The sequence below is a fragment of the Betta splendens genome, chromosome 1 (assembly GCF_900634795.4).
Source record: "Betta splendens chromosome 1, fBetSpl5.4, whole genome shotgun sequence".
NCBI lineage: Eukaryota > Metazoa > Chordata > Actinopteri > Anabantiformes > Osphronemidae > Betta > Betta splendens.
In genome coordinates, this window is record NC_040881.3 from 12,676,368 (window position 1) to 12,817,295 (window position 140,928).

General features: G+C 43.5%; 8 protein-coding genes and 3 long non-coding RNA genes across 27 annotated transcripts in view; 4 read left to right on the forward strand and 7 right to left on the reverse strand.

Moving 5' to 3' along the window:
* Nucleotides 1-4,961, reverse strand: part of clta (clathrin, light chain A) — a 7,346-nt gene extending 2,385 nt beyond the window's left edge. Inside the window, exons 1-6 of one of the 3 annotated variants that reach the window (XM_029145611.3) lie at nt 4,678-4,960; nt 3,979-4,007; nt 3,238-3,355; nt 2,885-2,996; nt 1,640-1,693; nt 141-176 (exon numbers count right to left, since the gene is read on the reverse strand). In XM_029145611.3, the coding sequence (XP_029001444.1) occupies nt 141-176; nt 1,640-1,693; nt 2,885-2,996; nt 3,238-3,355; nt 3,979-4,007; nt 4,678-4,855 (527 nt within the window). In that variant the 5' untranslated portion in view covers nt 4,856-4,960. Of the gene's footprint in view, nt 1-140; nt 177-1,639; nt 1,694-2,884; nt 2,997-3,237; nt 3,356-3,978; nt 4,008-4,677 lie in introns of all 3 variants that reach the window. The other 2 variants (XM_029145621.3, XM_029145630.3) reach the window with 2 other exon arrangements.
* Nucleotides 4,962-5,510: 549 nt separating this feature from the next.
* Nucleotides 5,511-17,469, reverse strand: gne (glucosamine (UDP-N-acetyl)-2-epimerase/N-acetylmannosamine kinase). 8 transcript variants are annotated; one of them, XM_029145589.3, is made up of 15 exons: nt 17,321-17,435; nt 10,900-10,923; nt 10,746-10,802; nt 10,475-10,623; nt 9,817-10,063; nt 9,454-9,661; nt 9,202-9,351; nt 8,848-9,060; nt 8,603-8,690; nt 8,206-8,416; nt 7,970-8,099; nt 7,654-7,875; nt 7,008-7,190; nt 6,699-6,815; nt 5,511-6,501 (listed from the first exon to the last, which is right to left on the reverse strand). In XM_029145589.3, exons 3-15 carry the CDS (start codon nt 10,782-10,784, stop codon nt 6,266-6,268), a joined length of 2,193 nt encoding a protein of 730 aa, XP_029001422.1. In that variant the 5' UTR covers nt 10,785-10,802; nt 10,900-10,923; nt 17,321-17,435; the 3' UTR covers nt 5,511-6,265. The 8 variants fall into 8 exon arrangements, with proteins under 8 accessions (XP_029001422.1, XP_029001389.1, XP_029001416.1 ...); XM_029145556.3 differs by lacking the exon at nt 17,321-17,435 and adding an exon at nt 12,237-13,052; XM_029145583.3 differs by lacking the exon at nt 10,900-10,923 and having other exon boundaries at nt 17,321-17,469.
* Nucleotides 17,470-27,894: 10,425 nt separating this feature from the next.
* cplx2a (complexin 2a) lies at nt 27,895-41,092 on the forward strand. Of its 2 annotated transcripts, none has more exons than XM_029152695.3 (4): nt 27,895-28,077; nt 29,243-29,327; nt 38,527-38,705; nt 39,528-41,092. In XM_029152695.3, exons 2-4 carry the CDS (start codon nt 29,297-29,299, stop codon nt 39,717-39,719), a joined length of 402 nt encoding a protein of 133 aa, XP_029008528.1. In that variant the 5' UTR covers nt 27,895-28,077; nt 29,243-29,296; the 3' UTR covers nt 39,720-41,092. The 2 variants fall into 2 exon arrangements, with proteins under 2 accessions (XP_029008528.1, XP_055366327.1); XM_055510352.1 differs by lacking the exon at nt 27,895-28,077 and adding an exon at nt 28,452-28,471.
* Nucleotides 41,093-41,755: 663 nt separating this feature from the next.
* Nucleotides 41,756-52,725, reverse strand: tmod1 (tropomodulin 1). 2 transcript variants are annotated; one of them, XM_029164309.3, is made up of 13 exons: nt 52,394-52,725; nt 50,255-50,316; nt 50,126-50,177; nt 49,836-49,972; nt 48,376-48,532; nt 47,643-47,759; nt 46,918-47,007; nt 45,871-46,001; nt 45,668-45,775; nt 45,428-45,571; nt 45,012-45,156; nt 44,462-44,561; nt 41,756-43,612 (listed from the first exon to the last, which is right to left on the reverse strand). In XM_029164309.3, the coding sequence occupies exons 4-13, from the start codon at nt 49,956-49,958 to the stop codon at nt 43,594-43,596; spliced, it is 1,134 nt and encodes a 377-aa protein (XP_029020142.1). In that variant the 5' UTR covers nt 49,959-49,972; nt 50,126-50,177; nt 50,255-50,316; nt 52,394-52,725; the 3' UTR covers nt 41,756-43,593. The 2 variants fall into 2 exon arrangements, with proteins under 2 accessions (XP_029020142.1, XP_029020143.1); XM_029164310.3 differs by lacking the exon at nt 44,462-44,561 and having other exon boundaries at nt 52,394-52,724.
* A 105-nt stretch (nt 52,726-52,830) lies between these two features.
* Nucleotides 52,831-65,814, reverse strand: tdrd7a (tudor domain containing 7 a). 3 transcript variants are annotated; one of them, XM_029164305.3, is made up of 22 exons: nt 65,698-65,814; nt 64,713-64,917; nt 64,407-64,551; nt 64,131-64,242; nt 63,918-64,010; nt 63,752-63,789; nt 63,548-63,588; nt 59,614-59,784; nt 58,749-59,426; nt 58,385-58,581; nt 57,999-58,191; nt 57,636-57,747; nt 57,026-57,237; nt 56,513-56,644; nt 55,726-55,809; nt 55,471-55,605; nt 55,196-55,306; nt 54,882-55,056; nt 54,608-54,777; nt 54,071-54,264; nt 53,767-53,927; nt 52,831-53,597 (listed from the first exon to the last, which is right to left on the reverse strand). In XM_029164305.3, exons 2-22 carry the CDS (start codon nt 64,914-64,916, stop codon nt 53,365-53,367), a joined length of 3,591 nt encoding a protein of 1,196 aa, XP_029020138.1. In that variant the 5' UTR covers nt 64,917; nt 65,698-65,814; the 3' UTR covers nt 52,831-53,364. The 3 variants fall into 3 exon arrangements, with proteins under 3 accessions (XP_029020138.1, XP_029020139.1, XP_029020137.1); XM_029164306.2 differs by lacking the exon at nt 65,698-65,814 and adding an exon at nt 65,434-65,691 and having other exon boundaries at nt 54,608-54,762; XM_029164304.2 differs by lacking the exon at nt 65,698-65,814 and adding an exon at nt 65,434-65,691.
* LOC129604163 (uncharacterized) lies at nt 53,467-55,174 on the forward strand. The gene is made up of 3 exons (XR_008694829.1): nt 53,467-53,607; nt 53,739-53,948; nt 54,181-55,174. It is a non-coding gene; the product is annotated as an uncharacterized LOC129604163 (long non-coding RNA).
* On the forward strand, nt 65,049-71,606 carry LOC114863662 (uncharacterized). 2 transcript variants are annotated; one of them, XR_003787156.3, is made up of 7 exons: nt 65,049-65,371; nt 66,852-66,941; nt 67,579-68,994; nt 69,394-69,492; nt 69,840-69,960; nt 71,125-71,249; nt 71,479-71,606. It is a non-coding gene; the product is annotated as an uncharacterized LOC114863662 (long non-coding RNA). The 2 variants fall into 2 exon arrangements; XR_008694830.1 differs by lacking the exon at nt 66,852-66,941.
* Nucleotides 65,925-71,539, reverse strand: stra6l (STRA6-like). Of its 3 annotated transcripts, none has more exons than XM_029164307.3 (18): nt 71,407-71,539; nt 71,141-71,216; nt 70,803-70,903; nt 70,052-70,182; nt 69,837-69,957; nt 69,626-69,671; nt 69,382-69,507; nt 69,218-69,291; nt 68,871-68,979; nt 68,637-68,790; nt 68,472-68,547; nt 68,254-68,335; nt 68,006-68,054; nt 67,726-67,843; nt 67,523-67,642; nt 67,090-67,253; nt 66,626-66,766; nt 65,925-66,527 (listed from the first exon to the last, which is right to left on the reverse strand). In XM_029164307.3, exons 1-18 carry the CDS (start codon nt 71,430-71,432, stop codon nt 66,286-66,288), a joined length of 1,956 nt encoding a protein of 651 aa, XP_029020140.1. In that variant the 5' UTR covers nt 71,433-71,539; the 3' UTR covers nt 65,925-66,285. The 3 variants fall into 3 exon arrangements, with proteins under 3 accessions (XP_029020140.1, XP_029020141.1, XP_055365178.1); XM_029164308.3 differs by having other exon boundaries at nt 71,141-71,213; nt 71,407-71,537; XM_055509203.1 differs by lacking the exon at nt 71,407-71,539 and having other exon boundaries at nt 71,141-71,287.
* Nucleotides 71,607-71,912: 306 nt separating the features above from the next.
* Nucleotides 71,913-73,207, reverse strand: spink4 (serine peptidase inhibitor, Kazal type 4). Its single transcript, XM_029164312.3, has 4 exons — nt 72,994-73,207; nt 72,591-72,622; nt 72,364-72,470; nt 71,913-72,083 (listed from the first exon to the last, which is right to left on the reverse strand). Exons 1-4 carry the CDS (start codon nt 73,205-73,207, stop codon nt 72,038-72,040), a joined length of 399 nt encoding a protein of 132 aa, XP_029020145.2. The 3' UTR covers nt 71,913-72,037.
* A 32-nt stretch (nt 73,208-73,239) lies between these two features.
* Nucleotides 73,240-102,119, reverse strand: LOC114863520 (phospholipid-transporting ATPase ABCA1-like). The gene is made up of 49 exons (XM_029164302.3): nt 101,923-102,119; nt 98,779-98,887; nt 97,786-97,879; nt 97,015-97,156; nt 96,730-96,848; nt 93,836-93,957; nt 92,179-92,370; nt 91,002-91,091; nt 87,449-87,692; nt 87,212-87,351; nt 87,011-87,127; nt 86,194-86,379; nt 84,656-84,864; nt 84,385-84,561; nt 84,074-84,296; nt 83,643-83,864; nt 83,337-83,541; nt 83,134-83,247; nt 82,871-83,045; nt 82,644-82,775; nt 82,419-82,558; nt 82,179-82,316; nt 81,861-82,090; nt 81,666-81,738; nt 81,373-81,575; nt 81,198-81,249; nt 80,966-81,076; nt 80,722-80,870; nt 80,505-80,629; nt 80,313-80,411; nt 80,029-80,218; nt 79,791-79,885; nt 79,653-79,685; nt 79,433-79,538; nt 79,212-79,286; nt 78,878-79,047; nt 78,600-78,777; nt 78,396-78,511; nt 78,157-78,301; nt 77,903-78,026; nt 77,672-77,801; nt 77,358-77,541; nt 77,118-77,224; nt 76,841-76,982; nt 76,555-76,689; nt 76,340-76,443; nt 76,149-76,241; nt 75,794-76,037; nt 73,240-75,704 (listed from the first exon to the last, which is right to left on the reverse strand). The coding sequence occupies exons 2-49, from the start codon at nt 98,842-98,844 to the stop codon at nt 75,561-75,563; spliced, it is 6,804 nt and encodes a 2,267-aa protein (XP_029020135.1). The 5' UTR covers nt 98,845-98,887; nt 101,923-102,119; the 3' UTR covers nt 73,240-75,560.
* LOC121202383 (uncharacterized) lies at nt 98,796-101,220 on the forward strand. Its single transcript, XR_005897963.1, has 2 exons — nt 98,796-98,929; nt 99,597-101,220. It is a non-coding gene; the product is annotated as an uncharacterized LOC121202383 (long non-coding RNA).
* Nucleotides 102,120-140,928: the final 38,809 nt, after the last annotated feature.

The following is a 140,928-nucleotide window of genomic DNA, read 5'->3' on the forward strand; positions in this document are numbered from 1 at the left end:
TACCTAGGCAGTGGAGACAACTGGGCTAAGAAACTGACATCTGTGACACGCACGCACGCACGCACACACATACACAGCATCTGGGCCCCAGTCAAAAAATAAGTATTTGGAGGATCTGGGGTTTTATATTTTTACTTAACTGGTCTAGACGGTAGCAAGGATGGTTAATGTGTGTGCTTTAAAAGGTGCATAGGAAAAGAAAACAAGGAGAAACAGTTTCACAAGTCAGAATTTAGAAGAGAGAGGGGGAGGGGGCAAAATCAAAGACAACAAAAATGAGCCAAACGCAGATGTTGAAAGCCAGCATGCAAAAAAACAATCATTTTCAGATTTCTGTATTTGTTTTAAAAACATGTTCTACAAACAAGTAAGTGTGCAGCCTTTGGTTGAGTTAGTGTTGCTACGTTTACCTCAACTTCAAACTCAAACTCTGTTTCATTCTGGTAAACACAACAGTCTTGGGATCATCCAAGTCTACAACTTATAAAAAGGTGTTTCCACATGAATCATAATCATACCTAAATAAGCATGATGCAATGAGAGAGATCAAAAATCAAAACATTAACACCAATTATTTCAAGGCATTTGCATTTTCAACTGCTGTGTGGGAAGTGACACATCTCTGAAATGTGTTCTTATTGCAAGTTTTAAGGCCTTAAACGGCAAAGCTAGTGAGCAAGGTGTGTGGCTTAAAACAGGGTATCATACTTCCCCAAAGTTATTTGAAAGCCAACACAAAGGCTGCACAGATAAGAATATTGAATAGCTAGCTAGGCATTTAGCACGTCATCCTAAAGGAGAGCAGTAGCTTCAGTACATAGCAACTAACACTAAAAGGGAAAAGCATGAACACAGTTTAGTTTGAAGCAGCTGTGTATCAAAGTCAAGAAAGGTGGTGCCAAGAAAAAAAATCCAATTTCTTTAGTGTCAATGAAAAAAAAATCTATACGTTCTTCAAACTTAAACAGAATGTTAAAGATTTCTGAGCATGTTGTGTGTCCTATTGTGCCCATGACCCTTAGGTTTATGAGTTTGTGTTATTAGAAAACTTCTAGATTCAAAAAAGTGGATACTTAAACACCACATTTGCTGAGCTGAAGTGCTTCAAACATAACTTAAAGCTCATACTCCTACAAAATAATTCTATTTGGATAAAATCACAAATATAAAAAGTATACCATGAAACTCTTTGGGTAAATTTGAGCAACTGTAAAGTGTTAGAAATTAATGAAATGTATCTGCAACATATTTTGCTGAATTGAGTTGAAGGGCAATAGTGTAAAAGTATTGATGACAGATGAATAATCAAAAACAGGCACAGTTATGACTCAAACTTATTAATTTAACTCATGTGCGTGTTTAGGGAGTTTGCAGTCATGTCATGCGGTCGTTCACTACTGAAATACACAGGCATCCACCCACAGTTGACATGCAGACACATGGATGACAGTGTTTACTCCAAAGATTTCTTCAAAATATAATTATAAAATAAATAAAAATACCACACGTTCAACTACAAGGTGGTGACTAATGCAAGAACAGGTAAGATGAATATGATATCAAAGGGTTGGATTTGGTGAAAATGGGGACAACATGAGCAAATAAAAAGAAAGGGAGGATGTTAGTTGGAGCAACATACACATAACCAATGAGCTCAGAGAAGGGCTGTTTGTAGAAGTCTTCGTCCAGCACCCTGGACAAACATCCGCCGCAACAACAGAGCAGCAAGAAGGCAGAAAAGAAGAGAGACAGCAGTAAAAGGGAGAGGTAGATGAACACAAGCATTACAGGTTACCACACACACAGACATAGTATATAGTATAGTAGCAGTGTAGTACCAAGTATATAATCAGAGGCCCAGGTTCCTAGAAAGGAATACTTAATGGCAAAACAACAGATCTTTTTTTTTTTAAAGCAAGAACTAAGTAGGTTTTCTTTGACTGGTGGTCATGAAAACATAGCTTTTTAATGTAACTTTCCTCTCTGGAAACTGGGAGGACTTAGTTTTGTGATTCCATGTGATTAATTGACATTAGAAATAATTGTTTACATGAAAGAAATGAGAGTATAGTGCAGGGGTGGCCAACCCTGGTCCTCAGGAGCCACAGACCCGCTGTTTTTCTAACTCTCCTGTTCCAGCTAATACTGATCACCTTGACCAGGTGTGTTCAGTCAATCGTTCAGTCAATCGGCAGCTAACTGACACACCTGATCAGAGTGATCAGCAGGGGGAGTGGGAAACCATTGTAGCTCTGGAGGACCAGGGTTTGCCACCAACAAACACAGAGGAGCCGGATTAACACTGAGTAGAGGCTGCTGCTACTCTATAATTAATAGAGAAACAGGGATGTGTTACAGAGAAGAGCTGAGAAAATATCTGCCTACCACTGCCACAAAATGATGACATAGTGGCTGGGCAAAGACATAAACATGTCCACCATGTAAGGCCATGAGTTATTATACATCCGTTGAAAAGTGCTTATTCTCACTTAGTCAAAAGTAACTGACTAATTTAATACTTGAAAATTAAAGAAACACATTCAACATAATTTACAACATGGGATTCTGAATTTGTAAGAAAGTTTAAATTACAATGGCCTTGTTAGAAAAACTGAAATTTGTTTCTCTGATTATTTTCTTTTGGACAAAGTTGTTAGTCATTGTTCTGAGTTCACCTGCACACTTAGAAAAGCTTAAGTGAGCCATTATAGTCTTAAGGCCAGATCTGTTGCATAAATATTAAATGTATCATATTGCAGTGTTTTGTACATAGACTTTAAGTTAACTTTCATTAATGTTTTTCAAGTAAAAACCATCAGATGCTCTTGCATCAGTTTTGGGACCCCATCAAGTCGGCACACACTTCCCTCCACGAAGCCAGTACCTGTTATTAGTTTTGGTTTTTTCCAGCTGCTCATTCTGTCTGGTGTGCCACTCCTCCAGCTCCACCTTTGCCTTCTCCTTCCACTCAGTCTCCTGCTTGCGAGAGTTGGCATCTATGGACGTTGTCAGGTGAAGCAAAGTTAGCAGCAATAAAATGTCAAACATTCAATAAAAAGCACAAATTACAGAAGTACTGATTGTAGTTTAGTTTGGGAGAGAACCTTAACATGAGGGTGCTTAAATGATATTCACATAGAGGCTTAACATTACATTTGAAACTCGAGAACTCATCATAGATCTCCTAGAACAATGGGTTCTTTCCTGTTTTAGTAAACAAGCATCTACTCAGCTTACCTAGAACCTCCAGTCTCTCTCTTTGCTCTTCTCTCCACTTGCGTAGACTTTCTGGTTCAGCCTGCAGTCGGTCTGCATTGGAAATTGCTGCATAAGCATCTGATGGACCATTGCTTTCCTGGGAAACAAAAGAAAAAAAATGATGAAACACTGGTTTAATTATAAAATCAATAAATAATCAATAAAGAAATTATAATTATTTAATTGTAAATAAAATACAGCCAGTGGCTGGCTGTAATAAAACCAAATCGGACCCCCATTTGGCTTTTATCGCCTCAGCTTCTCTACTATCAAAAAGGAATCCTGACTGTGCAAAAGGCAGCAATACTGCAATGACAGCATAGGAAGAGGAAGCTGGACAGAAACAGTCAGACATTCCAAACTCTTCATGCAGTTATGCAAGAACACCTTTTCAATGCTCAATCTAAGTTCAATATGAGCACTTTCAATCTATTAAAGGTTGGCACGTTTCACCTGGCACATATTTGTTGTCTAATGTTGCAGCATTTAAAAAATTATAACAGTTTAGTGACGTTTGGCCCATTACCATCATCACCAGGGACTTGAGTCTCCTGCCAAAAATCCTCTGCAGAGTCAGCAGAGCCAAACACACAACACTCAAGAGACATTGAGCTAATGCTCTACACTTACTGATCAGAGGTTTGAGTAGGGCGTTGTTAAAGTACTCATAGTCATTTATTATCACTCCAAAAGTGCAAAATTCTTAAAAGAAAATGTTACCCCGTGAAGGTCTCCGTTGACAGTGCCATCTAAAAGAGACACAAGTTCGACAGTTAGAAATTAGACGACAATTAAAAAACAAAAGCAGGATCCACACTCATGTTCATATTCTATACGATCCATACAAACATATTTCATAATATGCCATGTCAGCATTTCTGACCAACTACAATTGCTAAATCACTATGCAGCTGCAGCTTCACGGAAATGAGACAGTCTTGGCCAAAGGTCATTATGTTTCAGCATTTTATGTAGTGGCTATGCATTATGGTAGCGAGCACTACAGCCAGAAACATGCTAATGCTGGGAAGAACTGACGTTAAGTAGCGTTAACGAATGAATGACACGGCTAACAGCTAGCGCAGAGCAGTGACATTCATTAGATAAAAAGCTGACCTGAGACGGTGTCGCTTCACACAACAAACTTTAAAAGCTTATTCTCAGGGTTCATGTTACGCGTTCGCCTTTTTTTGTCTTTGCACAACGTAAATAGTGGTTATTATTAACGCTAGCTCATCATACTTGGCTTACATGCTAGCTAAGATAACGTTAGCAAGCTGGCATTGGGACATTTAACGGAAATCTTTTTTCAATTCAAACATATAACCACACGATAACAGCAAAAATCAATTACGGCGGACACCGTTTAAACGCTAAAGGGGGACAGACTGTGCCCGTGTGACTGCAGCGGTCACCCACCGTTGGAGTCCACCAGCGAAGAGGGGACCTCTCCACTGTCCAGAATGCTGAAGCCTTCGTCGTTTTCAATGCCAGCGATTTCGCTCTCCTGCTGGGCCAAGAAGGCAGCAGCTGGGTCCTCATCTGAGCCGACACCGTTTCCAGCGACCGGTGCGTTCAGCATGTCAAAGTCTTCCATGTTTTGTTAACTTGTGAGACGATAAATGTTAAAAATTGTGAGCAGGTGTAGCCGTTGACCGAAGCCGATTAGCTCAACGGGAAGAAGGACGTTAGAAAAAACGGTGAGCACTGGAGAGGCGGAAGCGGATCTACAGCCAATCACAAATCAGCATTGGTTGACTGACAGTACCAAGAACCAATGTCTCAACACTTGCTTCAAAATCGCTCCAATCAAATAGCCGAACATTATTGCAACAAATTCTCGTGATCTGCTACGTGCCCAGAGAGAAGACGTTAGAAAAACCGCAGTCCGCTATTAGAACACAATTCTTAATGTGATATAATATTCAGTTTAATGTCTCATTTAGGACACTCTGTCCACCATCTCCACTTTCAACACACCTTTTGACAAAATCTAGTCCCGTTTTGGTTTCCTCTCTGCCACCCCGGGAAGAGTTGCTGTGTCCACCCCAGGAACAAGTCATCATGGTTAATTATTAACAGACAACACAATCACAAAGGGATAGAGTGACAAGTTACACTTACTCAGCTTAAATTACTGTAAGATGCTGCTTTGAAATTGCATCCGAATAGGTGAATTTATTTTAACAAGCCTGTAATTCTGGACTGAAAATCTGGTCATAAACTGCATAACTGCTCTGTTGAAGCTTCAGTAATTCTTATGACACATGCATTTAGTTTATTTGGACCAACATGAACCAATAATGTCAACATTGCATGTAATAAACAATACAATATGTAACAGAACATACAAACCATGTAGATAGCTTAGAAACAAAATACATGTTCAGAAGGCATGAAGAAAAATTACTTTAAAGTCAATGTACATCTCTAAGGTCTGTAAGAAAGGCAAAACCTTCATATTGCAGCAGCAATTAAAGTAAAAAGTTACCTCATTATTATTGTTTCAAAACATAAAACCCAATATAATTTTCCTTGGATATTATAATAACCAATGCATAAAATAAACATTTTCAGGATCATTAAGTTTACCAAGACAGTTGTTACCTTAAATAATTAAATAATAGCCCGGAAATGTAGAAACTTGACAGTATGTCTTGTATCCAGATTACAAATAAAACACATTACAAGATTTACAGAAAAGAGAAAAAGCAAGTGTTTAGGAAAGACTAGAAAAGTAGCTACAAGAACGAGTTTCAGTAATACTTTGGTCACATCTGAAACAAGTCCTGTTTTTGCATTAATATCATACTACCAATCAGAGACAGAAATCCCAGTAGAGGTCGTTTTTGTCTCAAGGATGTCTTTGCAGTTTACTCAAATTTTCTGGGCTTCATCAAACTTCATCAAACTGTAGTGTTTTAATAAAAAGTGGGAGGTTCTTCATTTTCCCAGCTGTAGTAGCTAAAATATGATAATTTATTGAAGATCTTCAGTAAATCAGGACTCAGTATATCCTTCTGGTTTCATAGTCTAACACCATGCTAGCAGCTCCAAGTAATGCTGGTTCTTCCAAATCGGATGTCACCACTTTGATGCTCTGAACAGAGAAGAGGGCTCTTTCTGAGATGGTGTGCTGCACTGGGGCCTGGTAGTAAGATGCCAAAACGCCGGACAGAATCACCAGTGAAGGGTTCACTATGTGGAGGATGTTGATGATGCCCACACCAAGCGCTGTTGCAGCTGGACAGGAAGCAAAAAAGAGATAGAAATAAATTTTGATAATGAAACTATATGACCAGAGATGTATGAACTATGAAGGACAGAAAAGGGTTTCTTTAAGTAACAGGTTTCCATACTTTTGGTTTATATGCAGTTTTGATTTTGGTGCAGCCTGCAGATATTCAAATTGCATCGCTATGTGTCATGCTGAGACTGACCTTTGTTTAGAACAGCATTAGCTTTGGGATTCCCTAGTTTGGCTGCATTGATGAGATGGGCAGCAGTGATTGGCTCTGAAAGCTTCATGTCCATTCCCTCCACCTTCAGCAGGTCCTCTAAAAAGCACAGTCAAATGTTATAAAAAAGTATATAAATGGAAGGCTACTGTCAGAATATATAATGACAATAAAGACAACAGGAATTAAAGCTTTATTAACATAAGTTCGTAATAACGTAAGTTCTACCAAAGTCAGTAAGTATATGTACCCAGTACCCAGCACATGATTTGAAATTATGCAAACACACACCGTCGTGCAGCCTTTTGGCCTCTTTCTGTAGGGCCATGCCAGATGCATAGGCCTCTATGCATCCACGACTGCCACACGAGCACTCAGGGCCTTCTAAAGAAACCATGATGTGACCCAGCTCTGCAGCACAGAAAGTACTGCCATGGACCAGCTCATTATGATGGATAATGCCACCTCCAATACCTGCACACATAGACCAGATATTTACTTGTAGTCATGTCTGTGTAATTCAACGTCATTAAATACACTTATTTTCATGAACAGTTCATAGATTACTTTCAAATAACACTGCACAATTGAGGCTGGTTTGTTTCAACTTGGGTGTATTACAATCAGCACATTTAAATTATTATGATCCTATTTATTCTTCCTAAAATATAAAAAAAACTGAATGGAGGAATTAGAAAAATGTCTTGTTATTATTGCCTAAATATGTTTCAGGAAAAACCTTCCTGTATAGCTTATAGGAATATTTATCGGCTGTATTTATGTATTGATAAATATAGACAATGGTTCTACTGCAGGTAGATAAATCATGTTGCCAAGGTTTGATCAATCTGCCCTCCACACGTTTGTTTAACATACATGATATTGGACATATTATTATTATTATTATAATTATTATTGGATTGGACTGACTCCTTACCTGTGCCTGTGATGACAGTGACAAAGTTCTCAACTCCCTTGCCGTGACCAAATTTCTTCTCAGCCAACGCCGCACAGTTTCCATCGTTGTCCACCCAGACCGGTAAGTGCAGGGCATCAGAGATGGGCGTCCTCAGGTCCACCGAAGACCATTCTTGGATCAGCTTTGTTGAGTGCAGGACTATACCTTCTTGTGGGTTGACACGTCCCCCCGTGGACACACCTGACAGGATGAGGACACATTTTAGCAGAGCTATTAGAGAAGAAGAGAATTATAACCATCACTGTTTTAATTAGTATTTTTAGTGTCTGCTTACCAACACCAAGTATCCTACAGTTGTTGTGAACAGCGTATTGCATTGCCTCGCGACACATCTCCAATATAAGTTCCATCCTTGCCTCAAAAGTCTTTGGATTAGGTTTAGTGTATTTATTAACTATTTTACCCTTCAAAGAGAAAATAATAAAAGCAAGAGATTGGTCGAGGACAAAAGGCACACAGGGTTTGGTTATGTACAGATTACATTGATGTAAAAGAAATATTAATGCTTACCCTCATGCAAACAATGGCAACTCTGAGGTTGGTCCCTCCCAGGTCAACAGACAGAGCACTCTGAGTCTCCAGGATATGATCGATGTCCTGGGAAATGCATTCTTTCACTGGTGGGAAACAGAAGGTCTTCTGGAGAGGCTCGTCAAGGTCAATGGTGCGCAGGAATTTGAGAATACGGGGCACTGCACTGCCATCACCATATATTTTAGAGCTGAATGAAAACAGAAACACATCAAAGGCAAAATAATTTACCTGCTTTTAATAAATAATAAGATAACTAAGTCACACAGGTGGTATGGGTGGTGGAGGTGCTACAGTGATCCAGTCCAGACGAAAGTGATAATAAGTGTTTGATCAATAAGGAAAAGCATGACCACAGGCAGTACGCTAGTCATACCAGGGGTATCTCTTTCCAAACTGCAGCTCCAGAGCATGGTAGATCTTGTTATGTGTGTCTGCATCTCTCACATGGAGAACGTTTTCACCTAGCAGAGACAAACATGCCATAAGTATATATGTTAATGATAGATTGAATCGTAATATGACAACACTAATCTTGTCAATTTTGCATTTTTTTTCTTGCTAACATAATTATTTATAACTTTCAGTTTTTCTTTGTGTGTGTGTTTTGGTCCACTCCACCTGTCTCTCTCCCAGTTTGTCTTGTTCCCAAGTTAATGACAGGCGTGCCGAAGGCTCCAGCTTCTCGCACTCCACAACTGCTGTTTCCGATCATACAACCAGCGTGGCAGACTAGCTGAATGAATTGTTCAAAGGGAATGTGCTTCACTGCTCGAAAGTTGGGATTCTGCTCGATGCCCTTTTTCCGCATCACCCGCACCATCTCTTTACTTCCTGTTTACAACAGAAGATGCAGGTCAAATGATGCAAGTGCTAAATTATTCCTGCAACTAATTTAAAGTAGATAACTTCAGTAAACAAGGGTCTACTTGGACAAGACAATTACAAGTCAAGGCATCAGTAGATGAAACTAACCAGCATCGATGTTAGGAAAGAGGATGAGGGTTCTCTTCTTGAAGGAGAGCAGGGCATCCAGCATCAGTCCATAGATCTTAATTGAGTGCTGGATGTCTGTAGTGACAGGATGCTGCAAAGCCACAATATAATCATGCTCCTTCACGTCACCTGCAAAATGAATACCAAGTCGCTCACATCACCTATGGTACAAACATACCAATATCTCTCAATATATATCATTGCACCATTTTCGCATCCACCCCTGCATACCTAGCCAGCTCTTAATAATATCCATGTGGTCGTCTCTGTGATGAGTCGACAGCAGCTTATCATATGAAGGGCATCCCGCCAACAAGATGCGAGAGTGGTCCTCACACATGGCAATGAGATGCTGCTCTGCCCTGCGAGTGCAGCAGGCGTGGTAATGAGCCAGTTTGCTAATGGCGTGGCGGATTGAGTCATCAATCGTACCACTCACCTGGGAAAAGGCATAAGGGAGAATGTTGGTTACTGTCATCTTGTAACAGGTCTCTCAGAGAAATTAATATGACCTATCTTTTTGATGGGTCTGTTTTTATAGAAACAGTTTTCTGTTTCTGAAGCAGACATAACTTAACAAATGTGCCTTCTCACCTCTCCTCCCTCCAAATGTAATATTCTAATGTTCATCAGCGCTGCAGCAGTGGCCAGCGCTAATGCATCAAACCGGTCACCATGGACCACCAAGATGTCAGGACGTAGCCTCTGTAGAACATCAGGGAGTTTCACCAGTGCCAGCCCAACACTCTCCACCATAGCTGCCTCATCTTCACCTCTCACAATGGTGTGAAGCTTGGAACCAATGTCAAAGTCATCCTGCTCGATCATACGAAATGTGTTCCTATTGAACGGGACACACACAAAAGAAATTAAACGTAAGACTTGATGATTTTTTTTGTTTCAGTTTAGTGTTTAAGTATTGCCTCCATCCCGCCATCCGCTCGTTTCTGTTAGGGAAACGTTAAATAGGAAAGCATCTAATTCTACCAATAGGGATAAGATCTGAAAGCGTAATCATTTGCTGAACCTAAACTCTATAATGATGAGATGGTGTATAAAAATACTGGGAACCCCAGAGAAGACAGAGGTGGTTGTATCCAGATCATTTGCAAGTCCTAGCACAATTAGTGCTAAAGGTATGTAATGTAATGCATTTTGATGTCACTCCAACAACTTCTGAGAAATAAATTTGTGTACTGTTGTGAAACTGTTCATTAGCATTTTCAAGAAGCAAGTTGTGAAATAGTCTTACCCATAATCATCAATAAGATGTGAGCCCAGCACCACAACTTCCAGTTCAAACTCATCAGGGTGAGATTTGATCCCAAACATGATGGGGGCCAGCTTGGAGTAGTCTGCTCTGTTGCATGTTGCAACACACACTCTCAGTTTCTTCTTACACTAAATCAAAAGTAGGCATACCCAACACACAGGTAAACCATTAGAATCTAATGTTCAAATCACACAAACATGCTAAAGTCATTTTTTGTAAAGCTTCTGTAGAAGGTCCCATGTTACTGTACCTGATTCTGTCCTTCCATCTTTTCTCTGTTCCCCTGCATTCTCAGATAGTAAAGCTTCTGAAAAACATAACAACACAGAGTCAGAGCTGGAAAAAAGTAGTCAAGAAACACTATCTATAATGTCAACACAAACGCGCCCAAAGGTGATACTCACTTTGGCCTTCCAAATACTCAGACTCTGAAGCATGAAAACACAACAAAACTCTACTAAAAATGTTTTGTATTTTACACAAAGAACACACATCAGACAGGGTTTTCGATAATGCTGTAAGGCAGTGCTATTAACGGCAACGCAAATGACACACATGATAGGAGAATACTGATCTTTTTCACTCCAGTGAGTGTAACTTGCCTGATTGTTCTCCTTCAGGCAATGAAATTAGGATTCATGTACAGTATTCTCAGTATGAGATAGTTGTGTAAATCTGGTTCTACCATATTTCGTTTTACTTTGTCTGTAACACTGACTGTGTGGTTGGTGTATTTAAAATATGTACTAAATCATCAGGTGACATTCCAAGAACCATTTAAACTAAAGTGGTTTAAATCACAGGGACCTAAAATTCCGGAGCAGATTGAGTGTTTGGAATTTAACAAATTCCAAGGTTAAGTTTAGTCACTGACTGAGTTAGAGTTCACTTGTTTAGGCTCGTTGCAATAGTAAGAAGAGGTCATTGACATCAGAATGAACAAACAATGATTAAAAAAAACATGGTTCCCAGTGTGGCTGTTAAATTCCACCATGATTTCCACAGTTGGATCCACCACTTAACACAATCCACCCTTCTAAACACATTGTAAAAAAGCTGTCATTACAGTCTTGGACAATATATTGTTGTTTCCAGAGTCTATTGTGCATCATAATGATTTATCTTATTTTGTGCATCCAGCTGACTCCCCCCACAAAAAGAAACAAAATCTAAATTTAAGGGGACGTGTCTTTTAAAAAAGAAAGAAAGCATGCATAAGGTAGAGGGTTATCAACGTTTTGGGTAACGCCTCAAACACAGTAACACAGTGTTGCATAAGTACAACACAGTAAATCTATAAAGATAATGTAGAATGTGAGAATGCTGTTTTTTAAATGGTTGTACCAGGTCCACGTGATGCCAGCGTACAGAACTAGCAACAGCTGAACATGCTGCAGCAGCAGAGGCAGCGTTCACTTCATCGTTTGTCTGGTTTGGCTAATGACAGCACTTGTGCCAGGTCACACACACAGACAGGATTCGGAGAACTCCTGTCATTTAGCCCGAGTCTCATTCATTACACTGTGGTGTCTACTGAAGCATCACAAGACAGCATCAGCAGTCAGCATCATGGAAGGGGAGGGAGGGAGGTGGGGAGGGACACATGCGAAAAGCAAAGGCAGAGATGACGGCGCAGTAACGCCAGACACTGCTCACGCATAACAAAAAAGGTGGCAGAGAGAAAGAAAGGAGTCATGACACAAAGAATTGATGGTGGAAAGAGGAAACGGCTGTCACTCACATGAGGGTTTACGCATAAAGACCACGGATGCTTTTCCATTCCAAACCTTGTGCCTCTTGACTAAAGAAGAGAATCACGCACTGCTTATTTTCCAGTCCTCTGTTTTTCTTTTTTTATTATTCTCTCCTCAGTGTAGCTGCATTTAGCAGCAGGGGGCTAGCATGCACAAGCCATCAGGCAGCAGTAGAAGAGAGAAAAGACGAGCTAGAGCGTCACAGACATGGGAACGGGGAAGGGGCTGCCCACATTAGGGCTGGGCTGATTCAGCCTGAAGCTCATGATTGGCTGTGGAGGCTAATAGAAAAAAGGGGACGTCCTGCTACGCTGGCTTCAGCTGGCACTGTAAATGTTTTATATTTTTCTGCTTCTACATGTAAAAGGACAAAAAATCCTTGGTCCAATCTTCTTGTTTCACCATCACTAGAGCTCTCTGTTTATCAGGAACCTACACACTGTTATTTTAATAAGATACACAAGACACTGCACACTAATATTTGCTAACATTTATAATGTTTTTTCCAATTAATTACAGAAACAACTGAGTTTGTTTAATTTCCAGGTAGTGATGAGCACATAATTAACCACATTAGCACTTGTTCTGAAGGCAAGTGTTTGACATGAGGGAATGGCACCCTTATATCAACCTGGCTGTAAAAATGATGAGGCGTGTGTAAACACTGTTGACGTAGTTGAGAGATCCTGCTTCACAAGGGACACAGACACACACAGGCCAACGCAATAAACTAAATACTACATAAAAAGAGAGCACACAAATGCAATGAGCCATGAAGAGTATGTTCATCCTGACTACAGCACATGGTGCGGCTTCAGGAAGTGGATCTCAGCTCTCTCTTTCACGCATATGAAACTGATATACAGTAACACCATTTGTTGATCAGTCTAATCTCAATAACTCTTTATGACAACCAAAAAACAGAATAGAAAATATCCAAACTAAAATCTTTAGTCAGTCAACTGATGTGTTAAACCTGTTCTCATTGGATTGCCACATTTTCTCCTCCCTTTCGCAAAACTAACACTGACGTCATTTAAACAGTCCAAACTACATTGTTTTAGCTTTGGAAACATCTGTTCCGATCTATTAGAAACCAGTAAGACCAGTATGAACTCACCATAGCACCTGGTTGATAGTCCTCCACACAAATCTTCAATTTGCTATCAGTCTTTATGCCTTAAAATGGTGCCAGGTCTGTGTTGGTATTTACAGCTTGGATGGAGGAGGTTTAAAGGAGAGACTGAATATCATCAGTGGCTGTGTCTCATCCTCCAATAGATTTCACTGTATTTTGGTTTACATGTATACATAACTGTGTTATGGCTGATTGGGCGTGCTCATGTACATGGTTGCAAGATGTGTTGTTTGAAGGCAAAATGAGCCTTTGCTGCATATTTCAAGTGTGTTGACACAGTTAGAGCCTTATGCAAACAAAAAGTGTCATTATGACATTGGAGCTGTTGTTTAGACCTGTGTGTGAACTGTTAAGAGAATGTGTTGTTTTATTGGACGGCTGCATCAAAGCGACCAATAAAAACTGTAATGATTGTCTATAATCCTTCCAGTCTCAACTAGAGGTCAAGCAATAGATCGTACTGAACACGGTGTATTTAGTGTAAGCACAATAGCCCATCCCCCTAACTGGTTTCACATGTAACAACAACCAGAATTTATCATCTCCATAATGGAAGTGATCTGTTTACTCTTCACTGTGATGTTTGTGCAGTTGTGTAGTCTCCTGACTTAGCAGGGTGTACAGCCTGAGGAGCCAGCATGGTTATGGAGTCGCTGGGGGGGTTATGAGGGTTTACGCATAAAGACCTCAGATGCTTTTCCATTCCAAGCCTCGTGCCTCTTGACTAAAGAAGAGAATCACGCACTGCTTATTTTCCAGTCCTCTGTTTTTCTTTTTTTACTATTCTCTCCTCAGTGTAGCTGCATTTAGCAGCAGGGGGCTAGCATGCACAAGCCATGAGGCAGCAGTAGAGGAGAGAAAAGACGAGCTAGGACGACACAGACATGGGAACGGGGAAGGGGCTGCCCACATTAGGGCTGGGCTGATTCAGCCTGAAGCTCATGATTGGCTGTGGAGGCTAATAGAAAAAATGGGACGTCCTGCTACGCTGGCTTCAGCTGGCACTGTAAACGTTTTATATTTTTCTGCTTCTACATGTGAAAGGACAAATATTGCAAACTAATGACACTGGTTCATTTTCACTTATTCATAAATGATTTGGAAAAATCCTTGGTCCAATCCAGATTGTGACATAGGTTCTGCATCTATCAAATGCAAAGTCGAGGTAAAAATGAGTGAGAGATTTAAACATTCAGTAACTGTCCATAAAGAGAAAAAACTTGCCACACTTGACAAAAATCTAATAATCCTGATCTATGTGCTTATGGTCAGATCTGTTAAAGTTTATTTGGCAAACACAAATGTGCACCCTTTAAAGAGTTGCATTCTACTCATTATACTAGAAGATTCAAAATAGTTCATTTGTTGCACAGCAACAATAAGTGGAGGCAGTTCATTAAAGCATGAAGTGCTATGCTTTTTACGACCTTCATAAAGAGTGAATCATGTGGCTCATGCCAGTCTCAATAATGAGTCTGTATACGTGTCTGCACTGAGTTTTGGTTTAGGTTAATCATTCCGTGAAAAATCAGCAGTTGTCCAGACCTGTGCGCATCCACCAACCAAAACAGATAAGCCCACAAAAATGAACTCTGGCTTCTTGTTTTACCATCACTAGAGCTCTCTGTTTATCAGGAACCTACACACTGTTACTTTAATAAGATACACAACATACTGCACACTAATATTTGCTAATATTTATAATGTTTTTTCCAATTAATTACAGAAACAACTGAGTTTGTTTAATTTCCAGGTAGTGATGAGCACATAATTAACCACATTAGCACTTGTTCTGAAGGCCAGTGTTTGACATGAGGGAATGGCACCCTTATATCAACCTGGCTGTAAAAATGATGAGGCGTGTGTAAACACTGTTGACGTAGTTGAGAGATCCTGCTTCACAAGGGACACAGACACACACAGGCCAACGCAATAAACTAAATACTACATAAAAAGAAAGCACACAAATGCAATGAGCCATGAAGAGTATGTTCATCTTGACTACAGCACATGGCGCGGCTTCAGGAAGTAGACCTCAGCTCTCGATCACACCACATTACTGTAGTTTTCACGCATATGAAACTGATATACAGTAGCACCATTTGTTGATCAGTCTAATCTCAATAACTCTTTATGACAACCAAAAAACAGAATAGAAAATATCCAAACTAAAATCTTTAGTCAGTCAACTGATGTGTTAAACCTGTTCTCATTGGATTGCCACATTTTCTCCTCCCTTTTGCAAAACTAACACTGACGTCATTCAAACAGTCCAAACTACATTGTCTAAAACAATTGAAACCATCTGTTCCGATCTATTAGAAACCAGTAAAACCAGTATGAACTCACCATAGCACCTGTTTGATACTCCTCCACACAAATCTTCAATTTGCAATCAGTCTTTATGCCTTAAAATGGTGCCAGGTCTGTGTTGGTCTTTACAGCATGGATGGAGGAGGTTTAAAGGAGAGACTGAGTATCAACAGTGGCTGTGTCTCATCCTCCAATAGATTTCACTGTATTTTGGTTTACACTATTTACAATATTTCAGTTTTCAGCCACAGTTTGGAAAATAAATGTCATGGATTCAATAAATCAAAGCATTTGTTCATCTGGATTCAATTCTTTGCAAGGTAAATTTGACATAAACTACAAAGACAACCAAGAGCAACAGGCTCCAATGACGATCAATAATCAGTGGTTTGTATTTTGCTGTCCACTGTGTTATGACTGATTGGACGTGTTGTTTGAAGGCAAAATTAGCTTTTGCTGAGTATTTTAAGTGTTTTGACACAGAGCCTTTTGCAAACAAAACATGTCATTATGACGACTAGATGTCAAGCATTAGATCGCACTGAACACGGTGTATTTAGTGTAAGCACAATAGCCCACCCCCCTAACTGGTTTTACATGTAACAACAACCAGAATTTATATCATCTCCATTATGGAGGTGATTTGTTTACTCTTCACTGTGATAATGTTTGTGCAGTTGTGTAGTCTCGTGACTTAGCAGGGTGTACAGCCTGAGGAGCCAGCATGGTTATGGAGTCGTGGGGGGGTCAGGGACAAATGCGAAAAGCAAAGGCAGAGATGACGGCGCAGTAACAGCAAATACTGCTCACGCATAACAAAACAGGTGGCAGTCATTCTCAGAGCGGCATCACGCGCTCCAGCTATTATAATGGTTTAAGCATCCATCCATCCATCCGTCCACCCATCCATCCATAGTGAACCCGACTGTAAACGAGAAGCAGGATGCACCCTTGACAGAGCTAAACAGACCGAGACACCTGGCTCCACTGGCTGCTCTTCTGTGGCTCAGTGGAATCACGAACAGTTCTGACGCTAACAAATTACTATAAAAAACAACTTTTTAGTAGTTTTGTAGAAATGACTTTTAAATTACTATTACTTACACTGTAGATGAGCTACAAAACGAATCCGTTATATTTAATAACAGCTGGGGCGCTAACTAGCTGCTCCTCACATACCCTCCTCCTTCAGTGGCTACAACACAAAGGCATCTTCCTTAATCCGGATGTTTCTTAACGGATGCTCAACTTTCTACCTGTTTCTTCTTTCTCAACTTTCCACCTTCCTGATTTCTTAGTTCACCCCCGTTACCCGAAGGCAGCATCAGGCCCGTCTTGTCGTTATTACATCGTCGCGACCAAACCAACGTCCTGTTAACGTTAGCGAACGTTAGTAACATCAGAACCTCGGCGTCGTTGGTCCACTGTGTAACTTTATCTACTAGTAAACGAACCCACGGCAGCGCCGCAATCCTCGCATGAACCGCGTTTGGGACACGTTGCTCATTCTCAAGCACTGACTACACGAGCTAACGCTAGCTAGCACTTAGCTTAAGTTACCAAACCTTCCGTAATTACCATTTTATTACGCAGCCGGGGTTACTACGTAGTGGCAGTTACCTTCAGTTTTTCAGACACATCGTTGGGTACATTTACTTCTTTCCTGCTCTCAGAGATTAACGGCCACCGATACAATAGGACGGGGCTCCGAGGATGTTCACGGCATCACACCGGATGTGGGTCTTTCGACCTTCACAATAAGTGTGAGTCGCGAAGCACAAAGCTGCTACAGACAGGCCCAGTAGATGATCGTACAGATAACATTTGAACTTCCAGACATGCACTCACAATTGAGTATTTCTGCTGCAGCACCACCACTGTTCATTACTAAGTATAATATGATAATATACTTTGTCTGTTATTGTCAATTACTATAAACATTAGGACAAATTAAAACGAGCAATCACAGGAATCAGTTTGTTGCATCAGAAATATGCATCAATTAAAAATAATCTTTTAGAAACGAATTTAATTTAACAACACTAACTCACTCACACTTCAATTGCCTTATCCTCATAAGGGCCACAGGCGGTAAAAGATCCTATCATAGCCGTCATTTGATGTGGATTTACCTTAGACAGGCCTGCAGTCCAACACAGTTCCACACATACAGACAATCAATCCATCACTCTCACGCACACCTACTGTACTTAGAACCTCCAATCTACCCCACAGTGTCTTTGGAGTCTACCTAAAAAAAGCTCAACAGGTCTTCCTTGCACCAAGCTACACGTCTTTACGAAAACATGTAAAGTTTTCTCTGCTTTTATTTTCCTCGCCCTGAAAGGAAGCCTTATTTTGTTGTGTTGGTAAATGTCCCATCTACGGCTGGTGGGCAGAATTCTCAGTAGCATCTCAAAGCACCTAGAGCTGAATGAAGGTGCAACATGAGGCGTAGCCAAACGCTAAATTCAAGAAATGAAAAAGAAACCAAGCTAACAAACAAATTATTAGACCTAAATGAATCCTATATGACTACAATTGTTTAGTACAGATTTATAGACTATATATAGCAATCATTTTACAATGGGCTTTTAATTTTTGGATTATATTTATAAAACAACAACAGGATGATGTACACTGATTTGACCTCTTTTTTTATATAGACCACAGATACAGGACTCGAGTACCAGTAACAACACTGTAAAAATCCCTCTGCAGCCCTCGTAATGCGTGCTGCAATTTTATATCTGTGCTGCATTGCAGGGCTACATTCCCAACAACCAGGGCTGGGGTTGCATAAGAACTGACAGCATCAGAGTGTGGTGATGAGTCCTGAGAGGGCGTTTAGTGGAGTTACTGGAAGGAAGGAAGGGCAAGGAATTCTAGAACGGTTCCCCGTTGACCTCATCAGGCGTCAGGCTGACTGTCAGGCATGCGTGGAGACCGGGCGGAGATGGTGGCTGAGGGTGAGGTAACCTGATGGATGGGTCACATGTGTGCAAAGGAGCATACAAGCGTGACTCCATAGCACAGAGGCCGCCCTATACAGTACGTTCCACTCAATTCTGTCCTCCTTATTTTCTGACATGCATTGTTTGTACTGGTCTCTGTAGCTCGTTCTTGCTGTTGAGGTGCTCTCTAACATCCATGTTATCAGTTTCACAGCAGCTGCTAAGGGACACATAAGAAACTGAGCTAATTAGATGCACGCGGACTGAAAATAGGTCCAGAAGGCGCGTTTTAATGTCGTTATGACTTCCAATTTACTGCTGCTGCTATTGCAGTTGAGTCCAGCCAGAATATGTGGCACAGTTACCCGACAAATGTGAATAATCCTGTAATGGCTGTGAGGATTATTATACAACATGGCGCTTCCTTTTAACAACTACCAGTTTCCTGTTCATGTGTTGCACTTTACCCACGCGGCGTCTTTCTCGCTTTCTCACTCTCACGCCCTCTCGTCCTAATCCACTCATTCATATACGCAGAGAAATGCTGCAGTCTCCCATTTGTCGTTTTTTTTATCAGCAGAGCCAGTCTCACTCCTGCAGCTGTCGGACGTAACTGTCGAGACAAAGCGCAGGACGTCCCCAGATGATTGCTGAACATCTACACAACCACATCAACAAACACGGCAGACAGACAAAATCCCAAAAAGTAAAAACAGATGCTGACCTTCTACTACAACTACATTGGCCTCAGTTTACTCTGCCATAACAACTCCACCCGACAGAGCGGGTCTGCCATGGTTCCCCTTATCAGTCTGGAGTTTGGAGAAGAAACCTTAACCATAGCTCAAGGGGAACTTGCTTAAGTTGCACATCACTAATGAAAGCAGGACCGACTGTGCACAAGAGCAGGTGTCCTCACACTGTAACCTGTTTATAGAGCAGGTCGGCGTCTGGGTGGGAGCAGCAGGCCCTTATCTAGTGTGCAGGAATGATGCACAGGGAGACGCCTCTCCCTCTGCTTTTCATTGTGGCGCTTCACATGCATATGCAAGAATATGATTTAGTAAAGCCGTGTCACACACAAATGAGGAGTGGAAATGTCATGATATATGGGAGGCTGTGGAAACTATTTTAATGAGTAGCTCCACCACAGCTGCCACCAGGCATCCAATATATGAATGCACATCCTCCCAGATGCTGCTTGAGTGTGAGAACACCGCACAGAATGAGAACCGCACCTAGTTATAAACAAATGACACTACTATCCATATTTATTCTGAGTGTTTCCTCCACCCATGTTGACCTCAAGTCACTCCATCCTATCGTCGCAATGCCTTGTGCGCTCAGATGTGCTTCCCGGAGTTGTCCACCAGGGGGCAGCAGCGTTGTCAGGGTGGCTGCCTCGCTGCCATCGCAGGGACTGCAATGCAAAGCGAAGGTCTTGTTCAAGGGCATGCATCTGCAAAGTCACATGTAAAGCAGGGAGAGGCTGCGTGGGCGTTTTCAGCCGGAGCGACGAAAGGTCGCTCCGAGGCAGGAGGGAGAAAACATGATTTTGAACCCTTCACATACGGTAGTAGTTGACACAGCGAGCGTGGTTGCAAATATCACAGTGTGGAACTTGAAATGGAGGCAGAATGATGCGTTCAGGGTGACGCGGACAACCTTAGAAAGCCCACCGTGCACTTGAAGGGTGTTTTTCCAAAGGTAAAACGTGTGCGCTGCAGCGTGAGCAGGACGCCCGTCAAACCGCTCCCCAGCCTTTATACAGCCATTAATTATGCATGGGCCCTGCGAGTGTGCATACAGGTCATATACTGTAGATAATGTATTCACAGGGCTGTGCTGCTTGGAAATGTCTTCCATCAGCATGTGTGCGCGCGTGTGTGTGTGTGTGTCCTCGGGGCAGGATAGAAAACATAATCAATAAACATGATCTTCTGGAAGAAGGGAGTTGTTTTACAGCGTTCAAAGGCGGAGGCAGAGAGAGGCAGTGGGTGGTGAGCTTCCACCTAAACCCTCCACAATGGATGAATGAGGCTCTTTAATCAGTAATTGTGCTTTTATGCATCTGCGGAATATGAAATTGACAAAAAGCATGTGATTATTATTGCAACATACAGTAAGATTTTAAGCCTGAATATCTGCTCCTGGCTGACAACGTGAGCAGCAGCTCGGCACCGGCGAGGGCGTTGTCCTCAGCAGGAAGCAAACCTGTGTCTAAAAGTCAAAGAGGCCTCACAGGCGCATGGACAGACTGGGGAGATGAACTCACTCACACACGCACGCACGCACGCACACACACACACACACACACACACGAGCGCTGGACACACCCTTTCTCATCGGAGCTGATCCATGGGTGGTTACTGTGGGAGAAGTGCTCCATCAGCGCAATCGTTCTCATCGTTCTGATCGGACGGATGGACAGTGTGTGTGTGTGTGTGTGTGTGTGTGTGTGTGTGTGTGTGTGTGTGTGTGTGTGTGTGTGTGTGTGTGTGTGTGTGTGTGTGTCTGTGTGTGTGTCTGGAGATCATAAACCTACTAACTATGACCTATGGGGTATTGATCGCTGCACTACGTCATCTATTCCAATCCATAGCTCTGCCTGCTTCTCTCCCCTGACTTGCTGATGCAGCTCTGTCAGTGTGTTGAGGTTAATGTTCTAATGTTCTAAAGGATAAGAGCAGCACTCAGTAGCAGTTTGTTTAGGAAAGGCCTCCACTGAAATATTTAACATATCGTTATCGTGACTCTTCGAAACGTGGGTCCTATTGTGACTAGTTTATCCTGCCAAGTTGGACAACACAGGCCGTTCTAATTTGGGGAACACTGCTCGCAGCCAAACACTCTTGGCTATTAATTAGGATGATTTCACAGAGCACACACACACACACACACACACACACACACACACACACACACACACACACACACACACACACACACACACACACACACACACACACACAGTCCTCTGTCTGTTCTCTGGGCTCTTTCTCACTTGTTGACGTTCTCTTCGATGCCCCCGACGCTCACACAAGTAAAACGCCGTAAGAGGTGGGGGCGGCCGTTCTCATTTCTCATGCATCACGCGCTCTCTCTGCCGTCTTGTCTCCTTTTCTCACCTGGTTCTGAAGTCTGCCGGCTTCTGCGGTCGGTCCAGGTTTCCTGCTCTGCGCTGGCTTCAAACACCGTCAGGTTGGACCACTTTAGGCACAGGTGCGAAAGAGTTGTGTTTTAAAGTAGTGTCTGATGCTGTTTCCACTAAACTGTCATGAAACGACTCGACTTGGCTTGAACAGGTAATAGCTTGTGTTTCTTCTTGCTGTGAGACGCTCCCTTGAATTCCCATTTGCACATATTTGACTCAGTATTGCCACAGAACTCAGGCGCTGTTTGGGCTGGTGTGCTTGTCTCCACAAGTGTCTAATGGCCACAATTCATCATCTAAACAATACCCAGAGAATTAAGTCATCCCAGGGGCTATGATCCCATTTTAAAACATGATCTTGAAGACAGGTCGAATTTGTTTTGATCTCACCAGGGATGAAATCTCTGCGCTTGCCGTCCAGCGCTCTGCCTGTTCACACACAGACTTGCTTGTGCGGTGGGTGTGAAGCCAGCTCCCGTCGTCCTATCACGTTCCTCCTCTCCCTGCATTGCTCCGTGACAGTTGTACTGCAATAGCTTTCTAGGGCACGATGCACTTCACTCTGGATGCTTTCCAAGTGTTTTTGTGGGGGGGGGGGGGGGGGCAGCCTCATGCGGTGGTACGTTATCCCTGCTTCAGACAGGTACAGGAGGAGGTTGGGTGGCGGTGTACTGGCTGTAGATGGAGGATGGGAGGCAGACAGCTCACCACCGGGGCAACACACGCTTGTGTCATGTTCCTCCATGGTTACCGTCCTCACACACCTGCTGCACAAAACCCGTGCAGTGACCCAACCAGCCCCAAAGCTGCTCTTCTCCTTTTGCAGCACTTATTAAGGGCAAGCACAGAGTCCCACCGACCACCTCTTCTGCAGCCACTTCCCAGTTCTCCTTTGTTCATGCCGACATTTGTCTTTTGCACACATTGTGTCCTGGCACTGGGTTGTGCCCCGTTGTCACACCGGGCTGCTTCCTTCATCGCTCCTTTGCCCCGCTGTTGGACCTCAGGGAGCGAGTGATCTCTTGACACCACAATATGTCAGCCGCTGATGATGTCACACATGAGAGTTGAAGTCAAAAGATGGAAAATCTGGAGCCCTTACGATTACAGCCTGCAACTCAAAAAGGACATTATAAAACAAATAGATATGAATACACAAGCAATGCTTTACTGAAAGTATAAAATCAAAGAATCGCCCTTCATCAGGCTGGTAAAGCAAACAGCTGAGACCTGATCACATGCAAAAGCATCAATATAAACTATCCTAGCATTTATTAGTTTACACCCAACTGGAGCTAAAAAAGGTCAGAGAGATTAGTGGAAGGTCTTTTAAATGACAATGCAAACAAATAAGAATAAATGACTGAACAGAAAGAATTTAAGTTTTTGTGAAAGAATATTTATTGGTCAGTTCTTTTAATGAAAATGTAAAATACAGTTTGATGTGCAAACACACCAGACATGTTTGTAAAATGCTGCGTATGAGCAACAAAAGGTGTTATTTTGTTTTTGAAGAACAGTTTCTGGAGGTTTTCAATTCTGGGATTTCACAGATTTTGACAGCTGAAAGCAAATATTTTAAGTTATGTTATTGAATTAAGTCTCACTTTTAACACAATAACATAAAAGAGAGTGAAGAAATATAGAGAAGTCACAGTTTCATGTCCAGGATACCAGCTTTCCCATTAGGATCTAAGAGCTAATGCATCTCCTCATACAAATCGTCCACAACATCAACATCATCTCTCTCAAAAACAGCTGAATTATATAATTCTTCAGTTTCCATCTGTTAAGGTTGTGAGACTGCATACCAGCACCAGGTGTTGTGCAGATACGTAGTCTCTTGTTTCTCCTCCCACTCAGATGCTATTAGATACTATGAGGGTATATTTAGCATCATTCTCTCCAGTATATTCACAGTAGATGAATTAATCATTTTCAGCTATTGTTAGTTGTTAAGAAATTTTTTGGAGGTCAGGAGTGGTTTTTATTGTCTGGAAAGCATTAAATGGCAGGACAAAAAGTCTGGCACCAGCCTCTCAGACCATTGATGTTATTTTTATCTTGTCATTTTGTTCTAGAAGAATATAAAGAGGGCAACATTTTCACATGATTCAAGTTTCATGAGCATTCTTAATATGTATAAAGAGCAAAGACTTATCAAAAAGACCCTTCCCTCAATTACACTAAAGGTAGGGATTTAAGTGCATATTGAGCTATGAGATCATTATTTATTTATTTTATAACTTATTAATCCACTTACGTTAAGCTTTGATTCACATTTAAAGCTACAACTAATTAAATTACCACCCTTGTTTACAGCTTCCTTTTATTACCCTGGTTGTTTTATTTTGTAAAACTGCAAGTCTCCAGTGGTGGAGATGATGCATTTGAGAAGCCTATAAAGGAAGGTGGGTAATCTCTTAACCATCGTGTTTATAATGACGGTGGAAAACCCCATGGCCCTCAGTCCCACAGTCATCCAGCCTCTCAGTCACTCTGCTGGCTGCTTAAAGCTGTGATGCCTTTACGCATTGCAGCAGTACACACCTCCCTCTGTCTGGGACTTCAGAGGTCCTCTACGGGTTGATGGACACACACACACACACACACACACACACACACACACACACACACACACACACACACACACACACACACACACACACACACACACACACACACTATTATTATAACATGCATTGCCCCTGCCTCATTCTTTCCCTCCCTTCACCTCCTTTCCTTCTTTCAGCATCTCTCGGGACGTCAGAGTGCAGCAGGAATGAAGGACAGCCCACTAATTTCCAAGGCTTACGACCTCTTCCATCTGACTTTACAGAATAACCTGCCAGAGGCCATTGTGTCCTTCACGTAGAGGAATTATGACCCACTATAATATGAAGGGGACGCATGCGGAAAAGCACGAGAAGGAAGAGATGGAAGGCTGCACCATGAAATTATTTATGTACTAACCTGTACCTCTGTTTCTGGTTACACATATACTGTAGGTGCTTTTGAAATATGTATAAAAATACACAAGCAATATTCATACAGCTGATTAGAATTGAATGATACTCTCTACAGTCATGCAGATCCACACAGACACCAATATAACCATTTGCCTGATGCTGCATGTACCATTTGTTACACTTTGGCAAACAAGTGGGTTTAGGTCCATACAGGATCATTTGTGTGAAGGTAATGAAAGATGTGGGGAGACGTTATGGAGTATCCTGGTCTCTACCAAATCAAATATCTACACACCCCACTGTCTGCTCTTGGCAGATTCATGGTCTCCATTCCTTCTCTTTGCTAATGACAGATTTATGGCGTTAGAACATACTGATACTGATTTAACAGTAACTGAACCTTACAGATAGAAGTGTCATCATACTATAACCCTTCAAACACATTCGTCGCTTGGTCCTCAGGGTGAACTCCATTTAACAAACTGTTAAATGTAGTTTAAGCCAAATTAAATTAAAATGAATACAGGCAAATTGTAAATGATGAGTAAATAGAAAGAACACATAGAAACATATAAAAGGCAGTTGAACTGACATCAGATTGGCTATGAAAGTTTACAGTCAGTATCGTCATGTGTGCCGGCCACATTCTCAAATATTTAGTGAAGTTTAGGTCTGAGTCCCAAGTGTGTGTTCGTCAGCGTTTTTTGTTGACGATTATATGACTCAAGCCTTTCCACATCCACGTCTGACCTCAAAGGATGGTTTTGGCTGCCTCTGCGAATGCGGTTCATCCTCTCAAGAATCTTTCAGTGTATTTCACAGGGCTTAGAGCTTCAAAGTGCTTCTCCCTGTGGCAGCGAGGAGAGTCCTCCGGTTGCCACGTCTGCTTGTATGTTATATCACAGTGAATGACCTTATTAGGTTTGTGCCACTGCATACCTGCTACTACAGGGGTCATGGAGGACCTGTCAGGTGTGATCCAACAATATTAAGGTAATAATAGTAATAATAAAACCCATGCTTGAACCTCTTTCTAGCTTATTAAGCCTGTTTTATCTTCTATTTATGGGAAAAGAAGATTTACAGTGTTAATATTAGCTGAAATATCGCTGACACTCTAAGCACACAGCAAACAGTGCTATTAAGCGTAGGCAGCTATCGGTGAATACACTCAAAAGGATGCTGAAAGGGTTTCAAAAGGGCCTTTCATCGAGGATCTAGTGATGCAGACCCAAAAAACGCTGCCTTTTTGCCACATGCTGCCTGAAGACATGGCACAGCAGCGCTAAGTCGTTGTCCTCTGAAATAATCCACCTTTTATTTGACTGCAGCTGTGCCAGAAGGATGGCGCATCAGCACCCAGTACTGTGCTTTACTTCCATGTGAGCTCTGATTATTATTTTTTTCACTTGCAAATCAGGTGCAGATAGGTTTTTTAATATTAACACTAAAAACTACAGTTAGACTGAAGGTAGAGGATGTCAGAGTGTATCACCCCCTGGGATGTAATATTACACTATTGCAGATAGATAAAACAACTACACTCAGGAAATTAAATAGTTTTCTACTCTACAATACAGTATGTGTCATAGGTTGTCATACTGTGGTTAGTCCAATGCCTCCATTAAGTCATTTCATCTTATCTTATCATATCATCTATTATGAGACTAAACTAAATTCGACAAACACAAATCAAATTACACCACCTGCTTCCACAAGGTCCACACAGTCCTCAAGTAATGGGGACGTTAAATGAATGTTTACAGTAAGTAACGTAATCAGATAGTCACAGAGAAGCACATTAAGATACACTGCTGTTGCTCTCAGCCCCACTATGAGACTAAGCCACTATTCATCATGGGCACCTTTAAAACCAAATTTACGGTACCATCGTGCTGGTGGACAGTCAGAGGACAACAGGGTGTGTGTGCTAGCATGTGCACTGCCGTTGTGTTTCTAGGTTACAAACAAGGTGATGGATGCTTGTGTTGACTGGACGAAGCCTCCTGGGTCTTGATTAATTGATAGGAGACACAGCGGTTGAGGCTGCGCGGTGTCCTCTGTGTTTCCTCCCTTCTCCCACCTGCCTCACCGTGCAACGATAATGGGAAAAAAGCGAGGAGCAAGGGCATCACCAACGCTCGCAGGTGCAGGGCTGTGGGTTCAGGCTAACCTCGGAAAGCAGGTTAAAAAAAGAAAAGAACAAGGTTAGGCTGACGTGATGAATATCTTACAGTATAAATCTTCTATAAGGTTGTGATTCAGTTTTTTTTTGTGCACATACGCCATCATCTTACTTCTCATGTTCCGATTTATAAAAAAACCAAAAAGAAATGGTCAAGACGATGTTAGGAGAACTTACAGTACACTACATATGGCTCCCTGGTCTGCAGCCAACTGTTTTATTGCCTTGTCACTTTCAATTTTGATTTTTGGCGTCTCGCCTGAACCAGAACCAGAACCAGGCCCCAGCCTCACATTCCCCGGCTAAAATGATGATCTGTCTATTGTTGTTTTGTGCTTCTGTACAAACGGAACAGGCAGAAATACACGTGGAAACAAAAGTATAAACAATGAAAACAGTAGATGTCAGTAGAAATAAAAGAGAATTATTACTTTATCTGTGCAGATGTCCTGACCTTTCTAGAACATCTCCGGAAACATTTTTCATCTTATTGCTGCATAAAACCACAGACTGATCTTTACTGAATGTGGCCTCTGCTCTGTGTTGCATTTATTTGGATTAATTGTGTGTTTGCTAACACAGGCTACGTCGTTGTGTTGCGTTAACAATTTGCTCTACTGCCCCCAAGTGGACAAAAGATCCTGCATCGCTGCTGCTTTAAAAACGTGGACGGACGCATGGTTATCATGATCCCATCGCTCCAAATGCGTCAACTATTTCTATTCAAAAGGATCAGATGTTTTTTTGGTGCGTCAATTATTATATTAAGATTTAACACATTTTCAGGACACAATAAAAGTCATCCTGCAGGCTCTGAATGGCGGTTAATGGCAGAAATCTCTAAATGTGTCTAACAATGTGCGTTTAGAATTTTGAGAGGAAATAAAGGCTTGACTTCGATCCGCGGCCGCAGCCGCGCACCCACCCCCTCCCTCGCGCTCCCTGCGCACGCTCTCATCTCCTCCAGCAGGAATAGATCGTCCTGCTCCGCCGCTGCAGCCGGACTCTGTCAGGAGCGGCATGTGTGCGAACTGAGAGCCGGAGAGGAACGCAACTTGCGCTGGCGGAAGGGAGAGGACGGCAGAAATAAGCACTTGAAGGCAGCTCTCTACAAGGTAAAACGCCGTCCGAGCAGCAGACGGAGACGGGGGGTGCGCGAGCGAGCGATCGAGCGAGAGAGCGCGCGCGAGCGAGCGCGTGTGCGTCTTTACCGTACGGGACAGGAAGGATGCTGAAGAGGCTGTGGAAGATGCGGATGCGGATGCAGTGCATTGTGCGTAGCCGCTGTCACAGTGAGCGCGCGGGCACAAACACAGTAACGGAGAACACGTTGTACCGCTGTTGTGTCGAAATGCTGCAGCGCACCGGCGGCCGCGGCTTCGCACGGAGGCTGCAGGCGAGGAGAAAGTGATGCTGCCGCAGACGGCGAGCGGAGCGGACGGAGGGGAACCAGGAAACGGCTTAGAGACGCGCAGCTCGCGCGAATAGAAAGGATCCGCGGACGAAACGGCAAGTTTCGGGCGGTGCAGCAAGTTTTCCGGAGGATTCCGCTCCCGCGTGACCGAGAACGCAAACAATCCGAAAGTGTCCTCACCTGATTTCAAACCGGATTTATATGAAAGTCGTGTAAAAACCTTTCATTAAACATACAGTATATCTAGCACAAAACAGGTCTGTAAAGATACAGCACTACAGACTAAAGAGCCGAATTACAACTAACCCAGGTTTTATAAACCCAGTAACCTGAGTGATATAATGATGCCAGATTTAATGCAAACATCAGAATGAGAGCTATAGCTGCAGTTTAAGGTCTCAAAGGAAAGCGTAGCATCCCATTTGTCTTGTCATGTGATGCTTGCAGAGAGTGTGAGGTAATGCTGTCTGTGGCTGACACACAGTCAACTACGCTCCCCTTGGGTCATCTTTGACCCTGTCTTTGTTCCACCTGGGTTTAGCAGCTCAAGACTGCACAAGCTGCCGTGTGGTTGTAAATCAAGGGCGCAGGTGCCTTGACCAGCGGAAGCCACACTAACCCAGTTTAACCATTGGATTTGCTCCTTGGAAAAGATTTGATCGCAGGGAGGGGCCGTTGAAGAGGTGGAAAGACTCCTGTCGTAGCCGGGTGTTTTTTTTCCCGCTAGCCGCAAGAAGCTTCATCCTCCTCCTCCTCCTCATCCTCCTCCCCCATCCCGTCAAACTCCTGTATATGAAGTGAAACTGCATGTCCGACCGGCGCTATTCGTGCACTCACGGCTTGTGCGTTGTGTCCCCCGGCTGCAGGTCTGTCCCTGATAACGTGACCAGTGAGGAAAGAAAACACAGAACTGCTTCATCATGAATTTTGTAATGAAAGCTGCGCTGGGAGGTGAGTAGTCCGCCGGGCTGGACGTTGATTTAACAGCACTGCAGTGTGAAGCCGTTAGCGGGGCGTGCAGCAGCACAGTGCTAGTACAGGCTGCTTACAGAACGGGTGCGAAGGTCTGTCCTGCACCAAACTACTGACTGGTAAATGTCCTGTGATGCTATGTTTGAAAAAAAAAACCTTCCTAATGCCACAAGCAAGATTATAGAAACTGCTTCAACAATTTCTGTTGTGAAAATGTTCTCATTTTATGTAATGTCATTTGTAAGTGCAGACAAGGTTAAGTGTGTCCTTCTCAGGACAACAGCAGCAGACGAAGCATGAGTCCCCGCTTTTAAATCATCGGGTTAAGAATACACTACTGTGCCCTTTGAAGCCAACTGTTGGCACTTTTAACGCAGACTAACATTTTTTTCCACAAGCCTTTTGTGCTTTGAAGTCATCAGGTATTATCCTTTAGAATGTGATCTGAGCTATCATTTGGCCCCTAATTAGTCTTCATTTAAGCCCTGTAATTCATCCTCGTCAGCCGTAGTGTCACGGGGAAATGCAGGAGAGAGGGCTAATAGTTATATTGCAGCCGCCGTGCACAGACACACGCAGACACACGCAGACACACGCAGACACACACAGACACACGCAGACACACGCAGACACACACAGACACACACAGACACACACAGACACACAGACACACACAGACACACAGACACACACACACACGCAGACACACGCAGACACACGCAGACACACACAGACACACACACACACACAGACACACAGACACACACACACACACACACACACACACACACACACACACACGGTGGTCAGCTGTGACTGATGCTGAGCCGTCCAGGTTACAGAGGAGTTAGGTGGTTACAGTTGGGTGTGGAGTTGTAGCAGAGCCCTGACTCCTCATTGGGATGCAGTGGATGAAAGCGCTGCCTCGTTCTCCACAGCTGCTGTGACTTGCTCTGCGCTATGAATTCTTAAATCAGCTGCACTGCACTGGATGCTGACTTTACTCCACATAAGTTGCCTGCAGACTGTGGGAATAGATTTCCCAGTGTGGGTGTTTGTCTTTGTGCGTACGTGTCTGTACCTTGGCTGTGCTGGAGAGTACAGAACAGTGTGTGTGTGTGTGTGTGTGTGTGTGTGTGTGTGCGCGTGTGTGTGCGTGTGTGTGTGTGTGTGTGTGTGTGTGTGTGTGTGTACTGCATCTTCAGGCCGGATAAATTATGGAGGCTACACAGGATTTCTTCAGGGTATAGATGTGCATAATTGATAAAGGTGCAGATTGAAAGTAGATTAAAGAAAGAGAAAGTATATTATTAAAGTAGAAGTATTTGTTTAAACCCATTGATACCGATGCCTTTCAGGGTGAACATATTGCCATCCACTTTTTTACAGACTGGGACACAGTGACCTCTTTCTACAAAAAACGTGTCTGCAAATATGCTGATAGTGCGCTGGTTCACTGAAGCTTCACCATTAGGGGGAAGAAATCAGATAATGAACAAACCACTTAGTCAGCTGAGCCATCAATCCGACAGATGGAGCCTGTCAATAAATCAATACGAAAATAATTAATCAATTAGGCTGCATGTCGGTCCTGTGTCACCATCCTCTGCCTCTTGTGTTGTGACAGTAGTATTAAATAAAAACAGCCAGTCCTGCTCTAATGAGCTCACAGACTTCCAACGCTCTAGCAGCATATTGATGGCAGCGGTTGAGCCATTCATCACTTTGGTTCAGACAACTGATCAAATTAACTAGGGAGATTCTACAAAGGCATTTTACTCTAGTGCCACCATGAGGATGACATTTGTGGACGACGTCACCCGCTAGGGTCATGTCATGTCAGCCACATGTATTTCTAAAAAAGTCTACAAAAGTAACCTAGATAAGAAGCTAATAATATAGTCTTTTATAAATAAAGATAATTTATTAATCATATGACACTTGTTTTTAATTCATAAGAACCTGGACTTATCTGTACTTTTTAAGAAAAAATATGTTCATTTATTAATATTTATTAATTTATACTTTATTCTAAATCTTAGAAAACTACACAGGACATTTGCATACCATTATACAACACGTGTCAAGATGGCCGACTGTGCTCCTAAGAGTGTTTATGGCCCAAGGAGAACCACAAAGTTAGGGCAAATAAATAACTTTTAATAAGCTCCTAAAACAATATAAAGCAGAAAAACAAAAAAACAACAACTCCCAAACAAAAACAAGAACCAAACCTACAACTCCAAAGGAAACCCTGAACATGGAGGGGCAGGGCTTAAACATGGCACTATAGCAAGCACAGCTATAAAGCAGAGTATGGCAAACAGCAGGGGACAGGAGTCCATAGAACAGGGTTTACGAGGCTTGAATAGCAGCCAAGGGGAGGAACAGTGAAGATGTGCAGCATTGGTTTAATTTGGTTTGGTGCATGAAATGGTGAGCAGACAAACTGGCCTAAATCATAAGTGAGAGATGTCAATTATGACAGGAGAGAGACTGGACCCTGATCCTGACAACAAACTCTTCCTTTAAAAGGTAAATTATGACATGATTGAATAGATGGACATTTGTAAATCTCATAAACACAACATAACATGTACCCAACTACAGGATAAGTCTATAAGAGAAGTGTATTAATAATAATGACAGCAGAAAACACCAGAACAAAGCAGAGCGACTAATCCAGCACAGAGAAAACACAAATCACACACAGAGTTTTATTATATTGAGGTGATTTTCCAGCCTCTTGTCTTTTCCACTGTGTCATTGTTTAGCGCTTGTGGATTTTCTGTCATGTCATGGGGTGTTTCTGCTGAGTGTCTTAGATGACGGGAGGCGAGGGAGGGACGCTACCAGTGCATTAACTAATCCTCTGAGGCTTCTTTGGTTACAGCTAGCTGGGAGAAGAGAGAACAACTGGGATGAGTCAGCACCAAATCAATGTTGTGCTTTCCTGCAGGAGCCATGCTTGGTCCGGAGCTTTGCACTGGGCTGAACTGTGTTGTTGTGATGTCACAGTGGGACGACTCAAGAGTTTCTCCTCATTCAATTTGTGCAAAGTCAGCATTTAATGTCTCATGTTTTGTTGATTTGGCCTTGGTCAAAACTGGTTATTTGAGTTTATCTAAATGTTAGAGCTTTGTCATCATGTATGAGTCATGCCCATGCATCATGCGTTTTAGGCTCTAAAAGTAATAAAGCAAAAATGACATTCAAACCCCAAGTCAGAAATACGTAGGTTAGGTATAGTAGGATGTGATCAGACTTACATAAGCAGCTAACGGTGGCGTCTATACTGGGCCAGTACTATACTGAGCTTTTTGGCATGCTTTTTTACATATTGCCACATACTTGCTGCCAAGCTGTTCTATAACAATATGGCAGCTACTACTGTTCAAAGAAACACATTTCCTGCTCCTTTCAACCTTGTGCTTGTTTTTTTAAGCACATTGACTTTGTCATTTTAAAAGTATATATGAATAGTTATCAAAACCTTATTATTTTATAAAAATGACACACCTTCGTCGTGAATTGATGGCTTTTGCTTTTTGCTTTAGTTCTGACTCTACTTGTCCCAACTACTAAATCTATGCAGGTCTGTGAAAGGCTGGTAGACATTAAACGCAGACATGGAGCTCGGTCAAGGTGGATGCCAGTGGGAGTAAAGCCACTGGTGCAGCCAGTAAATCAGTGGTTAAGGCAAATGACTAATTTAAAAACATTCACTTTAGATTTATGTTTCATTAATGAATGTGCACTTTGCCAAAGTGTGAATAAGTGAGCAGCATTATAGAGCTTTTAGCAAACTTTAATTACATTTAAATATTGATTTGAGCAGCCATTAAATGTATATGTATTCAAAAACCTATATGCAAAGATGTGCCATAATAACTGTAGCTTCTATTACTACTGTATGTAGGACGATCATTCGTACTAAAAGTAAAGTAAAAACAGAACATGGTTCGTTTTTAATCTTCAGTATTTTAGGCCACACTGACAAAAGAACAGAGCAAATAATTGTCTGTGTTTATTTCATTTTGCAAAACGATTCAGAGGCAGTGAAGCCACCTACAAAATCATTTTCATTATCCACAAAAATACAATTTATATAGAGAATTAATGTTTATCTATAGTCTATCCCTCAAGACCTTCCTGCTAATTGACACATTTAAAATATGTGACCTAGTGAACATGCTGTACTACAGCGCTTGGATAATTTAAAAAATGACTGTACACAGAGATAAAATATGTATATAAGCTGAAACTGTAGGCGAGCACCATTTTATTAATGAATGTGACCGCAAGAGGATTCTAGTAAAGGTGTCACAGAGCTGTGGGATTCGAGACAAGATAAAAGAGAAGACATGCAAATGTGAAATGTTCTTTTCTTACCCTGAGTCCTGAAAGTGCAGATAACCACGCTTACAGGGTAATATGATTGGCTGTGGGAACGAGGTCTCTATTGCATGATTGGAGAGACACACATTCACATTCAGCCCTTTAACTCTCAAACTCAGTTTGAGAGAGAGAGGGGAGGTAATGTTTTTACAGTCGATGTCATCAAGAACATGCGTAGACTGGGTGTGGAAGACGAGCCGCTCCATTCCACATGATGGGCAAATTATAAACAGTATTAAAAGTGCTGATGTCCCACTGGTGGAGCCAAGTTACAGTTACAGTCAACAAAGTCTCCAGCAGCAGCTTAATATCACGACAGGCAACTGTAATAGCAAGCATTTCATGGTCGCTAGCAGGCTAACACTTTAATGATACTGTACGTATCATGCTATTAGCTGTAGTGTTTGTGGATTATGACCCAAACCCCATAACTACTGGTCCTCAGTCAATCAGGCCACTTACTGGCATCTTCCACCCACTCAGTGATACAGTGCAGCATCTGCTATGTGCACCGGATAATGTCCTGGCATGAAGAGGGGATCTGTCTCAACTCGCTTACACCATTAGCGTTCGCAAAAAGGTCAAAAGGCCTATTGGAAGCTTGGCTTTAAATATAGACACACACGCTCTAAAGACACTCACCTTAGAAATAGGCACCAAAGCTCATCTTCACACAGAGTGGTGCTTTCAAAGCCTCATATGGAGTCATCAAACAACACCGCTCACAGTGCAGAGACACTGCACTTGCCTCAAAACCAGTCGAAGGCTAGTTTCTGCCTTATTAGTGTGTTTTGCAGCATTTTCGGCTACTGTAATTTCATCACAACTCGCACGTGAAGGAGCAGGAGCAGGCCTGGAGCACAGCAGCCTCCCTCCATGCAACCTGCTGCCGAGGCGGTACAAGAAGATCGTACTGGATTTAAGACAGTGACACGGGCATGACAAGTTGTTGCCAAAAAATAACAACCAAAACCCGGGAAGGCGCCTGTGAAGCAGGCTCTGACTAAAATAGGCCTCCCTGACAGACGCGGGATGTCAGGAGGCTGAGGGAGAGCCTGCAGCTGTGGCAAAACAACAGCTCCACTGGCAGAAAGTGGTTCACAAAATTAGTTTGTCAATGTAAAACTTTGAAATGTGGAAATGACTCAAACAACAAGTACAAGCTTCCAATTGTGAGACAGACTAAACGTCCTAAACGCGAGTAAAGCGTCAACACTTCAGGGACATTTACGCCGACTCAGCGCCACCAGTGAGTGAACAAAGAAGCTGAGGAGCACGTTCTCCTTCAACGGTTTCTCGCCTGCCACGTTTTTTTTTTTTTCATCTTTTAAATAATCTGCGTTGAGACAATGCTTTCTGTCCTGAAGGCCAAACTTGGATCTTTCCGCTCATCCGCTTTTCCCACCACTCGCCGGATTTCGAGCGGGATTTGCTTGAGAACCCTGAGTGGGAAAAGAGCAGATAAGTGGCGTTTATCTGATGCTGTCAGAAGCTGAAGCACTGGGAGAGTTAACTATGGGTAGTCTTCTTTCCTGCCTTCCCTTAAGACGTTGGACTCAACAAAGCAAAGAGTTTTCAGAAGGAGAGGGATTAGACAGATGACATCTTTTATCTAAGCAGCGGCACAAGTCCCAAGTATTAGGGAAAAGAATGGAGTGACTTCATCTGTTTCATCAAAGTAAGAGGGAGATGAATTTGGTCAAGTTGCTATAATATTATGAATTGTCTGATTTCATTTCATTAGTATACTTCTTTTATTCCCAGGTATGACTTTGTAGTGTTTATTTTGGGTGTAACCGCTACGATTTCACTGGCTTTTAAGGGTTTCTCTGCCTCGTGTTGACTCATCTTGTGAAGTGGATTATATAAAACACATAAAATGAAGCTAAAGGTCAAACTGTCAACTTTCCATTACAGGCTTTTATTAACCTATATATTAAATGTCATTTTGAAAAACTGCCGCGACTCTATAGGGCATGCAGGGCCAACGTGTGGAGACACTACTGTATAATCGAAAACACTCAAACATGACTCAACTCACAGTTTAGCTGATGCCTCACAGCTTAATGGAATTATTCTGGTTTAAAAGGACGCCGCTGTAGCAGTACGTGACTCACAAAGCAGGAGCCGGGATCACTGCTCAATATAACTCAGGGCTTTGTCTCCAGGATCTTCTGATTTTACATTTTCAACAAAGAAAAATGCAAATGTGCTGAAACCAGACCGGCTTTGTTTTGGTTTGTGCATCTGCATGATGTTCTGGTTCAGAAATCATATGACAATGAGGCTTAACTGGTTGTGAGCTATAAGCTGATCTTGAATCCTGCTTGCACTGTATCAGATCAACTCTTGCCTACATCGGCATTAATATGAATACTAATGAAAACATGGGGCACTTTTTTAATTCATCACATTTTGTGGAAGCTGATTGCTTCGCTGACTAAATGAGTAGAGCAAGCTTGTACCAGTATATGTACCAGAGCCTTAATTGGTCCAATTATAATACATGTTGCAGCGTTTGCAAAAATCAAATGGCAGGAGGTAAACTTTCATCTAGCAACACAATTAGGACAAAATTGAGTGTAAAGATGGACGCACACTGGATTTGGGGGGTGGGGGGTGAATGTTGTACTGCAATTTGTCTCTCTTCTCCTAGTCATTCATTCTCACGCATACTTTATCATGACAGGACACACACATGCAAAGTCAGTGTATCTAAATCAGCCTCTTTCACTATAGACAGCAGTGTGACGGCTTTGTTCCCTTTTTCTCCTTGACTGCTGGATCTCAGCCTTTTGCTGCAGTTCATTCTTATTATGCTGATGAGTCAAAAACACTAATGATAGCGGGGACAGCTGCAGACTGAAGGGTACTCTGTCTCTCTTTGTCGTCCTCGCTCATGTTAGTCTCGTGTTGATTTTCCTCATCGCTCTCCACTCCTCCATTTATACCTAATTCCGTCTCTAGCTCCTTTTCCCTCTCTTGACTTCGTCATTGCTCTTTCCTCGTCTCCGTCCTCTCATCTGTCACATTCTCTCCCCCTCCTCCTGGTTCCACAGAAACTGCTGGGTAATCCCACTAACTGGAACAGCTCAGCTAATTGGACCCTATAGTTTCTGACAGATTCTCTCCCTCTCCTCATGCTCTCCTTGTTTTCCTAAGCGTGTCCTCTTTTCTGCAGTATACTGTATCCTTCTGTTTTTGTTTTTACTGCAGTCTTTGCCAAATCTTTCAGACCACTGCCTCCTCTCTCCACTGTGCTCTTCACTTATGATGCTTGGTGACAGCTCTCCCTCTTTTTCTCTTATTCTTGTCTTCAGCACTCATCGTTTTCAGCCTAGGTATCATGAGGCATTATTTTATGGGATGTATAACTTCTGCAGGTCACCAAGTCGGTCTGTGTAAGACATACAGTATTAAAGGATTTGTGTCTGGTGGTGCAAGAGACAAGCTCCAATCCATAGCTTATACTCTCTCACACCAGTCTCAGTCCTTTACAGTTCTTGCACCATGCCGATTAAACAGAAGCTTGATGTGAATCTGCTTTTCTGTCAGCATATTTCAGTGTGTGTGACAGCTCCTCTATCACAGCAGTGAGGACAATCAAAGCATGAAAACAATTCTACTTTGTGTTGTTGTTTTTTAAACGTATTAGGCTTTGGGCTGAAGAAAAACAGAAAATGGACTTTTCAACAGTCACCAGGGATGTTTAGTCTAATGGTTGTTAATACAGTGGTTTGTTTGTGGAGTTATAGATTTTAGGTTAGAATTTTCTATAAGAGCTATATAGAATACTTTAAATGTTTAATAAAATAAAAATATATCATGCTCATATTTGCCCAAAAGTATATAAGCCATGTAAATATTTATCCCAGGTTTAATGACTGGTAATAGAATCATAAAGACAACTGAATGGTTTTTTACATTGAGAAGTAAATCAACATCTATAGACTGTAGAAACATAAAAATAACACGTTCAATCAGTATTTGACACAGTTTAGGAGAAGTGACACTCTGGTGCTTGAGAGTCTTTTTTATGCCATTTCACCTTCCAAATGAATAATTAAACGTGATCCAGGTAAACAGCAGCAGATGGAAAATCAAGCAGGACTATGGTTGGTGAGGAGCTAGCGAAAAAAATGGACTTTCAGAAAACATCCTTTCAAATCATATTTTACTTTTCCACAATTTAACAAAGAAATTGCATAGAAAACAAAAGGAATGGAAAGCAGAAGACGACATGTTGATTACTCAGAGGGGATATTTGAGCAGCCTCTGAAAGCAGCGAGTCTTCCATCTGGAGGAGAATTCTGATGCTAAAGCATTGTTTGCTATTTCTACAGCCTAAACCAAAAATAAATCTTTCCCAACCTGGACTCAGTGCTGAAGATCCCGTGGGAACCAAAAAGGCAAACTTCCATTTTTTCTGGGGACGTTCCTCTGTGGTGCTATTGGATCCACATTCATGACGTCCTTGAAAGGGTCTTAAAAAAGTTATATTTAGATATGACGTACTTGATTAAAATTGGACTACTGGGGGAAAAACTCAAGTCATTATTTGTTGTTTGTAAAGAATACTGATTTATATAATATGTTCCTCACTTGTTTTTATAACTATTTAACATAGAAAACTACTAAGAAGTGAAGTCATCCATAAATGTCATATTATCTATTGTTTGATTTATAAATCTGTAAACAGAAAAAAATTGATTCCTTATAGTCGTTATCATAAAATGTGATATGATGTTGTTCTAATGTTGGACTCTTCTTCGTTTCTCAGGAGGTCCTCCAGATGTGGGCAAAATGCTGGGAGGGGAGGAAAAGGAGGAGGACCCTGATGCCGCGAAAAAAGAGGAGGAGCGACAGGAGGCGCTGAGGCAGCAGGAGGAGGAGAGGAAGGCCAAGTACGCCAAGATGGAGGCGGAGAGGGAGATGATGAGACAAGGCATCAGGGACAAGGTATACTGACCATGATATTGACCCTCACAGGATCGACGTAGGTCAGGCTGTCATTGGTAGGAAAACAGCCACCAGCGCTTCTGAAGGCTTCTGCATCACAGCAAGATTATTCTTAGAGCCCGTCTTTGAAAGAATTTGCTTTCATTCTATTTTTGTTTGCTTTTATGCTATTTTTAAGTTTCGCATGAGCCAGTGACAGAGGGTTTGTTATAAATGACTACTGTAGAAGGCAAAGCACCGCTGATTGGCCAGAACTTGTGTGTCAGCATAAAGCAGAACATACACAGCGGACATTTTCCCTTCTATTGCGCGTAGCGAGCGCTTTACCTGGACGGCAGGTTCAGTCAGTGCCAGTTCCTGTTCCGACAATATTTGCTCTTCTCATTACGCCTGTCGGAGTGTGATGATCGCTGCGGTGCAGCCGCGGCGTGACAGGCAGTCTGTAGGTGGGGCAGGTCTGAGGGGAATAGTGGGAATCAGCGGGATGAAAAGCGGGACTCCTCCCCTGGCTCCTCATCTTCTGCTGATCCTCGCAGTTCTCCCAGAGGAGGACAGAGAGAGGAGTGAATCCACACAGACCCAGAAATGACCAAAAAAAGAAACCGCCGTGAAATAGTATGAGTAGGAATCTAACAGAAATGTAAAAGATGAGCAGCAATGCTTCTAAACTGTGCACCACAAACCGAGTGTTCACTAGTATAACTAGACTCAATAACCTCAGCTCACCATTGTTCTTGCTGATTTTATCTACCAAGAGTGAGTCGAGTCAGTTGTTTCTTATTGCAGTTCCACTTTCACCTCTAACATGTGTTTGACCCCCAGTATGGCATAAAAAAGCGCGAGGAGGCCGAGGCTGAGGCGGCTGCCGCCGCCGAGGAGCCCGCCGCCGGCAGCCTGACCCGACCCAAGAAGGCCGTGCCTGCCGGCTGTGGCGACGAGGAGGAGGAGGAGAGCATCATGGACCAAGTGATGAAGTACCTGCCAGGCCCGCTGCAGGACATGCTAAAGAAGTAGAGGAGCTAGCTCACGCTAGCGCTGACTAGCTTGGTTTATAGGCTGCATTCACGTGATTGGCTAAAATCTGTTATTTCCCCTCAATTCATGTGTAAATTCTTTAAATGAAGCTAAAATGGGGCATGTGGAAGCATCAAGGTGGGGAAAGTGATCCAGCCAGCAGTGTGAGTTGCAGCCGTTAGACTAAGCTGAGCCGAGCAAGTGGCCGTGTGAAGGTTAGCTTGATCGCCGCTAATGATGAAGCTAACAGGTGCAGAGGGCCACAATGTTAGATGGTTCATCCTTCTTGTCTGAGAAGTTTTAAACTCCTTTTTCTCTCCTCTGCAGAGCTGCAAAGCCGTCTCGCAGCACTAAAAAGAATAACCTTGTACACCACGCTGTTACTCGATTTGTACATAAATGAATACATAACAAGCCTCACGATGGGCAAACAATCATAAAGTATTATATAAAATTACTATGCTGTGTACGTCTAAAATAGAAAAATATCTGATAACTTGATAAGCCATACTTTAAAAAGGAAATCGAAACACTTGTGTGCTTCTAAGCTAACGTTTTGTGTTTGACCTTGTCCACGATTTATGTACAACCTTTGCACAGTGTTACACATTCTCTGTAAAACCTGTTGTGTATCTGCCCACAGTCAGCGCACTGTACCTTGTCCATGTAGATTCTACGACCCTGTTTGCTGTGTCTCCTTTGTGTTGCATGCCATTTGTCTGGACTAATTTGTTGTGTGAATATGTACAACCTCACGCCCTTTGACCCTCTCCTTTATCATGCAAAAAATACTAAGGCAATAACTCCTGAGTTTGAGTGTCTTTTCACAACCATATCAATATAAGCATTAGTGGTGTTAGGAATAAAAGTGATAGGTAAGCCTCCAGGCGGTTTCATTTACAGATCTACAGGGTTGCTCCTTCCGTTGTTGTTCTATCAAAGGGTGACCACGTAGACATCCAAACAGCCAGAACCTTAAGCTTTCAGCCATAAAACCAGATCTTACAGCATATATACGACTACAGGCAGGATTTACTACTTAGACAGAGAAAATTCAACTGTATGAATAAATAAAATTATGTACTTGTGTGTTTTTTTAACTATTACAGGTAGTGTGAAGATTTAAGATTGGAGATTCGGGAGAAAACGATCAGCCTCCATTAACACAGAGTGAAGTAAATGCTGCAGTTTGGCTGCTGATTGATTTACTCAGCAAAACAAAGGCGACGTGAAAATTTTCCCGTTTGGGTTTTGGAGTTAAGATTTAAGAATGAGCCACTGAGGGTGATGTGGATATGCCATAAAGCAATAAAGGATTATTATGTATGTTTTTGCCTGAGATTCAATAAAAACCTGTTCACAGACATTAATAATGTGTTCTCATATTTTTCTTGATTTTCTTGACTTCAAACAGGACATGCATGAACACAGCCAACAGGCCTAAACTTTAGTCTGGCTGTTATGTGGTCATTTGAGTCAATAAGAAAATGAGATTAATCACACAAAAGGCACAAAAATACATTTTGATATAGTGTATTTTTTTATTCAATTTCATTTTACAATGACTATGATTTTTAGAGGGGCCTGCTTTAAAAAGGTACTCACACCACTGATACACTGATTATTTTTTAAGATGGTGATTTAATGCCCTCTTGTGGCAAAGAAAAATATTATATATTATACTATAAATGTACAAAAAAAAGCATTTAGCGATAGAGGGGTAACTCCACACGGGCCTTGGAATCGAACCAAGGGCCTTTATGCAGTGTTAACTGTTCTTATCTGAATTTAAGCATAAATATTATTTTATATTATAGTTTTATGTTTTGCTAATTAAAGTCGAAAGGTAGGCTCTAATGGAAAACGTGTATTTAAAATATAGTATAGGACCAGTATAGGACCAGAATAACAATGTAAATGGTGTACAACTTACCTTACCTCTATGTTGTTGTATGCTGGTGGTTATTCCAATTAGCCACTAGGTGTCACTGTTTCCTCCGTATTCTACACCTCCAGGTAAAACGTCCAACACAGTGTCAGTATTTCAAGCTTTATTTGCTTCATAAACAACGATTCAACGAAAAAAGGTGAAATCTCAAACAAAACACTAACATATCAGAGAACACCAGACAGATCAGGACACACAAAGACTGAGTGGCAGGACCAAAGTTCTCCAGCATCTAGTTGCTCCTCCTTTAACAAATGTTTACATCCATAATTACCATGACGATCACACATGGCGCTGATGGGAAAGAAACAAAGCAGTGACACTGTGTGAACATCCCATCTTTCCAACCCTTAGATCTGACACATATCAGACACAGCAACTCACTTTCATGAAGGAGGGATAAAAGGATCAGTGACTGCTGGTTTGCTCCTTTTCCTAAAAAATTGAATCCAGATACCTTTTATTCCGAGCCAGGAAAAAGTGCAGCTCATGTCCTGTGATTTATCCTGTAGAGGGAAATTCTAGCTCCAACTGCTGGATAGAGAGCAGCAGCTAAGCCCACTTGTTTTCTCTGCGCTTTAATCTTCAAAGTTCCTGCTGCGAGAACGTGCATTCGGCCAACGGAGATGGCAACAAGGACATAAACTTACTGTACACACAGACCAATGATGAGAACATCTCTGTGAACTGAATGGATCAATCCAGGGTCAGAGTGTGAGTTAAGACCTGTTACAGCTGAACGCTCGTAAGAAGCGGAGTGAAGCTTCAAATGGTCAGTTAACATGTCCTCAATAAACATAAACGTGTTCTCTGACGACTGTAAAGACATTAGAGGTTTTATGTGTTTGAAAATCCATTACAGAAGTACTCCACACCTGGATTGAGGCATCAATGTGTCTATATAGTCAACAGTACTAACAATTCCATGTTAAAGCACACTTTGAAAAACAAACACAAACAACCAACAAGCCAGACTGCTGTTGAAAGCTAAAGAGAAACCCATTCAATCACTTGTAGGTTTTAAGGCAATTTTTTTGATTCTTACAATCTTTAGAAACTACTCATCTACAGTAGCAGCCGGTTAAAAGAGTGTACATTCATTTTTACCCTGTTCAGCATAGCCAATCCAAATTAAATCAAGTATGAATGGATTTGACTCTTTCAACAGTTTGCTATAATAAATATATTTTGGATTTAGCGACTAATCTCCCAGTAGCCATGTTTAAAAATATGTCCATTACTAAAGATTCTATAAAACTGACAGACTTGGATGTTTAGTTCTCAGTCACGATCCTCAATCTCCACTGCCCTGTTGCTCTACTTACAGCTGCTAATTTGGATCTGATCAGTTCATTAGAAGCTGGATGAGGGCAGTGGTGCTTGAGGACTGGCTTTGTTTACACAGAAAAGGAAAAATACTGTTTTGTCAGATTTTCACAACCAGGTCAAAATCTGATTTCAAAGTTTTTCTCCGAGGTATTAATTTCTGTCTGTTTTTATTAAATATGTCTTTAGCTTTGGTGTTTAGTAGAAAATACACTGGAGCAACAACCTTTAATCAAAGCCAGATCTCCAGCTTCGCTCATGGTTTCTAGACACGTTAGAACCTCATCAAAGCTTGATTGTTTCATACTGATAATATTGTCCAAGTCTAGAACCCAAGTTGATAAACACATGAAAATAGCCTCCGTTTAACTTTTAAAGACACAGCCAATCAGTCCCTCTGAATGCTAAGGTATCCAGTGAAAAAGAGCCTAGAGCCCGACATACAGTAGATATAAAGGACACGGTGCTTTGGGCCGTCGGAGGGTTCGAGGCTGGAGAAGGTTTCATCCACATGACTGGGGTCCAAGACACAGAGAGGACTGAAGATAGCTCTCTGGCTTCTACACATTCGTCCGGCACTTGGGGAAGATGGGTCCTCCCTCAAGCCTTCTCTTTCTTACTGTGGTTGGAAAGGAGACAAAGAGAAAAGGCAAGTAAAAAGGTTGAAATGATACGAGGAGAAGAGGAATGGAGGCAGAGAAAAACAAAACCTTAAATAAAAAAAAACAGAAACCCAAATCAGTGTCATGATTTAGTTAAAAAAAGCTTTGAATTTGAAGAAAGACAAACAATCGAGGAAACGATAAAAGTTGAAAACAGTAAAAGGTTCAGCAACTGCCCTTTAAGACACATCTGTGTGGTTTTGTGTGTTACTTTCAAACAGGAAACATTAACAAAAGCCATACAGATGCTCCGGCTCTGCCTGGTAGAGGTGATCCATCCATGCTCAGGAGCTCCAGGGCAGTTGCCTGTAGCTCGACTGCTTGGTAATCCATCTCTGGATTAAAGCGGTGTAAAACAGAGGAAGCTGAACAGGCAAAATACCACAACAGAGACCAGATGCAGCCACAGAGAAGAAGGCCAAGGAGAAATGTAAAGTGGGGCGTTGTAGGTATTCTAGCCAAACCAAAGCAGCCGAAGTGGAAGGAGGCTTCAGTGGCCATTTGTTGCAGAAGCATCAAGTTTAAGCCACAATTTAGGTTTCTTTCTGTGATGAGAAGAAATTTCTTTGATAATTAAAATTTTAATTCTTATATTTTGTTATTTTAAAACTACTGGAAAAAAATATTTAGGCAACAGAGACTGAGAAGCAACAATAACTACATCTTGCGAATGTTTGGAGTAGCCTCAGGACCAAAAGCAGGCAGGTGTGGAGAAGCAACAGAGACTCTCAGAGGAGCAAGACAGGATGGAGGTGGACTAGAAAGGAGCCCGGAGCAGGGGCAGAGGGTGCTTCTGCTGTTTTTACTTCGCTTTGGACTTGAACTTCTTCCCGAAGGCCCTCTCCAGCTCAGGCACAGACAAAGTGAAGGTGATGGAGCCGTCAGACTCTGACCTGACGACCCGGGCTTAAAAATGATCAAGGAGGGAAACGTTATGCCAAGTTATGACGCGTTAGATTAGAACATAAAGATAAAACAGCCCACAAGGTTTCATTTGGAACATTGGTCTGTGTACAATACTAATGCAATAAGACCAGCGTATAGTTTATGTGTATGACATGGAGCAGCTACATTGTTGAGAGCGCAGGTCATTTATCAGCAATGATCACTACGTGGGAAAAGCCTTCCTCCTCTCTTCATTTCGTGCTCTCTCATCCTTTCTTAGTGCTGGTGTCATGGCTTAGGAAGGCACTGTTTTGACTGGCTGAGGCCTCCTGGCTGTAGTACAGAGCCAGGGGCCGATGACCTCACTGTTTCTTCTAGTAGAGTCTGAGTCAAGTAGATATAGTGCTGATAAAGTGTCAGCGGCGAACCAACGCAGCGGTCGCCATGACAACCCAGGCGTGGAGAACCCACCCAGGTCGTTGTTGTTCATCATGGCGTTGGAGCCTCTGAGGCGCGGGCCCTGCTGGGTGAAGTGGTAGCCAAACTTCAGCAGCGTGGTGTTTTTCTCCAGCATGCTGGCGATCTCCATCTCCACCTTGTTGCCCAACGGCTGGCTCTGGAGGTTGGAAACACAGACAAGGATGTATCCATCGCCACGGCAACAATGGATCCATCAGAGTAGCCCAGCAGCGGAAAGGACAAGACTAAGGTGGCAGAGAAAAGTGTGTGGCTCATACTGTAAAGCTACAGAGTAATCTAGGTGCATTAGGCTGAAGTGGCCACGGAGGTCTGTATACACCACCTGCCACACACGCCCACACACACATTTTTGTTCATGGTGTGTAATGTGTTCCTGGTACGGCTGCACAGGAAGAGGGATGTGGTACCTGATTGTCTATCTTGAGCTCCTGTAGCGTGGTGTTGTACTGGAGCGCCTCGATGAGGGCCAGGACTCCCGTCCCCGTGATGAAGTTGGACTCGATGTTGAGGCTCTTCAGCGTCGTGTTCACCCTCAGCATCTCCGCCAGGGCCTGAGGACACAGGCAGCGCAGACACGTCTGGGTCGTTGCGTCCAAGGAGACACTCCCACGGTTAGTCTGTGTAGCAGTAGAACGGCTGCGACTTACAAAGGCCACGGGGTCGTTGCTTCGGGTTCCGACGATGCTGAACCGCTCCACCACGGTGTTCTTCATCAGAGTCTCAGCGTAGGCCTTGAGAGTCGGGATGGGGATGTTCTGTGCACAGAGAGGAGCTCCTCTGTGTTACACATAACAATGAACAGATGTGTGATATAAACCTTGCCTGAGCTTCACACACACCGCGTCTCTACCTTGATGTTGTTGAGGTTGACCTCAACCAGGTCGGGATCATTCCTCTTCACCCTGAGCAGCGTTTCCTCTACGTCGGTGGAGTTGGGCTCCTCATCGGGGACTGGTTTATACTGGGTGCACTGGATCACGCCTGCAACAATACAGAATGGCACTCGCTGACCACTTCATTGGAGACGGCACAGTGGAATGTGACACAGCAGCTTGACACAGCGGTGATAGGGTTCACTGCTGTTTTTGTGGCGCAGTAAACTGAAGTAAAAGAAGACCTGGATACATGTGTGTAACTGAAAACAAGGGCAAAGGTCAACAAGCGTTTGTATGCAACATTCTGATTATCAGCTTTGGAACAAGGTGTTTGAAGGGTTAATAGCTTTTTTTATGAGCACCGGTCATATTTGGCTGTGAGTGTGTTGGCCCCTCTCTCTCTCTCTCTGTTTAGAGCTCCAGGAGAATCTATAGGATGAGCCCCAGTGCCCAGGATAAACACAGATTCATTAACGAGTGGCGAGGGATTCATTCAAGTCATTGCATTCTTTCCAACTGTATAAAGTAGGAGAAACAGATGAATCGTGTGGTTGTTCCAAGAAGCTCTATGACAGGTTATCTTGTGAATCTGTGAGCGCAGTCTTTATTTACTTATTTAGTTTGAAGGTTTTCAACTATATTTGTGTGTGGATGGAAAAAAAAGAAGACATTTTTATCGTTGCAAAATCAAGCAACATTCAGCTCGTATGAGATCATTTGACTGAATTACAATCCAAGTCTACTCCTTTCAACATTTTTCCCTACTGAGGTGATATTTCCACTAAATGCAGTAAAATGATCTGCATCAGTTTTAGAGCACTTTAACTCAGTGCGCCCACATGTTTGTGTTACAGTCAAATGAAGACAACGCACATACGCACATGGGTTATTTCTCCAAATAAAGATTCGTGGTAACGTGTAAATAATGTGGCCAACACCTGGAGTGTGTGTGTGTGTGTGTGTGTGTGTGTGTGTGTGTGTGTGTGTGTGTGTGTGTGTGTGTGTGTGTGTGTCTTACGCACTGTTGAGGCCTTGCTTGTTGACTATGGTGCTGCTGGCCAGTGCTTCATAATACTGCTGGTTACTCATCAGGGTGTGCATGCCCAGGATGGCTGGGAGGCAAGGAGACGAGAAAAGATGGAGATCAGGTCAAGGTCATGAATGGATGGGTGAGGACAGAAAGAGGCGCTGGAGCAGCAGAAAATATGGTTTACTTCACCGGGACTTGATTCATCAAAATATATTTGAAAGGTAAATGAGCCCCCCGCCCGCTGACCTGCAGCGCATAAACAGTTTATACAAATGTTGTTAGTCATAGACATGTCACGGCAACAGACGGATGGCGCATGCAGCTAAAACAATAGACTCCTCCTGTGCTATGGATGCATGGTCACGCACATACATTAGGCTGCGAGAGGAGCCTGTTTAACATTCGCTGACAACGCGACACCGCACCATGCGAACGCCTGTGCACATGCGCGTGCCCGATACCCTGGGTGGCGTTGGGCTAGTGAACAGAGACATCCAGCGGGGGTGGAGGAGACGTGGGAGAGACTGATGGAGAGATGAAGGGTAAGATGGGGGAGAGGGAGAGGTGTTAGGAGAAGATGGCCGGTGTGAGGAGAGGGGGAAACAGATGAAGAGCAACCATCACACAACTGCTTTTTAGTATAATAAATACTGTGGGCTAGTGTGTGTGTGTGTGTGTGTGTGTGTGTGTGTGTGTGTGTGTGTGTGTGTGTGTTACCTGCAATATCACACAGTTCAGCATCAGTAGCACTTGCCAGGGCTTCTTCTAGCTCCGGCTCCAGAGTCACGCTCTCTATGATGGGGTCCACCCTCTTCTTAGGGACCCAAGCTTTGCCTGTGGTGCATGTGAGTAGATTTAATACAATAGTCATTAGTCATAGCCATTGTCGTTGGTTACATGCATTATTTTACAGGTTCCTCCCGTATTTAAACATATCGTGCCTCGTTCCACTGAAGACACGAGTTGAGATGCAAAGACACCAGGAAGTTCACTATGCTTTGTTTGACCTGCTCATTTGAGCACAAGGATGTTTGTATCTTGAGCAAACATCAACAACTTAATATCAAAAATAATTATACTGGACACTTGGCAAATGCTTCATAAAGATGAAACCAATTGCATTTCTGGATAACTGGAACTAAGTTACTTATGTTTGTAATGTTTTTGACAAACATTTGTGTCAATTGAAGTGAATGTGACCTGGGTTCAGGCTTCTAACCAGCTTTCCCATTTAACCACTGAGTCATCGGAGGCTCCTCAGGTTTCAGCCACACATTTCTCAGCCCGTTAACAGACCTGTGTCCAAGGAGCGGTCACTCCCAGGCCAACGTAAAGCCTCACTACAGTGAGAAGCCCTCGCAAAAAAACCCTCCATGTTGCTTCAAACAGGAAGTAGAAACTTTAAATAGAGTCTGATGAAAGCAGAGTTTTTGTAGGGGCGGGCTCCTACCTCTCTTCTCCCCTGTGAACGGGACCAGATCTTCCTTGTCAGGGTGTTCCTTGGCCTGTTTCTCCAGATGGGCCAGGAGGTTGTCTCTCTGGAACGTTCCTGTGGGAGCTTTCTTAGTCTGGTCCTTTTGCCGCATCCCAGCTGGCAACAGCGCATTCTGGAGAAGTAGAAAGTGAACGGCTCTGTGTAAAACGTTCTAACTACTACAGCCGTCCGCCGTGATACACACGATAGCAATGTGGATGTATTGTAGATGGTTGCTATGGTTACGGTCATCCTTTTTCAACCCAACACAAAACTCAAACGACACCCAGAGCTCCGCTGCCTCAGAGTTATTTTCAACCTACAGCAACGTGTCACACGAGGCTCTTGAACCCGCTACTTATAGCTCCGTATCTTATCGGCTGGCTCAGCAGCGCCTTCCTTCATCACACACTCTGATCACACTCTGATTCATCCTCCTAGAGCCACCGAAGCAACAAAAGCATTCATAAGACACACCAGAAGGCTTTCACATGATCTATTTATTCCAATAAGAGTCTGAGACCTATTGTGTTATTTAGTAAAGCCAGGACTAAATCACAGCATCACTCGTCCAGGCTTTTATCAGCTGTAGATAACAGGCCTCTGACGCCGTCCTAGCTTATTTTTACCAGCATCAGCTTCTTGTCTTTCCCTTCACTCTGTCGTACTTACAGTATTTCACCACCTCCCACACTCGACCTGTCGCTCTCTCACCAGAGTCTGTGGTGAGTCTGAAGCAGGTGACGTAGCAGACGTAAACAAGCAGGCGGCAGCGATCAAGTGCCTGACAGATGCAGCACCGCGTGTACCGAACGCAAGAGGTTCTGTCCAGCCAGCACGGTGTGCCGTGCGTTTCGCCCGGCAGCTTTACTGGAACTGATGAACTGGTGTGGGAGGCTTTGCTGGGAAGGATACAGGGGGGTTCAAAGCAAGGGGCCTTCACTTGTTGTGTAACACGGTACCCTCATAAAAAGCCAGCACGAACGCACTGCAGCTCACTGTTTACGTCATGGAGTCCCTGCGGTCCCTCAGCACTGACACACACACAGTAAATGATACCCTTCCAGTCATCCCCTTGGCATTGAGGGGGACTCCAGTCCCTTTCTTAGTGGTTAGACATTCATCAGAAAGCTATTACGGCTGCTGTCACCACCTTAACTTACGATGCCCCCACTGAAGGCACCACAGTGGCTATGAATTTGAAAAAACACGTCTGAATTTTACAATTTCTATCCAACGGTCTAATTTCTCAATCACAAACACATCACAACTTGCTGAATCACGGCCTATAAGAGAAACTGAATCAACCCAAACCAGTGCAGCAACACTAACTGCACGTCACGTGACTGATAACAGCTGACACGCTTTTCATTCTGATCCTTGATCTTGACCCATCAAACACCAACGACCTCACAGACGTTACACAGATCACTTACATCCGGATCCAGCTCTTCTAGTTCGTCCTCCAACCGCTGCAGCTCCTCATCTGTCAGCTTCTTCAGCAGCTCGTCTTCGTCTACGTCCCTGTACTTCTCCATCTCCTTCCTCAGCGTCGACATGTTGAACAGCACACCTGGAAATAAGGAGTCTGACTTAAACTGTGAATCGCATCTATTGTGCATTTCATTTTTATAGGATAAGTTACAGTATAGCAGAAGCATTGTCTGTCTGATGGGATATTCTTTTTCTTATGTTATTATTATTATTGATATTATGTTATTATTACCTTAATAACCCCTTCACAGGAAAATTCTAAATGTAGGATCCTGCAATAAAAACTGAGAGGAAATAAATATTATATATAACTGTGCAGTAGCAGCATAGATAAAGTAGCTTCTTTTCTTATGTGACTCACCTTGTGACCCCAGATACCCCAGGTAAAGTAACAGCACGGGCAGCCGAGTGCCTACAGATCTCCTGGAAACGCAGAGAGACGACAGATTAATAGCTTTTAATTTCTTAACAGATTGTCGCGTTTGTCTTTAACTCTGACGGTGGGAGGAGGCCAGTCCTTTGTACGGTGCAGGTAAACGTGTCAGACAGTAAAACAAAAACAGCTCCTCCTGCCCTGCAGTTGGAAGGACTTCCATTTAACAAACCACACCTGCACTGCCTCTATTTACCACCTCGTGTCCCTCCACTATCAATAAGACTTTCCCACAGTGCTACGTCCCACAGCCACAGACCTGCAGCTCTGGTTCACGTCTGACAGCACTCTGCAGCAGAGTACAAAAGTCAGCCTCGGATAAGCAAAATATCTGGTCCGGAAACGTGTTTTCGCCGCGCTTTCTCCGTCAGCTGGCAGCCAGCAGCGCCTGCAGACCTGTTTTCTCCTCTCCAACGCTCTACATGGTCAAACGAGCGGAGTGCTGCTGATGGATGAGCTGCAGACAAACGTTAGTAGGTCACAGAAGCGAGCGCGCTGCGTGCAGGATTAATAATCTGGGTTTGAAAGGCGTTGGTGCTGATGGGTCTCCCCATCACAGCACTAAGAATACCTCAACTGAACCTCCATCAAAAGGCTGAGGCCGCACTCAAATTAGGCAGAAACATTTAAGGTGAAAAAACAACTAAAGTGTAAGAAATTCTGCAGCCAAGCAGCACAAATGCAGTTTTATCTGATCTCAAGTATGTCAGCAAGTGTGTTTGGTCTAACCCGCGAAACGCTCGGGTCAAGCGTGCCGTTCTTTCGTTCTGCTTTCGCTAAGCTCCATGACAAGACAAGTTTCCAAAACCCAAGATGAAGAACTGGGCCGGACTCCAAATAACGCTGCAGGTCCGCTGGAGGACGCCAACCTGCTCTGATGACATCAAACAGAGCTGAGGCTCTCAGAGCAGCAGCAGAAAAGCAAGCAGGGAAAGCAGAGCCAGAACCAACACTGGACCCGACCCAGCTGACAGGGACAGGTCTGAATTATCACAATTTAAAAATCCATTTTCCACCTTTTGCTTTACATAATCCCTTAGTTTGAAATGTGAACTGTGCAATGTTTTCAACTACATAAACATCTCTGCAGCACATCAGTATATAGGTCTTACAAAGACAACTTCCTGTAGAATGTCCTCAACCTAAACGGCAGGTAAACACTTAAAATGTTATGTAGTAGTAACATAAAAGTACATTTTTAATTTACACAAAGTTAAAAACGGACTATTATGGGATACAATGCAGTTTAAAAATACCAGCCTAGTTTCTACTGACTCTCCGTCAGACAGGGACGCGGCGCCGCATGCGCTAGAGTTGCACAGGACTCTGAAATGGCCCCGCAGCAAACAGCTGAGACACAGGTGCCCCTGGAATGAGCCGCAGCCTGCGTGACAGAACCCACGGCCGCTATGGGGAACATTTAATTTTAGAACTGAAACAAGACGAATAAAATAATCTATTAATTTATTCCAGTCTATTACATCAACTTGATTTCAACCATTTTACAGTAACTGAGGGAGAACAACAGGGAGAGTCATGATGACGGCATGTGTTCTTTTCTTGAGGGCAGCGAGCCAATAAGTGACAGTCTGTGTCCTTAGCTCCCACTTCAGGGACCACGGCGTCGTAGATCAGGGTTTGTATAACACTAGCTCAGGCCATGTGTGAATTCTGCAGAGGTCAAAATGTCTGTGCCGATTACGGCTGCACTCGAATGGAAAACGCGCTCATGAAAGTTGATGCAAGTTTCATGCAATGGCACCAGCGCAACAAAGAGTCCGAGCAACGTGAAGACGCAGCTGTTAGCGGATCCAGAAATAACCGACACAGTGAACAAGTCGACGGCCAGAACTTGGCCTCTGTATTAAAGATGAGAAACAAATGCCTGTCATAACTTCATAAATGCAGTAACAAGGACGAATAACGCAAACTGTGCATTTACAGCATCCGGTTCTCGTTGCGCCCAATTCCCTCCAGCTCTTTTCTAAACTTTCACCTACACGGCGCAGCTCGGCTACTTTGCCTGTTTTACAGGCTGCGCGGCGATTTTTGCATTTATTTCCGTACCTCCTCCTGCGCTATTTATAGCCGGACGGTCCCGCCGGTGACAGCAGCGAATACTTTGCCCAGATATGGCGTCCTTCGGAGCCGCCTGGAGTCGCGCCGCTAGCGCGAGCCGGGGATCCGCCGCAGACTGCGCTACACCGACGCGTCCATCGCCCGCACACGAGTCCGGATTCAGCAGGTTCCGCCGAGCTCGCACCGAAGTTCGCTCCTCCCGTCCTCGCTGGTCTTTCGGCCGCTTCGCTGCGGCTCAATCTCATCTCCCGCAAAGGGCAAACTAAACTTACGGGGAGAGATCCTCCTCCTCCTCCTCGTCCACCTCCGCCCCCCACACGGCTGCCCTGTCACTCCAGTGATGTCACCAAGTGGACCCGGGTCCCTGATCATCTGCTCCAGCAAACACTGGATTTAAATTCTCAAGAATTTGTTTAACCCGCCTGAACAGGTGACGGTTTTATTATAGAAACATCTCAAAATACAGTAGAAAATATGTACAGAAAATGTAATTGGCTGCCGGAGAAAAAAAATGATTTTAAGGTGGTATTAACAATCTGCATACATGTTCGGAAGTTAGGATTAGTTAGTGTGTAACAAGTTACAGCCGGGTTCTTGGTCGAGTCCAGTGGTCCCAGCCTAGATCAGCATGTAGGGGCTTGGGTTCCGCTCAAAGACTTACATAAGTGACTCAGGGTGATTAATGGGGAGGATGAAGTAAAAAGTTCTGCTTCAAAAAATATGTGTTTAACTTAACACACTGGCAACCGGTCTCCAAAAGAACCAAAAAGAACAGATGGGTTGAACCATATGATCACACTGTATGGTTTACTGCGTTCAACCTATATTGTCTTAGAATTTAGAAAAAAAATCCAACAGAAATAGTCTTTTTCCAAGAGTCAAGGCTCTGGCATTGATGCACACGATTCGAAAGGCTAGAATTGTTTGACCACATTGTCAGATCACTGTTTGCTCTCATCCTACGCAGCTGAAGACAGATTACTGCTGATATCAGCCATGATGCTGTGAATCCAAAGGTCTCTCTCATCCACTGTGGTGTCCACCAGGTAGACGGTCAGCTTGCGCTCCCACGACCCACCCTTAACCTCAGACAACTCCTGCACGCTCTCTATTTGGGCTACGAGAGCTCGCTTCTCCACGTGGTTTCTGAACAACATGCAGGCCTCCTCTGACCAGCTGGTCTGCGTCACACCTGCAAACAAGTAAGAGTTTATGGATACCCGAAATCCACAATACGGTAGACATATTAAAAAATAATTGTTCAATGTTGAGGAATAAAAATACACAACATGCTGGAAGAAGACTATAAAATGCGCTTTGGATCCCAAACCAGTGAAGCCACTGGAGAAAGAACATCTGACCTGCCAGCTGTGCAGTGACAGTCTGAAAGGGCAGCTGTCGAAACTCCTCCAGCAGAGGCCTGAGGAAGGTGCTGCGGACCAGCTCGTGTCTGCCGTAGTCCAGCTCATAGACAGAGACCCAGCCGTTGGTCAGAACCCCCTTCACCTGCACACGGTGCCAGCTAGGTAGGGGCAGGCATCAGGTAAGTCATGAACCGTTTTTTGACACTGACCTCTCATTGCACGCGTGATTTCTTATAGCCCGACACAGCCTTCGAGCCATTCATTCATATTTTACGTTAGCATCAGGTGCAAAATCACATACGTTTTATCCATTTTGGCGGCGTAGACCTCCTGTTTCTGGATGTCTACAGCTGACTGGGTGTTTTCTGTCTGATTATAATAAAGGATCATCTCTCCCGTTAACACCTCCAGCTTATGCAGGTCCTGCCATGGCTGCAGCACAAAGTGACCAGGATGGCAGGCCACTGACACAAACACATCCATATTTTGTCCAGGCTGGAAGAGGGAGAGGAACAAGATGTTGATTATTCATTCTGTGATTATAGTAGGTCCATCTGTTTGATTACTGACTACTGTAAGTGATGTCATACAAAGCTTTCAGCAGTAAATCTGTAATCCAGTCTCACCATGGACAAAAGGTTTATATTATGAGCACAACTTGTCTACTTGGCTGATTTTATATTAATAAAAATGCAGGAAACAATACAGTAAATGTAGTAAAAATCTACTTAAAGCAAGGCACCAGGGGTTGGTTACAGTATGTTGTGGGCATATATGATTGTGGCTCTGTTGGGCCTGAACATCAACATGCATCAGTACAACGCTGTGTAGAACCCACCTGGGGAAGAACCAGCGGAGGAGGCAGTGGAAGTGGCAGCGTCGGACTTATGGAGGCTGTATTCTGGAAAGACAGGTCCTCTGATCCTTGATGAGGCTGGCCTGAAGGCTTGCCATTGGGGCCGGGGGCCGAGCTGTCTAGTGTCAACATCTGAACTAGAGCACAGAGGCCTAAGAATCAGAAATCACGCCATCAAGAGGTTTAATTCAAGTTTTCTAAGTTTCACTTAGGAAACAGAAAATGTTTGCAGTTCTGTGGCCTTGATTGATATTACCCGTTTCCTCATTGATGTTATTGCTAATAGTGGCATTGTTTTTCCGTGTTGAAAATAAGGCCCACGAGTTGGCCAGCTGACGATTGACGCTTTTGTCCAGATCCTGACTGTCCACACCAACGAAGAGGTACATGTGAACCAGTCTGTTCCCTTTGTGCTCTTCCAATTTTACAATCTAAGATGAGGTAGAGCAAAAGAAAAACACCTCCTTTACATCATCATCATTTTTCATTTGTATTAAGCTTTCAAATGATAATTTGCTATTTAAACTGTATATTAAATGTGTAAAATATTTTAAGTTTTTTTCTTCTTGCCTTTATTGTACAATCTTCTGAGCCCAGCACAGTCTCCTTCAGCCACTGAACAACTTTGGGGCTCCAGTCATCATCTGGAATTGGGAGGTCAGCTAGGCGGCATTTGACGGCCTAAGCAAATTACAAAACTGTTGCTGCAATCTACATAGTTTCAAGCTCCATATCCGGCTAGTATTTGACGTCAGAAGTACTATTTGATGTATTTAAAGTTTATAGGGAATCGGGTTTACTACTACTACGTTACAGACACACACACACTTGCAGAACCAACTCACTTGTGCTGGAATGATGACTGAATCTTTAAGGAGAGGAGGAGGAATCTCTCGCAGATCAGTGACCTCTACAGTCGCGGAGACCCCAATGTCAATGAAGCTGATTTCCATCACTCTGGAGCCATACATGTTAGTGACCTGAGACCAAGAGGAGTTCAAGTGAGTTCTAAAACAATACATGTGGATTGTGAGGTCAAACAAAATCCAATCCCAATAACTGGAAGCATGCATTTGATGCCTTTATGATTGTAAGCTCACCTCCACTCTAAACCACTGTCCTTTATATCGGGCTAGACAGATCTTGCCAATAAAGGGTCTTGAGACCAGGGGCTCAGACGACACCTTTTAACACAATACAACAGAGAAAAACAAAACAAAAAAACAAATGCTGTCAAATGGAAGTAGACAAAAATGCAATTCATACCAGTAACAACCAACAGCTGTTTGATGCATTATAGTCAAAGACAGTCAAAAAAGGATTTAAATAAAATTGTATCCCGAGTTTTATTCTTAATAGTTGTAAATCCATCACTTGAAATTCACATATGTCCCTACTTTGTATGCAGATTTCCAGAGTCAGTCAGTAAGTAATGCCCTAATAAATTAAGAGACAGTTGACACATGTCCTTATGTTATTAGGCAGCAAAATACCTTTTAATTATAAAATACCATACTTTGTTTTGACATTGAAACTCATTTGAAGTACTAAAAAGATATTTGACATTAGAACAGTGTGGGTTTAGTCTTGGTATAAATATTTGGATAAAGTCTTCACTGCATTTATCACATCACACCAACTGTAAAACCTTGTTTGCATGCCTGAATTTGCTCAAGCTGGGCCCTTAACAAAAGTCAGGTCTGTTTTTTTATAGTACCTCAAACAAATCTTAAGATGCGCCACATAATTAAGTACATTTACTGCAGTTTCAACATAATATTCAGTGACTAACGTGTAAATATATTCATAATTCTTATTTACCATCATTAGAAGACTCACATTTTTTTAACACTGTTACATGCAAATGGACATTAAAGTATTGTCAACCTGAGCATTTAAGATGGCCTCTGTTTGTTGCAGCAACTTGCTGAGTCTTGCTTTTCCTCTGGATGGTAATTGGCAGTAGATGCCATCTTCGCACACGTGTGTCACACAGACCTCCCTGTAGGTAGCATTTAACTGCAGGCATTAAAAAGAGAACAGTTACAACACAGAATAGTGCTATCATTTCCAATCAGCATATCTTTACTCACTCATGATTCCCATTTATTTTATAGTAACCTACACCAAGTCAAGCAATAGGGACACACACATAAAGCTGAATTTTGAGACCGCCCTCTAGTGGGGAGAGGTAAATGGCACCAACCGGCCTCACCGTACAATGCAATTATATAAAACATAAATAAAGTGTAAGCGTAAAACCTGGACCCAGGTAATGAATACAACAACGATAGGACTGCAGTTGATCAAACAACACAGAGATTACACCTTGATATAGTGGGTGGAAAAAAAGCACTTATTGGGTTCGTAAGTACAGTAACTAAACTAGCACTAACTTACAGACAATGGATTGTTCATTGTAGTGTCCTGGAGAGCCTTCAGGCAGGCAGAGTTGATGTTGACGTCATCGTCCTGTGAAGTGTCATACAGCACTACCAAAGGTGTCTCATTCGGTTGGCATAGCTCTAATCTCTGCACCAGCAGAATCTTGTCAACTGTCAAATGGCCCAGGCAGGACACGAGGAGGGGATGGGAGCTGAATGCCTCAAGTCCTGACGGTTGCCATAAAAGAAGAGTAGGAAGAAGAAAAAAAAACTGTAACTGATCCCTGACAATAATCAATACAGTACATTTACAGTTGCAAATACAGTAAATACAAAAACAGCAACTTCAATATATTTGCTATATTAAATACCAACTAGTACTACGTAATTAGCTTTGCAATTTACTTATTAATCTCTCAGCAGTGTCGCCAATTGGACCACATATCATGTCTCTTTATTAATGTAAGATCCAAATCATTCAGTATAACTTTTTCAGCTCCTCTCTCAACACTGAGCAATGCTACTGTATTATAACACCCTCTGCTGGGAAGACAGGCTTCATTTGCAAAAGGACTTTGTTCTGTTGTCGTTGTTTTAGACTAGAGTCCGTTCTAAAAGGTTTGTACCTGCAAGCCTAACATTAGCAGCCTGGAAGGGGAGGGAAAGGAAGTCGTGGTGCAGCTCTAGCAGATTATCCCCACTTATCTCCACAGAGAAACCATGGTCCACATAATACACCTGTCACACATACAAAAGGGTTCTCAAGCATAGTGTAAATGCAGGACGTTTCGTTCCAACACTCAACACGTTGAAGCTGCAGTAAGGGGTTAATTCTGAGTCTACGTCTTTAAAGTCATATGTTAACAACCCTTCATTTGTCCAGGTCTGTCTTCAGTTTTATAACTCTGAACTGCAGAAATTGTTTATAAACCTTTTGACATTGATTCAAAGAGAACAGTTCAGCAACTCAATAATTATTTAAAAGTTACCTTGACTCTTTTAGGGGACATGATCTCCATGACCTGGCCTCTGGCCAGCTCATTTCCATCCTCTTCTCTGACAGCTACCAGCTGGCCAACAACAGGGTTAGGTAGAGGACGGCAAGAGACGCTTTGGGAGTAGAAGGCGCGCATAGCATCCTCCATGGCCTCTTGGGCATAGGAGTAGTTCTCACCTACATACCTGAAAAGAAAGATTCACTTTTCTAACACATAAACCAAACAACAAGGTAAACACTGCAAGACAAGAACTGCTGTAGCTGCTCATTTGGGACTTAAGGACTGCTATTAAATCAATCAAATTGAGATAAATCAATTGATCAATTTGATTGTTTGACTTGTTGTGACCATACCAAGATGATTACAAATAGCCCTACCTTATAGTAACAGCATTGCTACTTTTAACATCAGTAATTAGTACAGATGGGAACTGCTCTGAAGGAGGAACCAGCCGGTGAGGAACCACGTCGCTCAGGACCTGAAGCCCAGAGGGGAGGGGATGACTTCTGCACTCCGGGCTTTCTTCACAGTCTGTGGTATCCATGTCAGTTGTAGTGGCAGTGTATAGAATTGCCTAACCACAGGAAGCATGTTCATAATGATCAGTAATTGAAAAATGTCTTCACATCATCACACTAGACAAGCTGATGCCCTTTCATAGTAAGAAAAGATCTCCTCCCTAGAATTATTTAGCTTGTACATTGTGCAAATCTGGTGAACACTGTCCTCTCATTTACTCACCTTCTTATTGTGCGATATTGGATACTCCACATTCCATATATGCAGATAATTAGACAAACTGTCAAGAATGTGTTCAGGGAAGGGCGTCTTGTACGTGTCCATGAAGAGCTTCGGCAAAGCATGGGCCCAAATACCTTGGCTATACTTTGACAGAAGGTCCTTTATTCTTTGAACCACCTCAGTTGCCAGAGTAATAGATGGCTTTGGGGGTGAGGCAGAAGCAGAGTTTAAAGTGGGTAAAATGCCAGGCCCAGGTGGACTGGAAGATATACGGCAGTCGGTAGCTTGATTAGCTTCACATCCTCCAGTGGCATTGACATCAAGGCCGACACATGGGGGCAGTTGGGGAGCTGGATTGTGGTCAGGGCTATGCAAAGTGGGTGATGACAATGGATTGCCAGAAGAGACAGCGACAGGTTGTTGAGAAAAAATGAAAGTGGCTTTAGCCAAGGGGCTTTTGGGGAAAACTCTAGGTTTGGGTTCAGGGTAAGCAGGAAGATGGTTAGAGATCTGCTTAGGTATCGAAGGAGGGGAGGAAATGGGAGTGGTAATAGTAGAATTGCTGGATAGCTTTGGGGAGGACTCACTGGGGCTACTTCTAGGAATGGCAGCGTGCTTGAGAGGCAGAGGAGGGTAGATCACACGGTTAACTCTGTTGTTGCTGGAAGACTGCTCCACCTGTAATGAAATGTCAGGAGATGGAAATTAATGTAAAGCAGGAAGAAGAAAAAACAAACAGCACAGGCCTGGAAAAGGTCAAGCAGCTACTAAAAATCTTTTAATTTATGGTTATCAATAAAGACAAACTGGCTCATCAACGAACAATTGTATTGGTATTTTCATACACATACACAAAGTGACTCACCATACAAATGTGTGTCCACTTCTCCAGGTCTATAAGCACCTGAGGGTGCAGCTTCTGATTGAACATTTCACTGTAGATATCTGCGAGCTTTGACATCCACAGTCCATTGCTGTACTTCTCCAGGAGCAGAGTTAATCTTGTCTGTACCAGCTCCACGTCATACACACTAGACTGCAGGGAGGAACTTTATGAATGACCATGAGAACTATGCTTCCATGGTTTTATTTACATACCTGCATGTACTGTCACAATTAAAATAGATGTGCCTCAGGAAAAGTAGATGCTAGAGATGTAAGCTGATCATTAGCAGGATCAGAATCAGTGCTGGCATCTTTAACAAAATTTAAATGTGCTAAAATAAAGTTATCTGATCAAAAGGATGCCTTCTTAATCCCTCTAAGCTCATGTTGCAGTTTTTCCTTCCTTCCACTATATTATATATATATATATATATATATATATATATATATATATATATATATATATATATATATATATATATATATATATATATATATATATGCTACCGCCTACCTCATATCATGAGAGACAATGAACCACATGAGATACCGGCTAACAAGGCCTGCGTCAGGTGTTGGGGAACCAGAGCACCTTGGCGAGAAGTGGCCTAACCCTAGTCAGAGCGGCTACATGCAAAGAATGTGCGGTGAATGGGAACGGAGGAACCCACATTCAAGGCTGACGGCGAAGCAACTAGTAGCTCAGTGTTCCAACATCCACAAACGGCAACTGCTATCACAACTTGAGATTGACGAGATACAACACAAATGCTACGGCAAGGGGGAGCCAGGACGCCAGGTCAGAGGGGAGGTTTCACCATCTCCCCTCTGATGATCTACCCCAAATTGGGTACGAAGCCCCAATAAGCACAGATACGCTGAGCGAGGCAGCGACTGACCTGAAAGATAAGATCATGGCGAGATTGAACAGGCAACCCCGAACCCCACTACAACCGCTAAGTACCGTGGCGAAGTACCATCAGAAAGTCTCATGGAAGATGTGAATGCAGCATTGAGAGCGATCCCTACCACAACAATCACAGAAACCAATGAGCTGATATACGCTTCAGCATCAGTGATCCTAGAGGTGCTTGGCCATAAGAGCAACCATGGGAGCCATGAGAAACAATACCCACCATGGAAACGAAGGTTGGAGGCAAAAATCAAGGCAGCTCGGAGGGAAGTGAGCCAAATGACAGAGGCCCAGAGAGGTGCAATGAAAAGACCGATGCCCAAGAGGTACAGCCAGGTGACCATACCTGAAGCACTCGAAACTGCCAAGCAAAGGCTACAAGCCTTGGCCAGCCGCCTAAAGAGATACACCAGAGATAACGAAGCCAGACGAATAAACCGGCTGTTCGCAACACAACCTGCGAAAGTGTACTCTCAATGGCAGGGTAATAACAGCAGAGCAGACCCACCAAGGCTGGAAACTGAACAGTACTGGAAGGGTATATGGGAAAGGGAGGCATCACACAACAGTGATGCACAGTGGCTGGTGGATCTGAGGGAAGACCACAGCAACCTCCCTGAACAGAATCCAGTGACTATCACAGTGGCAGACATCCAACATAGAGTCTCAGGTATGAAAAACTGGACAGCACCTGGCCCTGACATGATCCACGCCTACTGGCTAAAGAAGCTCACTGCAATCCATGAGCGCCTGGCAGCACAAATGAACCAGCTGCTAAGGGATGGGACTCACCCTGAATGGCTAACCGAAGGGCGAACGATCCTGATAATGAAGGATCCCTCAAAGGGCACAGTCCCATCCAACTACCGGCCAATAACCTGTCTCTCCACAACATGGAAGCTCATGTCGGGCATCATCGCAGCTAAGATAAGTGGGCACATGAGTCAATACATGAGCGAAGCACAGAAGGGCATTGGTAAGGATACCAGAGGAGCCAAACACCAACTCCTGGTAGACAGAACAGTCGCCCAAGACTGCAGAATGCGACACACCAACCTGTGCACAGCCTGGATCGACTACAAGAAAGCCTATGACTCAATGCCACACACATGGATCACTGAATGCTTGGAGCTGTACAACATCAACAGAACTCTAAGGGCCTTCATTGCAAACTCGATGAGATTGTGGAGAACCACCCTTGAAGCCAATGGGAAGCCACTTGCCCAAGTATCCATCAAATGTGGCATATACCAAGGAGATGCACTGTCCCCACTGCTGTTCTGCATAGGTCTGAACCCCCTCAGCCAAATAATAACAAGACTGGCTATGGATACCAACTCCGGAACGGGGCCACCATAAGTCACCTCCTCTACATGGATGACATCAAGCTGTACGCCAAGAGTGAGCGAGACATCGACTCGCTGATCCACACCACCAGGATCTACAGCTCGGACATCGGGATGTCATTCGGGCTCGAGAAATGTGGGAGGATGGTGACAAAGAGAGGCAAGGTAATCCACACAGAAGGGGTCTCACTCCCAGAAGGAACAATAGCCGACATTGAGGACAATTACAAGTACCTTGGAATACCACAGGCAAACGGCAACCTTGAACAGGCAACAAGGAATGCGGCAACAGCCAAATACCTCCAACGAGTAAGGCAAGTCCTAAGAAGCCAGCTCAATGGCAAGAACAAATCCCGGGCAATAAACAGCTACGCTCTGCCAGTGATCAGATACCCTGCGGGAATAATAAGGTGGCCAAAGGAAGAGATACAGACCACAGATGTTAAGACACGAAAGCTCCTCACCATGCATGGAGGGTTCCACCCCAAATCCAGCACCCTGAGACTGTACGCTAGCCGCAAGGAAGGAGGCCGAGGACTAGTGAGCGTGAGAGCCACTATCCAGGATGAAACATCCAAGATCCATAAGTACATCAAGGAGAAGGCCCCGACAGATGACGTGCTGAGTGAATGTCTCAGGCAGTGGAGAACAGAGGATGAGATGCTGGAAGAGGGACCATCATGGGAGGACAAGCCCTTACACGGGATGTACCACCGGAACATAACTGAAGTGATCTCAACAAATCCTACCAATGGCTTGAAAGGGCTGGGCTGAAGGACAGCACAGAGGCACTCATCCTGGCTGCACAGGAGCAGGCCCTGAGCACCAGAGCCATAGAGGCCCAGATCTACCACACCAGACAAGACCCAAGGTGTAGACTGTGCAAAGAGGCCCCAGAGACGGTCCAGCACATAACTGCAGGGTGTAAGATGCTGGCAGGCAAAGCATACATGGAACGCCATAACCAAGTGGCTGGCATAGTATACAGGAACATCTGCGTGAAGTATGGACTGGAAACCCCAAGGTCAAAGTGGGAATCACCTCCCAAGGTGGTAGAGAACGAGCGAGCCAAGATCCTGTGGGACTTCCAGATCCAGACTGACAGAATGGTAATGGCGAACCAACCAGACATTGTGGTGGTGGATAAAGAGCAGAGGAAAGCCGTAGTGGTGGATGTGGCAATACCAAGCGATGGCAACATCAGGAAAAAGGAACATGAGAAACTAGAGAAATACCAAGGGCTCAGAGAAGAACTGGAGAAGGCTTGGAAGGTGAAGGCCACAGTGGTGCCTGTGGTGATCGGAGCACTGGGGGCAGTGACCCCCAAACTGGAGGAGTGGCTACGACAGATCCCTGGAAAAACATCCGAAATCTCAGTCCAGAAAAGTGCAGTCCTAGGAACAGCAAGGATACTCCGCAGAACCCTCAAGCTCCCTGGCCTCTGGTAGAGGACCCGAGCTTGGAAAGGGGATGAGACCACCCGCGGAGGGTGAGAATAGTGTGTGTGTGTGTATATATATATATATATATATATATATATATATATATATATATATATATATATATATATATATATATATATATATATATATATATATATATATATATCATATTTTATCTAAAAATATTTTATATTTTTTAGTGTTTGTTTTTACCTGGGATTTATTAGCTGTGGATGTTTGCTTAGTAGGCTTCTCTGTGAAGAAAAGGCAGAGAGGAAACATATGTTAAGTGCACTGTTACCAAAAACAGTTTGCTGCTGATGGATATGATGTTCCAAAAATAAAATATTGGTGTAGTGAGTTTTACTTAAATACTCATTGTGAAATTCCAGACATAAACAAAAATATTACACATACCTGGAAGCTTCTGGGCTTTTGATGAACCTTGCTCTTTTCTGTTGACAGACATAAGGGCTTTTCATACTTAAACAACATACTTCTATTTAGAATAGGCCATGACAGAACAGTTATTTCAATACAGTATTTTATAGTAGTATAGTATTCTATATATCTGTATGTTCACCTGTGAGTTGTAACAGACAGTTTTACAGCAGTTTGGGGAGCTGGCTGTCTGTGTTCCACAGGTGTGATGGTGCTTAACCTATGGTCCAACTGTCTAGTGTTTGGGTGAAATGCAAACAGAAGTATAGTGCCATATTATTTCAAAGTAAACTTGCATCCAAGAAAACACACAATGCCCAAATGTGTCACAACTGTAAATATTAGTGCTGTCTACCTGTAGTCTCCTGAAGCACTGCAGCCCCTGTACCCTCCACGTGACCAAGAACGATTAGCTGACCCTATTACGGTACGAGTGGCTAAAGGTTGGCGGAGAGATCTCTGGTTCACTAAAACCATGATAAATAGAAAAATAGGTTAATTCCAATGAGATGCAGAGTAATGTTTTTCAAATACACATTTGCCTAGTCTTTACAACTTGGATAAAAATGACCGCTTTTCAGGTGATGAAAATATATAGGACAGACTGAAAATAGAAAGGACTTTCTCCTACCATTGAGCATGTATGGATTGGAAGGTTTGAATCTCATTCTGCAGTTGACAACTTGGGAGCATCCTGATTTTTTAGAGCTCTTCTGCTTGGCCACCAGCTCAGCAATGTGAGCAGTCTCTTTACACACTGCAGCAAAGCATTTTACCTACAGGAAAGATTCCTTGTTACATGTATAGACACACACAGTTGTGTTTTAATTGTTAGGATTTACAAGCAGCTTTAGAATCTCAGAAAGAGTATAGTAATGTAAAAAAGTACATTGCAAACTGTGTAAAATACTACTACTATAATAACTCCAGTGCTCACGTCGCCCATTTGGTACTCCAACCGCACAACGGAGGGGATGCTCCGCAGGTAATCCTCGAGCTTCACGAAACCTAGTTTCTTCAGAGGGATGATCTCCCCACACAGCAACTGATAGTCTGACTGGAGTCTCGCAATGGACACGCCAGTCTTGCTTGACTGGAGCACAGAGCGCAGCATTTTCTTTATGGACTCGCTGTCCGACATCCTGGAGGTTTAGAAAGTAACTGCTGTTACAATGTCTCTAATTTATATTGCATATATAATAATTAATAAATAATAATTTACATTACACATTTCTTCCACAGTTTTATTGGTGCTGGTTTTTAGTGTGTTTGAGTACTTCTTCTAGGAAAAACAAAATAGCCCATGGCCACTTACTAAGGCATGGGAAGAAGATGCTAAACTCAATGACGCGTGGAAATTACTTCCTAATGCGTGGGAATCATTTCAGTCATGTTCCATAAATATGACACGATGTCATTACACTAAAATAATCTTTAGCAGCTTGAACACTGCAGACCCATACAGATGAAACCCACACTGCATGGGGACTATTTTTAAACGTTGATATTAATACATTTTAGGAACTACATGTTTTCGGCATTTAAAACATGACGTAAGCAGTCTCTGAGCGTGTGTTCGGCTGGTAGAGACACGTGGTAAAGTACATTGTTTTAAAATTGAAATACATTTGGTATAGTTCTCAAAAACAACTACTTACATGAGGGTAGAGTTACCGGGAAGTCTTAGTCAAGGTTGTCAGGAGCTAAACGCTGTCTCTGGGTTAGTAAATGAACAACGTGGCCGTTGGCTAAAGGCTAATTCACTAGCTAACGTTAGCGTCACCGCACGGTGCCGCAATTACAGTCGGTCTAAAGTAAACTTTTTTTCATATAGGTCCTTACGTTGCCTTTTGGCAGCAATGTCATTTGCAACCAGGATCTACATTACCTTAGTTATTGAGATATGTCAGTGCTTAAATTACCTGTTATTTGTTTTTCAAGCTAGCCAAACACTCCTGACTCTTCAATCGCCGCTTTCACGGTCATGCGCGCGATCACGCCCCCCTACTTCAAAAGGTCACTGCCGACTGGGTTCCTTCAGTCTTGGTGTAATTTTAAAATTAAATTCCATAACATTAAAATCGTATTCTTTCAGTTGGGTAGAATAAAAAAACTTAAACGGACTGAATAAATATATAAAATAAATATGAGTATATAACAAATATGATGTACAAGCTAAAGCACATTATACTTTCTGAATTAGATTTAATCCATGAAACAGATACTTTTGAAATGAAACGTTAAAGCTGTGTAATTTTTTTTAGTTAATTAAAAAACAAAAGAAAAAAAAGTAATAATCATACGATTATACAGAACAATGACCATCTTATTTGCTTTCGAAACAGATATAATTATGTACAAATATTCACATTTCCCTTTATTTTTTGCTGTATACATACATATAGACAGTGACATTTCTCCAACACAGATTGTCTAAAGGTCATGAAACAATGGGATTGCAAACCATGTTTTATTTATTTACTATTAAACAGTCAGTTTAATAAAATCTGTTATTCACTGTCCTCCACTGGTGGGACTGCGGCCTGTAGTGACTGCGATGCTCCTTGGCTTTTCTGTGCCTTAGATGCCATTACAAAAGCCCACACCACCGTGTCTGACTGTGGAGACGAGGCAGTCTGTAACAGTGCAGATGACCTGAGGTGGTGCTTTCTCAGAAGAATCAGCTGAGGGTTTCGCAATAACGTATAAAACAGCTTCCAGCGCCTCTTTGACCGGTTATCCCTAGAGGATTCTGGGAAAAACACAATTGCATGAATTTAGTATCAGGACCTTTTTAGAGGGATGGTTGTTGTTTGCAGAGCCACATACACACAAACAAACACTACTAACCTGATGCATTGTTGAATGTGGTGTATGTTCGTGCATTGTGTGTCCCAACTGTGTTGCAAACCATCAGCTGGCAAAAACACACCATGACTGGGTTGTTATGATAGTGATCAGCAAAGATCATCCCAATCCAAGTGCTGTAGCCTGGATTGGATGGGAAACACTATTTAATTCTTACATGTTCACTTCATGTGTGAGCTTTGTTGCTATTTCATCTTTCTTTGTTTAGTTTTCCAATAACCCAGTTTATAGCCAGGTTGTAGCCGCCCTCAGCCTCTGATAAATACTGACACCTGCTGGAAGATGTGGATTTATGCAGGTAATACGTCTAAACAATTATCCCACAATTATCAAGTCATAATTAGAAAAGAACAGTTTCTGTCCTGCCTCCAAAATAAGCAATATATCAAATAATAACAAATCAAGTATTTGCCCCTGTTTACCACACGTAATAGATTTGAGTTTACCAGCATCCATGTTTTCATATCCTCTCTGCATGATGGTTCGGTCGATACGTGACACCAGCCATGTTCCCGTCACAATGCTCATTAACAGCCTCAGTATGCAGTTGCTGACCCCCATCACCACGTTATAGAAGAAGAAGAAGTAGTTAAAGCAGTGAAATGCCTTCCTGCAGAGGAGATGGAGAAGATTTAATGTTACATTTGCAGCCATATATTATTTCATTTTCCACAATAACAGCTTGTTCCAGCAAATCATTAAAAATAATTTACAGTGTTGAGTAAAGGAGTGTCATTTATGACTCCTAAACCAGTTTACACTTCATAGTTAATATATAAACATAAACCAGTACAGTTACTACCACTTTCCATTGGTTGACTGATTAGCTTACAAACAGATGAAGTACATTTGTGTGTATGTATACTAACATATGCTCACCTGTTGTTGAGAGCCAGAGGTTTCTGTTTATCAGTTGGAGATATTTTGTCCTGAAGGAAGAAGATCTGGACCAGGATGACCTGCAGAATCACCAGGCCTATCACCAGGCCGATGGTCAGGCTGAGAGGCACAAGGCAGAGCTGGAAATGAAAAAATCAACCGCTGCCACACTGGCACTGCAGCCGCGAGGAGCGCTGTCTTACAATATGATTCCGACGTTGGTGAGCATGCTCAGAGCTCTCCCATGCAGGACAGGAAGAACCAGCAAGTAGGCGAGGAGCAGGGCCAACAGGAAGTGGACAAAGTGGACAATCACATACCCTAAAAGGCACATTAGAAATGAGCAAATGATTATTGTTGTACAACAGATCCAGCAGTATTTGTAGTTATGGTGTATTGGTGTCAACATAGTTCACTCACAGATGTTTTTGTTTTGAGTACATATTAATTCCCTGTTGTTATTCATGATATACCAATGCTTACCCCACAGTGTAAAGGCTATTTGCCATCCAGAGTATCTTGCAATGGAAGCCTGTGAAGATGTGATGGAAATTGTTTGTGCATTCACTGGGAACAGTCTAATGAACCAACAGCGTGTGTAACTATATGCATGAAGACGCTAAATAGGAAATGGTTCATCTGTTCACGCAGGTGCACATATGCTGTGATTATGTCTGCGCATCTGCAGCTAATACGTCTGGCACATCCAAACGTGTGTGTTTGTTTCTTACGACGCTGAGAGCAGAGCTCGGCTTGTGAAACCTGCTGGGCAGAAACCCCCTCTGTCCTTTCCACAGCCTCTTCAAGTGTTTCCTATAACATTGATACTGTACATCACATGGTGGCTGCAAGTGAGGTTTCCTACATGCTAAAACCAGTTATTAACATCAATACATGAAATATTTTAACAGGTATTATTCCAGGTGTGATTTTATTTTTGGTCGGTCACCTGTAGCATGCCAAAACGTGGAAGGTGTAGGCTACGGAGTTGAGACTAGCAAAGATGGTGGTGGCCAGCCAACACCCTGAAAACGTACAGACAACATAACAGATCTGGTGCAAACGTGTTCTATATGATGTCGGACCAAACAAACAGGGCATCGGCCCAACTCACTTCTAGCCACAGCAATGAATTCCTCCAGCTGTGTTACCATGGCGCCCAGAGCTTCAGTCTGGTTGCTCGACGTGATCAGGTGGCTCAGAGTGTTCTTCCATTCCTCTACTCTGGCGAAAGCCACATTACTGAGACTGTAGTCTGCCAGAGTCATCTAGGGGAAGTCCAAAGTCAAAGGAACACTACAACCTACAGAAGGTGAATGGAATCATGCTTCTGTGTTGCTGTGCTTACTATGTAGAGGCCTATGAGGGAAATGATGACTGTGCCGATTATCCTGTTGGGGAACTTGAAGTATGGATCCCACTCATAAACTCTCCTCTGAAACCAGCCGAGTGGTGCACTGCAAGACCAACAGGTAAACCAGCAACACACACACACGCACGCACGCACGCACGTGCACACACACGCACACACACGCACACACACGCACACACACACACACACACACACACACACACACACACACACACACACACACACACACACACACACACACACACCTATTGCTTGCTGCCTTCACATGTAATCAGGATTAAGTGAAGAATCCCACTCATAACTATTAGGGAAAAGTCTTCTACCCGTGTGCGGATGTTTTCCTCAGGAGGGTCTTCACATGCTGCATCTGGTGCTGCTCAATCAGCTCCTCAGACTCCTGGCAGTAGATTTAGCATGTTTATTTGCAGAGGAAATTAATGCATATCACATTAAGCCTTTGCTGTTTTGCATAGTGTACCACCCTGACCTCTGGTTCCAGCTGCAGGTGTATTTGAACAGCTTTAACCAGAATGTAGAGAAATCGACCCAAGAGGAAAACGAGGGAGAGGATGCACGGCCACTGGACAATAATCTTCTGGTATTTACCCAAAATCTAATACACACACACACACACACACACACACACACACACACACATCCAATAATTTCTTTTTGAAAGGAAGCATGGCTTTCTCATTAGACTTGGCGTGTTGTGTCTAGTACTCACCTACCTTACCATCTGGACAGGTGAATGTATCCCAGACCATAACAATAATCCTACAAATAAGCATAAAGTCATGTAACAGATTTGTCTAGTGCTCATATCTTCCAGATGTACTTGAATTCGTGTTTCATTCTATCTGTGTTCTATAATTACCACAATTACAGACCATGTTCTTGTACTGTTTTGCGTCTGAACATTTAGTTTGAATCCACATTTACCAGGTCAGAGAGTAGAGTATGCCCAGCACGGCCCCTGCTGTTCTGAAGGGTGTGGACAGACAAGCAAAGAAAGGGAAATACACCAGGCCCACTTCTATGGCTCCAACCAGGTACACGATAGCTGGTGAGTGTAGGCAGAAGCATCCATCAACGTGTGGTGTCAAGATGAAGGTATTGTGTATCATTGTAAGCAGAAGGCCCAGTGGGCGCTGTACCTCTGGCCCAGGGCGGGACAGTGAAGGGGACGTAGGTTTCAGAGAAGAGCAGCAACACACTGCTGGACACGGCACCGAAGGCAAAGCCATAGGACCAGCGGTTACTGAGGCTGCCTATAGTATCTAGAGGTCTAAGGACACAGTGATGACAGAAAAATTCAGATTACACCCATGAGTGCCTGCAGTGGCCTGATATATGGCTAGGTCCATAATAGGACAGTGACAACGTGTTGGACCCCAACCAAAGAGTAACATGGGATTTAAGTTACTACCTAAGACTTGATTTAAGAGGTTGACAGAAAGAGTTTTTGCAACTTCTAGTGCTTTTCACATGAAACATTTCACATAATCTACATTATCCATCAAACTTTATCCTGGCCGTGTTATGTCATAGAACTCACATAGAACTGGGTCAGTGGTTGCTGGCAGCTGATATCAGGGCATAGATCTTGTGTACTGTATTACAACGGCTGTAATTCCTCAATGATTAATGCCGCACTCTTGAACAAGGGCACTTGAATTAAAGCGGAGGTTCTTCACTTCTCGTTTGCATTTTTAATGGTTGGTTTTATGTTCAATATGGTTATGTACAGACAGATGCTAAAAAGGACTGAGGACTAATGGGTCTCACCGTTCTGTTATTCATGAGCCTGCTTGTACATTACATTACATTACGTTATAATAAAGGTTTCCAGTAAGGCCACATATTGAAATTTCTCATATTGACCGGACTCCATTGCAGTTAACTCACACCACGATGGCAAACCGGCCCTGTAGGAAGGGCAGCCTGTTGTCGATGGCCAGTTTTGTGGCTCTTTTCTGGAGGAATGAGAGCACGCCTACAATCAGCACCTGGAGAAAATTAAAATCAGTACATTCAGCCTCTTCCTCTCCTTTTGGTTTTCTTAAAACCTTTTTCCTTTGCTCTAAACTGAAATCTGACGCCCTACGAACACGCACTGAGCTTATTTAGAGCAGTGCAGTGATAAACAACTCACATGACATTCATTTCATCGTAAAGAAAAACAAATAATGCACAACATTCCAGCTGCTTTGCTTTCACTTAAATACAGTGGATGGGCAACTTACTGCAGGAAGGAGTGAGAGGTGCAGGAACAGGTCAATAGAGAGACCATTCTGACAGACCTGAACCACGGACACGCTGCTGGAGGAACAGTGAACACAGCCACCACAACAGGTCAGTGTGATTTTGCAACGCATTAACTCATCAAAATATTAAAATCACAGTCATCTGGACAGTTCTGGACAGTTAGTTTTACAATAAACAGCCAATCTGAAAGCAGACAGCAGTATCGTGACTGAAGTAAGAGTTTATATTTATAAGCTGTACTTACACGGTTCCTTCTGGTTTGCTTATCATGTTTGATAAGTCCTTACCCTCACTTGTCCCCTCTGCTCTACTGCAGAGATAAAGAAAGCGACTGCAGTGACACTGTACCACTTCTGTTTCCTGGTTTCAACCATGTGACTCAACCGTCTGACCTTTGAACCCTGCACACAGCTCCTCATGTCTCTGTCTTTCATGTTACGGCGTTGTGCCGTTTTTTTTTTTTTTATTCATGTGTGTTTGCTCAGACTCTCCCGCTTTGTCTGTGTCACACAGTGTGACCACTGTTCTAGTATGAGGAGTGTGAACAAAGCTCAACCTCAGATAACCGAGCGATCGTTCACCTTCAGTTCACAAAGGAATGTTTCGGAGTCAATAAACAGAGTCCCCAAAGTTGCATTTCTTCTTCCCACTTTCACTGAAAACACTTCAAATCCAATAACACATTTACGGCTCATTCTTTCTTAGCTTCTGCTAAGTTAGATTTTAAAATATAGCAAAAAAGACATGAAGCAGATGCTGAATCGTGTTTATTGATGGCAATTAAGCAAGAATGTCGGACAGTTTATTTCTCATTTCAAGGATCCATGTTGAATTCATTATCTGATCCAATGCGCTGACATCACAGCCTGAGAATCTCAGCAGCTCGTTTCCTTGGCAACAAAAATTTCCATTTTGACCCGGCTGCAAAAATAATACAATACAAATATGGTTATGAGTGATTCTGTTGTCCTGGTGCAAAAATCAGGTATTTAGTGTGGCATGTGGCTTTTGCTGATTCATAAACCAACAACCTTTGGATAAACTTTGTTTGTGTTCAATTCTACTGGACTGATAAGGTGCAGTAAAAGGATCAGTGTTCTAGTGTTTTGTTTAACTCTTTCCAGACCTGAGTGAGCCTTAGCCGTGCTCTAACTATGTTAGGAGCTGAAGCACTGTGAATAGAGCAGCTGTGTGGACTCACTAGCTCTGTGCACACAGGGTGCACTCATTAGCGTACGTGTTTCCATCGCTGCCACAAACAGGAGCAAGGTTCAAAGGGCATGCCATGACGTCCTCGGGACACGAAGGCTGCCGGAAGACAGTAATTAATAATAATAAATATGAAACACACACACACACACACACACACACACACACACACACACACACACACACACACACACACACACACAGTAAAGCACACGTTACCTTTCTCATATGTCTAAATTTCTCCTTTGTATCTGTGGAACAAGAACAGAGGCTCAAACCACATGAATGTTTAAGGCTTTAATCATTTAGTCATAAATATGATAAGATTCATTAGAGTACGCTACTTCATTTCATAACAGTCCACAAACAATGCTTCCAGTGTCACCTACAGTATTTATACTGATATGTTCTATGGAATACTGAAATATACCATTTTATAACAAGTAGACAGTTTTCTGTCTGTTTGTAATTATGATCGATTCTTATGACCTGCACCAACATGATCACATGAAACTCCATCATCTCCTGCGGCAGCAGCTTTTTCTAGCATTTCATTCCCTGAAAAGTGATCAGTGCACAAGAAGAAGTAAAACAGCCGGAATGTGATGTTTTATTTTATTACCTGTGGCCACACAGACGAGCAGGAGTCCAAGAAGAACAACAACAACTCTTCCAGCCATGTTGGGAAATGAATGTCCCAGCGACAGATACGAGTGTGGCTTTGTTCTGGTTGTGGGTGTGGGTGTGGGAATGCAGCAGGTGGAGGCAAACGCACAGTCACAAGCACAGTTTAGAAACGCATAGTCATGTGTTAACTTTGATAAGCTCACATTCATTTTTATCTGTAACAAAAACAACCACACAAATATTTGAATGCATAATTTTTATTTACGAATGCAAATGGTAACTATACACAATCAGTAACAGACTCAAACTGTTTAATACTTAAAAATGTAAACAAATAATATTGAGCAGAAGAAGAGAAAATTACCACCTTAGTACTGCCCTGCGTTTCTCGCTTTACTTTCAACCACCTTCGCTTTTCACCATTTCACATGTAATGCTTCGCTCTTTACTTCAAGCTTTCATGAACCCAAGCGGTGGTGTAGCTCCATATCGTCTAAAAATCTATATTCCAGTGCAGAGATTTTTTCTTTTTCATTATAAACGTCTGATTTACCATACTCAAATCCCTACATCTATGTCTTTGAAACAAGAGGCTCCTAAGCCTGTAAAGTGCTCAGACTGACCAGCGGGGTTAGGTGGGCTGAGGCCTGGAGCCTCAGAACTGGTAGCAGGACTGAGGCCCACAGCAGGTATTAGATCCCCGAGAGACTGGAAACCCCTTCCAAGAATTAGCACGAGACAGAGCACCAGTTATGACAAATCTGCCATTTAACCCTGGATATGATCTTGTTTCTGTTTTCACTGTAAAGCACTACAAGCACAACTCTACTCGTGGTCCCTAGCTCACTGACTAGCTCTGGAAACTGGTATCTCAACATCATGACCTCATCACTGACAGTACTGGTAAGTTCAGTGTGGCAGCTTATTGTGCAGACAAACATGAAGATTAGAATTTGGCAACACAACTAAAAGATATAAAGTCTAATTAAAATGCAATACGAGAGAACATAATATATGTAAATATGTGCTGATGGAAAAAGAAATGAAATCAAAGCACAACATGAACTTTACAAAACAGTTGCCTCCTTTACATTTTGCTGGTTGATCAAAGAAAGTGGGATCTATTTGGCACAGATACGGTTGTTCACTCCGCTGTTTTTTTTTTTTTTTCTTTTTGACTCAACACCACACGTTTGCTATTGTACATACGATCCACATAGGTGCTGGCTCAGGTGGAAACTCACTCCCACTGTTCTATGTACAGAAGCGTATGTCACTGGAACAGGAACTACCTTTTTGATTCAAGAATCACATCTCGATTGGGATTCAGACTCCACGTGTACATTTGCACCAACGATCCAACAACAATGAAGCTGAATGCCGTCCTCTCCTGACCTGTACAAGCTGGTCATGCTTTGGCACACACAGATGTTGATAGTCCAGGTGTGTGGTCCACTGAGAAGCATGCAACACATATGGCTAATGAACCTTCCCCACACGGAACCTTGGGCCGTCATTTTCTTAGAGAGGACAGGGTGAAGCCAGTAGAGCACGCTGCACATTTTGTACAGTAAATTGAGCCACCACATTTTCTACTCATTTGACACCGAGAGACAATTTTAAACAGTCAAGTTGGATTCATCTCCACAAAAAGCTCTTTTTTGTGTTTGGATGTTGGCCTCTATCTTACACACACACATTGTTGTTTTCTATGGAGTGCTCAGATCTCTCCCGCCACCTTTACAGTACAGGCACTGTGCTGGACAATGTCAAGGACAACAAATGAGACGACAACCAGGTTATAACTTTTAGTTGTTATCCAAACAAAGACAAAAAAAAACGTAATGTTTGTCTAGTAAAATGTAAGAATTTTTAAAAAATCGAATTAGTAAAAATGAATACGATTGAGTGTTTCTCACTGAAATCAGCTGGATTGTAAACCCATCGCTTGCAATATAAAACAACTGCCCTTGGTAACAAAGTGAGATTGAAAGGTTTTGACCCTGCGTACAAAGTAGTCAGACCATCTGTTTGGCAGTGAATGATCCACGTTTTCATTTTTGTTTTGTGCCGTCATGACTAGCACAACCTCCCACTGACGTCTTCTAGTAACGAGGGTTAAGCACTAGAGACATTTTCTTCTATCATCCCGATGACTTGTCCACTGATTGAGTAGCAGAGCTACAAGCTTTCCAGTCTACCTCAGTGTTATAATCCTAATGCTTCAAGTGTTGAGAGTCTTTTCAATCTTTCTGTCGATCTAGTGAAGGAGAAGCACCAGTCTCCAACCCTCACAGGAATATCTTCTCGTCTTAAATATATTTATATATTTCTTGCATTGATTTGCATTGAGTTTTCATTGTTTCAGTGTCTGTCACAATACCTGCAGCCTCTGCCTCTTCACAAGGCTGTGTGCTGAAGTGCAGGCCCACTGAGAAATGGTAACAATTAAAAAAGACTAAAAAATAGAAATAAAAAATGAAGATAGTCTGTCTCCCCCTCAGGTAAGTGGTCCATCATGTCTACGATGGGGATGTAATACCACTAATGGTATCTAAAGAATTAGAGGCAGCTCTCCCTGGTCTTGCTGTCCATGAGGAAAGAATTTATCTGGGAAATGTCCACTATCACTGCGTCCCGTTTGCTCAGATGGACGTCCTTCAAATGGTCCTCATCACTTTGGTCCTTGGCAAAATTTACAAACACCTGCAAAAGAGAAAAAAAGAAATCAGATTCCGCGTGATCCTAAGTCCCAACACTGCTCTAGTCAGATCTTTGGGTGAGCTGGGTCTTACTTGGTCTAGAGTGGTTTGAGAGACAGAATAGTCTTCTATGCTGAGCGCCTCTTTGTTCTTGGAAAGGATGGAGAAGATGCGGGCGAGGGAGGTGAGCGACGACGGCAGCTGGTACTGTAGCATATTGCGGTGTTTCTCCTTCAATGTGCTGCCGGGGAGCTCCCGCTCAATGAACTCCATCACTGGCCGAAGGTCTGGGTCGGGCCCCGCCACCCGCAGGATGATGGTGTAGCCATCACCAAACCTGGGATCAATAAAGAGGTGTGTCATTAAAACAAAGCGGCAACGTGAAAATGCTCTGATCTTGGTGGTCGACGCTTATTCATCAAGTATTCTATGTTTCAGGGGCTCCCACCTGTTCTTGAGGTGCTGCACGCTGCCCAGACAGCGAAACCTGCCGTTGACCATGATGGCCATCCTGGTGCAAAGTGCTTCACACTCTTCCATACTGTGAAAACACAAGACCACACCAACATTAGATCAGTCCTGGTGACACAAGCGCATTAAATGCTGGTGAAGAGGTGGGGTTGAACTGGGCGCTCTAACCTGTGGGAGGTGAGAACTACTGATCGTCCCTCCTTGATGATACTAAGGATGGCGTTCCACAAGGCGCGGCGGGCCTTAGGGTCCATGCCTGTCGTCGGCTCATCCTGTTTACAGAAAACAACGGACACTCAGCTGCTGATATAGTCATTTGTCGGCAGGGGGGTTCGGGTAGCACCTGCTGCTCGGCCTTATGGAAGATAACAGCTGCCACTGACCAGAAACACAACAGGCGGTCCTCCTATGAGAGCGATGGCAGTGGACAGTTTCCTCATGTTCCCTCCACTGTAGCTTCCTGCTGACTTGTCTACATATTTGGCCAATCCCAACTTCCGAATGCCCCAATCTGCCACCTAGTGGACAAAACAGGCCACCACGCTTAGCACAATAATAATGATATACGCTTTAACAATGTGACTTTACTCAAGCCATAAAAACATCAAATAGAAAACAATCAATTGTGTAATTACTGACAAGAAATACAAAGGTTTGTTTTTTGCTAACCTCACAAACTTCTTTCTCAGGCACTCCTCTAAGAATGGCGTAAAACTCCAGATGCTCTCTGCCGGTCAACAGGTCGTTGATGGCGTCAAACTGAGGACAGTAGCCCATGTTCTGATGCACCTCGTCGATCTCTGTGGTTACACTGGAGAGAAGAAGGAGAAACGAGAGCTCAGCAAATATACTACAAGCTAGCATGTATTTAAAGTGTTGACTGTTAATTCACCAGAATGGGAGTAAATGCCCTTAAATGAGTTATGCGACTTGTGCTGTACTGTACCTTTTGCCAGCCAGGGAGGCCTCTCCACTGGTCACCACCGAGTCTCCAGTCAGCATCTTAAAGGTGCTGGTTTTGCCTGCTCCATTCACTCCCAGCAAACCAAAGCACTGCACAGAAGGAATTGAGAGTTTTAACAAGATGACCTTCCCTTTGTTTCCACAGGGATCGTGAGCTGTTTATTTCACCCAACCATCGTTTAGTGATTCAGTGCAGTAAATACATAAGACAATAGCATTGTACCTCTCCAGGAGGGATGCCGACGCACAGCCGATCCACTGCAGGCTTCTGCTTGCGTTTGTAGATCTTGGTGAGCTGCCTGAGCTCCAGGATGTCCGACTGTCCTGCTCCGCTCAGGATCCTCTGACGCTCTCTGGCCACGTCCTCGTCTTCATCTCCAATGGGCTTCAGGTGACTGGTGGACGACCTGGAAGATCGCAGGCAGCACAGGAAGGAAGGACACAGGCTTAAGTTGAGTAAAAATTCAAATGCTCTTCTTGTTGGAAGTCTTAGTTTTTAATGATGAATATATCTATTAAAGGTTTAGGGTTACTCACCTGGCCTTGAAGCAGAAACGATACTGAATGAGCACGGTGATACAGAAAAAGACAACACCCTCGACGGCCATTGCAAACAGGTTCTTCCCCACCATGTCCCAGGCCAAAGGGGAGCGGAACCGGTTCTCACCTGCAACAGAAGCAAACACTGAAGCACTCGTGGAAACATTTAGTAATGACTATAACACTGTGGCAGAGCAAACAATAAGTAATAAAAGCTCTGTTACTTACCAAATCTCTCCAGCGCATCAGCCATGGCCTGATTCTTTACCATGTCGATTAGTCCTCTGCCCAGACAGAAGTGAGGGAATATGAGGAACACGTTCTTCAGGATGTCGTTGATACCACCAATCTCCTGAGAGGGAAGAGAAATCAACTGTTAATGAGTGTAGTGGAGCAACAAAAGCAGGTCGAATTATTCTAAATGACTCATTCATCACAGCCACCAGTCACTCAGTCAACGCATCCACGGGGATAATATTTACATTGCTTCCGAAAAGCTCCAGTACAAATGTGGAGACGCTGCCATTGATTCCAATCAGTATGTTAACACTAGTCAGAACCACGTAGGCTGTGCTGGGGATCTTAAAGAAGAATGAGGCTGGATACATCAGTGGGGTGATTGACCATCTAGAAAGGAGACACAAAAGCACATTTAGTTACAAATATAAAAGTATTTATTATATTATGTGATTTATAGAGATTAAAATAGGACCAAACTCACCCATAGAGCAGCAGCAGCAGTGCCAGCACAGGCAGATTAGTGGAGGAGACATACGCGTCTTGTTGGAAACACACAAAGATGATAATAACCAGTGTAGCTGGGACAATGTAGTTACACTGCAAAAGAAGAAGAGAATGAAGGTGAGGATGTAGACTGAAGCAGAGCCGGTGGCACCAGGGATGCAGCCTAAGATGAGGGTCTCACCATGTCCCAGACAAAGTTGGCCAGCCAGTAGAGGAAAGGCTGCACTCCACTGATGAACTGCAGGTGTTTGGCCTTGTTCACCCTCTCCTGGATGAGGAAGACCACAAAACTGGCAGGTACGAAGGACATAGCGAAGATCACACAGATGGACACCAACACGTCCACTGACGTTGTCATCCTGTGAAAGTGAGGAGGAGGAGGAGGAAATGAAATGAGTCACTGCTTAGGAATAAAGGTGTCCAAAATAAAAGGAAGCCAGCACTGAGCCAAATACTCACAATGCAACCTGTGACAGCTGCTCCTTGGTGAGGTTCAGCGGGTGGTTGTAGGCGGTGATGCCAAACTTTGCAGGGTCTTTGCCGGCTGGCAGACTTGCCCGCAGGATGCCGTTGTTCATGACGTTCAGGAAAGAGCCAATACTGTGCCAGCCCTTGTTGTTAAACCAGATCTGGAGATAAGATGAGCAGATGTGAGGATAAACTTGATTAGATGCATGAAATTAATCAGCAGGATGGAGATAAAGCAAAAAAGAGTTATTATGCACCCCAGTTACGTGATTCAAGTGTGTGTGTGTGTGTGTGTCTGTGTGTGTGTGCGTGTGTGTGTGTTTACCTTGACGTTATTCTTGGTGTCCATTCCTTGGATAAAACTGGAGAGACTGCGGAAGAAACGATCTGCTGCTGTTCCCTGGGTGAGACAGAGAGAGTAAGAGAGAGAGAGAGTCAGGAAACTGTACAATGTTATAAAGCAATATGTCACTACTGTTGACCGTATTCTGTCACTCTTCCCATGTTATTGGTTTTAATAAATACATTAAATATTAATGCACTTACTCTTTCCAGGTGGAAGCGTCTCCTCAGCTCAGCGATTGCGTCGTCAATTTCCTCTCTGTGGGTCAGAAGCTCAGAGCTCCTGGCGCCGAGTGAGAAGCCACCGTATCTGTAAAGATCAAAGACATACATGTAGTGGTCAGTTTCAGTGGAGACACACAGAGAGGCACTCAATATTGTAGATATAACAATTAATCAAGATGGTTTGTGTGGGACAACATACCTGAATTCATTGACCCAAATCTTGTTTTTCAGGCTGTCAGAGGGAAAGAATGATGCAGTTGTTAATTTAAATATGACACAACAGTGGGGAAAAAATAAACTCTGGGCGAATGATTGTGTAATGTGAGATGCATGTTACCTCTTGCCGATAATCTGAGCGTAGGTTTTAACCAGATAGTCTGAGACGTTTCTGCCTGTCAAATTTTGAAGTGTGTCTTTTTCACTGATCTTCATCTGGACACAAAAATGGGGGAAAAAATCATCAGTGTTGATCGATTTCATCATGTGCATACAAAAAATGAAGACAGCTAAGTAACTTTTGCTGTTTACATAAAAATGTTATTTTGAGTTTCAAAATAAAAGCTTGTGTCACCAACCTGTGGTGGTGGGAGTCCGCCAGCACCTGCTGGGCACTCGGGCAGCATCCTCTTGCGGCCTTCACAGCTGCACTCACACAGCGGAGATGGACTCTCCATGGTCCAGTTGCCTCTGTCGAACATGTCCTTCACACTCTGGGACACTTGGGGGACAGACCACTCCTCCTCTACTGCATTGCAAGGAAACTCCCTGAGGCACAAAACAAGTCAAACTTAGTAAATCACTCCAAACTTATAACCTAACATCAGGTTAAATTAGACAAAAAACACGAGGAAACACTTACGAAGCAAATTCCCCTTTCATGCAATGTGTTCCAAAGCCCGGTTCCTCTGTCAGAGCTCCCAGTAGTTTATTGATGTGAGGATCCTCAGGTAGGTCATTACTACAAAATACAAAAACACAATACGTTACTTGACTGATGATTGTTGACAAAGGCAAAAAAGCATAAAACAGCAAGGAAATGCTTTATTCTGACCTGATGAAGGTAAACTGTTCTCCATACATGCTGGTATCCAGAGCTAGACTGGGGTACTTCCCAAACGGAGGAACAATCAGGCTGAACACCAGGGCAATGCATACGAACACCGCTGGAAGAACAATCTGAAAAACAAAATCAGTGATTTATTATCCAACACACAGACTGTCAGAAATGTGGCTGACCTCCAATCACATACAAAATGGCGCCAGCTTACCTGAGCGAAAAATCCTTTCCTAGAGCGCCGAGCGTAGAGGAACCGTTTCCAGAGCAGCGCAACAAACTGCTGCCTCTTCAGACTCCAGCCTTTGACCTGGTACGAACCTTTGCCATCTGTGCCACTTAGCCAATCGGTCTCACGGGACTCTGCGCAGACACAGCGATACACATGAGAAAACCTTGTCCTGGTTACGCAACAGTACTAAGACACAGTGAGTAGCCACTGATGGCAGCAGCGCTACCTGGGTCCACTTCAGAGTCGTTCAGATCAAAGTCGTCCTCGGTGAAGGGTTTCAGGCAGCTCTGGTGGTCTCCAAACGCGTGGCGGCGCCGTGTCCTGGTCGTCACTCCATCTGCAGGTTCAAGAGGATTCAAGCTGCTTTACTCTATGTGAAGGTTGTGTGTGCTGCTCGCTTTAACAGTAGCATCCTATAGGCGTCTATTTTCAAGTTGAAAAAAGGTCCTAAATCTTACCTGAAAGCTCAACAGAATCCACTCCGCTGTCTTCAGCCACTTTCAGGAAAATCTAGATACAAGATTAAGATGTCAGAGAACTATAATCACATGATTACAGGCTACAAAGATACATAGGCTTCATTCTTGGACCATACTGATATGATTGCTAGTGCAGGATCTGTTCATTGTCTACCTCTTCCAGTGTAGTATCAGAGATTCCATAGCTGGATATGCCCAGGTCGGTGAGTCGGTCGTCCAGCTCGTGGAAGAGCTCTACAAAAGCTCCGTCTTTAGCAGACTGGTAGGGCAAGATGTAGGTGATTTCATGGCCAAGGTCCTCCACTAGACGTGCCTCTGAGACATGCTTGAAAATCACGTTGGATATGAGGGAGACGTCTGGAGCGAAATGAAAAAGGTTGTTCAGAGAGGATTAAAACAAGCTTCTTGCATGTCTTGAACAAAATGAAAAAGTTCATCGTTTTTTACCAATTGTGGTGGTTTCACTCTCTGGTTCGCTGCCCAGCCCGGCATCGGAGCTGCTCTCTGACACACTGTCCTCCTGCAACCAAATCAAAAGCTAAAATGAACTATAACTGGAACAGAACAACAACAGGCTCCTTATTTAAACAGTGATACTATCTGTCATGTACGACAGCTGTTCCCCCTCACAAACGTTTTTACCTTCTCTGATTTCTTGCTGTAGGAAACAGTGCTGGCAGAGTTCCTGCAGGACTGGAGCGTCAGGTCGTAGTCCCTCTTGACCAGGGTCAGATAATAGCCTGTCCCCAGCTGAGTCTTCAGGAAGAGCGAGGAGCCGACGCAGCACAGCTTGCCGTGGGAAATGATGGCGATGCGATCGCCCAGGATGTCAGCCTCGTCCATGTGATGAGTGGACAGGATGATGGTGCGGCCTGGAGAAGAGCACTTCAGGTTACTGGACGCGTCATCGGATTAAATAAACAATGCATCACAAAGGCCCCACGTATCGCTTGTGTTTACCTTGTCTGTATTTAAGCAGCAGGTCCCAGATGCCTCTACGAGCGTAAGGATCGACACCAGCAGTGGGTTCATCCAGGATCACGACCTTGGATCCGCCAACAAAAGCCAAGGCCACTGACAGCTTCCTCTGCATCCCACCTACAGACAAATACAGCAATGAATGGAATTAAAGTCTTTATGTGATTATGGTTTTTGTAAAGTACTTATTATTTGAACAAGGGTAGAAAATTAGAAACTGACCGGACAGCGTGCTCGTACGGGACCGGCGTTTATGCGGCAGCCCGACGTCGTTCACTATTTGTTCCATCTCAGCCTTCACCTTCTCCTCTGGCAGGCCTTTCAGACGGGCGTAGAACCAGATGTGCTCCTCGACCGTCAGCCTGAATTACAAACAAATGTCACCATTAACAAAGCAGGAGTCTACATGTGAGGAGGCATCTCCATCGCACCACACTCTCCACATACATGCTGAAAAGGACGTTGTGCTGCGGACAGACTCCCAGGTTCTGTCTGATGGTGCTGAGCTCAGAGCGAATGTCTTTGCCGAGGATGTAGGCCGTACCAGAGGTGGGTGGGAACAGTCCTGTCAGGATTGACCTATCAGAAAGTGGGAGAAACGCCAGTAGATGTCAATCCGATCTGATTCCAAAGATCACACACACGTTTGCAGGGTAGAACTATCCAGTTCTTACATAGTTGTGGTCTTGCCAGCGCCATTGTGCCCGAGGAAGGAGGTGATCTGTCCTTCATAGAACCTCAGGGACAGTCCATCGACAGCCAGTTTGTTTCCATGGCTGTAGACCTTCACAAGGTTCTCAATGTAAACGCCTGGATCGATGTTGCTTGGCTCCTCCTCCATACACACAGCTGTAGTTGGACAAAAGCATTAAAGAGGTCACGAACGTTTCTCGTTATGGATCTGAACGTTTATAACAGTAATGAATGTGTATCGTACCTTCGGCATTGCCCTTCTTTGACATAGAGGAGGAAAAGTTCTTGTTCTCTTTCTCTCCACACCAGTAAGTCCTGGTGAAGGGGAAGTACCAAGGCCTGGGGATCCCGTACTGACCTGAAATAAATCAAATTGTTTTGTTTAATTTGAGATTACATGATTGAATTAGGAATTCAGCAGAAAATCTAATTTGGACCACGACGTACCAGGAAACACAGCTTCGATGTACCATGTCATAACACCATAGAGCACAGCGTCGAACAGCATGAGGCAGATGGAGGTTGTCAGGTTGTAGCTGTCTTCCTCCAACGGACTCGCCAGAAGGTTGGACCACTGGATCCCCACCCCCTGCTCCTCGAACAGGGCGAAGTACTCGCAGCCGAACCCAAAAGCAACAGGAGACAGCAGACTCTGAGAGAAGAACACAGAAACGAAAGGAAATCACGTTAGCCTGGAATGATGTGTAATTATAGTAAACGCGTGATTATTACGGTAGAATTCGTTTCACACACCACTACAACTTTTGCTCCAAAGCCCACGTAGTCTTGCCAGGCGACACACAAGACGTAGGGCAGGTAGAGGGTGAAGTAGATGATCCCACCGCAGGCAGCGGCCAAGTTGGCGCGAGAGAACAGGGTGCTGATAAGGAAGCACTGCATGATGGTGACCACGCCGAAGGAGCCCAGGAAGAGGAAGACCACGCCGGGGTCGCTGTAGGGAAGCAGGTTGCCCATCTGAAGAGACAAACAAAAGCGAGTAGGTGCCTGGTTATAACAGTATGAGATCACTTGTTTTCCACGACGGCGTGACATTTTTAGACAATGAAGTGATCTGATCAGGAACAACAGAGCATGAAACATCATCAATTACCACCGTGAGCGAGTCTTGTTCCCTGTAATTGTTTGACATTCCTGCATGACGACATCCTGAACTCAACACTAACCTTCAATAGCATCACCAACAGGCCGGCGCTGATCAGCAGCGGAATTAAACTGCTGATGAACCAGCTTAGCCACAGGGTGCCGTTGTTCAGGCCCATGATCCTCATGGTCTCCTTGAGGCGAGCTTCCTTCTCGTACACGACGCCCTTGATGATGATTGCCACCGAGTACATCCACGCCAAGGTCATGAAGAGCGGCATGGAGCGACTCATTACCCGCAGGAAGCTGTGGACGGAGCGATAAAACATAGTCCCACACTTATAGCAAAATGTGTGCAAACACTACAGCTTGGCTTCCCACAGTATTTACGTACATGTCGTCCACATAGCAGGGGTACGGCATCTGCTGGATGTAGACGCCCGTCTTCTCCTTGGTGCCAGTGATGGCTCTGATGATCCCATGCTCAATGACGTCCTGCAGGTATGAAAATCCCCCCCAGATGTAGCGAAGGTCCTCAAAGGGGTCTGCCCTGGGACCAGGGTCCCAGTAGCTGCAAAGCAAGACGACCATTAGCATAAACCCCGTACAGTCTGAAAAGGATCTGTGGTTAACGAATGCTCGGGACATGGAAGGCGCCTACACACCCGTCCTTAATCTTGTTTGTCCTCTCGACATTATCGATGTCCATGCGGATCTTGTAGTTGACGTTGGGCGGCAGGTCCGTGCTGTTGCTGTGCGGGATGTCGGGAAACACGATTCCCGCCCAGAACTTCTGGTTGTTAAGAAGACCCATGGACTTGTTGACCAGTCGCTCCTCATTAGCCACCGGCTCCAGCTTGTCCAGGTTCACACACTGAAAGGGATTGCAAACAATCTGATTAATACTAATTAAAAAAGAAACAGAAACTAGAGAAGTTGAAAAGGTCTAGAAAGAATATTTGCTTGTGAAGCAGTTAATAAACAGCTGACTTTTTGTTTTTGTTTTTTTTTTGCTCTTGAACTGTAACACACGTCATGAAAGCTCTGCTCTGTCACATGCTTCTCTTGTAATAATCATGCAGAGGCTAGGGACAAACATGAACTTTATACACAGTTATAAATATGGATGTGTTTTAGATAGATACCAAGAAACCACTGTTTGTGTCCTCCTACACAGCAGCCCCTCGTTTAGCTGACATAAGCACTTCCTCAGCCTGAGCAGTATGGTCGAAAGGCAAAGGAAAGTTCAGCGTGACCGTGATGATGTGTTTTATGATAAAGTAAAGCCTTGACCAAGAGGTGTTATGGGTTAAGAACTATCTTTATAGTGTTAGACACTAACAATCGGTCAGTAGGTGGTTTGACATAAACAGTGTCAAAGTAAATTCATTGGATTTGAGGTTCAACCTCATGTTTAGGTGCAAAATGACTGAAATCCTGTTTCTAATTTAAAATATGTTTGTTTTTGTTATGTTTGTGTGTTTTGTTACATTTGAGTAGATTAGTAACGACATTAAAGTCATCCGTTATATTTAGAAGTGTCAAATGTAAATACTGTATATAACTTCAGATTATCTGAGTAGTGTACGAATGGTAAGCAACCATGTTTTAAGACCATATTCAAATTTGCATCTTTTTGTTAACATTATACTTAAAATACCCTGATGCTATTAAATAAAGTGAATACTTCACTGGAGCATGAACATTGAACAACAGCCACCGCACAGACTCCTGCCAAATGATCAGATCTGACACACTGACCCAGTATGTTAGCACAAGGCAATCATTTGATTTTGTGAGGGAAAGAAGGGGAAAGAACATTTGATTTCCAGGTTTTAACAGCCTTGATCAAATCTAAACGCACATTAGGGAACTGGGCAAATTACTCATCTGATGTTGTAATACTCTAACCTTCACAAACAACTGACGTTCTCTTTCCATGAGCTAAATGAATTATGTTGGATAACAGCGATTTTCCAAGCAATATTGTTAAAGACAAGGGTGATGACACACTAATGGAATTTCACATTTAAAGACATCTTTTTTACATTATTGAGTCATTATTTTGAGGTTAATATTGTTTTGGTGAGTTCTATGAACCAGAACGTGTGTGGAAAAATACCAAACACAACTGGTGTTTATTGCTCACACTCAAAATTCTGTTTTTCAGATGTGAACTTTATGACAGATTTGGGACACTGACCTCCATAAAGCGGGAGATGGTCTGTATGGCCTGGTCCGTTTCGTTGAAGACATCTCTCCACGTGTATCTAGATCCTGGAGGTTTCTGGCTTTTGGAGAGGAAAGCCGACACATCGGACACACTCCACTCAGTCCCACTGAGCTGAGCGCTTAGGAATGCAGCACTAGCATTGTTCTGGAGAAGGGTCTGCAAAACAGGTTAATAAGGGTTACTATAGAGGTGAAATGCACGTTACAATGTACGTAAAGCACCTTAAACTGATTTATCAGCTGATTGTCTGTAATTATTTTAAAATGTTTAATTTGAAAGCAGAAAATAGCTAAACACTTTTGGTTTACAATACACCATTAACCAGTAGGAGGCAGTGGTGCTCAACTGAATGGGAAAGTGAAGCTGTGGCACTAAAACTGTTCTAGGGGCAAAGCCTTTATATCCAGAAGTGCCACGTTGTTAAATACATGCCACGTGACACAGAATTGTTTGTTGGAGTGACTGCAAATAGTTTATTTAAGGCCAAAGAAGCTAGGAAATAAATTAAATAAAGCTACTGGACATAAATGGATTCTTCAATTATTCAGTTGAATAAACTATCTAAACATCTTTTACAGATAAACCAAAATGACCATAGCAGAGATAGTTAATATTTTTTGTATCATATTATAAACTCATGGTCAATTATTATGGGTGGTGACCACGTCAGAAGCTTCAGAAGGTAGTGTGACCCACATCTACACAGGAGATGTGCAGACGGCCGTATCTATCTTCCTGATGTAAACAGGATGTGCGTACGTGAATCAGGCCAGTGTGCTTCACTCACCCTAACCAAGTCCATTTCCTCACTGTTCTCCATGAAGTTCCAAATTCTGGGCTTTAACTCCTCCCACATCCCTCCAAGATCCCGCAGCAGACCCAGTTCCTGGAAGGTCTTATTCACCTGCAACACACACGCATGCACACACTCAAACCAAGGCGTGACTGGTTGAGTGACGTGATGGTCCATGAGAGACGCTCAGCGTACCTCATGGATGATCCTCTGAGTTGCAGGTGTATCTGGGGTGTACAGGATCTTCCCCATTACCAGAGGCTTCAGGGTTCTCCAGATCATCCTAGAAATGGGGCTGGACTCCAGACTGCGCATCATGCTGTTGCAGTACGGAGCTGGAATATAAGGTTTTTAACAGTAAACCCAAAGCCAGAACTATGACACAGGTACTGCAGAAGTTTGATAATCACCCCAAAATCTTTGGACACTTACTGGAGGAGTTATCGTAGGTGGAGAGAGGTTCATTGTCACTGTCGTTGCCATGGTTTCCGAACAGGGCTTTGTAGTTGTTGTCCTCATACCAGTTGAGAGACTTAATTTTGAGGCCACCTCCCTCGGGATGTCCGCAGACGATACGCGATACGGCCTGGTACATCTGATTCGGGGAGCCTGTGGCGTTTGCTGTCAGATATAGAATCTCCTTCCGCATATCCTTCCAGCTCTTCATACTGGCAAGCTGACAGGAGTGAGAGACATGGAAATGTTGGCATAATGATGCGCGGAGTACAGACATAAGTAATTATCTCTCCCAGTGCCTTTGTTGACGCATGACTATTTGCATTTGCTTTAAAAAGCACATCAGCAGTTAAGTATTACAGTTAAACATACATAAGCCCATGATATACATACAGTTGGAATATTGAGTGTGTTGTGCTGTCATGCTTTGAGATCAAGCACAATTGTCTATTTCTGTCAAATTAGTAAAAAGGTAGAAGAGTTTTGCAGGAGATCAGTGACTGTGTATGATGCTCTTCCTGCCGGAAAATGTAAATTTTATAAACCATAACTCACAGTGTGAGATGTGAGTCATCATCTGTTAAAGAACTGGTGCTCACATGTACCGTGTGATGTGATGCGACAGGTCAGACGTTATCGTATGCGCTGAGTGCTGGGTAAAGAGTTAGCGCCTAGCCGTCTGCCTGACCAAGATAAATTTAACTGCAGCTCTCAGTCCTATCGGCCCGCCTCTGTGTGTGTGTGTGTGTGTGTGTGTGTGTGTGTGTGTGTGTGTGTGTGTGTGTGTGTGTGTGTGTGTGTGTGTGTGTGTTGCATTTATATTTAGTGGAAAGGTAAGATAGTCTGTAGCACGTAACTTCAAGTGCTAAATGCAAGTAATGCTCCAGTTACTTCTATAAAAAGCAACTATGATTATGCAGTTTCATAAAGTATTTAAATATGTTGAGTTCACTGGCGAGAGGTTTATGGCTCTAACACATTTGTCTATTCACCAATGGTAATATTATCATAATATTTTGAGAATTTGGAGAAATAAAAAGCCTCAGCGTTTTACATTATTTACATTTGATGATGGCAGAGGATTAATTACACAAATTATATTCAAATACAAAAGTTAACTCAAGTCCAAGTGTAAAAAAAAACCTATGTGGGATTTAGAAAGGTTGTGTTACATTTGGAAACACAAACTTTATACACACTTCTTCTGCCATTGATTATCAGATGAAAGCCAGAGTTATCAACGATAATATGATATCTGTTAAATAAGTGTGAGGCAAACAGGAAGTTCATTCTGGAAAGTTTACTACAGGTCAGGAGGCAGGTTTCCACAAGTTCCTAGTTTCCAAACTGGTAAAACCAACATTAACTATGTCACTAACATGTAACAGGAAGCAACAAAAGGAGGAGAGTGTTATGTTTTCACAAAAACAAAGAGGATAAATGATATAGGAAGCTTTTGTTTCTAAAAAGAAAGTAAGAAATAAAACTGCGTAGTGAAATGATGAGACGGACACAAGTGTTGCATCTCACACACATGCATGCACTGAGTGAAACCGTTGTGCTTGTGGTTGCTTTACAGCTGAACCTTAACCACATTAAACCATCACCAAGTTGGCAACTGGCTTTGATCAATGCGACTGTATGTCTCTGGTACTGAGTTGGTGCATGTGTGTGTGGTTTTCTTTTGTTGCAGTGTGTATTTAAAGAGCTCAGTCTGTGCTTGTGCACATGTTTCTGTCTCGCTGTAAATATGATCCGCATCAGCTGATACAGTAGCTGCAAGACACAGCAGCGAACCCCCCCCCCCACACACACAGGTTTTGTAAAGTAATGCTCTTTTAAGTCGTGTTAAAGCCTGTTTCTGTTAGAAAAGGTTTGTCACTGACTATGTGTCATTTCCCCAGAGGGAGAATGGCCTTAATGAATAGGTGATGAAGACACACACACACACACACACACACACACACTGAAGACAGTCATCCCTGAGTAACCTCATGTTGTAAGGTTACTATAGTTCAGATTACATCTAAACTAGGTTGTGATTAAATTGTTCAGAGTTTTGGAGAAGGTACAGTTTTTACAGTTTCGTCTGTGTCAAGGTTACTACTGTATGAAAAGCAACGTTCACTGAAAAAAACAACAACCCAACCTTTTCACTGCTCAGTGTAAAACAGCTTATGGCTAATTGTATGCTGATGATAACGTTTTAATATCAAATGTTTTCTGAGGAGGTTAAAGAGCATTTTTCTCCTGATCTTTGACCATTTGTTAGAGGTTGAAGTTAGACACTGATCGATCTCCAGGCCACATATCAGGTTGTAGATTTCTCCTCGATGAGGGTGATCAAGTTTTGGAACAAAGGGGTTACTTGAGTTTATTCACACTCTCCCTAAGGCACAAGCTCCTGGAGGTAAACAATACACTTAATCAACGCTGCCTCCCTTCTTGAGAACTAACCTCTAACTTCTTTGTCAGGATTGGGAATAGAGCAACGTAATTTAATCATGTGTCTGATTAGTCCCCTGATCATGGTCCAGATTTATAATTTAATAAAAATACAAAATACTAGTGTGTCTAAATGCAGCTGGACCATCAGTTATTGTATAATTTGCCCATATAGTCTGTAAAATTCCAGAATACTGCACAGCAAAACAAACTAATCAAAATTATGTTTTATTATGATAACACATAATTAATATTGTGATGTGGCTGTTGTGCCCTGAACTGAATCACACACTGCAGATGTTTACAGTTCATCAAGTACACACTGTAGAAGCACTTTTCCATTTTGCCAGCCACATACCATCATGTCTACCAGCTGAGCAAACCCATCTAATCGGCTTCAAAGGAAATAACACACACTGTACAGGAATGATCACAGTGATTAAACAGATGCCCTAAAGCTGAGTATCCCACAGTGCGCTGCTAACCTGATCTACCACTAGCCTATAGTAGCTCATAAGAAAACCCTGGATGTTGCTCAAGATTTTTCCCCTTTCAATGATTGGCACATGCTCAGATACAATAAATATTCTCCTCAGTCAAGGAAAATACGCAGCACTTGATACTCAGCAAAGGCAGTACAAAGGACTGCCAACAGCTGAGTGAAGACAGGAGACAGGAACGCTGGATGTTTGCACAGTTGCTTGGACAGGAAATGCCATCACCCAACATAAACACAGAGGGTATGGTATGTCTTCATTTGCCAACTCAGCAGAGTTGGGGCTGTGTTTTGTCTATGAGTGCGCTGATCTGCTTTCCTGCTACACGCATACAGCTCAGACTGGGTTACAGGGCCTCTGGCCCTGTGCACGTGTGTGTGTGTGTCTGTGTGTGTACTTGTTTTTACTGCAACGTAGGGACCATTTGGCTGGTCCCCACAAGTTTGAAGGCTTTTTTGAGGGTCAAGATGTAATTTTAGGGCTGAGGTTAGAATTGTGTGTGTGTGTGTGTGTGTGTGTGTGTGTGTGTGTGTGTGTGTGTGTGTGTGTGTGTGTGTGTGTGTGTGTGTGTGTGTGTGTGTAGCTACCTCGACCGCCAGAGATCCCAGGCTCCCCAGAAGCGAGTCAGTTGCAGCCGAGACTTCCTGAACAACTTTAGGGTCTGACCTCACGTCCTTCTGTTACAGAGAAACAGAATCACCATTATCTGGGTGAAGACATTATCTTTACACTATGTGCACAATATTCTATAAATAAATCACACATAAGTGAACTTCATACATCGATTGCTGTTTGTTATATTAGAAAGTAATAATTGTGGATGAGAAAACATGGAGGTCAAAGGTGAGGGATAAAGGAACCGTGTCAGAACAACAAGTCAGTATGGCTTTGACCTTCTGCCTATAAAGGTCCTCTGTGTTAGTTTGTCTGAGTGTTCTCTCATCTGTCACACTGAGCTGTCAGCTGCTGGAACATCTGACACTCAGTAAAGCGCAGGTGTCCCTGAAAACAGAACAGTCGTATAACACAGACGAGAAAGACTCTGCATCTCTCTATTCCTCACGTCCCTTCCAACAGAGAAATTCTGATCCACACTGTGTGGGTGAGAATAACATATGTGTTCGCTTAATGTAAGAAGGGAGGACCCAAGCAAAGAGGTAATGCTGGACATGAGGCAAAGGATGAGAGGTACAGCAAAGGACAAGAGAGGCTCCTGCTTTGACTTCAGATTGTACAACACAGCTTTACAAACAGTGATTCTGCCTGTTGCATCACATTGGAATTAACAGTCTCTGTAAAATGACCCAATAACAAACATTGTCTCCAGAGACCACTGTCCACATTGTAGAATTAGATGTGGGTCTGCACGTTCCCTCACTGCACGTGAACATGATGTCCCAGCTCACACGACTTAGTAAATACTCACAGATAACTATGAGCTGTTGCATTTTCTAGGAATTACTGTAGTGACCTGGCACTTTCTCACTGGGCTTCCTGCCCAAATATCCAGCTGTAGCTACGTCACAAAGGGATCAGATTATTCTTCTGCACGAATGATAAAGGAACAATTTAATGCTTTGGGCCCAAAATGATCTAAGAGAGGACTCAAACTGGGAGTGACTGATTGTCCGATTGTCTTTTTTTCTGTTACTGTATAAATCAAAATCTAGGAGTCAGTGTCTGTGTGTGTGTGTGTGTGTGTGTGTGTGTGTGTGTGTGTGTGTGTGTGTGTGTGTGTGTGTGCGACTGAGCAGATCAACTCACACGAATAGGTTTGAGGAAGTCCAGGTTGGACAGGAAGTGACTCTGTGCCTTATTCAGCCAGTCACTGGAGGACCTGCAGATAATTTCTTGCGTCATACGGGACACATTGTGGTCAGCAATGTGGACGAACTCCTCCAGCGGTGTGTCGTTACAGAGGTCTCTGAGATGGAAGCCGAAGCCTTTAGTCAGGACCTGACAAGAAAAATCAGTGTGTAAAGAAACAGATAAAGTACGGGACGATTAAAGAGTGACAATGTGTTAATGTGACAACAAAGGGCACTGATGCCCTTTAAAATGAATAAATGCATGATTATTACTACACAACAGATTTCACAGTTAGAAATAGACAGAAAGAATGAATCAAAAATTTTGCATTTTTATAAATGATTTCAACCTCAAGGGAAATATGTTTTCTGAATGTTAATTTGGGGGCACGGCAAAGATTTCTGGCAAGCCCTGTATATTATGAAATAATAATATATAATAATAATAAAAACTCTGCTCCACAAGAATCATCAGCCAACGTTTCTTTTGTTTATAAGATAAAACTACCCATGGCATTTATTAATGCATCTATCACCTATCACACATATTATTAGGAAGTGAAAGCACAGCTGAGTCTGTACAGGCGAAGAAACACAGTGTCCTTTATTAAGACATCAGAGAAGTCAAGGACTGGACAGAGGCTGTGCTTTCTCTGATGGAGTCAAGATGTTCGTTTACATGTTCGCGTGTGCGTGAACACACACATACACACACACGCGCGCACACACGCGCGCGCACACACACACACACACACTTTTTGTTGGAAAAACATCAAGGTTACAGCTATGAGTTTAGCTTTTCACAAAATTATTAATTGTTTTTCACTGAATTTTGTGATCAATGGACGTCTGTAGGGACAAGTTGGGCTGAACAGGCTGAGACTGAGACGGTGGAATATGAATTTGTCTCGCTGCACGTGCGAAGGAAATGGGGCAAGGGAGGGGCAGTGCAGTGGCCACGTGACTGCAGGGATGCTGAGATGGGCTGTGTCGAGAGGCGTTGATATCATGGACTTGAAAACATGGATCAGTAAATGCTTGTGTGTGATACTTGTCTTGTCTTGTATGGTCTTTCTTGTATGAATGATTATTTTAAATGAATGAAAGGTGCACTGGATGATAACCAGATAACAAGTTAAAAATGTGACAACCAGAAAACAAAAAAAATATTTATATAAGTGAAATTAAATAAATATAAATAGTAAAGAGAATATGCTTTCTCTTGGTGTGGGAAATATAAAGAGGAGACAAAAGTAGGGGGTATTTTGGTGGTTTACACACACACACTTTTTTCTGCAGGGTATTAAAAGCTTAGCTGTGCCACAGCAGAAGCCTGTGGTCCAACAGATGCAGTCGAGCCAAGGTCACTGGATTTATGCACGAGTGCTGTGGTCAGGGGAGCATGATCGTCGCATGTGGAAAGGACTGAACAGAAAGACTTAATGGCATATTATTCTATACTGCTGCCTGTCTGTGCAGAGCAATATCGAGCAGTGGATAAAAGGTGGAGGCCTGTAACACAGACTGGTCTTAAACTGGATTCATTTCATTTAAAGGGAGCTGAGGGTTCCGTGGGTGTTGTTTAAAAGCTCTTGGTGATTGTGATAGTTTACCTTCTCCAGATTCACGTCAGCCTCAACTATCTGCTTCAGTGCGTGACGAGGAAGCGAGGCGTTGTGATGCAGGAAGTGGGAAAGAGTCTCGTTGTCTTGCAAAAAGTCCTTCAGCTTGAAAGCTAAAACCAAACGAAGAGCTTTAAGTCAAACAACTATTAAACATTTACAAACAATGCATTTCTCCCTTTTTAACTACACTCATAATGACTGTGTCAAAAAAGACTGTGTTACAAAGATATACCAGGGCATAAAGAGTGTTGTTATGAAATCCCCACACTTTTCTTATACGACACTTATGCATGACAACATTTGAAACAGGGACAAAATGACGAGGACTCCTTGTACTTCTGCTACATTCCAGAGAAGTCAAGCCATGTCTGTGACGACACGCACTCACTCCCCGTTCTCTTTTCCCATCAGCTATGAGTCTTTACTCCGTCAGGGTTACTACAGATTATTCCACTTCGCTCCAGATGCTGCCTGCCAGTCTTTTCTGGTCTTTCTTTCCTCTCCCTTTTTCTGGCCACTCAAGCTGCTTTGATTATTTTTGTATTTTGTTTAATCTATTCACTCCCTGAGAAACCCGACCTTGACTTTGCCAAATTCCTTTCTTTTGCCAGAGAGCAGGAGGAGCCCTCCCTGCAAGTAGACAGACACTGCACAGAGAGCCAGGTTGTTAACAACAACAGTCTCTTTTTCTTGCTATAAACCATGGCCGTAGCCCTAACCATCTTTAAAATGCCTCTGCCTCCAGTTCCTTCATCTCGCTAAATCATGAACAGTCTGTCTCTTGTAGGCAGGAAACACGTTGCTTCAACTACTGTAAAGTGAACATCCTTTAGAAGGAATTGAAGAGAACAGAGTGTTTGTGTGCGCTGACAGTGCACACATGTGGCGTCGCTCTTCCTTCCTGTGCATGTGTGTCAGTGTAACTTTAGATCCGTGTGTACATGTACACGACCTCAACTCTCGGGGTTGAACAACCAGGGAGTGCTAATGAAGACTAATCAGAGTCCCAGCAGGGAGCCACTGCTCCCATGGTGCATTGCAACCAAAGGTCCTTGAGGACAGACCAGTGCAACCTCTTTAAGGTGGAAATTCAAACAGTATGTTGTCTGCAGAGGTGATTGTACATGTGTGCATTTTATTTCTCTGTTTTGTCTTTTCTGCATGTGTCTATATTTGTGCCGCACACTGACTAGCTTCACTCATCTAACTCAAAAAAGGAGAACACACAACAAGGACGTCACAGCTCCATTTTTGCTGTGTTGGAGCCAAGTTTGTACATGCTCTTGAGTTACCTGTTAAATCAACACAAGCCTTTCTGAATAATAAGTCAGGTCAAAATATGGCTGCTGTGCTGATTCAAGCAGCAGTGACAAAATGGCTGCAAGTGAAAAAGATGAGAGAAAATACAGGACAAAGTGTGCTTCAGTGTATGAAAACTTAAATGAGATACAGGAAATAACAGCACAGTTAACTTAATTTAATGTCTAATGCAGGGATTTAGACTAGACAAGTAAATATCCCCTAAATATGTAACACCTTTGCTTTTGTAAAACAACATCTGGGCAGATTAAAAGCTGCCATGAATGTGATTCCAGTATGTATTTATCTATTTCTTATTGACAACACTGCATGATTCTCATCTTCGACTGTTATATCACATGCATCAGATGCACTGAATAACAATATGACCTGTGTGATTTTACTAGTTTAACTGTAACTGTTTATTGCTCTCCTTTCCACATTTCCTGTTGAATAGCTTAGTAACATGCATCCGTCTCACATCCTTCCTCTTAAAACGTTAAACCTTAAAACCAGCGTAACAATCCACTGATGGCACCCAAACACAATCTAGCAGATGGGTTAAAGCTGGACTGGAATATGAACAGAATGTTCAACATTTACTTTAATTTGCCATGTTGTGTGACCTCTCCCTATTTTCAGGCCATGCTGTTCACTGTAGGAACCGTTGCATAATGTGGAGCAGTTCTGGGCCAAGAGAACAGCCAGTAGCCAAAACAACAAGAACCTCAATTGTTCTGTTTAGTTGCATAACCGCTGATGGTGGACTCTCCCTAACGTACCCCAATATTAACGTCTAATGTAAAATCATGCATCGTAGCACAGTCCCACTGGACTACAGCAATTAACCGAGGCCAGTATTACATTGCCGCTGGTTCCGTTTCCTGCACTCTGTTCTGTAAACCCCTCCCCTGAGATATCCTCCATTTTATCACATTTGTTAATAACATCATTAAATGTTTTTCTGGTGACCTGGAGGTTGTGTCGGCAACTGAGATTTTTCCCATGTCAGAAACGCAAAGGAAAAATGTAAGTGTTTAGCTTCTATTTAGGTGAAGGAGAGTGAGAGCAGAGTTCACCACCCTCTTTCTGATTTATTTAATCAGCATCGTGGAGTCATCTTGCAAGGTGTTCATATGAAAAATGAGGAGCTTTTTGAAACGTTCTGCTCCACAAACCAAAAACGTCAGAACAGCTTGTCTTTACTTTTTACTAGATCTGGATATACAGCGATTATCAGGGTGGGTCACAAGTGCAGCATGGCCCCACAGCGGCTGGTAAGCTATGATAAGAACAGGACACGTCACACCATCAAGACCACTGTGACGACTATCATCTGCATGAGCTGCCACTCAACTGGGTGAACTCGGTCACTAGATCAGTAGTAGTAGATCAGATCATTTAGTGATTTGCAATGATTCAAACTTCACTTGTTTTGTAACATGTGTGTTACAGGGTGTATGTGCAGCACAGGACAGTATACTGTTTAAGTGATCCCAAAGGCTGATGACTGAACTGATTACTAGCTGTTTCTTCAGAAACTAATCAGACAACAAGCCCATAATCCAAAAATGCATTCTTACAAGCAGTGTTCCTCTGCAGCTTCCTCAGGGCCCTCAGCAGCCCCCTGTAGCCCTCGTAGCTTTGATCATTTTGAGAGTACAGCAAGATCTTCTTGGCATCGATGAACAGACGGGAGATTCTAGTGATGTTGGCACAGAAAGCGACAGTTAGACTATTTCACGTTATGACTAAACACAAATAAGATCAGTCAAGAACATCCGTTTTGGATTTCCAGAGACAAAGATTGCATTAAGTAAAACCTTATCATCAATCACAGCACTGCCTCAGTATTGAAGGTTACTCACATAGAATCATTGAAGTTTCCCACCACCCCCGGACTTTCTCCTGGGGTAGGATTACGGAAGCAGGGGTTGTTTGCATTGCAGATGATGCCTTGTACCCAGGGCAGGGTGCCTGCCGAAGGCATGGCCTTGTTGGGGAAGTGGCCTGGAAAACAAAGGTCTCAAAGTAAACAAAAAGTGCAAGACATTTCCACAGATGTGGGAGATACACGACTAACCCTGCACATTGTTAGAGAAGAATTATCACTGCTGAAAAGGCATAAAAATGTATTATTATTATTAATTTAACTGCTATTGCTGCAATTTACTGAGGTGATCCAGGTCATAAACTAACATTTGGTATCTGTAGTTTATTATTTAATTAAATAACCTTGTCTTATTTCAGGAACCTTAGTTATTTCCTTTTCCAAATCTGAAACCAGCTCATTTGAAGTGCTGATAAAAGTTTATGTGCTTTGAACTGATGATAATCTCATTGAGAAACATGGTCAGACTTGTGAAACCAGCTCTGGCACTGAAAAGGGAAATTTATCAGGTTCACACAGTGCAAACAAATATTGACAAAGCTAACAGATTCTTCTGCACCAGTAACATGGAAGCCTTGGATGGCTCATATGTTGATCTTAACAAGAACGTAGAGGCTTGTAACAATATAATGGAACAATAACACAGGTGAATGATCACCGCTAATATTAACATTCAGGAAATCAAACCTATTATATAAAAGGAATTACATAAAAAAAGAGAAACTAAAGTTTGTTCTCATCTACTTACATTCATGTTGTTCATAGGGCGGGTAATGTATTCTGACTGAAATCAGGATGAAAAAGATGAAAAGAGGCCAGATGATCTCAATCAGCAGCTGGATCTAAGGAAGATGGACATCAATACATTAATGAAAGCAGGTTTGGACTCATTACATGGCATCTCAAAACAGAGACAAAGTTTCTGAAATGGTGAATAGTTCAAGGTTTTATTTTACTTAAAGAGAAGTGTGCATGAGGAGGGGGCTGTACGTGTTTGTTCTTTGCCAACAGTAATCCCTCCAAGACTTTGAGTAAAGTATATGAGTTAATAAGGGGAGACAGAGGGCTGCAGGCTTTAGAGGACTATGGGTTTTGTCCATCTGCTCCATATGGCTTCAGTGCTGCAGCTGTCTGTGTCTCAGTCTTAACAACAGGCCAGACATTATTTCACGAACCCAACTGTATCCCTTTGTTAGAAATCACTGGCTGTCTCATTGTGGAGCCGTTTCTACTTGATGGACAAACGGCCTAATTGTATGCAGATAAGAGTCAAACGACGCCACTGACCGAACTGAATTTGATTTACATGACTTTGAGTGTGTGGGCATCAACCAGAACAATAATGGATCTGACATATAAATGTGTCATCATCACGTCTCTAACTGACTCAGTATCATTTCTATCTTTTCAGTCCAAGGAGGAGAATTACATCAACTCTATTGTTGTTGCTGTCTAAATAGGCAGCAGCAGTTTTATTTTCACATAAACATGCGTGAAAACCTTTGTAAAAGCTTTATGACTCATGTGGGCCTAATTCTGATTCAGCAGTGACCCTCTAACATGTGATTGCGGTAAATTGTTAAGGAAGTTACATGTCTGGGTCTTTTTTTTTACTCATATAGAAAAATTGTTTTATTTAAAGTGAAAAACAGATCAAACAAAAAGGAATGTAAGCTAATTTGTCTATGGAGGACTCCTCCCGAGTTCCTATGAGTCGGTCTTCTGAAGGGCTCCTACTTACAGTCTGTCTCCGTCGGTAGGTGAAGTTCTTCCAAAGCAGTAAACCCAGTTGGGTGGAGACCGCCATGTTGCTGCCTTCCCAACCTCACTGAGCACGCTCCAGCTCCTCACTGTGAAGCCAAAAAGCCAATGAATGAATATTAACAAAGCTGGTAATCATGACATAAACAACCTTTTCCTTGTTGCGAATTATTAAGTAACAACCCCTCATTTATCCAACTGTTCTTGTGGAAAGAAAAGTATTTCTTTAAAAAAGCAATATCTACGTACAGAAAGGTCATGTAAAAGCACAACAGAAAGTATTAAACAGTGCCAAGCCTGGCTGACAAAGCTGATGGTGCAACAACAGGACAGAAAGTAATTAGTTGTTATGTGATTCCACAAAAGCAAAATAATAAGATAATAAATTTAGTGTCAAACTAAAAATTCACCTTAAAAAAAAGACACGTTTCCAGCTGAAAGTACAGAAACCCAAGTGAAGCCGGCTGATGAGGTCGGCTGCTAGTCACTGCAAACTGAGGTATGGACTCATCAGTCCAAAGGTCAGGCTATGGTTCAGCTGGGACATGAGTGGGGGGTTGGTGACCTCGAGTGCTGAATGACACAGGTAATCCTTTTATGGTCACAATCGCCACCCTGTTAACACCTATGTGTTACACATAGTACCACATTTGATGGAAATGTAAAATGAAATGTGTTTAACTCCAGCATTCGGTCTGAATGACACATGCCAGTGATTAATCAGCCTCTGTGGGTTTACTGCAACAATGCATCTTTTCTTCACACACTTTACCGGCTGCTTCTTCTTTCTTCCCGCAGAGTCTCTGAAATCCTGATGTGACTGGTAACATGACTGGAACACACCACCCACAAACTCCAGACAGAAGAGGAACTCCGCTTTTACAAAGTACTCAAAGAACAATTACTGGTAACTTGCTAGAATCCAAACCACCGCGTTACCAGGAGTTAGCAAGCTAATTTTGTAATCCTGTTTACACAGACAAACACTAGGTCATCAAGGCCTAAAATCAGGTCACTACACTGAGAGTCTTAACTCTGTAATGAAGTTAATCACGTCAACTCAGGAGGAACCACTGTAAGTCAAGTACAACTAAACACAAGCACAGCAAGGAAGAGAGGTTGTACAATGGCAAATCCAGTTTTAGCTGTAAAAAGAATCACAGAACTCTATTTCTAAATATTAGATTAATGTAAATCTACTATTGATCGATGATTCTCTTCTTTTTCATTGTGTTCCTCTTGTGATTGGAAGCTGCACAAATCGAATGGTAAATCAGCTTTTTTGGCTTTCAACGCCGCCCTTTCTCTCAGCTGACATTTAATTATGCGTTCCCCGGCAGCCTCCAACTACCACATGTGAGACTAATTCATAAGATCACTCCCTTCTGTTATTGTTTTTCGTCCTCTAATAATGGACATAACATTTGTCTTCCTAATGATGTTCCCACATTTCCACACTGGCAGCTGGAGTGAGCGCCCAAGATGTCGCAACAAAAACCAACAAGCGCTGCGGGAACAACAAACAGCACTATCTTCTGTACTGGTACATGCGTCTCTGTGGGTCACCTGATTCATTCGAAGCACACATGAATCTGCCTGACGCGAGTCCCAAATTAAAACGTCCAGACGTTCACAACTCAAGCACATAACGAGATACTTTATCAAACTCTCCCACCAACACAACATCCATGCATATCCTACAGTCAATCAATCGGCAAATCAGAAAAACACAGCACCTTTATACTTGGACTGCGGTGTTGCTGTATGTGAATGGACGACACTGTTGGATTTACACATTTGGCTTCTATTGAATGAATGTCTCCCCTTTCATTTGTCTGATTGCCTGATTTCTCGTGTCTTTAGTTTGTCGCCTTCATACGAGTCATCATTAACAAACGTCCACCCTCATCTTTTTTGTTTTCTGTAATCATCTGGTCTGCTGGATGTTGTGCAGTCCAAATGGTGCAGAGCACTGGTGCCTCTAGTGGTAATCACAAAAACGCTCATTTTTCCTACTTGTTTACCATCAGTTCTCGCTCACGTGTTATATCACACTGAAGGCTTTTCCCAGACCCATTGTCTCCGTCGCGTTTTTAACACGTTTAAAAATTCAACAAAAACTGGAAAATACTTCTTGAATGAAATACTGATAATTGTCTTCTCCTACATGATCAAAGAGCGTCGAAGATTTTGCAGGGAAAAAAAAAACGTTTTCGCTTCTTCAAACCACGAATGAAGACACGAACCAGAGGCTTTTCGTCGACGAGTCACCTCCAGTGCCTTTTATTAACAGTGCGATGCATTGATTTGCTGCACATTTCGACAAAAATGTGACTATTTAACAGACATGTGGGCATGTACATTCTGATAAAGGTGAATCTGTGTCGCAGTGTATTAATGACAGTAAACCTGCATGTGCACAGACCTGTGTGTTTTATTATTGTCTCAGGTTACCTTCGGTCATTTCGCTCGGCGACGCTGACCCAAAGCTGCGTCAAGTCACCCAGAACGACACGACACTAACCACCGAGGCTTCCTCCACCATTGTGCTGGACGACCTTAAAGTACAGCGCGTTCGCTCTTGTCGGATTTAAAATAACGTAATTGACGACAATAGAAGGTGAACTAATATATTTTTTACAGTTTCTTGGTAGGTTTTATCACCTAAGTCATGAGAAACCTTTTATTTCGCACCCCCTGGCCGGAAAAGATACGTCTGCCTGAAGCTGCCTTCACCTTAGTCTCGCTCAAAGAATGTACTGACATAAAAAGAGCAAAAGTCAACTGGGAAACTGTTGTCATTTGTCACCAAATTATTAATTATCACCAACCATGATAGCGTCAATCAATGCAGTTACAATTCCTGTTTCACTTCATGACGTTTAAAAACCTCGGGCACAGTTAACAGACAAAAAAGCGAGCGTCTACATTTTCTTTTATAATTCCTTCACTAAGATACCAGAAACAAAAAAAGCAAAAAAAAAAAAAAACTATTAACGTGTGAGCAAATGTTAAACTAGTGTTTTAACCGTGACACCGCCACAGCTGCGTCTCTTTGTTGCATCTCCAACAAAGAAAGTCAGAATTTTACAAAACAGCCTTTAAAGCAGCCTTTCACACTCACCAGCCTTGGTCCTGGGCGCCGTGGATATCCGCTCCGTGTCCGCTCATAAACAGAAAGCCTTCGTCCAGAGCGAATGATAAATAGTGAATAAAGCGTTCTCCTCTCCTCACGTTCCTCCTGCGCTCGATGTCTGATAACCCTGTTTTCTTTTTTTTTTCCTCCGGCAGCTTTTATAGTGCTGCTCAATGCGGAGCCGAGCGGCGGCACGGGTTACTGTCGGTCATCGTTTGTTGCTGCTCCCTTATAAGGGAAGCACGTGCGGAGTCAAAACATCTCTTAAAGGGCCAGACACGCGGCAGCGCTGGAGAGGCGCGCTGGGCTGTATCTTAATTACTGTCCAGATCAAAAAGGCTGTTAGGAGACGTTTCAAGTGCAGTGGCCAAGGAGACAAAGTGCATGGGACACACTGGTGAACACAAATGAAAAAAAAATCCCAAATATATGACGTAACATAAGTAAAACTGAGCCTGTTACCCACAAAGTAACCATTTATAAAAGCTTATAAAGTGTACAAGGCTAGCTCCAAGTAAAGTGCTGTTTATATGAAGACAGACACTTCTTACTCTTTTTTTCATTTAATTTCAGCCAGCACCTGGTCACGTCTGTGTAACGCTTGTAAAAGCACTCGAACAGCAATCGTTCTCATCTCGATGCGGTTGTGTTAATGAATAGTCACATTCAGAATGAAACAGTTCTAACACTTGGCATAGTCTTGCATTACAGTCCTAGGGCAGTCCTGGTGCTCGAGGGCCACTGCCCTGCTGGTTCTGCAGCTAACCCTGCTCTAGCTACCGCTGATTACCTTGACCAGGAGTGTTCCGTCAATCAGCAGCTGCAAATGCCAACTGACACACATGATCAAGGTGATCAGTGGGGAGCTGATTAAAAAGGCCACTAACTGCAAGATTTCATCACTCGCGACTTTCCGAAGGAAACCTGTGTGATTGCTTTAAATTACTGTTCATCTGTCCGCATGTGCGTATTAACCCTGTGACTCACGGACAACCGGGAGCGTTACCCTGCTGCCCAACGTGTGCTGGAATGGGCTCCGGCCCCACATGACTCTGAACAGGATAAGCGGCTTAGAAAACAGATAGGTGGAGCGGCCAAGTTGCCGCTGCTGCAGCCATCAAACGGCGGCCACAGCTGGACTCGGACAGCTGGACACGTGCAACAACACAAAGCGTGTCCCCTCAGTACCACAATGCGTACAGATTTAGTTGGCACCTCCTGCAATGTAACTCAGGCCTGGAGTCTAAACGACCAAACGTCAGTTTTTAAGAATGTTCTTCATGGAAAGATAGTTGTAATACTCGGGAAAAGTTATTTCAAGTCCGTCTTGTATCAAAAAGCCCAGTTAAAGAAGAATGTGAATAGACTCAGTGCTGTAACTATTGGGCATTCATGTGCTTCATTGTGATTATTTTTAATTTGACCATTAAATGTATGGGACCCTTAATTTCTGTGTCAACACATGAATACGCGTATTGCAGAAGACAGTGGAAGCACTGTTCTGTTCACTGTGTTCAATGAATGTGTCCTCAAAAATGTTCCACCCCACTGACTGTACAATAACAGTGTTGATACAGTCACTGGGTAACTGGACCGCTCTTGGGTCCTGTAACATTCTGTTATAGGGCAACTGTTAACACGTTGTGTGGCTGGCGTTGTGTAATGTTCTGCCACCCACACGTTACCATGAGCATAGGTACGAAAACATAATGTGATCACAAACAGAGAAGCATGAATGATAAAACTGGGTTATAAAGGTGGATTAGCATTAGCTCTGACTAGCATTGCTTGTGTTACATGGTAACAGCATTTCCTACATGTCATCCATTTTTATCTATAATTAACCACTGTGTGGGGTTATCAGTTTCATTACTGGCTGCCAGTTTAAAAAGCTGACGGTGCTGTTACGGAGCAGCATTTTCCTGACCTGTGATCCAGTTTATTTCCTGTTTGAGAGACGCTACGGGAGCCTGGTGTACAGTTCAGTACATTTTATCAATGTACAAAGTGCATGACAGCCATCTGGCAGTCAATACTTAAAAAAAGAAAGCCCCACTATGTTTTATGTGCAACATCCTAGTGGTTCTACACTGTGACAAACACTAAACGCTGATCAATTTCCTGTTGAGAATGTTGCGCGAAAACCTTATTGCCTAATTCTAATATAGTGTATTGCACTCAACTACAGCTACAAATTTACCAATTAAAACTGGCAAGAATAACTTTAAATGTAGAAAACAATACATGCTTAACTGGTGTTGGTACAGTACATGTTGGCTGGTCATTTCTAGAATGGGTACAGTAGGTTTCTCAGCAAGGGGTCTCACTAAATCATGGCCCTCAGTCAGTGTAATTAGTCACTTAATCCATCAAAGAAGCTATAGCACTGTCTGGACGAGAGACGGATCATTAACTTGATTAAATGAAACAATCTGTTTTCAACTGTACCTAAAGACAACTAGAGTGAGACATATAAAGTATTACAAGGACCAAAACAGACAGAATAAATACATTTTAAATAATATATTTAATAATATACATATCTTTTATACCAATTGATATTTTTAGTTCACCATTTTGATTAGGTTGGGTCAAGTTTGTTAAGTGCGAATGGTCCACATTTTCCGGGATCCGAAGCGCTTCACACTACTTCTCATTCACCCATGCACTCTCACATTCACACACTGATGCCAGCAGCTGCCGTGCACCGGCGCCCGCTCCAAACACCAGGAGCACCAGGAGGTTCAGTGTCTCGCTGCCCCAAGGACACTTCCACAACCTGGCAGTTAGAGGACGCCCTCCCTACCAACTGAGCTGTAGTCGCCCCTAATGTAAGCGTGAAGTCATGAATGAGTGATATTAATAGTTTTAGAATGTCAGAAGTTGTTGCCAGCAACAGGAAACCATTGTTATTCCAAGACGTCTAAGGACTACAGTCGTTACAAAGGAACAACACAAAAAAAATAAATAAATAAGTATTGAAAAAAGATTGTAATTCACCAGAAAACACATTCAGTATGACTGCCCTCTGCTCGGTGAGCAGATGTGAGAGATGGAGGCTGGAGTTTACAGAAGTTATGAAATGATCCTGCAAACATGAAAAGCAATGCCAGTCGGTTGGTGATGGTGAAATAACTATAGAGTAAATGTCCTTTTTTTGCACAGTATACTTTTTCCACGATGACTGTCAGGTACAGTTATTCCCACTTGCTGGAGAACAATGACCTGTTGTGGCTGGCCCGGCATGAGCTCGCTTACACATGCTGGGCTGATGCGATCACTAACCCGTTCTGGGCTGCAGTCTTGGCTGCATAGACCTGACAATGAGAGTGGACGTCCGAAACGGGGACTTCTTCATTGACAGTGAAAAAGAGGAGAGACAGAAAAGACACAAACGATGTGAAAACAGCAAACCAGAGGATCCGTTGGGAACATGGCGAGATTTGACTGTTTGCAGGCTGGAGCTGAATCTGGCATATTCGTCCTGCAATGACACAGTAAATTCGTATGAGAATATGTAAAAGCTCAAAGACAATTTCACAGTCCACGAGACACAGAAATGAAAGACGTCGACCAAGGGAATCAGTGACAGGAGCGGAGAGACGGCGAGACAATAAATGAGCGCACAACCGTGGAGTAATTTAATCTATAAATCTAAACGCTGGCAGCATGGCCACAAGCTGCCACACAGATGCTGTGTCAAACACATGTCTGTGGGACTAATGTGTGCTGCATGAACCAATGAATGGGGGAAACGTACACAAACACCTGGCATCCAGAGCAAATGAACACACGTCCGTTGCTGCTGATAGATATCGGCATTTTCAATCAACATCTCGATTGTGTTGTAGAAGTAGGTCAAAGGTCAAAGTCACAGATTGGGCTAAATAAGGATAAAATGAGGAACTTGTGCCTCTAAACAGCCTGTTGATTCTCTCTGTTCGCTGAAACGAAGATATTGTTCAAATGTACTTGTTGCTGTGAGGAAAATATGTCGCTCTGTTCATACGTGAATGATTCCATTATTTGTTTGTAACAAGCTGCAATACTTCACATTGACCGCTCGTAAACTCGGCCCGAGATGCGACGGAGACTCTACAGCAGTGTTTTTTTTTTATTCCACGGGAATAAATGAAGCGTCGCGTCGCGTCGCGTCTCAGTTTGACTTTGCTGCGCTTTTCGCCGTCGCTGTCGTTACAGACCTACGTGCTGCGGACGTGCGTCGATCAGCTACGGTCGCAATGAGACGGACGGACGTGGTGCGTTCGCGTGAACGATGCGGCTGCAGACACGCAGGTAGAGGAGGTTTGTCCGATAGTAACCTCGGCTCAGAGAACGAGGGAGGAAGGAAGGTTTGGCCGATAGTAACCCCGACACGGAGCGAGCTGGAGGAGGGGAGCTTTGTCCGATAGTAACCCCGGCAGTAAGTGGAGGAAACCGGGATGAGAGGGGGATGGAGGACGGATCGCCTATATTTAACTTTGCATCGCAGAAACGTGTCACATCTGTTTGCTAAACTGAAGAAATAACTGTCATCCGCCTTTTAGCGCACACGGAGGGAGCAGGCTCAGATTTAGCATTTATTTATGTCTGTGCAGTTAATTTTGAAGTACACACGAACTGACTAAATAAACAACGGACACGCACAAAAGCCGAACCGGGGTCGCGAGGCTCTGGACTAAAGCGCTGGATTGAGTGTAGCCTCAGAGTTGCAACGTCGACACTTGTGTGACGTTCATGTGCTGTCGGAAATGTAAAGAAAAGATGGAACAGAACACGGATTGCGCTCGTCAAATAGTAATTATCTGACATAGAAGAGATGAGTTTCTATCATCCCCGAACAGAGGAGCGTCTGGATGCACAGCGTCTAGATATATAATCAAAAATAAGGAAATTTGTTGTTATAATGAAATGGGCTGGATTTGTTCTGATAACATAAAGCCCAGCGTAATTTCTTAATAGCGACTACATGTGATGATGTACTATTCTATGGTGGTTTATTCTTGTGTGTAATGAATATTTATTTTAATTTGTTTTATAAAGCATCATCTTAGTAAATGGGACGTACGACTCTGTGGAAGCGCAGGTGAATGCATCGTAGTTTGACCGCTGGTTACCTCTTACTGCAGCCATCAGAAAAGTGGGTGAAAGGGGAATGATGTCATTGCCTGGAAGAGGACGGCTGGGGAGAACAATGAAGGAGTAGGAGCTTGGAAATGGTTACTGGGCAGAAATGAAGGAGGAAGCATACTGTGATAGGTTCATTGCCGACGGGTCGTTTAACGCTGGGTTTCTTTAAAGTATTGATTTTCATATTGCCAGCTATATTAATGGGTTAATGTTTTTCCTTTTATGGTAGCACTTTTATATTCATATAAAACAACAACAATAATAATATATTTAAATAATGATATATATCAATAAATATGAATAAATGAAACTCCAGTAACCTAAGGTCCAAAAGCAAAATAATTTTAATCACTGCACACATTGATTAGTTAATAATTTATGTCAATTCTTGAGGATAAAATATTAAGTAGTTTTAATTGATGTAACTGCCAACCTTTTTTTCTTTTGCTTTGAAGCATTGCTTGACATATCTGACCTTGTTACTGTGCTAAACTAAATGACGGATACAAAGCAATGAATCAAATCAGATCATACGACCTACTTTGCATTATGTTTTAAAATGCATTGTGCGCATTATGATGTGCTCAGTCAAACCGCTTCTGTTGCATCATACTGTAAACACGGCTGCATCCTGGTCCTTAAACACCGCACATGTATTAAGAATAATAAGAATAATGATAGCGTATGTTCCGTACCGTACGCAGTTGTGTACATGTTGCTCTGCCTGCGGCGCTGTGGTGTGTGCAGCAGTTGTGTGACCCATGGGCTGCTAATGATTTCCTATCTAGCTATAATGAAGCTTTGGCTCCACTCGACGTGTCCTAGTTATGCGCAGCCGCTAAAAGAGGCCATTGTGGCAACACTGAGTTCGTGGTAATGAAAATAATTCATTCACATAAGTCACGACCATAACTAATGTGAAGTATTGTAAGGTTGAGCCGATCTTGTATAATCCCCTAGCAGCCGCCTGTTACAGGGGCTGTGTGACGGGTCTAAGCCAGCGGGAGGAATTCAGTGCAGCTCTGTTCTGTCCTCCATGAACTGGGCTGAGTTTAGGCTTTCTTGGACTTTTCAGTGCAGGGCTGACGCTGTTAATTATACTAGTAATCTAGCGTCTACACACAAGTTTATATATTTAAGGTTTTAGATAAAATCATCGAATGCAGTGGCTCTTAATGGTACTTTTGCGGTTTTCATGTTGTCGCCTTCTAACACACACACACACACACACACACACACACACACACACACACACACACACACACACACACACACACACACACACACACACACACACACACACACACACACATCTCGGGTTTGTGCGTAGGTATTTTGTTAGTTGCGTTTGTTTGCACTTCATCCTTGTTTAAAGTGCGTCCAAGGAGTTGACTGCAGGCTGTGCTGACTTGAGCAAACATCCTCTGTCCCCAAAACAGCGAGCGTCTCCTACAATAAGCAGCACGAGGCTTCAGAAGGCAAGTAAGTTAATAAGTGACTCAACAATGGTCTCACGTACGGAACTAAACTAACACAGCAATCCTTCAAAGTAAATAAAAAATTAGGAATTTTGTTTATTTAATTAAGGCATACATTTACAGCTGATGCTATTAACTATTACTATTATTAGCTATTCACTTTCTCCAGCAGATCTTTGCCTCAGGAATATTGAAGGTTTTCATTTGTTTTTCTCCATTGACTTCAACTTATCATCTAATCTATATTTTCAAGTTTTCAAATTCATTGACAGTTCTAACAACTTCATCTCAGATCCCCACAAAAAAAACATCTGGGAGTAATTAAGACTTTAGCAATGTTCAAAGTCCATTAAGTTCTAACTGACAGCACAACATGGACGGATGATCTGATCACGTGCCTAAGAGCATTAACTGAGTATTTTGCCCTGGTCAGCAGGATGTGACGCCGACTTGTGTCCAATGAAATCAGCAAACTACAGAGACAGTGGATTTGATTTAACACTATTTTTGTCAAAGACCGAGTCAGCATGTTCCCGTTTACCTTCCACCTCCAACCACCCTGCGTGTGAGTTTGTGTCTCACTGTGCTGACTTGCCATCTGCTGCCACGCGTTTTGTATAATGGTCTATTCATTTCTAACAGCTGGTGTCCACACTGACCCCGGCCTATTTGCTGTCTGTCACTCTGCTATGCCGTCCGTCTGATTATTCAGGTCTCACATGGTTTTTGGAATCTGATCTGAATATCTGTGAGAATAATTTAGATTTTATTGAGTTAGATGTTTCCCATGCAAAAACATCTGTGATGTGTAGGAATATTATGTCAAACAAGATAAATACTAGTTCTTCTGTTATGATGATGCAACAGGTAAATTCATTTATTTTACAGGATAGAAACACAAGCTTTGAGGAACAAAATGAAACAGTGAAGAGATGTGTATCAGTGGTGCTGCTGAAGCTGAAATAAAGAGGGTGATGTGAGAAAGTTAGCAGAGCAAACAGAACTGTAGCAACCCAAGCAGACCGGGCCGGTAGCAGGTGACTGCTTTCTTATGTAAGCTTTTATAAACTCCTCTGATCGTCCCTTCAGGTCTCTGCAGGAGGAGACACTCGGAGGAGGCATCACAGTGAGCTGGTCTGCACAAGGAAATGAGAAACTTGAACTTATTTTTCTTTCCCCCGTTTTGCTGCTGTGTTTCTTTCTCCGCCTGAAACTGATGATTAAGCAACATTTTATGACCCCATGCATGCTATTTGTTACACACATGTATAGACACACAGTAACAGTAACACAATGCACTGTTCAGCCACTTCCACCAAGGCTTTTCTGACAGGTTGTGGCCCTGAATCTTCCTTTGCAGTTAGCAAAAGTCTGTTCCTTTGTTAACTCTACAGAACAAGCTCTCCTGCGGTTCCCAAAGGAGAATCTGTGCTATTTCAGACTCTGTGGAGGACTGAGCGAGAGGAGGCTGAACACCACAACCAATCCTCTATAGACTGAAAGAGAGGAGAACAGAACAAATCACAAGTTTAAAGAGATGTGACAAGTTTTGCTTATATACTTTTTTTTTAACAAGCGTTTTGTTTTGTTCGACCTCTGATAACACAGAAACAGGGCTCTCAGCCGCAGCGAAAATAAACTCAATAACTCTAAATAAACTGTGACATATGTCTTAATTTTACTGCTCTAACTCTCAAACCACAGCTTACAGTCGGATGGCTGAGATTCCACTGAAGACCAGTGCTCTGCGTGTCTCCTCTCAAATTCTTCCTCTGAGCCTTAAGCCCATTTTTGCTAAATAATTTGTCTCAGTGTTTTTTCTTTTTTTTTCTTGTTTTTTACCAGAAGGCTGACTCTATTATTAGACAGCAAAAAATAATGAAAAACATTTTATCTCAGAGAACATGATGTCTGCAAGGACATTCACATGACTCCACAAAACGGAAGGCGCAGAACTGTATGTGAGTTTTCCGCCAGTGACCTTGAAGGCAACTCACAACAGAGATGACAAACGAAGGAATAAAATGATGGGCAAAGCAAAAAAAGAAGAAGAGGAGGAGGCACGGAGTGAAGCAAAGAGCGGTGAAGCACATGAGCTTGAGAAACTGGGCGGAGGTGTGTGGAAATCAAAGGAAGCGGGATGCTGAAGCAGCACAGCTGCCCCAGTCATAACCAGGCGAGGCTTTTTTTTTGTTCCCCCTCACGCTCCACTCGCCGCATCCACGTGAGGAGAGGGTGGGGGGGGTCAGGCCTGGTGAACACCGCTGCAGGGCAGTCCTGATCCATCCTTTGGCCAAAAATCAAGCTTCACCACGTGTTTGGTTAAGATTTAGTTGCAGGCTTTATTTTTTTTTTTAATTTTTTTTTTTAAATTTAAAATAGACAAATTATAAGTCAGTCATAATCATTTAAAATTTTGTTCATATTCAAATGAAAAGTTAAATTTATATATTATGTTGGATTTACCAGCAATGTAAAACTAAAACATCGGGTTTGAATCATTATTTTTTGTTATGTGACCCACATTTAATCCATTCATTGTTAATAACAGGCGCAGTCCAAGGCTCTCGCTTTGAGGAAAAGCGACGACTCACTGTGAAACCTTCTTCAGATGACGTTAATTGGGTTTCGTTTCCAGAGCTCGGCCGCGTTGCGTAACCACAAACGCTTCTTAGAGAGCGGCTACTGTCAGATGCTCCCATGTGTGAGAGACAACGGGAGGCCTGAGAGACCAGTTATCAAATGCACTCGGGTTAAAAGGGTGTCGATTGTAATCAAAGTGCTGGTTCTGAGTAAAGGATTGTTCTTCCCTCCTTTCACTGTACAGAGGAGGCTTTAATATATGGGAGTGGTGTGTTTTTATAGCACAATGTTTAATTTCCTTATCTCCTCCTTCTGACCTCAGCCACTTTCCTCTGGGCATCTTATTCACATCATGTGTTTCCTTTCATGCATGAAGGCCACAGCATTTTTATCTGGTAGATTCAGCGTGCGTGAAGGACAGTGTTTTACAGTGTGCGTGTTCTGACTGTGCTCTGAGCCGTTAGGTTTCAGCTTGGGTCTTTATTTGCGGGTGTAATAAAGCACAGGCTGTGTGTTTGTGTACTGTCACCGTCCACGTCCATTACATAATGATTTCTCACAAAGTCACCGTGAAGGTCTTCAGCTGGGAAGTGACTCATCCTCGCCTTTGCACAGCAGCAGCCAAGGTGCCAGACTCTGTCGCCACCTACTGTCAGATCTGTGAATAGCGTCTCTGGCAGATTCCCTGTTTTCCCACATATTTTATTTCATAAATATGCCCATTTATTTATTAATTTTTACATTTATTCCATGTTGTTGTGTGGGTGGAGGCGTTACGCAAGCATGTTATTTTATAACATTCACTGAAAGCTGAGACTGCGTTGTGAAAACCTGCCAGTAAACCGGTGCCATCATTTCTCATCCAACAGCACAATGACCCGACACGCACCTCTCTTGTGTTATGCAGGAGCCGTTTGTGCTCGAAGGACAGTGATGCAGCGCCGCGTCAGCCGACCCGACCTCCACGGGCACGTGATCTGAATTCTCACGGAGAACATTTGGAAAGGTCGGAATCAGGGCTCCGCTGATATGATGGCAGCGCTGCAGCAGGTGGCAGCAGGTGCCGTGAATGAGCAGATAAGACGGAGGAGGAGGAGGAGGAGGAGTCACGGCCATCGCTTCACTTCTTCCTGCATCTGCTACATGTATTATTCCTGAGCTCTTCATATCATCCAGTGTGTGAGGGCGCGTGAACGCTGTGGCCTACACGTGTTGGATCTTCATGCATCCTGTCCCGTTTTCTCATTAGGCAGATGTGGAGAACAAGTGTTATTCCTGGCGGAGGCCCCCTGGTGCCTGCTCTCCATTAAATGGGCTGCTGGCTCGGGGAGCCAGGCAGGAAGAAAAGGGTTCCGAGAGACACCGGTGACTCATCTGAGGATCGCCTCAGACCCTGCTGCAGACGTGAGACGAGCGCGTCCCAGCCCACGTGCGTGTGAACAGACACAGACCCCCCGTGAGGCCGTGTGCCACACGCTCCTTAATATTGCTTTCCTAAGATCACTGCACAAAGCGCGTTGTTGCATTCTCAGATGTAAATGCTAGTGGGAGCACGTTAGGAGGTTTATTTGTAGTATCTCTGAAGGTTATGAGGAGAGATTTGTGTCTGAATGATGCTTAATATACCAAGTCTGAGAAGACTATAACATTGAATTTGTACCTATGCCTATTCAAGTGTTGCCTAAACAAAAATCGAATTATTTCACAATTAGAGCAAAATGGCTCCTCGTGATAACAAATAATAAACATACAGTAGGAATAATATACTCTACAACAAACTTCCTGTATAAACTAACTTATAAGTCATTTCAGCGACAAAACTGTCTCACATGATGTATTATTCATTTAGCAGCACAAGTGATCAGCGCTAATTTAAAACTTCTTGAAAGTTCAAAGTAAATCAGAGCAAATGGATGAAAGCGTTCTGATCATCATCGTTACCGCCATCATCACCATCATCATCATCATCACCATCATCATCATCATCATCATCATCATCGCGTTGCAGACGGGAGGACCTAAAATATTCACAGCGTCCTGACACACATACGCGCACACGCCCAGCGCTTGTTTCTGCTCAGCGCATGCAGGTTAACAGCTGCTCAACACGGGCTGCTCAATATTTCAGACGGTACACACATTATTTCACCGGCTCGTCGCCCCCGTCGGCGCAGTGGGAGGTGTTGCGTCTCAAACGCACACACATGACTTATTAATGCGACAGGGTGTTGAGTGACGAGCGAGGAAACGGCAAAGAGTGTCTGTGCTCGTTGTGAAGTTAGTAAACAGCGATTGTGTGTGTTTGGTCAAACTTTGCCAAGCTTTTAGTTCAGTAAACTTCACAAACTCACTCACTCGCCTGTAGTTACGTTGTTAGTGTGTATATTCACACATTCTTCAAACTGCCCCCTTCACATTGCCCACTGTCTTATCTTCTCTTATAGTGATTGGGACCTTTCACATGGACGCAGGTATGAAAAAAGCCCCGTTTTGACTGACAGCGTCCTGTTCCTTTCATTTTCACACACCTCCGCCCTCTTTCTCAAGCTCATCCCTTTCAACACTCTTTGCTTCACTCTATGCCTCCTCCTCTTCTTCTTGTTTTGCTTCGCCCATCATTTTATTCCTCTTTTTGTCGTCTCTATCGTGAGTTGCCTTCAAGGCCACTAAATTAAACGTTAGTGCGTTTTTCTCACACGCACCTTTTTGCCGAGACGTTTTTTTATGGGCTACCATACTTTTCAGCCACGTCTTCTTAAAATACAAAGGTTGGCGACGAGCACTCACAAGTTCAGGAAAAGTGGGAGATTATTTTTAATTTTTTGTTAGGTGACGTGTCATATAATGCACAGAAGCAGCAGCAGAGACGAGCGGAGCCAACCCACGTGACGCGATGACGTTTCTGTTTGTCACCTATATAATGTCTGCAGCCCACAGGCACATTTATTTGTACAACCTGCCTAATGTGTATGTGACATAATTACCTTTTCCGTAAAAACCGGAAGAGAGAGCCCAGCAGGCAGGCGAGGCGGTTCTCTGCTTCGCCCAGAAGGGGGCGCTGTCGCCGTTCTTTAACACAAAGCACGCGCCGCAAATGACACTTCAACACAAAAAAAGCGCTCGAAAAGTACATTTCGACATGGGGGAGTTATTTTCTTGTTTTTCTCGTTATTCTCATGAGGAGTGAACCTGTAAAACTGTTAGATATTTTAAAGTTTTAAACTTCAAACTTCACTGAGGGATCAAAATTCACACCTTTCTATACTTTCATTCGGAGGAGGGATGTTGATCAGCGCCTCACCAGCCACGTACCGCACGTCACTGTTACTCGACTACACGTGCTGAGGAGTATGCAGAATACCAGGGTCGGCGCCATGAAAGCTGATGAGCACCTTCAAGCCATGCTGAGAGGGACTTCTTCTCTCTGTAGCCAAATGCGGCTCAAAGCGCTGGCAGGTGTGTCAGCAATGAGTAGGTTTATATCCCAAATTGATAGTAATTACGATTGAGACAATGACATTTTTGATGTGACCCAGTCTCACCCAGACTCCATCTCCAGCGGCCCCGGGTCATTCGAGTTTGAGACCCCTGTCTCGATTAACCCATGTGTTCAAATAGAAAAGCTGAGTGTGTGTGTGTGTGTGTGTGTGTGTGTGTGTAGACGTAGTAAGCTAAGCTGTTCAACAGTGCAGTCAATATAGAGGTCTCACAGGGGTCTTATTAGGACTTCCACTCTGACTCTCTCCTTTTTGAATCCTTTACGTCCTGTTTGCGCTCTAATTCGACCGTATTCGATGAGAAGGGGAAACATTCAAGAATCTTTCATAATGCGACGGTAATCTGTCGTTAAATTAGCTGGTGAAACTTTAGCAACTCCGAATGGGCTGAATGCAGACAGAGAGCGCCAGGAAATGGATCCTTTGAAAAGATGAAGCGCTGACGTCTTCACTGAGGTTGATGCTGATGATCCTTTCCATTCTAATCGTGAAGCAGCCAAGTGGCGTGAACAGCACTTACTGCACAGCGGAGGGGCGGAAGCCACGTAATAACGTTTTAAAGTGCAGTGATTTGTTTTGATATTGTAGCAGCGCTGCAAATCACTTCTTTTGTCTCCTTTTATTGTTTATTTGGAGCCGTCGCCTTTCCCGTTTTATCTTCTATTGCATTAGTTCTCCCCGCTTTCGCTTTTCATCCTGCTTTGTAGTGTTTGCACACTGTATCATCATCATCATCCATCACTGTACAGTGAATGGTGCCGTCAGGGCTCGAGAACACGCAATAACGTGGAACGATCAAATGACATCAACCAGCGCTGACGCGCGTGGAGAAAGGGGAACTTTAGCGACGACGCCGACACAGAAATGAAGCAATTACTCCGTCGGGCGCGGTAAGTGGCCGCGTGCGTTTCAGCTCCCACTTTAAAAGCCGCCGCGCTCTGACAAAGGAGTGCGTGAGAGCGAGGAGCGCGCAGCTCCAATGGATCTCAGACAGGTGGAGTGAACTTGAAAAGCCGGGAGAAACGTGACTTCGGTCTTCAGTCAACGTGGCAGGCGCTTCCTCTCTTTAAAGCAAGCTCCAATTTCAGCTCAACCTCACTTCCCATTAAATATGTAATTGAGCCGCTATTAGAGCAAGTGATTCAATCAAAACTGAAAGGATGTGGAGGAAATGGCATTAATGGTGCGCGGTCCAGTGCAGAGTCTCTCCTCTTTCGGTCAGTATTATAAGCATCGATCGGCGTGTAAAAGACGAACTCTGCCACTGGGTCCGAACCAGAACAGCTGACGCACACAGACACAGAAGCTGCAGCGCGTCGCTGCTGCCTGGTGCATTCAAAGTGTTTGACCCCCCTCTTTAAAGGTGCGGCCCGTAATGTTCCTCTGCTATTTTCATAGCATGTTGTGAGAGTCGGTAAGTGTTGCTCATCAGCGCCAGTCACTCCTCTCCCACCGACTGCTGGGATTTCACGCTGTCTCAAGAAGCCACAAGAAGCCCAGCTCTGCATTGGCCGAAAAGAAGAGACTCTCCCATGAATCAACAGTGGACGGATCGCAGACTCGTTTACATATAAAGACTTAATTCCTTTCTTCATTTCTTCGGGCTCTTTTTTCCACCTGTCCTGTCTGGTTATGCAGTGATTGCTTTGATTAAACCCCCTTTCGTTGGGCTAATCAGCTTACGGGCCGCTGATGCTCTTCCTGCCCCAATCAGCCAGATTAGACACCGAGCTAATTCCTTCAGAGAAATTAATGAAAGAAAGAGAAGGAGGCCAACGTGCCGCTTCCCATGGAAGCAGGGACGACACAGGCTGAAGCGCTCCCTGTTTGGAACCGGTCCACGTCACGGCAGCAGCAGCTTCGCCCTCAAGCAGCGCATGTTCATCCGTAAATCTAATTGTTTTAAAGTAAATAAATAAAGGAGTGAAACAGCACCTTGCCCGCTTCGGTGCAGTTGCACAGAGCGGCCACTAGATGTCCCCACAGAGCCGCACTCACAGGTCATCTTTGTCCAATCTCCAGACTACAAACAGTCCAGCGTGGCCTCGGCGCGAGACCCTGAGGTAAATCTAGATATTACTGGAGGAGCAGGAGAATGATTGTAACAACACGAGGCAGCTCCTGGTGGACAGCAGGCAGCTGACGCCTGCTCCAGCCCCACAGTCGGGCATTCAGGGGATCCACCTATAGCGGTGCACTCTGCTGCCTCAGTACAAGCATAGAAGCGGCCATGAAAGATTCAGCAGCGCCGCCTCGGAGCGAGCCGCTGCGAGAATACGCTCGTCTCATCAGCCTAATTCAGCAAAACAGAGCCGAAACATCTCGCTCCCTCTAATTGAGACGCTGCAGAGTCAACCCATTTAGCCAGATGAGATTCTAATAAGTGGAGCAGCCATTAAAAGAGAATTCTGAAGTGATGAACTGAAGCGGCTCCTAAGCAGCAAAGCAACAACAGCAACAACAGCAACAACACTTTGCCCACATGGCGAGAGAGGCAGCCGAAACCCTCGCACGTCAGAGGATTTGCTGGAAGTGATGACTTTCAGAACCTCCATCCAATTATCACTCGGCGCCACTCGGGCTGACGGGAGTGAAATCCTGTTTACGTCACCAAGCGAGTGTGAAAGACAGACCCACAAAACAGTGGAAACGAACCTTGCTTAGGCTTTATTATGAGCAGCTGAGGGGATTGACTTGAGCCATTTTGGGCACCAATAGAATTCAGCCCTGATCAGTGAGTTTGAAGATTTTCTGGGAGTCGGACGGAGCCGCGCTCGGAGTGTCTCGTGCTTTTCCCGCGCAGCCGTATGAGTCACCGTCTCAGCTACGGAGAGCCAAAGGTCACCGGCTGGCCCTCGGCCCGCGTGTGTGTCTGAGCACGAGCAGTCTGGACCGGCGTGTGTTTGACTCAGTGTGAGCGTTTAGGAGGAAAAGAAAAGAAAAGAAACACCCACTTGACAGGAATAAAAGCGAACGCTGGTCTTCGAGATCGTCCGGAGATATCCTGGAAACGGAGCCCTGCCTCCGGGTCGAGCTGTCAAAGGAGCGGGCTGGGAATATTACTCCTCACCTTATCTCACCCGCTGCTCTGCTGCAGACATATGCAGGCGGCCTGCGTCCAGCGTCGCACCAGCATCCCTCCCGCTAGGTCTGATCAGCTGTGGGTGAATGGCATAGAAATACAGGGGCCAGCACCAGAGTGTTGGTAATGATGCTCCTCCGTCATCATCTCTTGAGACCCAAAACGAGCTGCTGACCTTGTGGAAAAGGTGCCTTGCTAAAGGGCTCCTGACTCGTGTATTCTCCTCACCCCTCCAGCTTTTTTTTTTTTTTTTTTTGCTTTCAATCCCACCGCCTCTGTCTCAGTTTCTGCTTGATGGACCAAAGCAAAGATCTTAAGCCAACATTAGTGTTATCACGGTAATAAATCACTTGTGCGACTCTAGAACCGAAAGCCATAATTTCACTGGGGGTTTTGAGAATTCCTACGCAGCCAAAACACAAATTATACTTGTCACAAATAAGTGTTGCACTCACGCCTGTCCCCGAGTTCTCTCGCTTTAAAACAATAATTTAGATTTTTCCCTTCATTTGTTAAAGCGCTGAAATGTAATAGAATCGTAAAATGCACTGGGGAATTGTTGTGGGAGTAAATCCTTCAACGGAATCCGGAGGCAGCGGCTTTGTTTTCTGTCACAGAGTTCACACATGAAGACGCATCCACTCTCAGCCTTCACAGGCTATTCAGTCGCCAGATAACCTTAATTGCATGTCCAGCGCGCTTCTAAATAAAATAACACCCCACGTTTGGATCTAAAAAAAGGGCCGCGGTGAAATGTCTGCTTCCTTTATTGAGTCCACGCTGCACATGGATCACTGGTGCAGATAAACAAGGCTAATTTTAGCAGCTTCATTTTCATATTCACGCCCTGGGAATTCTCTTTTCAATATGCACACTTCCATATGGCTCAAGTGTGGCTGATAAAAAAGGATGAGGAGGCAGCATCTTCATCGCTATCTTCGCATCCTCATGCTTCTCTCTAAGGTTCTGTTGTCGCAGCACATTCAGAGAAACTCGGACTGATTTGATGTGATCGCTCGCTTTCTTCTTACTCTCACGCGTCTGTTGCTGTTTATTATTAACTACAGTCCCTCAGCACCAAGCGATGATGGCAGGAATGTGCCAAAGAACAGAAAACTAAAAAATAGAGAGCTGGCCTCCGTCTCAGTGTGATGATGATGACAATGTGAGAACATATTGCACAAGGTCACACATCCTTTAGCTAATTATCTCAATAACATAACATTTACTGTCAATGCAATATGCCAGCATTAAAATTGTTGCCATGGCTACCTGCGTGAAATCATTTGGGCTTTTATACACACACACACGCACACACGCACGCACGCACGCACGCACGCACGCACGCACGCACGCACGCACGCACGCACGCACGCACGCACGCACACACACACACACACACACACACACACGCTTGGGCTCTTACTCCGTCCCTTAATTGTTTCCTCCCGCTCCCCTGTGCTCTCTCGTCTTCCAATCATTCTCTCACACTCTCCAGTGGACCTGCGTTAGACAATTAGCACCGACTGCAACGCTGCAAAAAGGTGTTCAGAAAATCTCTGTTAGCGCCGTGGAATACAACTGCACCGACTGCCTGCTACCCCCATGAGCCCCCCCCCCACACACACACACAGTATCTAGATAATTGCCACCGTGTGGAGGCACCTACAGTCTTGTGTAATGAACTCCCAGCCTCAACCGCACCTCCCTCTCTCCCACCTCTGCCTCGTTGCTGCTTCCCTCGTTCCCGTCTACAATCCCTCATCTCTGTGTTTGTCATCTTTCCGTAGTCCGAGTAGATCCGTATTTGTTTCCTCTACTGGACTCTGCCTTCACTTCAGACTAACCTTTGTTTTCTCTCATGGCTCCTTTGCTCTTCTGCTCATCTTTTCTTTATCTGTTTTGTCTCCACTCTATTCGATCTGCCTGTTTGTTTCCTCAGTTGATTCTCCTGACTGTGCGCTTCATGGATGCATGCATCACTTCTTATGTGGGATACTAGGTTCCTATAGGTTACTGAGTTCACCGATGTACAAAGTAAAGTAAGTTAAAACCTTGTATTAATAAACCTTGTTGCCACTCATTCTCCTAAAATACCTCTCTGTTAAAAAGCCTGCGGTGCAACATATCAAGGTGACATTTGCAGAGCTGAGTTGAAAGCGGCCCGGGGCCAGTGTCAGAGTTGGGCCTGTGTCCTGGATTTGATAATGTGTCTAAATAATTAGCACAGGTTCATTTATCTCAATAAAGACACCTCCTCCCCTCCCAAAGACTAGTTCCAGCCCCAGAGATGGCAAAGGGGGAAAAATTCAGGCATATTCATTGTAGAGTGAAATAACAATCAATAATTGATTAGGTTGGTAATTAGCTTTTTAAATTAGTAGAAAGATGCCAAAGGTGGTTAAGTGGAAAATGAAGTAAAATGGCGTGACACCGTCTGGGGGAGAAGTGTGTGTGTGTGTGTGTGTGTGTGTGTGTGTGTGTGTGTGTGTGTGTGTGTGTGTGTGTGTGTGTGTGTGTGTGTGTGTGTGTGCTTGAAACGCTGAGATATCCACAGGGAAGTCAGAACAAATGCTTCTGTCCCACATTCGGCCACGGACACACACGGACTCCCACGTTCAGTTTATATTGGTACTTTGTGCTGAATCAGGACATCAGAGTCATTTTCCCAAACACCCAACTGTCTGCCTGATGTGTTTCTATATAAAGAAATGAAAATGAACCCCACTTGGTTCAAGCAGAGACACACAGGAACGCAGTGTGACAAACACAATGTGAGGCTAAACTAATTATTCATAGCAGGGGCGGGCAGAATCCCACGGCGCGCACACACACACACACACACACACACACACACACACACACACACACACACACACACACACACAGAAGGACAACACTGTGGGTTTCAAAGGCCGTCGTGAACCCAACGAGGCACAACTTGGCAGCGCATCCGAGGAGGAACAAAAGGACGCGATCGGAGGTGACGGCGTTGTTGACGGGCGGAGGTGTTGGTGGTTGCTACGCAGATACAGCTCAAGAAAAAAGATATAACTTTTAACGAAGACACTTTGAATGGCACTTCTGCACTTTTATGATCATTTGAGGCTTTTTTAAGAGTGCAATTATGAAATCATTTTAGGATGACAGGCTTTGAACGTGATCAGTGTGATCGCGCTCCGAGCAGCAGCCACAGAAAGATCTTGTCAACTGTCAACCTGTGTGTGTGAGGGTACCAGCCAGCCTGTCAATCATGTCACACGGGGCTTTTGATTTTTTAACATCAGACCGTGCACGTTAGCTCATCATGGCAAAAAAGCAATTTAAGCTTTATTAGAGTTTGAAATATCAAAGACAGGTTTTCTATTTAATAGCATCTCTAAAGGATGCTGTCCATCAGGCCGTTGTCTTTCTGTCTGACTCCTAAAATCAAAAGCTTTTTCTTTTTTCTTTCCCTGACTGTTGACGTCTTATTTGACGTTGTCAACGATGCCACGGCTCATGTGTGGGAGACGTTTTCCTCCTCTTTACGTCCTGGGAGGCTTTTAATACACGCACGCGTGCAGAGAAATGAGACAATCTGTAAAACTCATAGAACATGAAGGCGAATCATACTCCACGGTTTGTTGTTATCTCTGCTTCCTCGGAGTGACAAATTGCAGCGCTCGTGCAATAATTAAGGATTCAAAGGACACGGAGCACCTGACAGGTGAGCCTCCAACCGAGCCGCCGGGGAGCTGGTCTCCCACCTTTGAGCTAAAAGCCTGTGACTGGCCATTTATTATGCCTCCAGCAGCCGAATCCTTAAAAAACCCGAGGTGGAGCTTTAGCACAACAAACATTTTCATGGGGAAAAAGCTGCTCTTAATGCAGAACTGAGCTTAAGTTACACCTTAATGGGAAGTTATAGCGAGATGGAGACGGGAACATCAGGGGAAGCTCATCTTTTGATGTGAAGCGATTGAAGTTGCTTCTTCAGCCTTAAGTATTAATAATGCAGCTGGTGAAATCTGCTGCAGGATAGCGACAAGGTGTGTGTTGGAAAATGGAAAGGTATATGTTTGCAAATACTGTCCCTCCTCCGACAGGTTATCAGAAAAATCAAGCAATAACATGAATGTAGGCGAAACGGATCTGCTCCACGTGTGCCATTATCTCTGACTCATGTCCTTTCAGCTCAAACGTGGACGAGGGGAAAGATCGAGTAGCAGCGAAGAGGAAAGAGAATCAAAGGAAGTAAAAGGCACATCAGAGTAAATGAACAGGTAAAGAGCTGTGAAGTGGAATGTTATGGACAATCACAACGTCCAATAATAACCAGCTGTACCCAAAAGATGCTGTTAAGTAAGTCTGGGCGCTGAGCAGCACCTTCAGGATGAACCTGGATAAATGAGAACCTCCACAAGCGTCAGTCAGACGTAGGTTTGAAGTTCACAGTTACTCAAATGTTTCCACTCTCTAATACAGAGGACGGCAAAAAGCCAAGAGAGCACTGATCCGGTAGCGTCGCCCTGTCGGACCCGTCGCTTCTGGAACTGTCATCCGTGGGAGCTAATGTGCAGATTCCAGCGCTTTTAGTCCAGTTTTGCTTCATTGCACCCACCGGCTCACGTCTGCGTTCACCGGCGCCTTCAGGTGGTGTGGAGACGAGCTCATTCCTCTTTGCTTCGGGTGGATCAGTACAGCCTCAAAGCCAGAGGCACCGTGCCTTCACCCGCTGTTCTTCCCCCCTGAGCCATGAGGTGGCAACACAAACCCATGGATGGAAGTCCCAGCGTATCAGCGCCTTCATCCGGACCTCCTCGTCTTCCTCCTCTCCTCCATCTGCGCAATGAGCTGGACCCGCATGCATTGAGACCCACTGGAGCCTCTGAAACACGAGGTCCGCTTCTGAAATCGCATCCCAAGCGGGTCGGCCAAAGGAGCGAATGGATGATTTAAGATGCATGTGTATGTGTGTGTTACCGTTTAAGACACACAAATAAGATCATAAGAGAAGTCTAAATTCATATTCAGAGGATTAAACATGAATGAGGTCTGGCCTTTGCAGGTGACTGTCGCCGTGACTACTCTCGTGACACACACGCGCTCTCTCTCTCCGCAGCCCACTGCTGAGATGCTCTCTGGAGCAGCAGGGGAGGTAATGGAAGTGAAACTTTCTGTGAGCTGCAGTGTCAGCTTTCCACTTGGTCTATTAGGCATCTGTCTAACACCACTAACAACTAGTGTACAGCCCATCAAATCTGCAGTCAAGACACATGTTATGCTCAAACTGTCGACCTTGTATATTTTGTAAAAACTGGCACCTTCCCCGCTTCCGTCTCACCGCCTGCAGCTCCCGTCTCACCAGTGCAGCCGTGGGTGTGGGCCACTTTTGACTGACGTCCCGTTACTCCACCCGGCGCCTAGACTCCTGCGTGTTTTCTAAACACTCCACGTGCATTAATTAACTTGAGTAATTTGAATCATATGGAGGACGTTCAGCCTTCTGCCCGAGCAGCTGTCAGCAGCAGACGACGCTGGACGATCCTGGTAAACAGGACGACTTCGCTTGGCTTTTACAACTATTAGACTCTACGCAGGGAAATAAAAATTACATTAATGTCATTTAACAAGAAGTGCTCCTACCAGAGACTAAAACACAACCTACTTCATTAGTTTTCCAGTGAATGTGTTTGTTACAGGTTGTTAGAAACCACACGAGGAACCAGTGGGTGAAACGAGTCCATACATAACGTATAATGTATAAATGATCTAATTGAACTCTGTTCACTGAATTCACAAGGTCCCAAAATAAAAGCCTAGAACAAATATAGACTAAGACGTGACTGCGTGTGTCAGACGGCACCAGAGCACAGCCAGCATCATAAAGGCACTTCCTGTCTGCGTTCTTCTCCTTACTAAATCACGGCCTCTTACTAACATCTAACACAAAGAAGCCAGACTTCAAAGTTTTAATATCGTATAACACACACATCTGCCACGCAGACAGACAGTAAATAAAATGTTTTGCTTCATCTGTTCATCTAATCTTCAACAAATGATGTTTTTACACAAACAAACTGCGATCACAAATATGTTTCTTTGAGCGTCGCAGCTGCGACCGCATTACATTTCCTGGAGACATATTGAGAATGCATGCATTGTTAATATAAACAGCAGGTCACAAACATGCTTTTGTCTGTTAGTGTTCGCAAACGGATGATTTGCCAAAATGCCAAGAAGATGAGCTTCGAGGAGCGTTTTAAATAATGCATTATATAAACTGTGAGAAGTTCAAGAAAGGTTGCATTGAATAAGCTGAAAAGAAAACTCGTAGGAGCTTCTTTAATTTTCAGTAGAAGTCTTTTTTTTTTACCCTCCTTTTCTTTTTTCTCTCTCTGCATTAACATTCGCCTTGGCTTCAGTCGTCCTGCTCTCAGCAGGAGTCCGACACCTTTTTGGCCGCTTTCTCCGCCGAGCGTGTTTAATTTGTGTTTACAATATTCTACGACGTGCTTGTTTACGTTCAGCCTCGGATGTGTGAAAGGGGAGAGCGCCGCTGCCGAGGCTGAAAACTGTAAAAAGTATATGTTGGCGCATGTGTCGCGGTCTCATTATCTGACTTGAACGTGATTTTAATAAATTTACATTTGGAGAACAGGCCTCCGCCATCGCTCGCAACTCTGCTCCTGTGTGTTTGAGAGCAGTCGGATCGTTGTGCCTGTTATAAAGATTGTATATTATTAATATCAAATGCTATGCAAATGAGTGTTTGTGTAGTTGAGCACTGCGCTTTATTATTTGTGTTTGCGAACGCGGCGCTAATTAGTTCCGCGCCACGTGTGCTTTTAAAGCAACGGATGCTGCGGCGCTCGTGTGTGAACGGGGTGAAGGGGATGGAGACATTAACAGGACTGCGAGGGGGAGATGTGCAGGGATAGGAATGACAAGTGCCAAATGTCTTCATTAAATTCTCATTTTTGGAGTGTTTCATTCTGTCTGCCTCTCTGAACTTTTAATAGCATTCAGAGAGTGTGTGTCTCTGTGACAGCGTCTCTCATTTTCTCCATCTGCATCTCCGGCGGATTTATTTTTTACTGTGTTATTCTGTTTGCTTGCGTTTCTTCTGGTCGCACGCAGCCTGTCATCGTTGTGAGCTTGATTTATCATTGAACGTAACGACGATGTTTGCTTGTTTGTGTCCTTTTTTGGACCAGCTGATAAAAGGGTTGTATAAATGTTGCATAAGTGTGGTGTTGTGATGTGGTTAGATGTCATTTAAAAAACCTAAAATTGTGGATAAATCGAATTCAAGGAAATACATTTTGTTCTTGAATGGTAAACGTCAAATGTTGCTTTTCAGCCTTAGAAATCACATTAATTCTGCACTGGTCACACTGGGACAAGCAGGATGCTGCTACTGGTAACACAAATGACAGAAATGCACAGATCCCCTCGCTGTAACATGTAACATGTGTATTTGTGTGCGGTGAATAACAAGGTGCATGACTGGTCTCCACTGGTAACAAAGTCCTAAGCTGCGTTTGCCCTCACGTTTTGACTGACACTCCAAATAGTCACAAAATCATTTCTTTACAGTATGTCTCCAAAACTTGCTTCCAGGAGATTTAAACCATTGAGCCACTGAACCAAATCCAGGATGGTTTAAAAACCCGAGTAACGTCTGACATCTGAACAAACAACCTGAAGCTGTGATGGTTTCCATCATGTCGACAGCCTGAGCTGGAACACATAAACTCACCCTCATATTAGACCCATTACATTATCCATATTTAAAGTCTGATCTATGTAAACCACTTAACACAGTGCTGCGTAGCGATAGGACGAACCAGGCTTATCCTTGAATTGCTTATTGCTTTTAAAAGGCAGTAAAAATAACATTGTTTAAAACTGAGGTAACATAAATGTTGAATAAACATTCAATTTTTAATGAGTGATTTCAGAAAACGTTGCTAAGCAACAGTGGGTTTGACGTTCTCGGTGTGATTCCTGAAAAGTTCCAGCCCGGTATTTATTGGCTCCTTTTCTTCTCCTCTTGACAGCGTAATACGTTGAACGTCACAGTCTTGAAATACCTGAGCGATAATCTGATCTCCATTTCGTAATTGTTCCACATAACCATTTCTGAGAAGAGTCTTTTTACTCTGTGTACAGGACTGGAGTCTCATCTGCCAGCTAATGGGCTATTATTATGGGTTTTAACAGCGTTGTGCAGTGTTTCCTCATTTAATATATGGGCACAACCAAAAGCTTCAAATCTGGGCGTAAAGAACCGCTGGAGGAGTCCAAGGATTTCAAGAGCTGTAATCTGATGCGCCGTTGAGATGATGACTTTCAACATGACAGGAGATGAGATAAACCTTGCAGGCAAACACTTGAGTTCCACTTCACAAAGTCTGTTAGTGGCTTATTCAGGTTAAAACTTACATAACTGTCAGATCTTTCATCATTTCAAAAAGTGGTTTGATGTCACTGATTTGCTGGGAAACGCTGCGGCTGTGCAGCGGCTGGAAGGGAGAACAGGGTCAGTCGCCTTCGTCTCCACTGAACCACAAATGGCTCCAAACGGTTTGTATGGTGTCTGTGTGTGTGTGTGTGTGTGTGTGTGTGTGTGTGTGTCAGTGTGTATGTGTGTGTGTGTCAGTGTGTATGTGTGTGTGTGTGTGTGTGTGTGAATTGTAAAAGCTTTGGATATAGAACTGTGTGAATGCAGCCCAACTCACCATTCATTCCTTGAGTGCAGACTATTTCCATATTTCACTGTCTGTCTTTTTTGTTGCTTTATGTAAAACCAAACCACATGCAAACCATGAATGCAGACACGCTGAATTCACTACACTATTTACATATTCCTTCCATATTTCCATATATTCAAGCCGCAACATGCCAATCCTCAAATCAAGTCAAATGTTTGTCTGTGAAATGTCACGCCTTACACACACACACACACACACACACACACACACACACACACACACACACACACACACACACACACACACACACACACACACACACACATTGTGTGAGGGCCAGATGACTGTGGCAAACACTCATCATCTACATTAACAGCAATCCAGGAAAAGCAGATGCTCAGTGTAGGAAGAAAGGAGAGAACTCACACACAATGAACACGGACACTTTTAGCATTTTCTGACTCCTACATTCTCTGACTCATACATCAAACACACATACGCACATGTGTGCACATTTCATGCAGCCAGACTTCATTCGGCATAAGATGGGAGGTGACATAACGACCAAGAGGGGCTGCAACCTGTCTCAGTTGCGCAGTTATCTCTATTTCAGCTGCAGGCTACACACACACACACACACACACACACACACACACACACACACACACACACACACACACACACACACACACACACACTCTTTTTCTCTCGCTCTCTCTCTAATGGCCTAGTTTCAAACTGCTGAATTAAGGACTTTAGTGACTTACAGTCTCTTTCTCCTCTCTGAGAGACAGCTGTGGGAGAGCAGACAACCATCATTTTTCACTCCATCTAACTCACACACACACACACACACACACACACACACACACACACACACACACACACACACACACACACACACACACACACACACACACACACACACACACACACACACACATCCCAGTCTTTTCCTTTCATACCAGTGTGTTTGTGAGGTACACAGAGAAGTGACACCAGGCTCATGTTTGACCTCTGTGATGTCAATGCCATAATTCGGTTCACACTCCACTCATTAAACGCTTTCAGACGTTCAGACGAGGACGTTCAGACGAGGACGTTCAGTTTGTTTGACAGGTTTCAGAGTAATTAGACTGCAGCTATAAGTGCAGGGTTTCTAACAGTGGGAGCCAAAGGTTAAGATCATCGCAGCTCCATTACTGCTGCTACTGTACAGCGTAAGCGCGCCTCAATAAAATGTGTTGCCTGCAGATCTCACCCTTTGTGTGCTTTTTAAACACGAGTTGTTTAAAGGTCTACGTTAAGCCTGCTGAATGCTGAATGAACAGAAATATAACCAGCTTAGAGCGGATGTTTGATAATAACATCATAACATAATAATGGAAAATAAATATTGTAACATGGTCGTCATTTATATTGTAATATTGCTGTTGCTTGTTACCTGTTTGTGCTCTTTGTAATATTTTGAATAGTAATATTCTATAGAGAGCAGTTTTGATAAATGACACACTTATTTTATGGTAATATTATATAAGACGGCACCTAAAGCGTTTAAAACACCCCCAGCTGAGACTGAAACTGAAAACGGGAAGAAAGGAATGACTTGGACTCAGAGTCACAGCCTCATCATGGTGTGTAAGACTGAAGCTGCGTTTGCCGTGACGTGCAGGCAGTCGATGGTGAACCGGGTCTTAGTGGAGGCTGCATCCGTCACTTCCCTTTCGTCGCCCTGCGCATCTAGTCCCTAAACTCCTCCCGCGCTTCCTCTGCCTCCAGGGTCTGTGTCAGAGCTCTTCTCCCGTGTTTGTCGTTTCAAGTTAAAATGTGTGGCGCTCCGTGTTGCAGGAGGCCGCCTGGCGCTTCCTGTCAGACAGCAGCCGGCGAGTCTGTGCGTCTTTGGTGCACTCATCTTTCTAATAGGGTATTATTATGAAATGAAGTAGAAACAGAGATTTCAATTTCACAGCCCTGTTTCATAATTATTTCAAAAAAAGCTGCCCCGCATGGTTCCTGGTCATTACTGCGGCTGCAGGTGATTTTATTCCACAGTTTACCCAAGTGGCTTTTACTTATTACCTCACTATTCTCTGTTATTGTTAATGAGCTGTAAATGAAGGGCTTCCCAGTGAAGTGAAATGGTTAAACTGTTTGGTTTGTCGAGTTAAACGCTTTGAAATTGACAGTCTTTCACTATTTTTCCCACAGTTTTTTCCCACGCGTTTAATAGCTGACTTGTTTTATTGCTGATTTAAAGACTAATCTGATTCACAGCATTCATTTATTCCTTTATTTCCTGCTTCTTACTGCCAGGAACCACTTCAGAACCGCTAAGTGGTGTCTGTTTTTCAACAAGTTGGTAAATGTGAGCAAAAGCATCGCCTTTAGGTTTCATAAGCTTAAAAAAACCCATAAAGAGTAATAAACTAAAGAAGAGAAGAAATGAATTGATTTGATCCTGCGTGTTCCAACATGGCCGTCGTCCCCATTAGTGCGTGGCCTTTGATGGGGAGCAGCCAGTGGTGAACGGCTGCACAGCCATCAAACACTGTGATGGATGATGGGAAGCAGTTCTCATGATGAATCTGGATCCGGATGTGTTTCGACACACTGTGTGAAGCTGCTGACACAGAAATCCCGTTCCTGAACCCTCCACACCCCCACGGCACACACGGCGCACAGCGCTCACATATAAATGGGCTCGAACATTGAGGATGACAGAATAAATGCATCGCTTCATCCGCGTCTTCAGCTGCGCTTTCTCCACTGTGTCGGAAAGTGAAGGACAAGCAAAGCAATTCTCTATGTGACTTTGCGTCTCCATGTATGAGAGCGACTGCCAAACCTGCAACGTGCATCTCCTGTGTCCAATCTCACGCCACCAGGGTGTGATACCAGCGCTCCCACGTTCAGGAAGCCAACTGTCAGCTTCACAATAAAAGCCCCCTCCTGCCTTTGTGATTTGTTTGGATACCGTCTGTTATATAAGTCTCTCCTGGCATTTTTCCCTTTCAGCTCTTCTTCTTTAGTCCCACCTGTAGGAGCCTGCTCAAACAGAGCAGCGCTGAATGTATGGGGACTAAGGGATCGGGAAGCGGTGGGTTCGTCCTCTGCGGAAATGACAATAGGAGAAATAGATCGCAACATCATCCAGGACCAGTCGAAGAACCCCAAGGGTGAGCTCATCCCTAAAGAAAAGGTGAAGAAGTCAGACGTTATGGAGAATCACAACTCGGGAGCGATTGGCACCAGAATTGACAGTTTTATGAATTTCTTCACAATAATAAAACACGGATTCAGATTTACAGCAGCCCAGATGGGTCCATCTTTAAAATGCGCGATTTTTCTCATGTCATTTTGATGGAGGACACAAAAAGCATGAAAAGCTACGATACAATAACAACTGTGGGATGCTCATCGCCGCACAAATGCGTGTCTCCGCAGCACATCAGCTTGTCAGTGCGTTCTCAGTCTACGTTAATGATAAAAAATGAATGATCTGCTCTGCAGTCAACTGAAAGAACGCAGCAGATGGGAATGGTGATGGTAATTCACCAAGGTGCTGCAGCAACACTCGACAAATACGCAGCCATTGCCTCAGAGCTCAGGCAGTTTGCAGCGCTCGGTACAGTATGTGCTCCGCGTACATATGGAGCAACATATGGACAGAAATTTGTTAATGTGCAAATATTTTTCTCGTTATCAGCGAATGAGCGTCTTCAGTGGCCCCGAACGGAGAGAAGCGAGCGTCTGAAAACATGTTTTGGCTGGAAAACACCCCCACGGATCCATAAAGAAAACGCAGCGCGACTCAAAGTTACACTGTTACGGTCCAAACTGTGAACCGCAGAAAACATCAGATTTTCCACCGTTGCGTAACTCAAACGTTGCTGCGTTGTCAATACCCAGTAGCCACATGTAGTCTCCAGCTCACTCTCCTCTCCAGGGTTAACTTTAAACATGGCCAATGCTGCTGTACATGCAGCTCGACAGCGAACAGACCAACCACACACGCATCAATCACAGGTCACAGCTGTTTGAACGGCTGCAAACGCAAAGGTCCCACTCACTTCACCGTAGTCAAATCTGACCACTGGCTTATCCTGACGTCCACTATTCTGGGTGCACTGTTTACCGGTATTCAACTTACACAATAATTGTTTAAAGATTTATCGTTTCCTGTGTCTCCAGCCTCCAAACAGGAGTGATTTCATTACGGAGGACTGCGATCAATCACAGGTAAATACAGAATCCGATTAAACAGCAGGAAACAATAAAGCGAGCGGCGCCAGGCGCACAGGAGGCGTCTCCACAAACCTGAAGGAGAGAGCGCTTTCAATTAGTGAAGCTTTGACTCATTCCTGGTCATTTATAGCCCATCATTTAATATCACATAGGACAGACGCAGGAGTAAAGGATGACTCAGCAAAGGGAAGATGCAGGAAGGATTTCCACATCAGGAAGTGCATTAGTTGCCGCCAAACTCTCCCAGTGCCTTTTATTTTTGTGAAAATGCTTTTATATTAACCGAAACACACTTAGTCCGTTTCTATCAGCGCGACTCGTTCTGCATCTGCGAGCCTGTTTCTGGGCCTCTTCTGTGCAGCTACACTGTGTACCGTACGTGCACACAGTGTTGCGTGTGTGAACGAGGTTATAATTAAACCAAAATCCGTTTCATTTGGGTTTTCAGGGGGATTCGTTCCTTCAAAGGCGCCGTTTGTGTCTCCTCCTTCAGCCCGTTTTCATTTGACGGATATGTTCATCTATTTTTGTGATAAATTGCACACAATGTGTCCCCAGCGCCGGCACCAATGAACACTGTAATTAAAATGGATGCAAAGTCGGACCGTTTGTTTCTCACATAAACCCGACACGCAGGTCTCCTTCACATCCTGCTCACCTGCCTGCTCAGCGTTACGTTTCCACGCAAAGTCAGAGAATCACAGGCTTTTAATTAAATTATACTAAAATCGTTCCCTATACTGAACTCTACAGTATATACAATATTGAAAAGGAGATATTTTTGCAGTTTTCATTTTCACATTTACTGGATAGAGGCCAGAAAACAAAAAAATCTCTGCTTCTGGATTATTTACCTCTTATAAATAATTACTTCATTGATTAAACACACTGCGTCACCTTGTGCATCGTACAGTCTGAGAAGAAAAGAGGCAGAGCTTCAACTTGTTTCACATCCCGACATCAGTGAAACATTGAAAAGCTGAAGTTTTCATAAAGTGAGGACAGAATCACACGACACACACACAACAGGACCGTGTCTGTTATTCTATATATTTCTTTTCAGTTTGATCATCATTAGCGATGAACAGTGACATGATATTGCATATTTGCAACTAGCCCCCTCCATCTTACTTATGGACGGACAAGTGGTGTATTGTTTTTATTGGATTCCGCCATCTGCCTACACGTTCCCCTGTAGGAAGGCATTTGTTAACAGCGCGGTTTGGTGCCATGATCCATCTTTAAAACGCTTCTCGTACATCTTACTTACATCATGGTGCAATGTCTAGTTTTAAAAAATCGAGAATGAAGGAAAGAAGAATGGTAATATTTTCCTCCTACTCTGTGCATGGTTGAAGCCGCTTGCCTTTTCTTAAATGGTTATTAATCTTTGCTGCCGCTGTGTTCCATTACGGTTATGGCTGCCTGTGGCACCATGACGACCACATACGAGAGGCGTTTCCTCTCTCCATGCTCCATAACCAAATATCAACCCCTGCGTCAACCAAAATGAGGAAGGAAACCTTTTGTGGAACTTTAATATTTGAAATAGGAAGTTTTGCAGAGAAACTGTGAATGAAATGAAATAATTTCACACATACAAAAGTCATTTTTTGCTGTTTTTGAAAGCGAGGACGCTTCCACATCTTGAGACACTATCTCCTGTGACATTAACCCTGAACTGTGCGTCAAAAGAAAAGGCTGTGCACGTAAGGAATGAGGCCGCAGACACATTCTCACTGTGGTCGGCCTTTAGCGAATGTGCAGGTTGCAGCTGCTGGTATGTTCAGGTTGTGGCTCATTTCGTTCAGCGCGTATAAATGAAAGAAGCGGATGAACAGTGGAAAGAGAGGTGACGTGCCAGCGGTCAAAGGCACAAGGCGAAGAAAAAGGGGTTTTCTAAAGTTGCTCTTTGTGAACATCTGAGCGATATGTTATGGGGCACAATGACAAATTTCATTACATATTTATTGGGAAATGTGTAATAAGAAAACATCACAGTCAATTAGCCAGCCAATCCCTCCGCATTCCGAGCTCTAACGACTGCAGCAGTTGAATTTCTTCAAAATAAATTAGGTTAGGAACGAAGCCAAAGTGGCTATATTTGTACCATCATTTTTCAGCCTCAGCACTGGAAATATCGCCAGAGATTGAAGGAATGGGGGTGAACAAAATGAAGTAACAGGCAGACAAAGTGACTGTCACAGCTGAAAGCGAAGTTAACTTCAGCAACAATGCTGAGAACGGCCCCGCTGCCAGAGCGCGCTGGAGTCAGGAACCGGAGACGCGTCTGCCTGACAGCCTCGCGCTGCAGCCGCTCTGAGCTCATTATGTGCCACCGTCATTTATGTGCAAATTCAGTTAATGCTACTCAGCTCACATTAGAATGAAAGTAGTATAAATAAAACACTTTTGCCTCCTTTTACGGCTTCACATGCTATTATTTGTGAATGCTACACTAGAGTAACTCCTTGTTTGTGTGGAGTGAAAAAAAGACACAAGACTGGACAATTACCAGCAGATGAACTGAACAAGAGGACTAATAACTGCTGCTTTATTTGGTGTTAAATTTGTAGGAAGACATTTTTAATGGCTGCTTTTGTGGCTCTGCTGTTGTCTTGGCCGCCGTCACACGGAGGAGGTCGTGCCCAGAGGCCACCATCCTTCCAGTCACACTCACTTTTCCATTACCGCTTCCTCCTCCTTCCTGTTTCCTGTCACCTTAGTGCTGATGGGCACCTGTTGGGCCGGAGGCGTGACTCCACCTCAACCCTTTGGTTTTATTAAAACCACTTTCGTACAACCCGCCTCTCTTGACAAGGAGGTTCTGGCATGAACTGGGAGGATCACACATCACATCCAGTCCAGCGGCCGATGCACTGGACTGTGGTGACTTCAGCAGAGAGTCATTTCTATTTTCTCTGCTGAAGGGGTGGAGGTGACATAATTTATGTGCATATCTGTAGACCAATATAAACAATATTTAACAGTGTCTGTGTGGGCAATAAAAAAAACAGAATACTTGATTCATTTATTTAAAATAATCTGGAATATTGATATTCATGCTGTATCAACACAGCAGTGGTTGTCATAGTTTGTCCTGGACTGCGGCTTTATGACTTGTCTACATCAGTAGACGCTCTGTTTGTCAGAATAGTCTTTCTTGCACCTTCACACATAGTTCATGCTCATGATTTTATTGATATTCAGAAAACTGATTTTCTGTGCAGGGGTCAAAGCACAGGGCCATGAATTGAGCGTTGCTCAAGGGCTAGAGCACCAGTAGGCAGTACAGCACCACAGAAAATCACTCCAGCGCCGTCTTGGCGTTAGCAGCCAGCCGGGCTCTGGAGACACTGAAAGCACTAAGCCGGCACATGTACTTGTACTCGCTCTCCCCTTCAGGCCAGGCAGCAGAACGGGCTCAGCGAGGATCATGGGAAACCGATCGCCCGTAGCAACGAATCACATGTGAAACGTGTTGCACAGGAATCGAGATACTGGAAGAAATTAAGGGTATGAAATATGTTTTCAAATATTGATGCTCCTCCATCTTCCACATGACTCACCGTGGCAGATAGAAAGCACCGATACATTACATTTCTATCCGCCTGCTTGCGCAGCACGTGCGCTTTCGGGCCGAACGGGAAAAGCTTCACACTTGCGGAACCTCCAACTGTCTGTTCCACCGTGGGCAAAGAACAGATCGCTGTCGGTCTGCGGGCTCCAAGACACCGAGCACAGGATGCAGCGCGTGCACTGCGCAGCCACCGCATCCCCACCGCGGCGCAGCCGAGGAGCCTTCTCGGATGAGGCTCGCCTCTTTATCCCCACGGCAGCCCATAAACACAGCGCACGGCACTTTGTAAAACGCTACAGTGCAACAGTAATGAACAGCAGCGCCGGTGCAGCGGTCTGCGCCTTTATCAGACGGCGTGAGTCATTCAGCGCTATCTCGAGGAGCGGGAGCTGCACGGCTGTTGTGTCTGCGGATGGGAGGAGGGGACGCGGGCAAAAAAAAAAAAAAAATGATGGAAACAGAGAGAGAGGGAGATACGGAGAGGGAGGCGACGCCGTTATCGGCCTCCTCCAGCAGCTGACTGTCAGTCAAGTCCACTGATAATCAGCGGAGGGTGCACACACATCCTGACGAATGCATGCGCATGCAGACAATCGCTGTCCATCGCTGGCAGACACTCAGCCACAGATGGACAATGCTGGACACGCATCACCTGCTTGATCCAGGCGTTTGACTTGGCTTATTTGCCCTCATATAAACACAGTGGTAGTGAGACACAGGAAGTACAGAGCCACGCTTTTACATCTGAAGGCATTTCCTGCCTATTAGAGAGCGGTTAGTCGAGCGGTGACGGGGAATGAGGGGCCCAGAGATGCCGCAGTCAGTGGTCCATACCTTAATCCCCACTAAAAAGCAATGCGGTGCCCCTGAGGGCGGGCTTTTAGCAGAGAGCTGCCTGCCGGCGTCGGGGTGTGAACCCGAGTCGCGGCTGCTGAGGCTGCACCGACGGCGACACCGCTCACACGCTGTGGCTGTCGCCCGCTCATCGGCCCGATCGGCCCGCGTGAGGCCTGCTCGGGGTGAGGGCGCTTCACATGTTCCATAGGAAGTAGCACGCGTCAGCGTTTCCAGTGTAACTGAATGAAATTCCCCCGTCAAGCTGCTTCGTTCGGCCCCAAGGAGAAACATCCATGATGCATGTGAGCTTCATTTGTACGGTAAACAGAGACTCATGCTGAAAGGCGAATAACGTACACATTGATGAGTCCTTTGGAACCTGTCCAAAGCAAAGACTAACAGGCCAGTAAATAAATACATGCATATTAGTTTAACGAGGCAGTTTTGCAAAAACACACAGATATTACAGTTGATTATTCCAGTGGAGAAGCTTGTGTGTCACAGAGCTGCTTTCTCCTTTGTGCAGTTTCCCACGTTGCTGGTGCTCCACATATCAGATATGCTTAACTCACACATATGCAGACATGTGCGTAGACAGATTAATGCAGATTTATTCTTAAAAACCTTAAATCAGCAGCCTTAGCGGAGCAAACCTGCCGACACATGCACACTCAGCCCCTCCACAGCCCCAATCCTGTCTGGATGCTCGAAAAACCTGCTGCTTTTCCACTAAATCCTAAATAAGATAATCCCAGAACATCAGATTTTCAGTGTGGCGTAAAACACGTGCAAATGCAAAGAACCACTGGCTTCATCCTCCGCATGAGAACACATGCAAGCGTGAGGATGTGGGTGTTTTATAGATAAGAAGGTAAAATCAGTCAGGTACTGGGTAAGTTCTGATGGACTTGACTGATCATGTGTAGACTCTGTAAGTCCAGTTAATGAGATCAAAATCACTCCACTGATGTATCAAATCTGCAAACTGCAGACGAGTCTTCGTCAGTGATTCATAAATGATCATGTTTGTGCTTTTATTTCAGACACTGTCAGGTGCGGCCTTCACTCAGAACATGGCCATTAATCAGTACAGATCAATTACACTCCTTGCTCTATTTCACAAATGCATGGTTTTGTCGTACACATGTAAAAGCCTTGTTGCTTTGCAGCGAGCGGTTACATACAATCATTGAATATCAGTGGGGCCGTCAGGCCGAGCAGCGGAAGGGAGCCTGAGAGACTACATGTACAAAAGCCACAAGCGGAGGAGAAAGGGGAAGCTGAGGCGGGGGACGCCGAATAAAGAACACGGGACAGGAAATGAATCTGTGGTCCACGGCACACCCAGGCTCGCAGAGGCAGACAGCTGTTCACCTGCTTCTCCACTCGCACAACCTGCAGTGAGGCTAAAAGAGGATAGTGTGAAAAGATGGGATAGAAAATAACAAATAAATGGATTTGCTAAAGATACATAGAGGACTGGTACATACATCCAGTTACATTTAGTCTATCAATCTCATCTTGATAGTCTTATTTTAAATCCCATGTGGCGGCGTATAAAGATAAAAACCACCCCAACACTTCTGGACCTAAATCGAACCATTAGCCTCAACCATATGGTTTCCTCATTTATCCAATTCTCCTGACACTCGTGGTGTTTTACTCTGAAAGAGAGAGCGCACGCACGCACACACACACACACACACACACACACACACACACACACACACACACACACACACACACACACACACACACACACAATTCTATACCCCCCCCCTCCCTTGCTGCCACCTTAAGGTTTGTTGGCAGATTCTCTGTATTCGTTGCCAAGAGTCATAAACATGAGGAGGAATGAACCAGAGAAACATCACTTTTCTACTTTCTGGAGTGTGTTTGTGTTTTTAACACACTTTCTCTGAACACTGCAAAGTAGTAGTTGTAATAACAATAATAATGCAAAAAGCCTACACAAATATTATTGTTGTCCTTTGTTTCCAACAGGTCTGTGGAAAGTTTAGCTTCTTATATGTTGCTCATGGGAACAACAGCAGTCAGTGCTTCTGATACTGTACGTGTGCGTGATAATCAGTCCATGGTCATCAAGGACACATGCACCTTGTGTGACCTGGCCTGTGCCCAGTCCTGGTTAAATAGAAATAGTTACAAGAGCAACTCAGCAGTAAGGGATTCAATTCCCGAGTCATTTTCCAGACGCGTGGTGTGATTGAGTCGATCTGCCCATTGAATTCAGTCTTTAATTTCCTCCAACTCCCAAGAGCCGTGTCTCTGTTTCCAATTTCTCCTCCTCATGAGATCAGGATGAGGGACTAAATAAACGACTTTCTTTTCCTTCCTGCCGTCCTTTGGTCCATTGTTTTCCTTCGTAGTGAAACGCTGAACTCATGAGGTTGGGCAGAAGCGGACAGGTTAATGAGTGTTCCTGGTGTAGCTCTGCTTTCCATTATCACCCTCTCTCTCTTTCTCCTCTCGTCTTCTGGACAAAATGTATCCGCTTCCTTTGTCCTCCCTCGTCTTATCTCGTGCCGCTTGTCTCTTCTCTCCTGCGTGTCTCCTACATTCTGAGCGTGGCAGAAGGTACACATGATAAGGTTTCTGACACTTTACAGGGACTCCTTACCACCAGTAAAATAAATAAAGAAAGGCAGCAACAGGCACTTTGAGCTATATCAGATTAATGTCAGTGAAATCTTACTTAAAGGCGTCTAACTGAAGCAAAAGCAGTGTGGCTGATAATGAGCCAGAATGAAACTATAAATGCCTTTTCAACCACAAGATGTTCCATAGCAAAGCAGGTTGACTCTCCGCAGGACGCAGCTTAAAGTTATTATCAGACACATGCGCCGAGCTTTTGTGTTCAGCTGTGATGTGGTAACTGAGTTACAAGTGGCACCGAGTTAATTATAACAGCGTTAAAGCCACATGCGAAGGGACGGGAAAACCCCACGAAGGGGCTTTAATCCAGTAAGAAGGAGCTGTTTGAATATTAACCTTCGTCTTAGGCTTTGATACCTGAGACGAAAGATTGGACTCTCGCAAAGAACGGGCATCCTGCAGGTTGTTTACCCAGCAAACACTTCAAATCGCACCTCTAATTTGGCGTCTCGTGGGAAACGACTAAGATGTGAAGGCCGCAGTCTCAGGTCGCCTCGCGGCCCCTGGGCGGGTGTGAAAACACCCAGCATCGCTGCTCTGTTGTCCTGGAAATCAAAGCGGCAGTTCACTGGCAAAGTGTACAGGTAATTAAATTTCCTATTAGTGTAGCATTAGGGGTCCGCTGCTTTGTCTGGATAGCTGAACTTAACACAACAAAGCCTGAAGGAGGGCATCCAGTGAGCAAGCGATTGGCCTCACTGCTGTTTCTCCTGGAGGGGACTGTGCTGAACATATATTACACATATGCTACGTGAAAAAGGGCACAATCACAACGTGGCTGACCTTTACTCGTTTTATCATTTACTGCGTGAACAGTAACTCAGTGTGATTCATTAGTAACAGTATCTGTCAGATGTTTAACCAGGGTCCTATAAAAAATCTGATCTTTAATATGACCTTTACATTAATTGTTAACGATATTCACTAAATTAATGAAAGAAGCTGTTAGAGCTGAAGTTGTTATAGACGTATGAGCTCAGAGGATGAATATCCTAAATGGTTACTGGTGAGATCTTTGTCAGAGGGAGGGAGCTGCTCAAGCATTTTACCCCTACAGTATGTATGCATTCAGTGAAAGCATCAATATAAGGCACTGTACTAGAAATGATCTTCAACAGATAAGAAGAAAATTCACAATAAAAAAAATTCCTAGATCAAATCATGCATTTTTGCAGCAGAGCACATTTATTCCATTTGTTTCACATTTGAAAGGAACATTGAAATGATGTAGCCTGCTGCGAGATTTCTACATGTTGAGGTGTGAATAAAACGGTACATTTCTCGCATTTTTGAAAGATAAGCATCAGAAAGCTGCAAAGCGTCAGTACTATCTGACACCTGAACTAAAATGGGACCTGTGAATATCAGGCTAATGATCTGGATGGGAACCAAAGAACAGGCCAGACCAGTAATGGAAATAAGTAAGTGAGTGGAGCAAACACAAACACTAAATATAGCACTAGAATGAAGTTTATTACATTACATTAGACTGGTGTGTTCTCATAAGGTAATAATGTCGCTCTTGTTGTTCGTTAACTCACTTGAAAATCTTGAAATTTGAAACTTGAAAAAAAAAAAAAAATTAAAAGTTCTTTAGTGTTTATACACAGCACGTCATTGTCTCTCATATGTTTAATTATGACATTCATAATTATGGATGCACGAGAGCAGCAGTAATTTGACCCTCAATTACAAATAAATGTTTAAAGTCTACAAAGAAGCTGAATATGTTGCAACAGCTCACTGCTGCCACCCAATCATCTTCAACCATCTTCTCCCAGCTGTCATTCAGGCGAGAGGCGGGGTTTAGCCAGGTGGTCAGTCCATCATGAGTCAAATGCAAAGACAAGCAGCCACTCACTTTTAAAGAGAACTTCGATACTCCGTCTAACGCAGCTGCCTGTTCTTGCACAACAGGAGGAAGCCAGAGAAGCAACACTTGTAACCAGCACAGCTGCCACTCAGGAAGTGAAAACAACCTGTGTCAGTAGACTATTAGTACGTTTTTCAGTTGCAGCATCTGTAACTGCAATCAACATATTCCTTCTGTACTTTCTATAGTTACTTTCTGGAATCGTACATATTACAATTTTAAATATGATGGTTGCACTGCACAAAGTGAGTGAGTGGAGTGAGACTGGAGCCAGTGGAGCCCCCACACCCAGGATCTGGTCTATTGCTCAGCACACAGCACTTGCTAACAGCTATGTTTGAACTTCAGAAGGAAACAGAGACAGCGAGGTGTCTTCATGACGCAGACTCTCAAACTGCAGTATCCGTGTGCATCTACCAGAGACGCTCACTGTGTCAGATGCATAATCAGCTCACGGGCGGAGAGAGTCCATGATAGAAGGCTACAGTAGATAACTGTATGACTTTGAAGGCGCTGCAGCTGTAATAGGCTGACATCAGAAGGGGGTAGAAACTCATTAGTTTGAGGCACTTTGGAACCACAGGTGTGCTCGTAACTTGGACAATTTGATTTGAGGACAGAGATTGGAAAGGTTTTTAATTGGCCTAAGTCCTGCTCCACGTAAAGAGTAGTATCGACCACACCTTGTGATGAATGTTGGTACCGCAGGACGCTTGCGCCCAGTGTGTCATTAACAGTGTGTAAAAGTCTTACTTTTACTGCAGAGTTGTCCCATCATTGGCTCTAAAATTGTTCAACGCAAACAAATAAGTAGAGAATACGGACTACAGTCCAGTACAGTGTTCTGTGTTTGGTTCCCCTAAGTCCTTCTGGCACTAAAGCACCTTCAGCTTCACTGATAAAGAGATTACCAGCATTAAAATGACCACATGCACTGAAACAGTATTGCTAAATGTATTTAAAATCAACTTTGTGATTCAACTCAGTGATGTGTTTGAGCATCTTTAGCATCTTTACTTCTGCCTCTAAATTCTCCAATATGCTCCACTGTAGCAAAGGTCGGGCACCCAGATGACCTCCCTCAGGCTGTGTAGACCCATCAGCTGAGGCTGTTTATGCTTTGAATTGCTTCTGCTTTATTACTTTCTAAAGCAAGCTGATGTTCATCGTAGGTGATGAAACACACCATCCTAATGCATGTTCAAGGCCTGGGTCCTATAAATGAGAAGTTTAGATTCACTCAAAGTATAATTACAATTAATTAATCTTAAATTATGTGCAATTTCTGTATGTGCAGTATTATATGTGTAAATG

What these genes read in the sequence shown, in the direction of transcription:
- spink4 (XM_029164312.3), bottom strand. Translation starts at nt 73,207, where the DNA reads ATGAATGTGAGCTTATCAAAGTTAACACATGACTATGCGTTTCTAAAC. An exon ending in GCTCGTCTGTGTGGCCACAG is followed by an intron (nt 72,623 to 72,993) that starts GTAATAAAATAA and finishes CTTGTTCCACAG; the next exon opens with ATACAAAGGAGAAATTTAGA. An exon ending in AATTTAGACATATGAGAAAG is followed by an intron (nt 72,471 to 72,590) that starts GTAACGTGTGCT and finishes GTCTTCCGGCAG; the next exon opens with CCTTCGTGTCCCGAGGACGT.
- stra6l (XM_055509203.1), bottom strand. Translation starts at nt 71,272, where the DNA reads ATGCGTTGCAAAATCACACTGACCTGTTGTGGTGGCTGTGTTCACTGT. An exon ending in TGTCCCGCCCTGGGCCAGAG is followed by an intron (nt 69,958 to 70,051) that starts GTACAGCGCCCA and finishes TACACTCACCAG; the next exon opens with CTATCGTGTACCTGGTTGGA. An exon ending in CCCTCATAGGCCTCTACATA is followed by an intron (nt 68,791 to 68,870) that starts GTAAGCACAGCA and finishes GACTTCCCCTAG; the next exon opens with ATGACTCTGGCAGACTACAG.
- cplx2a (XM_029152695.3), top strand. Translation starts at nt 29,297, where the DNA reads ATGAATTTTGTAATGAAAGCTGCGCTGGGAG. An exon ending in AATGAAAGCTGCGCTGGGAG is followed by an intron (nt 29,328 to 38,526) that starts GTGAGTAGTCCG and finishes TTCGTTTCTCAG; the next exon opens with GAGGTCCTCCAGATGTGGGC. An exon ending in GACAAGGCATCAGGGACAAG is followed by an intron (nt 38,706 to 39,527) that starts GTATACTGACCA and finishes TTTGACCCCCAG; the next exon opens with TATGGCATAAAAAAGCGCGA.
- LOC114863520 (XM_029164302.3), bottom strand. Translation starts at nt 98,844, where the DNA reads ATGGCGGTCTCCACCCAACTGGGTTTACTGCTTTGGAAGAACTTCACC. An exon ending in AGGAAATGGACTTGGTTAGG is followed by an intron (nt 86,380 to 87,010) that starts GTGAGTGAAGCA and finishes CCTGTTTTGCAG; the next exon opens with ACCCTTCTCCAGAACAATGC. An exon ending in CCCTGCTATGTGGACGACAT is followed by an intron (nt 84,297 to 84,384) that starts GTACGTAAATAC and finishes CTCCGTCCACAG; the next exon opens with CTTCCTGCGGGTAATGAGTC.
- gne (XM_029145548.3), bottom strand. Translation starts at nt 11,052, where the DNA reads ATGTGTGTCATTTGCGTTGCCGTTAATAGCACTGCCTTACAGCATTAT. An exon ending in TATTATTAAGAGCTGGCTAG is followed by an intron (nt 9,352 to 9,453) that starts GTATGCAGGGGT and finishes TTCATTTTGCAG; the next exon opens with GTGACGTGAAGGAGCATGAT. An exon ending in TTGCCATTGTTTGCATGAGG is followed by an intron (nt 8,100 to 8,205) that starts GTAAGCATTAAT and finishes TTCTCTTTGAAG; the next exon opens with GGTAAAATAGTTAATAAATA.
- tdrd7a (XM_029164304.2), bottom strand. An exon ending in CAATCCATACATGCTCAATG is followed by an intron (nt 64,243 to 64,406) that starts GTAGGAGAAAGT and finishes TCATGGTTTTAG; the next exon opens with TGAACCAGAGATCTCTCCGC. An exon ending in CAGAAGATTGTACAATAAAG is followed by an intron (nt 55,057 to 55,195) that starts GCAAGAAGAAAA and finishes ACCTCATCTTAG; the next exon opens with ATTGTAAAATTGGAAGAGCA.
- tmod1 (XM_029164309.3), bottom strand. Translation starts at nt 49,958, where the DNA reads ATGTCGACGCTGAGGAAGGAGATGGAGAAGTACAGGGACGTAGACGAA. An exon ending in GTTCACAGGGGAGAAGAGAG is followed by an intron (nt 47,760 to 48,375) that starts GTAGGAGCCCGC and finishes CATGCACCACAG; the next exon opens with GCAAAGCTTGGGTCCCTAAG. An exon ending in CAACAAGCAAGGCCTCAACA is followed by an intron (nt 46,002 to 46,917) that starts GTGCGTAAGACA and finishes GTATTGTTGCAG; the next exon opens with GCGTGATCCAGTGCACCCAG.